Genomic DNA, 131,901 nt, shown 5'->3' with positions numbered 1-131,901 from the left:
AGTGGTGGATTCTGTATAACCTTGCACCCAAAGGTGCTTGCAGTAGAGGGTACAAGCTGGTTGCGAGAGAGGGCTAAGTCCCAGGTCTCGGCTTGGTGTGGACAGAGTGCGGGCTGCTGCTCTGTGATAGAGTGTTGTGTGCGTGTTCTGGTCCTGTGTCCCTTTCAGTTGTGAACCCTGGCTCCCCTTTTATAGTCCCAAGGGAAGGCCAGGTATTTACATGAGTAGATTTCTTTTATTGAGGGGTGAAAACACAGCCCCGACCCTGTTGAGGCTGGTCCATCTCGTCCTTGTGGGATGGTTGACGGCACGGCTGTTCCTGTAGAGGGTTACCGAACCCTGTAGGGGTCGCGGGGGTAGGATCACCAGTACTGCTGCACATCCTGTCAACAGTGGAAAATGACCACAAACAGTGGTGCTGATTTACCTCACCCATTCCCTTTCTACTGTGCGGTAGTGTGCTACAGTGAACAGGGGTAGGGGTGTATAGTGACAGAGGTAAGGCTGCAGTGACTGGGGTGGTTGAAACAGTTGTCGCCTTGCCCTGCCGCGTTATGGGGGCCGTCGCATCCGTCATGTCGGGGGAAGTCTTGTTGCCCAGGCGGAGTGGGGTCCGGCGCCCGAGCCTGGACGGGGTCGGGCGAGTCGGAACTTGCGTCCGAGGCCCTGAGGGGTCGGGCGAGTCGGAACTTGAGTCCGAGGCCCTGAGGGGTCGGGCGAGTCGGAACTTGCGTCCGAGGCCCTGATGATTGTGATTAGTATGTTTCTTTGCGTTTTTTGTTGCTCTCATTTGGGTATCCCTTATTATGGTACCCAACAGTAGCCCCCGAGCCTCTGAAGAGGTGAGGTCACCTCTTTAGGGGTTCTTTCTCCGTGGACTGTAGCTGACTTGGAGCCTTTTACTGTTGCCGGGGGGTGCGCGCGAGCGCACCCGCCGGGTGTAGCCCTCGAGCTTTTTGGAGGAATGGTGTTATTCCTTCAAAGGCTTTCACCTCTTGACATCTTTAGTCTGGAGTGTTTTATGGGATAGGTTGCGTGTTCTTTACACGTAGTGCCTGTTCCCATGGTGCGAGGAAGCCCCCGAGCCCTTTCCCCGCGAGGGTCGATCAGGTTCTTTCTCGTCTTGTAATTCCGTCCCTCATTCTTCCTTTTGCTCGGAGGAGGGGTGGGTCGTGCCGTACTACCCTCGGTGGGCGAGTGACGACACTTCCCGGGAGCTGCAGGCGGGTAGATCCGAGTGGATGTCCGAGTCCCGTTCGATAGGGGTCGGCTAGTGGCCTTATGGGCACATCTCGAAAAGTACCCGAGGGCAGTCACGGTGGATGTCGGAACCGTTCGTTAGGTCCCGAGGGCTCGATGCCTCCCTCGATGGGATCCCACTCTCGTGACACCCGCATGGGTCTCGGATATGACTTGCAAAGATGCGCCGACTCCCGATAGGGTTCGGACCTTGGCCTCTATCGTGCTCATCTCCAGTCATCCCTCACTCAGTTATCCTGAGGCGACTGTTCGAACCTATGTCGCAGGTCAGTCTCGCAACCTCTGGAACGTAGGTGGCCATGGCCTGGGGATTTTGGGCCTTAAAAGGCTTTCTTTAGGCCCGTTCTTTCGCGTCGGGGTCGGGCGAGACGGAATCTGATGCCCGAGCGAGACCTCCATGCGACGCTTGGTCAGCGGGGGGTCGGGCGCCGCGTCCCTTGGAAGGAACCGCCCTGACATAACTTTTCAGGGCGTTCCTTTTGAGGCGCGGCGCGTGGGGACTCGAGACGGCTGTGCCGTCTCGCCCTGGTTTGGACGGGACGTTTCGTCTGTGAATTTAATGCGCGCGTGCGGTGGGAGCGGGAATCGGAGGGAGTTGGCGCTTCGAGTTTTTCACCTGAGTGGGCGACGGTTGCTCTCTTTCTCCGCTTGGCCTTCTTCGCAGGGGCGTGGTCGTGGCTCTCCCCTCCTATAAAAGCGGCTGTTGGGGGGCTCGATTTCTCTCCTCTCGCTCCTGCGCCATCAAGCCTTTGTCTTCTGCCCCTTCTCCTGCTGCCGTCTCTTCCACTTTCATCGCGCAAACTCTCCTCTTCCTCGCGGAGCCATGGCTGGTGTCGAGGCGTGGCCACCCAGCAATGTGACCAAGTCCGCGCTGGAAGCACGCGTGAAGGCGGGGATTCTCCGTCCCCTTAAGGATGTCGGGTTCCCGGAGTGGATTGTTCCCTCGGCGAACGACAGGGAGCCAAACCCGCCACCGGGCTACGTGGTTTGCTTCCTGTCGTTCTTAGACCGGGGGTTCGGGGTTCCGGCGGGCCGCCTGATCAGGGCCATCCTCCACTACTACGAGGTGGAGCTGCACAACCTGAATCCCAACTCGGTGATGCAGGCTGCCGTCTTCACCACAGTTTGCGAGGGTTTCCTGGGGGTTCCGGTCAACTGGAATCTCTGGCTTCACCTCTTCAAGGCGGAGATGTCGGCCCGCTATGTGGGGAAGGAGAAATTCCCCCTGCGGGCCGGTGGCTGCACCCTGCAGCTTCGTCAGCAGCGGGCCGGGCTGTACATATGGAGCTCGATGCCATCGTCGAACCGGGGGTGGCAGAGCGGGTGGTTCTACCTCCGGAACGACGGCGGCCTGCTCCCGAAGTTCACTGGGAAGATGGTGACGGAGGTTCCCATGAAGTGGGCGTGGGGTGCTCCGTCCGAGGAGCAGAAGAGGCTCGCCCCGCTTCTCGCGGGGCTTCAGAAGTTGCGAGATGCCGAAGTCACCGCGGCGACGGTGGCGATCGCCTTCCACAAGAGGAGTTTACTTCCGCTGGCGCAGCGGCGAGTGCCCATGTTTGAGATGACCCGGGGGGTCCCTTGGGCCGGGACTAGGATGTTGGCCGAGCCGATTTCGGCCTCGGACATCACCGCCCGGGTCGAGAAGACGACGCACCCGGAGATGAAGAATTCCCGGGTGTTGCCGATGCGCCCTGAAAAGGGCTATATTTCCCTGGTAAGTATGGATTTTTTACGCCTTCTTTTCGTTTCCTTCTTGCCTTTTTCTTGACTCCTGATCGTCCGCAGAGGATGGGGGTCGTCAAAGACTCCCTGCCCCCTGTCCCAGAGGACAAAGAGATCCAGGCCAAGAATCGGGCCCGGAACGAGGAGCAGAAGAAGGCCAAGGATGACAAAAAGGCCAAGGCAGCGCGGAAAGCGCAGCGGCGGGAGATCTCCGCCAAGAATCATCGCGAAGCCGAGAAGGCAGGGGTCGCCCCGCCTCCGTCTCCCGAGACTTCGGTCTCGGAAATAGAGGGCGGAGGAGGCAGCACTGACTGGCTCGACGAGCTTGCGGAGGAGGATGATGTTATCCCTCGAGCCGGCGGGGGAATCGAGGCCCCGGAGGATTCGCGGGCCCGAGGGGGGTCGGAGGCCCGAGGTGGGTCGGAGGCCCCTGTAACAGAACCGCCCAATTTACAAGAGATCAACTATGAAAAACTCCCGCCAAAGCAGTTGCTTTAACATAATCGAACTCTCATAAACCCGGTAGTCCGTGAAATCACGAGGGATTTCAAACCAACCATCTTACAAGCCAAGATCGTAGTGATTCAACATAACAAGTCACATGTTACATCCATTTCACAAGTAGTTTGATATACATCAGAGTTCAAGATAGTTATTACCACTTAAGTTGAAAAGTAGCGGAAGCAAAGTAATTTGAAACTAACATTGCCCTCATTTCAAATACGTGCCAGTATCCAGGTCAACTCCAGCAAAAGCAACATAGATGAGGTAACTAAGAAGGATCATGCCCAAGATCTTACTCCTCAAATACGGTAGGAGTCATCCAACTCTTGCAGTAGCCATGATACATCACAACCTGCAACAAGTGGGAATAAAACCCTGAGTACGAGAAGGTACTCAGCTAGACTTACCCGTCATAAACCAGAAATAATATGACACCAAGGAGTATGCAAGGCTTTATTGGTGGGGCTAGCTTGACAACACTTTTTGCATAAAAAGCTTAGGTTACAGGTAAGTAACTTTTCAGGTATTTAGCTCAAGTTAATAATCATTACCTGTCATCTATATTAGCACCTGTACTAGAGCAATCACTTGATTAAGATACAACAGTAGTACCCATATTTGATGTGGCATTTCCAACATCATCATCATACCATAACCATCCAAGTGTTCCATAAACATTACTACGATGACGAAGCTCAAGTCAAGTGCTCACTATCCAGGAGCGATGGCGATTCGAATCGATTTCTAACCAGCTGGCGAGTTATTCCCCACACAAACCACACTCACTGATCAAGTGAGCTACAGGTCACCGTATTGCACTATCCAGGACCAATTCGCGGGTTCGACAGGCACCGCCCGTACCCGAGGACCGTTCCGGCGACCGAGGTATCCAAGGTATACCAAGGTTGCGCGCCGCGCCCTCGTCGTTCTCCTCAACCATCACCAATACAGCGCGTACATCGGGCCGATTCCCGGCCCGGATAGTGCTCAGGCTTCGCGGTCGGAACGACTTATCCTTCCAGCTAAGTATGGGGCATGCGTTCAACATGACAAGAGGGCCGTCAACGATCGGTCCTTAATCGACACAGGCGGGGATAGATAGGCACCCAAGACCTCCATGTCTTGTTACTTCTCTATCATCGTCCCGCCCGGTCTCCAATTATTCATCCTCATCACTTGGTTATTTCCATGATAGCATATATAGCCAACCTTTTCAGGTGTCCACCTATCTGGCTCAGGTGACAGGAGATCACCTGGCTTCTACCGATCTAAGCATAGCTAAGCATTTAGATTCGATCCTGAATCTACATAAGGTTATAGGTATATTTGCTGGACAAGGAGTGATATATGCAGCAAGGGTTTCACCCAAATCCTATACTTAATGCAACAATACATATATAACATACATTCTCAATTGCATTCAAAAGTAGTGGGAGACTTATAATGCTCCGGGGCTTGCCTGGGATCAACACTGAGTCAGTTCAGTTAGTTGCTCCGTCTGGGTGACATCTAAGGTCACAACGCTTGCTTAGTCCTTCCACCTTCGGGGTGGGTCCATCCAACACCGTCTTCGGGTTTGTTCCCACACCAAGACCTTCACGTGATTCATCTAGCGCACCTAGATGAGATGCAAGATGCAAGTGCATGAATATAAAGAATAATAACACAACATGCATGACATAAAAGTATGCAAGACACAGGCATCTAAAGTTATTTAGCTAACATCACACAACCAATTATATAGAGCAAATATATCAATCATGACACAAGTTTAACAAGTTTACAAGTGTATTACTTAGATCACCATTAAAGACATGAATCATAGTTAGATCACACAAAGTAAAGCAATCAAGCATTCATGTATTTCAGCAATTCTGGACATACATGCAACAACTCAGTAATTAAATCACAACTGGAGTTACACAACTCCAAAAACTATGCAATAGGACATTCTGGAAAGAATATAAAATTATCTACAATTCATATTTAATCATCTCAGTATGATTAACAAGTTAACCAAGTCAAACATGCATAACCATAGAATCTGGTCCCGGAATTTCCAGAGAACAAGCATTTCAAAGGATGAACTTCATACTACTGTAAATCATAAACCACTTAGCCAAATGATATGAAACTTTACCACAATATATACTAGTAAATTATCTACATCTTTTCTATATACAAGTTTCACAGCAAACATCATTTATATCATGGAATTAATTGCACAATCAAAACTGCTCATGCTGCCCAAACAGTAGGGGTACAATTACAAACAGAAAACTGGTAGGCAATTCAAAGAAGCATAACTGGAGTTGTAGACCTCCAGCCAACATGATTCTTATATTTTTGGAAAGATTATAAAGTTGCCTACAACTTTCTTATTATCATCTAAATATGATTCCACAGTTATCAAGGTCAATTAATCCCATGAAGGCATCTCTGTCCAAAACATAGACAGAATCTGCCATGCTACATTAAACAGCTATAACTTGAAGTTCATATGTCCATAATTTATGATTGTGTACTTTCTAGAAAGCTTACGAAATTGTGAACAACTTTGTTATAAACATCTAGAGCTAAATATACCACTAACAAGGTCTTACATTACAAACAATGCAATTCTGTCTGGGTTTAGACAGAAACTGGAACAGTAATTTAAACCACTATAACTCAACATGTGCTCAACCAAAAATTGTGCTATTTATCTTTTTGGAAAGCTCATGAAAAGTACTAAAACTTATATATTTTCATTAAGGCATGATTCACAACTGAACTGAGCCAAACAATACAAACATGCAGATCCACTCAGAATAGGAGCAAAGCAACACAGGGCATTTGTTATTTTCATAACTCTTAATCTATCAATCCTAAATTCATGAAACAAATGCCAGACATCAAATATTATATTAAAAGCATGTCACAATATTTTCACATTTATTGGAGCAACAACACAGCAGTTATAAAAAAGACAAATATAACAAGAAATCAAAACCTAACTGTATAAAACTATTTTTACGACTAAAATATCAAACTAAACCATGCCATATTATAGATCTACTGCATAGAGAATTTCACAAGGATTCCAAAAAGTCCACATTTGCTATTTTACGACTTTTCTATGAATTACTATGAATTTCTAAAGTTCATCCAGAAATCTGCACAAAGAAAAGATAAAGGAAAACACTTTTGCTTCGGGAACCCTGGAGTTTCTCGAAATCAACTGCAGTCCAGATGCACTATTCATATGAGTCTTAGCTTCGCATCTGGAACCCTGGGTTGTTTCTTATTCGAACACGAGGTCCTTTCTTCTCCCTGTTACGAACAGAGAACGGAGGAGGATCGCCGGCCTTGCGCTTTCTGGCCAATGATGGCCACGCCGGCGGTGAGGGAGGGGTGGGGGAGCACCAGGAGACTTCCCCGCATCCATAAGACCACTCAGCTCGGCGCGAGGAGGCTCGTGGTGGCTTGGCCACGCTCACCCCTGAGGCATGGCGGCCGGCCATGGTGGCCCTGCTCTGGAGTGGCCATAGGGCGAGGGAGAGAGCGAGCCGGGGGTGGAGATGGATGAGGAAGGCGCTGGGGTGCTTCTCCACTTCGACAACCGGGCGTGGGGGCGCCAGGGCGAGTAGCAGAGGAGGAGGGGCGCGCTCGGGCATGGATGCCACGTCCGGGACGCGTGTTGTCCGTTGAGGCATTTTATCGAGCACGTGTCGGGCAATGAAGTGGCTCAGGTGGGACGCGTTTTTGGACTCCTTACGGGCCGATTTGGACATTGGGCCAAAAAGGAAGTTTGCCAAACTCGTGCTGCTCTACATTTTTCGTTTAAGTGTCATGGTCATTAGGCTTACAGATTAGGAGATAATTAGATGCCAAATCATGAGTGTCAACGTATTGACGGTGATTAGCAAAACAAAGAATTGATGATCCAAACCATGTCAAACTTGATGTAACTTTTTACATGACCTTCTCCAAGTAATTGTCCACCACTTTTATTCTTGGACCAACTTTAGTTGCTTAACAAAAACACGAGAACACGGCATGCCAACGGGTCGATGTCCGTTTAGCGATAAAATAACTTTTTGCTGTTTTGGGAGCTACTTTTAGATATCCAAATGAGCTCCAAATTTGATAACACTTGATCCATTGGTTTTATCAAGAAGAGTACTCCAACTCATATTAAGGAATATAATTGAGTTACCATATGAATTTGCATAATAAAACGTCACGAAGGAGTTAACTCACTGCTGTCCTTCTAGGGACTTAGAACTATTTCTCAGGGCTGAAAAACAGCAGCTGATTCGAACTTCGAGCCTCTGTTTGAACTGTTTGCAGGCTGATTTGGTTCTTGACCTTTGAATAAAGTTTCTTCTACAGAAGCAAAACCACAACTTTCATTTAGGGTCAAACCTCATAACTGCAACCGAAGTCAATCTTTCACCTTGGTCAAAGTAGTAACCCGATAAAGCTCCAAATAGGATTTTAGGCCAATTGAAGCATTTTCTTGACATAAGCTCAACATGAACCCTTCACGACTTTTGTTGTATAATTCATCTAGTGTCATATGAGCAAGTTTGCAAGGTTTGGTTGGTGACCCATGATTCTATTTCCTTAATAGAGTCATTCCGGCAAGGATATAACTTATCATTTCATGTGACTTCTTGATTCCAAACTTCACCAAACATTTCCAGAGACCAACATAGATTGGGATAGATATGAGACACATGAAAAATGTTCCACTAGTATCATCCAAGCATACCTTTTAAAAAAGGGCCTATATGTAAGTAAAGGTGCATCATCCAAGTCCAAGTTAGGGCTTACTTTCATAGATTGACTTTGACCTCTATATTACCATTGAACTTGTCATGTTTGAGCTCAAACCTAGTACTTAGCAAGTGACAAACACCTGGGGTGTTACAGCCCCCCTAGGGGCCCAAGCGCCGGGGGGGGGGGGGGGGACGGGCCGCCCCCCACATCATTGTGGATGATGAGGATAGCGCCCCTCATGAGGGTTCTGCCCCGGTGGGACCTCAGGAAGGGGAGAGGGCGTCGGAGGTCGGGTCCGAGGCGCTTCCACAACCGGTAGTCCCAGAGGCTCCGGCCGAGCCCGCCCCAGCGACCAGGGCGGGAACTGATGCCTCGGCGGAGGCGTCGCAGGCTGAGACCGCCGCGGTATCTCCTGCGCCGTCGGCAGGCGAGGCCGGGATCGGACCAGCGGCCCCTGGTGCCGCGGGAGGCCCCTTGGGAGCTCCGAGCTCCCAGAAGAAGTCTGCTCCCCGAGCAAGGTACGCATGAGATTTCTGATTCCTCAGCTGATTTTTTGTTTTTCTCTTTCTTCTAACTTGAAGTTGTTCCCCCAGCCGCAAGCAGAAGGCGCCCTCAGTGGCGCTGGCCCCCCTGAAGGCCGTAAAGAGGGGGGCTCAGTCGACTCCCGGGTCGGCTAGGCCCGTGTCTCCACCGCCTCCAGGCTACGAGGAGGCAGGGCGCCACCCGGGGCAAGATACGGGGGCGCCACAACCCCAAGGACCGGAGGACGCTGACCTCGGAGGCGCGGCCCGTCCTGCGTGCGCTGAGGAGGGGCGAGCCATCGTGGTGTCCAGCGTGGCGCCCGAGGCCCCCGCGGCGGGAAGGGAGGTGGAAGCCGGATGGGGCAAGAGCCCCGTAATCTGGCCCAACCTCGGCGATGCCGAGGGGGGAGCCAGATTTGTCCTGGATGACCCATCAGAGAATTACCTCTAGCAGGGTCTGGACGCGTGTGGGCGTGCCGGTGTCGAGGCCCTTAACCGAGCTACCCAGCTTGTGGGTCGTGACAAGTTTAATTTGGCTCAGGTGAGATTTTTATCCGTGTTATAAAGTAGTTTTGTGCTTACCTTTGCGTTACTAACCCTCCGTGGGACTTCTGATCTTGCAGGCGCTCAAGGCCACCTCCCAGGAGAAATCGGTGTTTCTCCGTCGGGAGAAGGATGCTTGGGTGTCCTTTGAGAAGGAGAGGGCTGCCAGGGAGGCGGCCGAGGGGGAGCTCGCGAAGGAGTGTGAGATTTCTGCCGATCTTTGGCAGAAGTGCTCAGCACTGGCCACTGAGGCTCGGGAGACCCGAGACAAGGTCGCCCCCCTGGAGGAGAGGGTCGGGGCCCTCACGCAAGAGTCCGAGGCGCAGAAGGCGGCGGCTGAGGGGTACAAGGGTGAGGTCGCTCGGCTTGAAGCTTTGCTCGCCGAAAAAGACCTCGCCTTGAGCCAAGCTCAGACCGACCTGGCCGGGGCTCTGAGCCAGGTGTCCCGCTGGCATCAGAGCTCGGCCGAGTACGAGAAGCGCGCCAAGGGTAGGACTTGCGCCCTTTTCCTTAGACGCCCTTGTACTTTTGAGTTAGCTTTTCCTGACTTCTCGTTTCTTGCTCTGTTTTTTGATCAGAATTGGAGGTGAAGGTGGTCGAGGCGATCTCTACTGCCGAGGCCCTGAAAAAGTCCCTCGACGCTGAGGCTTCGGACCGCTCGGCTCTTGAAGCCGTGGTCACCTCGGCGTGTGAGGGGCTCGGGGTATCGGTGTCGGGGTCGTCGCTGCGCAGTCGGGTCGAGGCCCTTTACTCCCGGGCTGGGGAGAGGATGAGGGAGGCGCTCCACACCGAGGTGAAGAAGGCCCTGGCGGTGGTGAGCTCTCACTACGCCGGCATTGATTTGCCGGCGGTTTGTGAGGGCTACGTCCTTCCTGACGACGAAACGGAAGCCCAAGAGGAGGTGCAGAGGCTTGATGATGCCGCGGCTGTCCCGGGAGACGCCTTGGCCGCCTTTTTTGACGATGAGGCGGAGCTTCCCCCCTCGGGGCTCAAGGACCTGAGTAGATAGGTCAATAGGATTCTTAGTTTTTCTTTTCTTTTTGTGGGTGTTGAGGCCAGTGGGCCTTGTAACATATATATATGACGTTAATGTCGAATGTAAATATAACTGCTCTTTTTAAGCATTTTCCTTAAGTATCTTATTTCCTTTCTCTTTATACCGATCCGTCCTCGCCAGCGCGGGGTCTGGTGAGCTACTTGGAGTTATCGCGCAAGTCGGAGTCCCCAATCCTAAGTGCATTTCCTCTTTCCTTAGTAACTCCTGGAAGCCCGAATTCGTTTCCGAATCTAAGGTGAGTTGAGGTGGTCTTTGCTCGTGAGCGCAGATCCTTCCTCGAGCTCATGCCTTAAGATTTAGGGGACGAATTCTTGGTTTCTTGAATCTTTTTAGGAAGGAGGGGGAAGACCTTGGGTCGGGGTTCTTTTAACTTGTGCGAAAAAAGAAAAGGATTCAGAGTCGACATAGGGGGTTCCCCCCATGTAGCCCCCGAGGGAGGTTCGGACTCTGCTTGGCAGGTCCGAGGCTCTCTGATAACTTAAACTTTGATTTATTCCTTGAAGGCAATGGATGAACAAAGAAATTTTTACAAAGTTCTAAGGGAAAAAGCGACGTAGCTGTTCTATGTTCCATGCGTTTTTGAAGACCTCCCCTGCTTCATTGGCGAGCTTGTAGGTGCCTGGTCGGAGAACCTCGGCGATGACGAAAGGTCCTTCCCAGGGGGGCATGAGCTTGTGATGACCCTTGTTGCTCTGTCTGAGCCTCAGCACCAAGTCGCCGACTTGAAAGGCTCGGCCTCGGATTCGTCGTGCGTGGTATCGGCGGAGGGCCTGCTGGTATTTGGCAGAGTGTAAGAGGGCTACGTCCCTAGCTTCATCCAGCTGGTCCAGCGCGTCTTCTTGGAACGTCTTGCCGCTATTTTCGTCGTAGGCTTGTATCCTTGGGGACCCGTACTCCAGGTCAGTGGGAAGGACAGCTTCCGACCCGTAGATCATGAAGAACGGGGTGAAGCCTGTGGCTCGGCTTCGGGAGGTTCTCAGGCTCCAGAGCACGGCTGGTAGCTCCTTGAGCCACCTTTTTCCAAACTTGTTCAGTCGGTTGAAAATCCTGGGCTTCAAACCCTGGAGGATCATGCCGTTGGCACGCTCCACTTGACCGTTGGTCTTGGGGTGAGCCACTGCCGCCCAGTCCACACGTATGTGGTGCCTGTCGCAGAACTGCAAGAACTTTCGTCCGGTGAACTGTGTGCCGTTGTCGGTGATTATGGAGTTCGGTACTCCAAATCGATGGATGATGTCTGTGAAGAACAACACGGCTTGCTCGGCCTTGATCCTTGTAATGGTTCGGACTTCGATCCACTTAGAGAACTTGTCGATCGCGACAAGCAAGTGGGTGAAGCCCCCAGGCGCTTTCTGCAGAGGCCCGACCAGGTCAAGGCCCCAAACAGCGAAAGGCCAGGTTATGGGGATCGTTTGTAGGGCCTGAGCGGGGAGATGTGTCTGCCGAGCGTAGAACTGGCATCAATTGCAGGACCTGACGATCTCTGTGGCGTCGGCTACAGCGGTGGGCCAGTAGAAACCCTGTCGGAAGGCATTTCCTACCAGCGTCCGAGGTGCGGCGTGATGGCCACAAGCCCCCGAGTGTATGTCCTGTAGGAGCTTGACTCCTTCCTGACGTGGGATGCAACGCATAAGGATGCCCGAGGGGCTGCGTTTGTACATTTCCCCGTCGAGGAGGACGAAGGTCTTGGCACGACGAGCCACGCGTCTCGCTTCAGCCTGGTCCAGGGGCAGAGTGCCATCGACCAGGCGTTGAAGCAAAGGGTAGCGCCAATCAGGCGAGTCGTCAGTCGCAGGTGGCTCTGGCTCGATGTCCATGGCCTCCTGTTCTTGGGCGACAGTGTCTTTGGGGTCGGCACTCTGTTTGTTTTGGGGCTCATCCGACCCCCCGTCGTCCTTGTAGTCGACGGAAGGTTTGTAGATGTCGCTGACGAAAACATCCTGGGGGACGGTGGCCCGCTCGGATGCCATCTTGGCGAGCGCGTCGGCGGCTTCATTATACTTTCTTAACACGTGGTTAAGTTCGAGGCCGTCGAATTTCTCTTCCAGGCGTCGAACCGCCTTGCAGTATGCGTCCATCTTGGGGTCATGGCAGCTAGATTCTTTCATGACTTGATCGATGACGAGTCTGGAATCGCCTTGGATGTCGAGCCGCTTGATCCCAAGTTCGATCGCAATGTGAAAACCGTTCACAAGGGCCTCATACTCTGCTGTATTGTTTGAAGCGGGGAAGTGGATCCGGATTGCGTATCGCATCCTTACCCCGAGGGGTGAGATGAAGACAAGGCCTGCGCCGGCCCCAGTTTTCATCAAAGACCCGTCGAAGTACATGGTCCAGCATCCGTGCTGGATTTGTGGGGGTGCGAACTGAGTCCCGGTCCATTCTGCCACAAAGTCTGCCAGGACCTGAGACTTTATGGCCTTGCGAGGCTCATAAGCGATCCCATCGCCCATGAGCTCTATGGCCCATTTGGCAATCCTCCCGTTGGCCTCTCGGTTCTGAATTACTTCTCCCAGAGGGAAAGATGAGACCACTGAGACCGGGTGAGATTCAAAGTAATGTCGGAGCTTGCACCGAGCCAATACTACAGCGTAAAGTAATTTTTGAATCTGGGGGTATCGGGTCTTTGTGTCGGAGAGTACTTCACTGATGAAGTATACCGGCCTTTGGACCGGCAGGGCATGCCCTTCTTCCTTCCTTTCGACCACGATAGCTGCGCTGGCCACCTGATCAGTGGCTGCGACGTAAAGAAGAAGTGGTTCCCCCTCGGCGGGGGGCACCAGGATGGGAGGTTTGGTGAGCAGAGGCTTGAGCTTGTCAAGGGCTCCCTGGGCCTCGGGGGTCCAGGAAAAGTGCTCAGATTTCCTAAGTAACCTATACAGAGGCAGCCCTTTTTCTCCGAGGCGAGAAATGAAACGGCTTAGGGAGGCAAGACATCCTATTACCCTCTGTACTCCCTTTAGGTTACGGACGGGGCCCATATTCGTGATGGCCGAGACCTTTTCTGGGTTGGCCTCGATCCCTCGCTCAGACACGATAAACCCGAGGAGCATGCCTCGGGGGACCCCGAATACACACTTTTCGGGGTTGAGTCTAATCCCTTTTGCCCTGAGGCATCGGAAGGTTTCTTCCAGGTCGGCAACCAGGCCGCTCGCTTTCCTGGACTTGACGACGATGTCGTCTACGTATGCCTCTACCGTTTTGCCTATAAGGTTCCCAAAAACCTGGAGAATACATCGTTGATATGTAGCCCCCGCGTTCTTGAGGCCAAAAGGCATGGTTACGTAACAATACATCCCGAAAGGGGTGATGAACGAAGTCGCGAGCTGGTCGGACTCTTTCATCTTGATTTGGTGGTAGCCGGAGTAAGCATCAAGAAAAGATAAAATTTCTCATCCCACGGTGGAGTCGACTATCTGATCGATACGAGGCAATGGAAAGGGATTCTTTGGACATGCTTTATTTAAACTAGTGTAGTCTACACACATCCTCCACTTCCCATTTTTCTTTTTAACTAGCACGGGGTTGGCTAACCACTCGGGATGGAATACCTCCTTGATGAATCCGGCCGCCAGCAGCTTGTGGATTTCCTCTCCGATGGCCCGGCGCTTTTCCTCGTCGAATCGGCGCAGGCGTTGCTTCACGGGTTTGGAGCCGGCTCGGATGTCCAAGGAGTGCTCGGCGACCTCCCTCGGTATGCCAGGCATGTCCGAGGGACCCCACGCAAATATGTCGGCGTTCGCGCGGAGAAAGTCGACGAGCACCACTTCCTATTTGGGGTCGAGGCTGGAGCTGATCCTCAGTGCCTTGCCTTCAGAGGTCCCGGGGTCGAGGAAAACTAGCTTGGTCTCCTCCGCCGGCTCGAAGCTCCCGGCGTGACGTTTGGGGTCGGGGACGTCCTGGTCGTAGTCACTAAGGCCGGTAAGGATGGCCAGAGATTCTGCCAGAGCCTCGGCCTGCTCGACGCACTCGACGTCGCACTGGTAGGCGTGCTGGCTGGTCGTGCTGATGGTGATGATGCCCTTTGGTCCTGGCATCTTGAGCTTGAGGTAAGTGTAGTTGGGGACGACCATGAACTTGGCGTAGCATGGTCGTCCCAGGATGGCGTGGTAGGTCCCTGGGAACCCAACTACGTCAAAAGTGAGGACCTCCTGTCTGAAGTTGTTGGGGGTCCCGAAGCAGACGGGTAGATCGATTTGTCCGAGGGGGTGGGCACGATGTCCCGGCACCACTCCATGGAATGGTGCAGTGTCGTTCCTCAACCGGGACTTACTGATCCCCATGAGGGCCAGAGTCTCGGCATAGAGTATGTTGAGGCCACTGCCCCCATCCATCAGTACCTTAGTGAGACGGGTCTCGGCGATGATGGGGTCGACGATCAACGGATAGCTCCCGGGATTGGGAATCCGATCCGGGTGATCCTGTCGGTCGAACGTGATCGCGCTCTCGAACCATTTAAGGTACGAGGGCGCAGCCGCGCTGACTGCGCAAACCTCTCGTAGTTCGCGCTTCCTTTGACTCGCTGTGAGGCGAGCCGCGCGTCCCCCAAAGATCAGAAGGCAGTTCTTGATCTTGGGGAAAACCTCCCCCTCGGGGTCGTCGTCCTTGGGAGGCTCTTCGGTGCTCTCCTTGGTGATGATGTCGGTATAGTACCGACGGAGGACGGTGCACTCCTCGAGGGTGTGCTTGGTTGGTCCCCTGTGATTGGGGCATGGCTTCTTCAACATTTCGTCGAAAAGGCCAGGGCCAGCAGGAGCCCGCTTGGGGTTCTTGCGATCTACCGCAGCGACCAGGTTGTCGTCCGGCTGTCCCTGCTTCCCCTTGCGACCCTTCTTCTTCTTCTTTGGGTCGCGCGAGCCCGAGGCCTCGGTGGCCTCAGCCTTCTGTTTCCCCTTGGCCGCGCCGTCGGAGAAAATAGCGCCAACCGCTTCTTCGCCTGAGGCGAAGTTGGTAGCGATGTCGAGCAGCTGGCTCGTGCTCGTGGGGGTCTTGCGTCCGAGCTCGTGTACCAACTCCTTGCAGGTGGTACTGGAAATGAAGGCTCCGATCACGTCGGAGTCCGTGATATTGGGAAGCTCGGTGCATTGTTTGGAGAATCGCCTGATGAAGTCTCGGAGGGACTCGTCAGGCTTCTGCCGGCAGCTCCTGAGGTCCCAGGAGTTCCCAGGGCGCACGTATGTGCCCTGGAAGTTCCCGACAAAGATCCTGACCAGGTCGGCCCAGTCATGGATCATGCGCTCGGGGAGGTGCTCGAGCCACGCCCTGGCCGTATCGGCCAGGTGGAGTGGGAGGTTGCGGATGATAAGCAGGTCGTCATCCGCTCCACCTAGCTGGCATGCCAGGCGGTAATCCGCCAGCCAGAGCTCAGGGTTAGTTTCTCCTGAGTATTTGGCAAGGTTGGCGGGCTGTCGGAATCGCGCCGGGAATTTGTCTCTTCGTATGGCCTCGCTGAAGACGCGGGGGCCCGGAGGCTCTGGTGACGTGCTTCGGTCGTGATCAGGGTCGTACATCCCGCCTCGGCGCGGTCGGTAACGTCGGGACTCGGCCTCGTCCCTGTCACGTCGCCTGGCCTCGAGGGTGGCCCGTACGTCCGCGTCGGCTCCGACGCGCTCGTGGACTGACGGGGCCCTGTTGCCCCCTTGTGGGTTAGGGGGTGGCAGACCCTGTATTGTTGGTGCCTTGTTAGGAGGGGGGCGTTCCCCACGACGTCTCGTGCTGTGAGATTGTGAAGCAGAACTTTCCGCGTTCTGCACCACAGCCTGCTCCAGGAGGCCACGTAGCCCCTGGCGCACTCTCCTTCCCTCAGGAGTCGAAGGCTCGGGCATCGCCCTGAGGAGGAGCGCGGCGGCCATCACATTCTGGCTGGCCGTGCTGAAGACTGGGGCGTCTTCCCCTTGGTCCGCAACAATGCGACGATTGACGTCACGGGCGCGACGTCTGGCTTCACCCCCGTCTCCGCGGCCGGGTGGTTCTCGGACCAGGGCCTCGCGGAGTTGGCGGAGGCGTGTGCGCTCTTCTTCGAGCCTGGCCTCCAGCTCATCGAGCTGTGCGAGGTCAGGATGGTGTCCCCCAGCGGGGGCAGATGCTACCCCACGGGCTCCGGGATTGGTTCCGGGAGTTGGATTGGGGGGTGGAGTTGCGTCCTCTTGCCTAGAGGGCCCTGCGTCCCCCTGGGCGCTATGCGGCGTGCCTCCGACTTCTAAGTTGAAGCACTCTCGTGACGGGTCGTAGCTTTCGTTGTCGGAGTCGGAGTAGCCGAGACAATAGTTGCTGGCCTCCAAGAAACGCATGAAGGTCTCTGGGTCGCCACACCCGGAGAAATCAGCGCCAGCCCACTCATCGTTGCCCGAGGTGAGGTCCTCTGGGTAGGATGAGACGGGCGGTGTGGAGACGAGGTCCAGTGTAGACCTCAAGTGGTGCCCAGGAAGTTCCGCGTACGCACTTAATGAAGTGCTTACGAAAGAGGCGTAGGTAGCGGCGGCATTCCTGAGTCCAAAAGGTAACTCGGGAGGTGCCGCTGTTGCTACTTCATCCGCAGGTGGAGGAGGACGGGATGTTGAGGCCCCTTTGTCCCCCTTGCGGGGGACGGGCGCGGGCCGTGCCTTCCCCTTCGAACGGGGTGGGACGGGTGGCCGCGATGACCCTCTGTTGGTCCTGGGAGCGGGGCTTGAAGCCCCGCGAGCCCTTCCCCTAGCGCTTGTCGGGCCGGAGAAGCGGGCGACCTGATGAGGAATATGCGGGGGGAGGACCGGACGGACCCTGGCCTCAGTGGTGGGGTCGGAGATCCTAGATATCTGACGCCCCCTTCGTGAGCCCCCCGCATGGTGTCCCGAACGTCTCCCACGCACTGACTGTGGTGGGATCGGCTCGGGGCTTGGCTCGACGTCGTCTCGTGGCGGGAGGAGGATCATGTCGTAGCCGGAACCGAGGGACATGAACTCCAAACTCCCAAATATCATGATGGTGCCGCGGCGGAGCGGGCGAAAACCGTCTGCCATCCAAATCTCCCCAGCAGGGGCAGGTGGATGTCACGCAGAAGGCCCCTACCTGGCGTGCCAACTGTCGGCGTCTAGACTCGCGGTCTAGGCACTAACAAGTATAAATCTGCGTGACTGACCAAGCTTGGATGGTGATGCAAGTGAGACACAGAGGGTTTATACTAGTTCGGGCTAAGAATGCCCTACGTCCAGTGTAGTGGTGGATTCTGTATAACCTTGCACCCAAAGGTGCTTGCAGTAGGGGGTACAAGCTGGTTGCGAGAGAGGGCTAAGTCTCAGGTCTCGGCTTGGTGTGGACAGAGTGCGGGCTGCTGCTCTGTGATAGAGTGTTGTGTGCGTGTTCTGGTCCTGTGTCCCTTTCAGTTGTGAACCCTGGCTCCCCTTTTATAGTCCCAAGGGAAGGCCAGGTATTTACATGAGTAGATTTCTTTTATTGAGGGGTGAAAACACAGCCCCGACCCTGTTGAGGCTGGTCCATCTCGTCCTTGTGGGATGGTTGACGGCATGGTTGTTCCTGTAGAGGGTTACCGAACCCTGTAGGGGTCGCGGGGGTAGGATCACCAGTACTGCTGCACATCCTGTCAACAGTGGAAAATGACCACAAACAGTGGTGCTGATTTACCTCACCCATTCCCTTTCTACTGTACGGTAGTGTGCTACAGTGAACAGGGGTAGGGGTGTATAGTGACAGAGGTAAGGCTGTAGTGACTGGGTGGTTGAAACAGTTGTCGCCTTACCCTGCCGCGTTATGGGGGCCGTCGCATCCGTCATGTCGGGGGAAGTCTTGTTGCCCAGGCAGAGTGGGGTCCGGCGCCCGAGCCTGGACGGGGTCGGGCGAGTCGGAACTTGCATCCGAGGTCCTGAGGGGTCGGGCGAGTCGGAACTTGCGTCCGAGGCCCTGAGGGGTCGGGCGAGTCGGAACTTGCGTCCGAGGCCCTGAGGGGTCGGGCGAGTCGGAACTTGAGTCCGAGGCCCTGAGGGGTCGGGCGAGTCGGAACTTGCGTCCGAGGCCCTGATGATTGTGATTAGTATGTTTCTTTGCGTTTTTTGTTGCTCTGATTTGGTTATCCCTTATTATGGTACCCAACAAACACGATATGTGATATGTACATGAAAACAGATGAAGTAGTTCAAATGATTTTGAGAGTTTAGTAGAGTAAGTGCGAGGACTACTGACTAGGGCAATAGCTGAGTGATGCAAGAGTGCGCAAATGGCCCACTTCCCTGGTGACAGCCCATAACCGTTTCGACGACTCTCCAGGCCCATTCTACCTTTGCGAGCCTGCCAAAGGTAAGAAAATCCGAACGGACCAACACATTTCTGGTACGATCGTGTTTTTTGCAGTACAAAAATATCCGTTCTTGCAATGGTAAATATTCGAACAAGCTGTAACATTAAAATCTCCAACAAACGCCAGATTAATTAACAATAAATCACTCAATTCCCGCGTCCCGCTAGAATATTCCTCGCGCCGTCTCCTTATATAGCGCTGGCCGCCGTGGCTGTCCAGTCCACCTCCATCCTCCGAAGCCGGCGGCCGCAGCGGCGGGGTATGGCGTCCCTCCGTATGGCGTTGGTGTTAGCGCTGGTGACAATGGCGGCGAGCGCATGCGGCGTCGCGGCCCGGCCTCTGGTCGGGGATGGCGGCGCGTGGGAGGACAGGGCGCCGCTGCAGACGTCGCGCCCCTTCAACATCGCGCACCGGGGCTCCAACGGGGAGCTCCCCGAGGAGACGGCGGCGGCGTACGTGCGCGCCATCGACGAGGGCGCCGACTTCATCGAGGCGGACATCGAGGCCACCAAGGACGGGCACCTCGTCTGCTTCCACGACACCACGCTCGACGACACCACCGACGTCGCCGACCACCCGGAGTTCGCCGGCCGCCGGCGCACCCTCGAGGTGCAGTGGGCCAACGTCACCGGATACTTCATCAGTACGTGGACAGTGCGCCGCCCGTTGCAGGCTTTCAGTTGATCGGTGTACATGTCACTTCCATCTCATTGTCGATCCATCGGTTGCGCAGCTGATTTCACGTTGGCGGAGCTCAAGACGCTGAGGGCGAAGCAGCGATGGGACTTCCGTGACAACTCCCACAACGGTGAGCAAGTCGATCCGGCGTCCCAGCCGGCGAGACCCGACGGCGGCGCGCCATTAGCTATAGTTCCGGCGAACCCTTTCATTCTTTACCTGTGAACTGTACGAACAACAGCGTTCACAGACGACACCGTGGTCTCGTACGTTCTCCATCCGCAGGCGTCTCGCCGATCATCACGTTCGACGAGTTCATCGACATCGCGCTGAACGCCAAGAGGGTGGTCGGGATCTACCCGGAGATGAAGAGCCCCGTGTTCATGAACAAGCACGTGCGGTGGGCGGACGGGAAGAAGTTCGAGGACAAGTTCATCGCGACGCTCAAGAAGTACGGCTACGGCGGCAAGTACATGTCGCCGGCGTGGCGCGCCAAGCCTGTCTTCGTCCAGTCCTTCGCGCCGACGTCGCTGGTCCGCGCGGCGGACCTCATGGACTCGCCGCTCGTCTTCCTCATCGACGACGTGACCGTGCGGACCGAGGACACCAACCAGGCGTACGACGAGATCACCTCCGGCGAGTACCTGGACTACATGAAGAAGTACGTGGTGGGCATCGGGCCGTGGAAGGACACGGTGGTGCCGCCGACCAAGGGCAACCTGCTGGCCACGCCGTCGGACCTCGTCGCCATGGCGCACGCGAGGGGACTGCAGGTGCACCCCTACACGTACCGAAATGAGAACGAGTTCCTGCACTTCAACTTCCGGCAGGACCCCTACGCCGAGTACGACTACTGGATCAACGACGTCGGCGTCGATGGACTCTTCACCGACTTCCCGGCGAGCCTCCGCCGGTTCCAGGAGTGGACCGCCAAGAAAAAAGACTGATTGTGATTCACAACTCGCAAGGGGTTAATTAGGATATAATAGCAAAGTTCTGTCTTGGCAGTTGGGTTCTTTGATCCAGTCATTCAGATCGTAGTTGTGCATATGTCTTCATAGTAGAGAGTAGAGACAATTCTTTGTATTTTTGCAGTGGCCATATATTGCTTGATTGGAACAGTATCAATTAACAGTCTTATCTGTTCATCATGCTAAGAGCAACTCCAAGAGCTTGACTATTCTTGTTGTGGAAGCTATTTTAGAATTTACATAGCAAAAAATAGGCTCTAACAGATATACTATCTGATTTCGTAAAATGGAAAGTTGACTATGCCTTGATTTTCGATGACCATATATAGCCAACCACTGTCAATGACTATCTGATTTTATAAAATAACAAGACTGTTGTGGACTTCTTTTTTAAAAAGTTTTCTATTTTAAAAAATGGTTAAACAATAAAATTTAACTACTAATTTTAGCCAAGCTCTTAAAGTTGCTCTAATAGACCAGTATGTCAGTCTGTGATCCCATCTAAACACGATTGGCGTGCATACCCTCGGGGACCTATTGTTGTCCTGTGGCGTGAGTGTGACAATAAAACGTATACATTGGTCAATGCATATAGGCACGCACAACAAACCAATGAATTTGTACATGTTGCACACACACAGCAAAGCACTGAACAGTACTCTGTATGTAAGTGTTACAGATGAGCAGGCACAGAAACAGTCTACACTTTGACATTTACATAGTCAGTACAAACTGAAAGCCTGACTTAACATAAGCCTGAATGAACAGTTTTAAGTAGAGACTAAGGGATGCAATGCATATATACCAGCGTTGAAAAGAGTAGTAGTGAGAATCCTTCGGCTTCTTCAGAAATAATTCTTTTCATTTGATGGTTCAGCAGATTTAGGGTGACAACTATTACTCTTTTGTATGACCATGACCATGCAAATAAGTAGTAGCAGTAAGATTATGGCAATGCCAAAAAGAATGAGGTTTCCAGGATTCCCAATTTAGCTATATTCATGCTCTCTCCTTGCTAGAATCATTACTCATACGAGAACTTTGATCTTCACAGAAAAATTCAAAATAGAACCTAGACGAGAAGTAAATAATTCAGATTTCGGAAACATAAACCATACAACTATAGAAGACCACCTCTCAAGGGACATTGTGGCAATATGACAGCATGTGGAAGGTCGAGAGCTTTTCTTATGGCAGTGTCGAGTCCCCTAGTTCCGTGCTGGCAACACAATGCAAAGCAAGCCAACCAAACAAACAAACATGTGTTGTAGCTAGGCTAACACAATGTAGACAACCAAACAACTATGGATTGGCTTAGTTGGAACGGGCTAAGACTAGCCTGTCTTAGTTTTGCTAGCCAGGCTTGTCTAGTAAATGAATCAAACACACCCATTGTATGGGCCTACGGGGCGTGTATATATACATTAAATGCTAAAGGAATTGATAGAACAATACAGTCAAACAATCTTAACTCAAATCTTTAGCATTAAGACTGTTAATATATACAGTAAATGCTAAAGAAAATAATAGAAGAATACAGTCAGACAATCTTAACTGAAATCTTTGGCATTAAGACTGTTAATTTACACCTGCACTTCTTATCAGCAGATACATTAGTGACTAGTGAGAGATTCAGAAGAAAACTATATTACATAAAGCTGCCATCTACAGGATAAAATCTAGTCAAACAGATGATTAGAAAAAAAAAATCATCAAGGGGCGCAGGTCACAGCTATCTTTACCTTCTACATGTGGAATATGTAAAATTATTCATCTCTATCGATGTTCACGAATTGGAGGCTGTAGCTGCTTTAATCGCTGAACGACCTGCTTCATAGTTGGACGTATAGAGAGTGAATCAACAGTGCACATCACTGCTAAATGCAATGTTTCTACCAAGTCGTCATGTGGGCCAACATCCCACAGACCATCAATAAAGAATTCCCGGGCACGGCCTTGACGAAGCAGCATGCAAGCCCAAGCAACTATGTTGAACCCATTACCATAGGGAGAAAATGACGGGTCCAAGGCCTTCTTATCTGAGATTAGCTCCATCAGGACAACACCGTAGCTATACACATCAGCTTTATCTGAAACACGACAAGTCATAGCATATTCTGGAGCAACATATCCAAATGTTCCAGCTACACCAGTGGTTGCATGTGTTTCTGAATTTCCCAAGAGTCTTGCCAGTCCAAAGTCTGAGAGATAAGCAGTATAGTTAGTGTCCAACAAAATATTGCTCGGCTTCACGTCCCGGTGAAGGATACGAGGAACACATGTATCATGCAGATAAGCCAGTGCTTTAGCAACGTCCAATGCAATCTTGTGCAGCATTTTCCAGTCTACTGGTCTCTTCGATCTCTCCTGTATAAACCTCTCAAGGTTTCCTCCAGACAAGTAGTTATATATGAGAAACATTTCAGACTCGCCAAGATGGTAACCTACCAAGGTAACAAGATTTGGATGTCTTAATCTCCCTAGGGTTTTTATCTCAGCATCAAACTGTTGGGCTCCCTGAAACCTCCCGACAGAGAGCCTCTTAATAGCTACCAACACTCCTGGTGCAATTTCAGCCTTGTAAGTGGCTCCAAAGCCTCCACTTCCAATGCAATTGCTTGCATTGAAACTTCCAGTGGCTCGAACAACAGTCTCATAAGTGATTGGGACACCAATATCTTGGAAGAGTGTAACTTCTCTCCTTCCAGAAGACCGAGCTGACATCCGGGGAGCGCACTTCCTTGTGTATATGAAGAGCACGATCAGTGCAAGGAGGACAGAAACAATGGCTGTTGCAGAAGTTATTGAAGCAATCTCAATTGCATTAAATGAACTGTTGGCTCCTTCATTTTGTGAGTCAGAAGGTGTTGTATCATTGTTGTCGTTTGAATTCAAGCCTCGACCCTGCTGAGCAGCTGATGGCACAGCCAAAGTGTACACATGACAAGATTGCAGTAAAGGATTCCCAATAACGCTGTCACATCTAACTGTATTACCATTTGTTGGCACTGGACCAGACAAATTGTTGAATGACACATTAAACGTGGTAAGGGATGCTGAGTTAGCAAATCCTGAAGGAATCTTCCCAGTAAGTTTATTGTTATCAAGGAGTAGAGCAGTGAGATTTTTCAAGTCAGCAAGGCCACCAGGGATCACCCCTGTGAGGAGGTTGGATGACAGGTCCAAAACCTTGAGAGCGTGCAACTGATTAATATTGGCTGGAATGGTGCCATTCAGAAGGTTCTGAGCCAAAGAGAGGTGCTGTAAATGTGGCAAGTTCTTCATAGAAGTAGGAATTACACCACCGAGGCGATTCCTACTCAAATCCATGCTGATAAGGTAACTTAACTCCCCAATACTTGATGGTATCATACCTGAAAGCTGATTACCAGCAATACCAAGAACAACGATAGAACTGCACAGCGAGCCAATGTCTGTGGGAATAGCTCCGCTTATCAAGTTGTTACTGACTTCCACGACGAAGCCCCTTGAGCTGTTGCACTTGTTAAATAGACTAGGCTGAAGCTGACCATCAAGATGATTCCCATCAGCCAAGAATGCATAGGACCCCTGCATCCCCAACTTTTCAGTAGCAAGAGGCAAGGATGTAACTGCACCAGTAAAATTGTTCCGGGAAAAACTATGGTAGCTTGTCAAATGCACACCAAATGGGGATGAGGATGACATAAAGCCAGCAAGGGCTTGATATTTGAAGGAGGAAGAATACTCTGACACCAAGTAATCCAATGGGGGATGGGATGAAAGACAACTCTTTTTTGAGATAAACACTGGAATAGAGCCAGACAGCTGGTTTCCACTGACATCAAACACGTCCATGCAAGGCACCGGCAGCGAAGGATCAACTGAACCTGTAAACTTGTTCGTGCTCAAATTCAGGAACTTCATGTTCTCACATTCCACCAACCCCTTAGGAATCCCACCAGAGAACAGATTCTCCCCCAAATTCATCATCTCCAAGCTCTGGCAAGAACTCCAATTACCCGGCAACTCTCCTTCCAATGTAGCCCTTGGCGCCCACAACATCCTTAGCTTCGGCAGCGTAGCGACAGCATCCGGAATCCCTCCTTGGAAGTAGTTGAAGTCATCAGGCTCACCATAATCAGATGAATCAGAACCACCAGGCGGTGCATATGGATTGGACAACACAAGCACTGACAGCTGAATGCAACCGCCAAGCTCCGCTGGCACAGGTCCACTCAAACTGTTCCTGGACACATCCAAGGCACGCAGGTTCTTGAGCCGACCAATCTCCGGCGGGATGATGTCATCCAGATTGTTGGAGGACAGTAACAGTGCTTGCAGCTCGGTACAGTTCCCCAGGCTCCGGGGGATGCCACCGACGAGCATGTTCCCAGAGACGTCGAGGAACTGCAGGTTGCGGCAACCGGCGCCACCGAGCTCGTCAGGGATGGCGCCACCGAAGCGGTTGGAGGCAAGTGACAGGCGGCGCAGCACAGGGAGCGCGCCGAGGGCCGCGGGCACGGAGCCGTTGAGCTGGTTGTAGGCAAGGTCTAGCGTCTGGAGGGCGACGCAGGCGAGCACTGCGGGGATCCCGCCCTGGAGGCGGTTGCCGGAGAGGTCGAGCACGCGGAGCCGGCGCAGCGTCCAGATCGCGGGCGGGAGCGGGCCCGAGAGCGCGTGGGACGGGAGTGCGAGCACGCGGAGCTCCCGCAGCGCCGCGACGGCCGGGGACAGCGCGCCCGCGAGCGCGCGCCCGGGCGAGGAGGTGACGTTGAGCGCGACCACCTCCCCGGCCGCGCCGCACGACACGCCCGGCCAGCGGCAGTGGTCCGCGGACGCCGGGGACCAGTCGCGCAGCAGCCCGCCCGGGTCGGCCGTCACAGCCGCCTTGAACTTCAACAACGCCTCGCGCTCGCCGCTGACGGAGGCCGAGGTGGCGTCACCGAGCAGCAGCAAGAGCGGCACGAGCAGCAGCATGGTTCGAGCGGCCATGGGCGGAGTCGGTGCTGGTGGCGGCGGCGGCGGCGGCGGCCGCCGTCGCATTGAGGCGGGACAGTGGGGGAGTGGCGGAGTGCTTGGCCCGCGGTGGAGTGCAGTAAGAGTGTGGCGGCGGCGGCGCCCGGCGGCGAGAGGGACGGGGCACGCGTGGATCTTTTGCGGAGGGGACCTCGTGGTGGGTGGGGTTTTGCGCTTTGCGCCCTCGGATGGAGGTGGTGGCCTGGTGGGATGGGGGTTGCTTGGTTTGGAAGCTTGGAGGCTGGAGCATGTGACCCAGCGGCTGGGTTGCACTTGCACCCCGCACAGTATGGTTTGCGGTGAAGACCTCCGTTTACCCTCAAATTGCACGCACTGTAATAGCATTGGGGTGTGTTTTGGGCTGATTGTCAATAACATATTTCAACTCTAATAATACAAAGTGGGCTTACTGGTTAGATTAGATATGGAAAATTCTTCCTAGAATTTCTACATGAGGCAATGTAGGTGAAAAAGTGAGTATCATGTCAATTGTAGGCACTATAAGATTTTGAAATAAAGGCTTATAACTAAAATTAGGTTTTCTTAAAGTTAGAATATAAAGTGTTTGAGGTTGATAGTTGCTCTAGTGTTTACCCAGTTTGTTGGTGTCTGTCATACCTCACGTATTGCCCAGGAAAAAAATATGTGCATAGATATAAACTCTAAAGTGAGAAAATTAGCACCACTTCAGATAGCTGTCAAGTATATCACGTCTGTGTTATTTAATAGGTGGCTTGATAAATTTGGCAAGGATCGAATAGTAAAGAAGAACATATTGTACTTAAATAAATGGCAAAGAAAAGGAGCGTTCAGTTTTGAGCCTATTCGCTGGTCTGAAAAGTCATGGCTAAAAATATTGTTCGCTGTTTTATTGTGAGAGAAAAAACATTGTTGGCTGGCAGAAAAAAAAAAGTATGGCTTATAAGACAAACGAACAAAGCCATATACCAAAAGAAGTGCATATAAATAAGGGATGTGGTCATAAAAAATGAAAAATGTCAGTTGAAACTTGGAAGACAAGGAAGAGATGGTATATGACTATTCAACCATAAAATCAAAGAGAAATAACCAATGTGATGGAAAATTTGGGCACTGGAAGAGGTTATTCGTTGATGTACATTTTATATTTGGCGCAGTGGTATTAGTTTCGTTGTAAAGAAAAGTTGCATGTATTTTAGAATGTATTTTGCAAGCTTTTCCTCCAAATACTCTTTTGGACCGACTACAGGTCTAAAATACAACTCATCCTAAAGTATTTGATAGGATTTCTCAGTCTTCTCCGCATATGCTGCTCACGAAGTATGAGTCGTGCCAAACAGGCCCTTAGTTTTGTTACGCAATCACTAGAGATGTGGGTAAGATTGAGGCCATGTTTGCTTCAACTTATCTGCTGAAGCTGTCAGTCATTCAATAATATTTTTCTCTCATAAAAAATCAGCAAACAATACTTTCAGCCATGTCTTTCCAGAGAAGCGAATAGGCTCTGAACATACTCTACTCAACTACCAAGCATATCAAGGAACTAATATAGCCTCTAAACTCTCCTAATTCCATTGTGAAATTGACCTCAACGACATATGCAACTATTGTTATGTTTTTTTATTTGCTAGAAAAAGATAGTAGAGATGCTTAAGCTTATCAGTCGAATCTGCCAGTCATTCAACAATTTTTTTCTCTCATAAGAAATCAGCGAGTAGTACTTTTACTATGAGCAAGGCTGACAAGGCAGCAACACATAATTCGATTGGGAAAATGCGAGCAAGCACCAGAGCAGCTACCAAGGTACTAGCACATTATACATGTGATGATAGGTTATCACAGCACTCACACACCTGCATTTCTTACCTGAATGAACATAGCTGTAGGGAACCATCAACCATGACCATGGGTGAGGGTCGTTTGTGAGAATACGAGCAAGCCAACGTGGGCGGCCGCAAATCCCCACAGAGGAAAACACTCGGGAGCTGAGCAGAGCACCCAGCGCGGCGCGCCCGCGTGCAATTTCGCGAAAAGACGGTGTGGAAGGCGAAAAGGCCCCCCACGCTTTGCTTGCTTTTTCCCCGCCCAGCCCACAGCCCCGCTCCATCCATCCACCCCCTCGGCGGGCGGCCTCTGCTTTTCCAGTGCCGCCTTTCACACCGCGCCCCCAAATCCCACCGGGCTCCTCCCCCACCCACAGCATCCCCGCCGTCCGCGCCCGATCCATCGGCCTCCCCGCGCTCGGCGGGGCGCGGGTACGCCCCGCGCCCGGTGCCTGTCGCTGCGACAGCGAGCGCTGGTGCGGCCCCCTCCCCACCCGTTGCTTTCCGCGGCGGGGGTTCGGAATTCCGAAAGCGACCCCGTGTCCGCGCCGAGGTGTCGGGACCACGGGGGACCGCGCTGTCAGCGTCGCGCGAGGGCGCCCGCCCGCGACGGTGAGAAAAGGATCCCCGTCCCCGTTCGGTTGGCGCGGCGCTCGCCTCGTCGGCCGCCCGGGGACCCCGCAGCCGTCAACGTGCCGCCGGGCCGCGGTCAAAGCGACTGGACTCTGGAGGCGGCTGCAATTGCATGCGCATGCGCGATGCCACCACCATCCGCGCTAGTGGGTTGGGCCGGCGTGTCACTAGTGGGTGGTGGTCGTGGTGTACGCGTGCGCGCGCGAGGCGCCGTCGTGTCAATTTTTCTGTTTTTTGGTTTCGGTCGCGTGTTAGGCTGTCGTCGTGTGTTATGTTTTACTGTTGTCGACGAAAAAAAAAAATAGTGGGCGTTGCGTTCGCGCGGATCACGGTCAGGACCGCAGGCGCGCGGAGACAGTCGCTGATCCTTCCTGCGGCAACAAAGAGGACACGAGTCAAAAGTGTCAAAAGATTTCGCGCATCCTTGCACGCTATAAACGCGTACTACTAGTGTGTTTTCTTCGACCGTGGCATGGCACTACGAGCTTCAGTCCTACTATTTGCTTTGTTCCGTGACGCTTCATGATTCGTTGCTCTGGGAATTCGTAACGAGACGGATCGTGATTCGTGGGCCGGTTTGGAGTTAGGTCGCTTGTTTTTGTCGCTGGTGACGGCCGGGTACGATAAGGCCGCCGCCAAGCCAAAGGAAGCGATCATCGCTGCTGCTCGTGACGCACTGCGGACTGCGGTTGGGAGGAAAATCTCGGCCGAATCGAGCTGTGGCTGTCCTTTTTTTTTTTATGAAATACGTAAACAAGACGAGAGAAACGCCAAAGTGGTGGCGAGCAGAGGCAGAGCAGGCGCCAACGGAGGGAGGTGCAAAAGCCTCGCCTTTCCGGTTCCGGAGGCATATTTATCCGCTCCAGCAGTGCAGTGCAGTGGAGTTCATCTCATCTTTCCCTTCTCCTGGTCACTGATACTGCTACTTCTTTTGGCTCACGTAACCAGACCTGCCTAATCGCGATTAGCTTTTGAGAGATTGATTGAAGAACCGGCTTCTCCTTTTCTTTTCTTTTTTTTTTCTTCTTCCGATGAAGAAAAAAGTAAAAAAAAAAAGGAGACGCGTGTGTAACTGGGCCACATGTCAATATGATTGATTAATGGCCCGATCCAGCTGGTTCCTTCGTGTTCATGGGCCTGATCACGCATCGACGTGTCAGTCCCGGTCTCCCGGACCGCCCGGCTTAAACCCGGCCGAGAGGCCACTCGGTTAGCGGTAGGGTTTAGGGAGGGACTGGGTCACAAGGAATCCGCCGCTCTTGCTCTGCGAAGCCTGAGGCGGCGACGGCGATTGGTCACAGCCCTACTCCACAGGTAACGAATTCCTTGCCCCGATCTTAGCCGCGGGCGGGAGCTATCACCCTAGTACCTGCCCCGAAGTTGCGTTGATTCGAGACGTGCGCTAGGACTGATTCCTTCAATTTTCCGTGCATGGTTGAGTGCTCTTGGAGTATAGATTGTTTTGATTGCTGTCTGACTCCCATAGCGTGTTAGATGTACGAGTTAGAACATCGGTTTGAGTTCAGCTTTCACAATTCTCTACGGTTTTTTTTTTTAAAAAAGTTGTGTTTACTGTAGGTCCTGGGATCAGAGGAATGGGACCTTATTACAAAATTGTCCCTCATACAGATGCATAGAGTGGGCACAATAATATGTTTTCCTCTTTCTTGGGTTGATAATTTTGCATAAGCACCTGCAATTTTGTGTCAGACCACTGAACAGTTTGTTTTTCTTTCAGTGCCCGTGGTTGGCTTATAGTGGGGAATTTGAGGGATGGCTTTCGTCAGTAGAATTGGAAATGCGCTGAGGAGAACTTCAGTGTCCAATAGCGCTCCACTGCTTCAGCCAGTAAGATGCATGTCTTCTTCGAAGCTTTTTGTTGGAGGTATGTTGAGATCGATTTTATTCTCCTCTGTGGTTATAAGATATTCTTTCTTTTCTTTTATGCCGTCTCAGTATCTAATTTCGCTTCGAATGAACCTGCTTTTAGGACTTTCATATGCCACAGATGAAACAACTCTGAAGAATGTCTTTTCTGCGTATGGGAATGTACTTGAAGGTTGTGTGTCTAATTTATTTTGACTTGTATTTTTCTTGGGCATTTTTTATCGGTGTATAACACTTCTCTATTCTCGGTTTGCATTCAGCTCGGATCATCACTGATCGGGAATCAGGGAGGTCAAAGGGTTTTGGATTTATAACTTATACATCCACTGAAGAAGCCTCAGCTGCAGTGACTTCCATGGATGGCAAGGTACGACATTCATGTCTATTGTTTTATTCTATATCATCTTTGAATTGTCTCACTTCCAACGGTAACTGACCGTCTCAATACCAGTTTTCACACCCCTTGTTACATAGGGACAATTCCCAAGTCCAAACTCTCTGTTCAATTCATCTCCACTTCATGCAAATTAGAACTCTGAGAAATATTGTAGGCTAACACTCAAAATAAGCAAGCATTAACCATTATTTTTCGGCCAGGAAAAATGTTGGTCTAATTATTTTTCCTTGGTTGAAAGCACTGGTTGATATGGACATATGGTGGCATATATACAAATAATGGTCTCGACCAAAATATTCTTAGGAAAGTCACAGACCCTTTTTTCTGGCATTTGAGTATGGATTGAAATATATTATTGCAATGAATGTTAGTTTTTTTGTCCTTAGTGTCTGATGCAACAATCCAGTTGGTTGACTGAAGCACTACAAGAGTTGCAGACTAGGGCAGCGAATTAGATAAATCATTTTTTTTCAAATACTTGAATTTCTTCTACAGAGTTAATTCATGCCTATGATTTTTAGTTTGGCTTAAAATGATTGGTCCTGTTTGGGAGAGCAGCTGCTTTCCAAGAATTCTTGGAGCTGGAGTTGGAGGTAGATTAGGGGTTTCTCGGTGAGCTGTGTTGTTTCCAATTTAGACTAAAAAAAAGGCTTATACCAATTTGTTTTAGCTTACAAGTTCAAGATCCTGCAAGAATACATGAGTTTGAACTCTCCCGAATCAGACCCTCTCCCTGGAATTTGCAAAAGAAAATGCTATTTCTCATTTTCATACCACGAGTGATTTGGAAAGTTATTTTTACTTCGAAGTTGTAGGTACTTTGTCTCTAATAATCCTGAAACATAAACAATCTGCCTGTTTGCAAAGCATTGAAACTATTTCATCTGATACAGGAGCTTCAAGGACGAAGTATAAGGGTGGACCATGCCAATGACCGTGCTGGTGGAATACGCGGAGGTGGTGGATTCGGCTCTGGTGGTGGTTATGGTGGTGGAGGTGGATATCCTAGTGGTGGGTATGGCGGTGGCGGTGGTAGTGGATATAGTTCTGGGGGTGGTGGTGGATATAGTTCTGGGGGCTATGCTGGCAATGGTGGTTATAGTGTTGGATCTGGCAGTGGCAATGGTGGCAACTACAACAATGCTTCAGGTGGTGGGTATGCCGGCAATGATGGTTACAACGATGCGGCTGCCAGTGGTGGTTATGCTAACAACATGAGCAGTGGAAGGTATAATACCACTGGCAGTTCTGATGGAAACACTGCTGGGTACAATTCTTCTCCCAACACATATGGTGCAAGCAACTATGGTGCAGCCAACTACAATACAGGAAGTTCCAGTGGTGGAACCTCAGGAGAATTTGGTGGCGGCTTTAGTGGTGGACATTTTGGTGGCAACAACTTTGGAAATGTGACCGGTGGTGGCTACAGTGGCAGCAGCAACACGGGAGGGTTTTATGGTGGCGGGGCAAGCTATGGAGCTAACAAGCCGCAGTACAATGACCATGACGACCTGATGGGCGATTTCTTCGACAAGGAAGTGGCAGAGAGTAAATAAGGGAGCTGTGTACTTGCATCTCTCGCACGATGCTGCAGATCTCTTTTTCCAAGCTGCATCTGATCGGCCGTGCTAAATGGAGCAAATAAAAACTTTGCTTGAGCTTATTAGGGTATAGAACATATTCTTTTGTTCTTTTTATTCTGTTTTCAGACAAGGCACGTATATGTTCTTTTTTCACTCAGCTGGTGTTACATCTTTTTTTTTTGACAAGTAGCTGGTGTTACATCTTATCTTGTGAGAAGAAAGGGTGGTTGTATCCTCTTGACAAGAAATGATGTTAGTCCAGGTGCTAATTTTCTTAGCCTATATGTTCTGGCATGCCAAGCCAAGCTGGAGAAGTCCAAGTCTGAATGGCGCCGCCGGAGTTGACGTCGGTAATGTCGCATTCCGGTGTGGGCCGTTTGGTTGCACAGCTCCACGGCCAGACATGGGCTCCAGACGCTCAAAATCCTATGCACCTGCTGCTGCGAGTGCTCAGCGCGCTTATCAGAGGTGCAATTTTATTTTAACCAAAAAGGCCCTCCACACACGGAAGCCCGAACAAAGCCGCATAAGCACACGACAATGGGTAGGGTGGTTTGTTTGCTTCTTTTGCCAGGGGAGTTAAGTTTAGCAAGGCAAGAGATTTTTTTTTTCAAATTACACGAGTGCAGACGCAACGCTTACACTATTGCATGCGTACTCATTCCTATGAATATACACACAAACTGTATCCCTTTAAGCACCTCCGAAAAACTATGCCGGCATATTTCGAGATTTAATGAAGTCACTACTGCTACCTTGTTGTCGATAGAAACGACACATATGGACAGGTTCCATAGAAAACCTACCAAACTGAGCTATGTTTGGTTGCTAAGAGCATCTCTAACAGTTTTACATTTTTTCTTTGTCATTTGTTGGAGTTTGCCAACTCTAGAAAGCAAATGAGAAGGAGAAAAATAAGACATCTCCAAGAGTTTTGCAAATCTGACTTGCCATTTACCAAAATGTGAACCCAACTGCTGAAAGTTTTCACGCGTAGTCTTAGTCCGTTCGTGGGCTTTCTTCGCGCGTTCAGAAAGTCGGCCGCCACTCGGGTTGAGGCGCTCGAAGAGGATGAGAAAAAAAGGAGACGAGCTAGCGGAGGAGGCGCGGGAACGCCGACGAGTCCGGGAGCGGGCGACACAGGAGTGCGGCGCGTGCCAGCGAGCGTGGCGGTCGAGGACCGAAGCACGGCAAGCGGCAGCGCCCAGCCTGGGCAAAAATAACCGAGAACCGAAACCGAAACCGAAATAACCGAAATCGAAAATTTCGGTTAGCTATTCGGTTCTAAGTTCTTAGGAACTGAACTAACCGATCAAATTTCGGTTCCCAGGCTCGGTTAACCGAAAGAACCGAAATAACCGAAATTCATAAAACAAGCCCAATAAACCTTACAACATAGGCCTAATACCACCTTAACCCTAAATATAAAAGGTGAATGACACCCTCTCATAGCCTCACATCCTCACATTTTTTAAAATAACGACATCTTGCTTTTTAAAAAATATTTGTTTTCCTATTTTTCTATTCTTTTTTAATGCTTATGTAAATTTTCGGTTAGTTCGGTCGGAACCGGAACCGAACCGAACTAACCGAAACCGATTTTGCTCGGTTCCAAGGTTTGTGAAGAACCGATCGGTTCCTATTTGTAGAGAACCGAATTTGTGTCAAAAACCGAAGAACCGAACCGAGGAACCGAACGCCCAGGCTGAGGCAGCGCGAGCAGTGCGGCGCTGAGGCCGCCGCGGAGGGGGGGGGCTCCCAGAAGGCGACGATGGCTTGCACTTCATCTCCTTGGCCCTCGCCTTCTTCAGCGCTGGCTTCTTGGGCGGCACGTCGTCTGACTCCTGCTTGGGCCAGCGGAGCGAGGCGGAGCGGAGTATCTCGGACCACGGCAGCCCGAGGGAGTCGCGGTAGATCGGTGTTTGCCAAGTCGCGGACGGACTTGCATAAATGCCAAGTCTTCCCTAAAATTTATCAAGTTTTTAAAAATACAAAACCAATATATAAAACTGTTAGAGAGTTGTTTTTTTGAATTTTAGCAAAAATCAAGAATACAAAAGAAATATGCAAATGTGTTGGAGATGCTTAGTCCTGTCAAGCGAGGCCAGACGATACGACGGAGTGAGGCATCCAAGCGTGCCACCACAAGCCTCCTCGCGTGAGTCATCCTGTTCAGTTACTGCATTCCAATTCTAATAGCACGGAATAATCTCGGGTGAATCCTCGTGAGAAGCTCACCTCTTAACACGGAATAATCTCGAGTGAATCCTCGTGAGAACCTCACCTCTTTTATATCTGTATCTGCCACTTTAGGCTAGCTCTCTGAAAACAGTAACATCTCCACCATCTGCCATCCGCTGCAGACTAGCTCTCTGACGTCTCCGTTTACGATAATTAAGGAAACATTTTAACCTATAAACATAAGCTGGAATAGCTCAGTTGGTTAGAGCGTGTGGCTGTTAACCACAAGGTCGGAGGTTCAAGCCCTCCTTCTAGCGAATTAAATTTTTTTATTTGTCTTTTTTTTTGTCTTTGGGCTTTGGCCCTCAGTTCATGTAGCTGCTTTCTTATATTTTTGCATATTTTTTTTTGCCTTTTCCTACCATTTTTATTTTTTTCCTTTTTTTTGCACTTCGTTTTTGCCATTGCTTCTTTGCCTTTTTTTGCACCTCATTTCATGTAGCTGTTTTCCTAGGCCTTGTTTAGATGCGTTTTTTTTTGGATTTCACTACTGTAGCACTTTCGTTTGTTTGTGATAAATATTATTCAATTATGGATTAACTAGAATCAAAAGATTCCTTTCGCGATTTACAGCTAAACTGTGTAATTAGTTTTTTTTCGTCTATATTTAATACTTCATGCAAGTGTCACAAGATTCGATGTGACGGAGAATCTTAAAAACTTTTTGGTTTTTGGGGTGAACTAAACAAAGCCTTATTTTGCCCTTTTTTTTGGTGGCTCAATTAATTGTGACTTCTTGAGCTTTTGTCTTTTTACCATCATTTTACCGCTCAATCCATCATGACTTCGTGAGCTTTTGTGTTTCTGCCAAAAAATTTTTACCGCTCAGTTCATCGTCAGCATATTCTAGGGTTGTGGCAACCCTTTTCTTTATCTTCATTTTTTAGGGTGCTGTTTAGTTCAATACAAGGCAAGTCTTTATCATTGCAGGGAGCCATATATTCATCGAGCTTCATTACCCTGTCTGGTGTGAGCGTGAGGTATTGCTCCAATCAATTTTCTAGAATCCTAATCTATCGACCGTCAATTTTTTTTTCACTAAATTAGATCTAGAATAAATAGGTATTCCTAGAAAGAGATAACAGTACAATTTAGAGAATTATATAAAAATATGCTTGCAAAGATTAAAAAAAAGGTCAAAATCTAACCTCCATTTAGGCCTTGTTCAGTTGACAATTTTTTTAGTTTCGAATACTGTAGCACTTTCGTTTGTATTTGATAAATATTGTTCAATTATAAATTAAATAGGCTTAAAAAATTCGTATCACAAATTACAGGATTCGATGTGACAGAAAATCTTAAAAAAATTTACATACTTTTTGGGAACTAAACAAGGCCTTAGACCAGTACAGTAGATGCAAACTAGGCACTCTTGTCTCGACTGACTAAAGTTGAGCCTACCCAATTACCCATTGTCGAGACTCGAGAGTACTTGTGGTGCTTTAGATTTGTCCTCCACGACTTGGAATGCAACCACGCAAATCCAGATCTCATCACCGGTTAACATATCCATTTTCACAGCCAATTTAGTACTGATTAAATTAAAATAGTGGTGCACAAAGCATGTACAGAAGCAAAGGGGTTTGACTGACCACACGATCAGAGCAACAACTTGAAACGAGATGCAAAAGTGACCACACACGATCCAGTGGAGGTATATATATTATACACAAAGCGGGACATTAGCACGAACTATGCTATTGTCCACGATCCATTCTTTTTTGACAACATGCAAAATATATTTATTAACCGCAACAAGAAGCTGTTATAATAGAAACAGAGTTGAGGTCTACATTAAGTAGAGCCTGAAACAAAGAACAAATAGGTCCACAATGGGACCCAGTACAATTACAATCTTTGGTTGTGAGCGGGAAGTTTTGGGCCTGTTTAGCCAAGTGTCTGCTGTTGTGTTTTGTCTTTTACTGATCTTGAAGAGTAGGGCTTGAAGGATGACCTGCGTAATACTCCAACATCGCAGCCATCCTTTAGGCCCAACTCTTCAAGATCAGCAGAAGACAAAACACAACAGCAGACACTTTGGCTAAACAGGCCCAAAACTTCCCGCTCACAACCCAAGATTGTAATTGTACTGGGTCCCATTGTGGACCTATTTGTTCTTTGTTTCAGGCTCTACTTAATGTAGACCTCAACTCTGTCTCTATTATAGCAGCTTCTTGCTGCAGTTAATAAATATATCTTGCATGTTGTCAAAAAAAAAAAGAATGGATCGTGGAGTTCGTGCTAATGTCCCGCTTTGTGTATAATATATATATCATTGCCCGATGGTCACTCCACACATCAAGCATTCAAAAGCCAATCTGGCCTATAGTGTTCAAAATCACTGCAGCTTCATCAGTCTCTTTGAAGGAATGATCGATGCCATCCATGTACATGTTAGCCTGGAGAAAGATTGTTCATCAGCAAACAACCTGAAGGAATGATCGATGCCATCCATGTACATGTTAGCCTGGAGAAAGATTGTTCATCAGCAAACAACCTGAAGGAATGATCGATTATCTGATTGAACTCATAATTCTGATCCAAGCAATTTGACGATGTACGCACATAAAAAATACACTCATAGCACATAAAGAAGCGACTAATGATTATGGGGAAAATGAACACTTTTTAAAAGGAACGCAATCTTAGATAGCACACCCTGTGACAATTGCAATGATATGTTAGAATGAATAATTCAGTCATAGTTATGGTGAACCGTGAAGAGATAAAGTCATTCTGACAGTTGAAAGGATGGCTGCATACTTGCTAGTCCTAGTTGCATTGAGTAAGACAGGAAAACTATGGCTTGCTGTTCTACAATGGATAGTAATTCTAGAACCTACAGCGTTGCTTGTATGAATGGCTTTCAGTTTTTTTAGCTTAGGCATTCCAACACATCCAATTCCTGATAAACTTTATGCCTGTAGCAGTTTAAAACAAACATACAGCCTACCTGGAGCTTTTCAGGGGAATGAACAATTTTGGCTGATAGCTTTCTATTTCTTCATAACTTTCACCAAGTCGAAATCAGTTTGGTTGATCTGCCAGGAAAAAAATACAAGCAGTGAATGTAATATTATAAAGTATTGCTTTGAATAGAGTACAAAAAAAAATCCAGTTTAACTTAACAAGATCAGTTCTGCTGGTAAATGTCCCCATATGCAAAGCAAAGCCAATGCTAATAAATACCAATTATTAGATTGGAAGAAAAAAATGTCATCATTCAGTGGCTGATTAAATAACTAAATGTCTTCAAATTGTGCTGACAGATTTCGTTCTTAAACAAGTAAGCATACTTCCAGTGCTTGAAGACAGGTTTGGCCTGGAACACCTATAACATACAGAAGGTGGTGGTCTATGGAGCTTTGGCTCCTCAGAGTTAAAATGCCAGAGTAAGAGGGCTGTCTGACCTAACAACTCTAGCTTCTCCATTTGAAATCTAATGAGATTTTCAACATATGTATAACCAAAACCAGTGGCAAGTTATATGACTTGTTGCTGTGACCCGTGAATCTGGTGAAATATTTCCAACTGACCAAACAAATGAACCTACTAAAAGGCAGCTCACTATCACCTGTGCCTTCATCCAGACTCCATGTAATCCAAAACTACTGGTGCTAGCTTCAACCAAGAAGCCTGGAACTGAATATAGGCCAAACAAAACCTACTGACTTCAACACAATTTGTTATCTTGTTGGCATTGAACAGAATTCTTGAGCATATGACTTACCAACGAATTTCAATGCTAGCTCATACTACTTCCAAATCCCAGATGCATAGGAAACTTGCTCTTTTCGTATGCTGGTAGCATAAACGGTGGACAGTTGAGCAACAACCAGATTATTTTCATGGACAGCAGCTACTCGGTGTTATAGCTTAAGGCAGCAAGGTAGCACCGTAGTAGTGCCAAGATTATTGACAGCAGCCAAAATACGCAGGAGGTTCTTTGTAAACACAAGCCCACATTGTAAACCTCTGTTTCCGGCTGCTGCTCTATAAACAGAAATCTTTCGAACAACTCGAGAACATAGACGAAAAGAGAGAGGAGACACTTGGGAAGCAGAACTTCACGAGTACAAGCGAGGCTTCATGAATACAGCAGAGATCAACTGTCTAAGGTACCACAACTCGCTCGCTCGTCATGGCGTATCGCCGTTCTCTGCGGCGGTGGCTGCTGTGCCTCGCGAGAAAAGCGGGGGAGAGACGGATATAAGAAATGGCCTAGGGTTTAGGGTGCCGGCTGCAGCTGCTCGGTTTTGTTCCTCCGAGCATGAAGCGCAGCCGTCTATTGCAATCGGACGGAGCAAAGAGCTCGTGGCCTTGAGTGGGCCTGCGGGACAAGTCAGCCCGAGCTGAAATCTTGGGCTGGGCCCAGGTCTGCATGCTGCCGGCGGCCTGCCACAACAAGTCTGGTGATTGGGCCCACCTCTCAACCCAAAGGAACCCTCTCTCTCTCCCGTTGGCGGTGCGACGAGGTGACCACGGCGCCGGAAGAATGGCGAAGGGCGGCGGCGGCAGCGGTCTGATCTGGGCGACGGCGGAGGATCTGGCGCGGAACAGGCCGGTGGTGCTGTCGCTGTACCGGCAGATCCTGCGGGCGCTCAACTCGCCGGAGCTGCCGCTGGGGCACGCGGCGCGGCTGGCCAAGAAGGCGGAGTGCCGGGCCATCTTCATCTTCGGCGCCGAGGAGAAGTCGGTCCACAATATCCGTGACCTCGTCGAGGCTGCGCGACACACGCTTGGACTGCTCAACCGTGGCCGCGTCCCGTAGAGAGGAACGAGGAATCTATCTCTGTAAGATTTGGTTCTGGTGCCTGCTGATGAATGGCTAAATTGGTATCGTATGTTCTTGTAAGCTACTATCCATATACTGTATACTTACTAATTAAAAGAAGGAAGTTTTCAGTATGAATGGATTGCAACTTGAGCCATTGAAAATTCTTAAGTTTGAGCCATTGAAGTTTTCAGTATGAATGATGTAATGCGTCATGCGTGGCTTTGAAGGTGTTCTGTTGGATTGAGCAAATTGTGACATTCAGGAATTACCATTAACAACATGCTTTTTATTGCTTTTCGGTTACCCGAATGACTGATGCATTACATCATTGATGTTTGCCATTTCTGCCATCAACTGTACTTCAAATGTGCTGCGCCAACATTACTGGTTTGGATCATAGTTTAATAAGTAATCTTTTTCTCAAAAAGGTCATAACTGGCTCGGAATCCACTCAAATCCTTTCTTTATTTTATAATTTAGTTGCAATTATGGTTTGCCGGACTGTTTGGTACACTGGGCTGCAGTGCCTGCATGTTTGAGCGCTTGCCAATTTACCGGGTTCCTGCCTGTGCCTGATTCCATGTGTTCTGTAGCAGCTTAGCTCGTAGTTTCACATGGTGTCGCACAATTCTCTTACTATTCGTGCCCCTGTCCATTTCTAGGCGACGAATTTGCTTCAGATGGCAAATCGTCTCTTTATGTATTGTATATGCAGAGCTGAGCCTCACATGGTAAACATTTTAATTTCATGGTTAGTTTTGAGATGTTTCTAAATTTGAACTGTTCTACAGATTCGGCCGATTTCTTGAAAGGATTTTACCACTTCAGTTGCGCCCCCTTCACTTTACGTTGGCATCTTCCACTCAAATATGCCATTTCTAAATTCCATTTCTGGATATAATTTAGTAATGACTTGTGTACAGAGATGCTCTGAAATCTGTGTCATGTGGGGCAAGGTTGCACTGCATTTGTGATGCATCACTGAAAGAGGTGTCAATGAGCGACCAAGCCTAATTGGATTTATTAGATTCTGGATTGGCACATATTTTCTCAGCAAATTGCTCTCTGTGGCTGCAAAATATGCTAATAGTTGCTTCTCTGTATCCTCTGTTGATTATATTCTTCTAGGTAACAAGGTGAAGGGATGATAATGATAGTTGACATATGTAATTAAACAGAGTGAAGAAATTAGTAATAAAAGTTGATATACTTCCTGACTTGCACAATGGTGCTACTTTCATCCTTAAACTACTAATAAATTGTATCAAGTGGCATATTGTTCAAGTCTAGGGACCTGTCAAAATAGTTTTGAACTTTAGATACCTAAGTGATGTGACCTCACAAGTTATGGCATCTTGGAATCAATTTCCGCTAGCGGCCTTTCTGAGTTGTGCCCCATAATTTTGCTCATGAAACAAATTACTCAGAGCTGAATCATAAGCTCCTTTGGTTGCTGTACTAACCGATGTGCTGTAATGATATTGAGTTTTATGTGCCACACCCCACATGTCAAATTGTTCACAACTCTGGTTATGGATCTTTAAGTAGGTGGCCATGTGCAAGTGCAATATCCCAGGTATAGGCAAGATCATATTTCACCTGTTTCTGCTTGGGTACCCTGCTGGCACTGTATTGATGAAGGAACTAGGTGGGTTTAAGTTTACAATCAGAGTTGAGCCTCTCTGTCTTGCTGAATGGTCCAAGGATGACAGGTTTGCCTTCTTCATGAGTGGAAGGGCATGGTATGCATAACATGTCAGTATAGATTATTAGAAGGTACTCATTTCGGAAGTTTGTGAAGATGTCAAAATTACACATTTCATGACATGCAATTTTTATTGCTTATCTTCCATCAAGGTATATGGAAGATGAGTTTTGGCATGAAATAGCTTTAGGCAATATGGATTCTGTTGAGCATGAATGTGATATCTATTGTAGTGTGTTTTCTTGTTTTTCTAATGACCAAATTGGGAGAAGCAAACGGAACCTGAGGTACTTATTTTGTGTCCCAGTTTTCACAGGTATTTATGTACTGCTTAATTTTACACAATGCTTAAAACTTACGCTGATGCTGTTTTCCCAATTGTTCTGCATTGGATGGATACAGTCTGCCGTATTCTTTTATGACTCTGCTCAAAACATGTCATCTTTAATAATTTCATAGTACGGACTAGTCTAGAAATTGTAGGGGTAGTCTGTCTTATCTGCTTGAGTATTTGGTAAAAAATGGGCACATCATGCTTCTACTCAAGAAATCCACATTCCTCCAGTTATTTCTTCGTAAAAGTTTCTAACCCTGGTATTTTTTTTCCAAATGATCTTATTGATCATTTCTTGCAGTGATTGATGGTATCAATATCATAAAATATCTATTCATGCTTTGATCTGTTTTTTTTTTCCAAATGATCTTATTGATCATTCCTTTCAGTGATTGATGGTATCAATATCATAAAATATATATTCATGCTTTGATCAAGACAGTTGTGAACTCTGCTCTGTCTCAGAGCTGAGATTGCAGTGAGTTGACTGTACTAATGCTGCAACTCGAGTTGCCTTATGCAGTTCATTTTCCTTGTGACGATTTGTTTCAGACTTTCAGTATCTGAGCGTTATAATAACTATGCTCATAGCTGTTTATTTCAACTTCTGCTGCGAGCCGCATCCTTACGCCATCTCCGGCTACGAGGCTATCCTTATTTTGGAACACGGAATGTGCTGTCCCTTATTTTGGCCTTACTACAAAGGCATTTTTGTCAAAATAGGAAAAAAAAATTCCTCAGCTAGCACGTTTTGTTTTGAATTTGGGAATATCATTGCCATGCACTGCTGGACGTGTGGAGTGTGGATAAGGCCAGGTTTGTTGAGCCATCACAGTCCAAGCAGGACCATTAGAGCAACTTGCAAGAGTCTTACATTTCCGTACAGGTAGGAATAGAGATTTTTTTTTTGAAGGAAAAAAAACTATAGTATTTTCTTCAACTAGATTTCTAAATATTTCCATCTTCTATTCATGGTTTCTCGCTCGACAAAGATAAATTGTAGAGCTAGTTCTCCAAAGTGCTGATCAAGACGTAGAAAAGTTTTTGAGGACAGTGGAGAAATATCAAGAGCGGATTTTATTATAATGGATCTCTAAACGAGGATTTAGAGAGTGGGTTTAAGAAAGACTAAACGCAAGCGTCATCACGTGGTTAAGCATATTTATCCTCAGGGACCCCCCTTTGCCACCTCTCCATGTCGTGTTCGGTGAAGTGTTTTATCCATTCCTCCGTGGGAGTACTTTGTTCAAGAAACCAACTCAAAATGATCAGGAAAACAAATGCTGGTGTAGTATTACCAAAGCAACGACATTTTGTAGGGATCCTCATTTTATATGGTCCCGTACTTGGTTACTGCTGGAGTGCTGGACAGGTACTAAAGTACAACATGCTCATCGGATAATACTCCAATGGCTAGCTAAGTAGACAAGCAGCAGCAGCAGTCTAAAGCATCATTAACCTCCGGTTCCCAGATCTCACGCCGCCGCCGCCGCCGCCAGCGAAGCTCGACATATCTTGAAGAGAAGAGGAAGCAAAATGACAGACAGTCCCAACACATTCATTCGTTCATTCCAGTTGAGATGAAGAGGGAGGGAGGGAGAGGAAGGATCGACGACGACGATACGTACCGGCAGCGGACGGGTCGTGGGAGCAGAGGAAGAGCAGGAGGAAGCAGAGGAAGGTGAGCAGCGGGATGAGGTGGATGGCCCTCTCGTCCCTCGCCGTCGCCGACCACCCCCTGCTGGCCTTGGAGCTGGAGTGCGAGTGCGACGCCGACGACTCGTCCAGCTCCACCATCGCCTGCGCCGCGTCGCCGCTGCCGTCAGGAGGTTGCTGCTGCTGCTGCTGCTTGGGGCTGCTTGCGGAGAGGCTGAGCTGCCTGTGCATCTTTGAGGCGCGCGCGAGTGCGAGGTGGCCCGAAGCTTGCTTTCCGCAGTGCGGTTGGCGCAGGCGCGCTTGGAATTGGAATAAATAAATGCGGCGAAAAAAAGAGGATTGGGTATGGGTTGGAGCGGGCGTTTGGTCTGGTTTGAATTGCAAGCAAAGGAGCAGGGCAGGAGTACTCGTGTTCCTACGCTACGCGGCGCAAATATCTTGCAGGTGGGGTGGGGGAGAGCCGGATAGGATAGACAAACGTTGCTAGCTGCCTTGTTCAGTTAGTAAAAATTTTTAGTTTCGGATACTTTAGCATTTTTATTTATTATAAATTAACTAAATTTAAAAGATTTATCTAGTAAATTATAGGCAAACTATGTAATTAATTTTTATTTTTGTTTATATTATATTTAATACCGAAGAATCTTAAAAAATTGCTAATGAATCACGCCTAATAAAGCTGCCCTGCTGGTGGTCTGGTGGAGACGTGGGGTGGGGGCAGCCTTGGACGGTTGGACCTCAACCAACCATGTCACTCCACTCCACTTGCGAGCGTCGGTGCGACAAGCGGAGCCGAGGGCCGAGGCAGAGCACACCACTCGACTCGAGCCACCCAAGGCCGCACAACGTGCATCCAACGGTTGAGAGCCGGGCAACAAACCAGACTTTTCTTCCTTTTATAGTATTAATTACTTAAATAGTTTTTTTTACAAAAAAAAATAATTTCCCATTAGTGGATGAATTTCAAACTCAGTACGTCACATAATAATAGAACAGAAAATAAATATCGTGTCATAATTAATACCGATAAGGATGGGACGATTGAAATTCATACACTGGTGACATGAAAATGTTATTTTTTTTTCTTTTTTTTAAGCTTACTATAAAATCATACTTCATTGCAATGTTGATTACAACGTCAACAGGGATTCGAATAAAAATTGATACCAAATCTGTCTCAACAAGATTTTGGCTCCCTGGCGACCTGGTCATACAAGCATTTCTAAGGCTAGGGCCTCGTTTAGTTCCGAAAAGTGAAAAGTTTTCGGTACTGTAGCACTTTCGTTTGTTTGTGACAAATATTATCTAATCATGGACTAACTACGATCAAAAAATTCGTCTCGTGATTTACAGCTAAACTGTGTAATTAGTTTTTGTTTTCGTCTATATTTAATGTTTCATGCATGTGCCACAAGATTCGATGTGACGGGAAATCTTGGGTTTTCAGGGTGAACTAAACAAGGCCTAGATGAACTTGAATAGTGAAAGAGGCTGGTTCTGGCTCCTTGCTAAACAGATCAATATTAACAGTTCCTACAGGGATCAAACTAAAATTTTAAAAGAAACACTCAAGGTAAAAAGTGATCTATATTGCAATGGGGAGAAAAAAAAGGACTTGTCATCTATCAATAAGCTCTTGGAATGGCAGTCACCCTTTTTTGGTGCTGGTAGGTGGTAGCATAGACAACCCTGCCAAATATGCTAAAGTATATACGATAGGTTCAACATGCAGCAACACGCGGGGTATCAATAGTATAAGCAGTGACGTGAACCATGAAAGTAATGGAACCAAAGCCGCTTAGGGCGAAAGACTAACTGACATAGGTGTAGAGTTTAGATGGCAAGATTTGATATGGCACGGTTGGGATTGGGAAGGGCGTGGGTCTGGTTATGCAATAGATTTGTCACGGCAAGAGTTACTTTGTCACGACAAGAGTTAGCTGCTGCTACTCATGCCTGGGCAAATTACCCGATACCCATTACCCGTATCCGAACCCGAATTACCCAACCCGAGGTACCCGATCCTAAATTTAGATAGCGATTTTGATTACCCGAAATTAGTTTGGGTAATTCGGGTAATATCCCTCGGTACCCGAATTACCCAAATATTTGTCTATATCTTTGTATTTATCATGTGTTGTTAGTTAAATATTAGAACTTATCAATTTATTAGAACATAATTCTCTTTGTTTGAACAAGTGATAGTAATATATTATTCTCTACAAAATGCTATTGAAATTCTATACAAATTGCTGCTGAAATTATATATAAATTGCTATTGAAATTTTGTATAGTGTGTTGTTTTTTGAAAATTCGGGTAAGTCGGAAATACCCGAACCCGAATTAGCGGGTACCCGAAATTGCGGGTAGTATTTTTTCGGAACTAATATCGGGTAACAATTCTCATTACCCGAATTACCCGACCCAAAAAAATCGGGTAACTCGGATGCCCAAGCTTACTGCTACTGAAACAAGTAGGGACCATAGAACAGCTACAGCTTCTTGAAGAAAACAAGATATGTGTCAGATCTTAACAAACACAAGATTTATGCTTACAATGATCTACTCATGTTTTACATGTCTTTAACTTTTGCCTATTTCCGTTCCAAGCCACTTGATCATCGCTATCTAAGTCCTATTTGGTTGAGCTATGAGCTGTTTGTGAGCTGTGGACTGCGGAAAAAATATAAGGTTGTTTGGTTAGAGCAACTGAGCCTGTGATTGTGGAAATATAGGCTGTAAAAGAAATACCTGATATACCTGTAATAACCCCTGAAACTCTGGGAAATGTTTATATGCAAATCGCTCATTTTTTTAGATAATAGATAAAATATCCGGCTTCATCTACCAAAAGTAGATTTAGACCAATTATTACAAAGTCCAAATTTGAGCACACAACCGCTCACACGACTATGGAAACAAAAGAAACTTCTTGACTAAGCAAAACTGACAAATCTATGTGACAGCCAACTATTGGAGCCAAAAAAATCTAAAACCGACGTCTCTAGGTGTTGCGCTGCATAGATCATTCTATTCGCTAATTCGCATGTAAATGGCTATTTTGGAGAGATCTCCGGCAAGCCATCAACTCGTGGATGAGCTTGCCGACATCGTCATACGAAGTGCCGCCCTTGTCAGTTGCGCTCCTAGCCTTCCGACGGAGCTCCATAGCGTTTTTCCTTATCGCCTCGGCCTCTTGGTTCCCACCCATCACTCTGTCAATCCCTTCCGCGATCTTCTCACCGCTGATCACCTCGCGGCGGACCTCAAACGGGGAGACATAGTCGCCGGCATCGACATCGACCCCCATCTTGAGCAACTCGACGACGAGCTTCTCGTTATAGAACTGGTCGGCGTACCGTGGCAACGTCACCAGCGGCACCCCAGCGCTGACGGCCTCCAGCACCGAGTTCCATCCACAGTGCGTCACGAACCCACCGACGGCGGAGTGCTCGAGGATAAGCCTCTGCGGAGCCCAACCCTGGAAGATGAGGCCGCGTGCTCCGACGTCAATCAGCAGCTCGGCGAAGCCTTCGGGCATCCATTCCGATGCGTCCTCCGCCGTGTCCGCTCCTCCACCCTTCATGACCCACAGGAAATTCTTGCCGGACAGCTGCAGGCCGCGCGCCACCTCCCGCAGCTCCGCCGCCGAGAAATGGGCTAGTGTGCCGAATGCGAGGTACACAACTGAGCCGCGTGGCTTCTCGTCGAGCCACCGCAGGCACCTGTCCGCGCCGGGCGCCATGTCCTCGTCCTCGTCCTCGCCGGCGAAGGCGAAGGCGTTGGCGTGGGCGACCGGGCCAACCAGCCACACACGGCGGCCGAGCGTCGTGCGGTAGTGCTCGACGTAGTCCGGCTCCAGCTCGGCGAAGCTGTTGAACACCTCGCCGTAGCTCCTCCGGTCCGCGGCGTGCACGAGCTGGTTGTATTCCCACTCCAGCTGGTCCTTTCTTGGGTCCATCACCTGTCTGCGCCTCATCGCGACGCGGTGCGGCAGCTCCGGCAGGGACACGACGGCGTCGGGGTCATCCGGAGCGAGCGCGAACGGGTTGTGGCGCAGCAAGGACTCGTTACAGGCCCGGGCGAACAGGCTGCTCCCGAGGAAAGACAGCCGTGGGATGCCGTGCTCGGCGGCGACGTCGGCGGCCCACAGGTAGAAGCTGTCGACCACGACGGCGTCGGGGCGGGGGTGGCGGTGATCGGCCAGGAACCGATCCAAGGGCTCGCGGAGGCGCTGGACCCCTTCCAGCAACTTGTGGAGGTCGGACTCTGAGGAGATGCCGACAACGCTCTCGACGCCCGGCGGGAGTCCGACATCAGGGAAGGGGATGGTGGAGATGTGGATCGCCAGGGCGGAGGTCCCGCGGAAGGAGTTGTTGGCCTTGTCGACGGCCGAGCGGATGACGGTGGCGTTTACGGGAGTGGTGAGTATGGTGCACTTGACGCCACCACGTGAAGCAAAGAGGGCGGCCATGGCCGCCACCGGTATGAGGTGGCCAGGCGCAATATACGGGAAGAAGAGAATATGTATTGGCGGCTGCTGCTCATCATTGGAAGCCATTGCTGCTTGGCATGGCAGCGCCCTTCTTCCTTTGCAACACAGTTAAATACGGAGTAGATCAGAGATCAGCTGCTCAAGTATCTTTCGCGACAAAAAAGGTGGTTGGACCTCAACCATCCACGTCACTACAGGAGTCCAGTCCAGGAGAGAGCTCCACGAGGAGTCCAGGAGACCAGGACAGCCGGACAGGGGAGGAAGCCGTGAAGGCGACCCAGCAACAGCAAGGACTTCTCGAGCCAGCCGGGCAACAAGGCCATAGCCCCATAGGCCCATAGTCAAGCACCGGGCAAATTTTTTACTTCCATATTAGACCTTGTTTACCGTTTTTTTTTGTTTTCTGGTTTTTTTTAAAGATTCTCACAACTACGCTTTTTTTTAGTTTAATTTTAGAATCTAGACTCAGGGCTTGACGCCATTGTCAATGGCACCAAGCTAACACATCTTGACGCCAGTGCCATTAACGGCAGGCTTGGCGTCATAAATCTTGACGCCGGTTTTGACGGCGCCAAGGTGCCTGACACGTCACTGCCAGCTCTGTATTGACCCCCACGTGGTTTAGGAGCTTGCCGCCAATGGTACTGCCGCCAAGATGTGTTAACTTGGCGCTATTGACATCAAGCCCTGGGTCTAGATTCTCAAATCAAACTAAAATAGACATACTTGTGAGAATCTTTCAAAAAAGACCATAAAACAAAAAAGACGGCCTTGTTTACTTCTAAAAAATTTTGCATATTTTTTAATATTTCCGTCATATCGAATCTTATGGCACATATATAGAACATTAAATATAGATAAAAATAATTAATTACACAGTTTGTCTGTAATTTGCGAAACGAATCTTTTGAGCCTAGTTAGTCCATGATTAGACAATATTTATCAATACAAACGAAAATACTATAGTGACCATTCTACAATTTTTTTTGCAACTAAACAAGGCCTTACTTGCGAATTATAGATCAATTGGTTGGTTTTCTTTCGGAGGCACCTGTGATGACTTTATGAATCGGCTTTACGTACATGTGTTCATAAGAATGAGTGTGCGTGCGTGTGTGGATGGCTATGTTGTACTGTGTAATTAAAAAAAACTTCCACATCACTTATATACATTTGTATTTTTTGCCAAAAAAAAGTTTTCCTACGCAGAAAATGTACTGCCTTGCTACGTCTTTCCAGGATTCAGGGGGAGCCAAAGCCGAAGCCGCTTAATACCCTGTTAACCACGGCGAAGGATTAACCGACATGGCTAAAATCTAGACGTTGAGATTTGGCGTGGCACGGTTGGGGAGGGCGTGGTTGCAATGAACATTGGCAACTGAAGTGGCAAGAACAAATATAACTGTACTAGGGAAAGAAAAGGAAAACTGCTTTCTGATATGATTGAAATATGTAGGTATGTATGGTGTAAAAAAAAGGAAAATATCTGTATCACATAGTAATTGATAACATTTCCTTATATATGTTGAAGTGCATGGAAATGAAATAACGAAGCTACGTCGCTCGGCAAGTGGGTATTACGCTGCCCACCACCACCACCACCAGTAAAGCAAGACCCCATTTGGTAGAGCTCCTCTGCCAAACAATTTGCTAGGAGCCATTTGGCACTATTTTACAGTGAAAAAAAAAGAGAAACCAAAGCCATTTTCGAGAAGCCATGTGGCTCTAAAAATAACTCTAGCTCCTCTGGAGGAGCCCTCCCAAATACACCCTAAATCCAGGCAACAGATTAACATGAGGCAGTAACAATACAAAATAACACCACCGGCATGCCATCCAAATACTACGGTATGTCAGACAAGAACGATGCTAGTGCAGTGAGAGCACCTGCTGCAATCTGCAACTAGTGTTGCTCCACCCCGACATAGCTAGTGTTTCTCCCAGAATCAACCTAACAGGGGAGACCCACCATTCACCAATGACCAAGCGGGCAAGATCGAATCATCCTGCCCAATTCAAATTGGATCCAAGTTCTCCACTCGCAAAGAACGAAGCTTGTCCAACACTCCCGGTCCTCACGCTAGCGAATAGTGTATCCTTACTACTACCTACTGGCTGTACAAAGCACACGCTGAAGCAGGCTTCACAGGCCTTTTGCAGCACAAGCATTGATGTAGTTGGCAGCTCCGTCCGCATCCAGTTGCTTTCCTTCAACTAGTCCCCTTATCAGAGTGGCCGCATATGTCTCTGATGGAGGTGCTAAAGGCAGCTCACCAGATTTGAACCTCTCAATATCTGATGCGGGGCACCTGCACAGACCAGAGGAAAATTAGTTAAGAATCACATTGCAGGGAAAACACATTTTAACTGCCCTTCAAAAAGTTGCATTCAACTGCCATTTAGAAATGAGAACTTTTGGGGGGAAAGACTTGATGAATACAATGAAACTCACGTCATAGTTAGAATTGGAAGTTCACCCTCATTCCCAAGATAAAGTACATTGGAGTACCAGCTATCCTGCAAGAAATTCATCCAACAGACATTAGATATATACCATAACTTTTGAAACTAGGTATGCCACATAGATACAACAAAAATTAAACATGGTGTCACAATTACGCTGATAAGGCTGGGTTTGAAATTAGTCCACTGATGACATGAAACTGGTTTTTTTTGTTGTGTTTTTAGCTTACTAAAATCAAGCTTCATTTCAACGTTGCTTACGATGTCAATTGTCAACAGAGATTTTGGCACCCTGGCAACCTGGTCATACAATCATTTCTAAGACCAGATGAACTTGAATACTCAAAGAGGCCGGTTCTGCTCCTTGCTAAACAGATCAAACTAAAACTTTAAAGGAAACACTAAAGGTAAAAGTGATCTATATCGCTATGGGAAAAGGACTTGCCATCTATCAATAAGCTCTTAGAACGGCAGTCATCAGCCTGTCATGCATTTAGCAGTGATGTTTTCAACAGCACACTAGTACAGTGTCATTTAATCTCATTAAAAAGCATAAAGAAATTCTGTACAAAGGGAAGGGTACAATTGTAGAAGTGGGACAAGCAAATCAAACCTTAATAGGTTCAAGATGAATAGCTTTGTTTGTAGATATAAACTTGATTTCAGATGAACCAATCAAAGGAGAGTCAGGATACACAACGTTCCCGTCTTTGCCATCCTTCAGCACTAAACGATTCTCCTGAAACAAGATGTCATTGAACTGCTCCAACCTGTTGAAGACAGGCAAATCAGATGAGATGCCAGGTACTAACAGAATGACAAAATGCCACCTTGCCTAAAATGGAAGATCAATAATGTGTCAATGCAACAAACATACGTTATTTTGTACATGCAGACATACGACTTCTCATTGTAGTTTATCTCAGGGTTGAGAAAAGCAACACCACCAGTTCCCCAACAAGGGGTAGACGATCTACCAAAAAGCAACCTGTGAGGTACAGTCTTCCACATGGTTCCTTTTGGTGAGCTTGTATCACGTGATCCGTAGCACGCTATACTCATACCCTCAGCCTGCCCCAGATCAAAAGGAATATCAAATTTATCTCATAAAGCATATTGCTTATATATAAGATAAAAACATCAAGGACTATATTGACAGGAACACTGGAAACCAATTTATTCCTCGAGTATTGGCATATATCCCAAAAGAATCACAAAGGTCTCCAATGCTGTGACATCAAACAAGCAGACCAGAATGATAAAGTAACCAATGCTCCATGAAAAAAAAACACCGAGTCTTGAACTTTACCTTCCCTCCTTGAACATAGCATAGAAATCTTGGTCTCCACATGTTTGAACCAAAACTGGCATACCAGACATCAGTTCTTGATAAATCTGATCGCCAAGCGAGAGATAAATCAGATATTTTTTTGGTCAGCACCACAGATGCATTGTTTTGTACTTTTACTGAATCAACTAGATGCTGTTCTGCTGCTGAGCAACTTGAGGTAGTCTTCACTGAAAGGTTGTCATCATCAAGTTTCATCTTTGAGAGGTGTTCACTTATAGCATCACCAGCAACTTCAATAACATTGACAGATGCAACAGTGGGAAGGAGCTCAGCAACATCTTCACTATCAGATTCGGAATCAGAGGAAGCGTTGACCTGTTCATTAACATAAGGAAATACAAAAGGAAATTATCCAATTATTCAAGCCTGACTATTGGATTAATGTGTCTATATGAATTTTGTCTTAGCTGTCAGTGAGTCTCAGTGCAGCGCGCCACATAATAATAAAAAAATGTAACATCATTAATACAAAGATAATTTTAGATAAAATCATCAACAGATTTGAGCTATATAACTCACATATGATTTCTACCATGTGGCATCTCAGGAGTTAGGATCTAGCAATAGACATGAAGCATTTATCCAAAGGAGGAAAAAAAAGACGTCTTGATGACATGGCATGTGGATTTCGACCCATATTGTCAGCATTACACAGGGAATTCATGATCATTTTGTGGCTGATACGGAAGTATCTTTTTTCAATAGTTCATCAGGTGCTGTGAAAAAAGATAGTATGCAGTAGCCTATACACTGAGCTTAACATGGTTCATGTTCATGCAATCACATTTTGAATAAATTGAACTACAATACACTGTATTAAACCCTGCACTGGAAAGTTCAATTTCATAATTGAGTAAAAGCTGGAACTATTTTGACAACGTATCACCAGAATTTCTTTTTTTTTTTTGGAGAAGATAAGTTACCAGAAACCATGGCTAAGAGATAAACATTTCTTACACCAAAGCATAATTCATTAATCCAAGCATAGGCCAAATGAGAGGAAATATACCTCGCTTGGTGAAGGCCTAATCCTCAATGATACATTTTCTGGCAGCTTGCTACTCAGAACAGGCCAGCATGTCTTCAATTCATTACGTACCTAGCCAATGTGGAATTCAAAAGACAAAGTGGCTATAGACATCAGCAGAAAGTAAAGAACTAGACAGCAATAGTGCATGCAGACCGTTACCGCTTGTATAACACTCCATGTAGATTCAAATGGCTGCATCTCTGGAGCGTTGAATGTGAATTTGTCTCCCAAGAGAACTTTTGCACAAGCACAAACTGAATTTGCTATGGACCTAAGGTTATAACCTCCTTCAAGGGCCATCACTATCCTTCCTTGAGCAAATCCTAACAACTGCAGAAAGGCATACAGATGAGAAGGGCAGTCAATGGGATTTAAAGGGTCTTCTGTTTAGGCTTTGCATGATATGCCTAAGGGCCAAGATTCATAGAGGAAATGCTAGATAGATGAATGAAATCAAATGAAAATTCTAACAGGCATAAAAGATGCAATGTTAGAGGTTTTAGACCACTTTGATCCATTTAACCTATTCCAGTTCATCTGAACTGTTTTGAAAGTTCAAGCAACATTAATGTCTGCTTTAGGGACAGGCAAGTGCATGATGTGGTGAAAATTGAAATATGATTAAAGCTGTTTTTCTACAACTCCATACCTTTGTTAGTAGCAGTGCATATCCATTTGGTGTAATGCAGCACCCACCGAGAGGATCACCCAATGCTAACGACGGAATGGAACACAGATATCAGAATAGAATTTCAAAACCAATGAACGATAAGAACAGACATGATTGTTCACCAGCTTCGTCACTCAGGTGTGCACCACACCCCTCACTCACACACACACACACACACACACACTCGAGGTTGAAGAAGAGATCAGACCACACACACACACATGAACACATGAATTGGAGCTGCTGAACTGTCTAGCCAATGCCTTCATATAGAAGCAAAGAATTACAGAAGTCAAACTAAGGGCCATGCTGCCCGCTACCTGTTACTATGATTGCTATAGCCATACTCCCAACTACTGCTGTCCTATTGACAGGAAGGAGGGAGCAGGCACAGGTTCCTATGCTCCTATGACAAAAGAGAGATGTGAGTAGCAGATTATCTATCAACGGCCTACCACAAAGATGCACCAGAACTCCAGAAGTATAGATTCTACAGTTCAATGCTGAAACAAAGCTTCACAAGATTTTATAAACATCAGCAGAAACCTCACTTATTATGCAACAATATAATCAGGTAGATAAGTTGTACTAGTCCAAATAGTGCTCAGTTAGCCCATTGAATATTTAAAAACGCTTGCCAGCACAATGTTGCCCTGATTTGCATAAATGTTTAAAGTAACAAGTTGCTAAGTTAGTGGAATAGAAGAGTTTCAAAGAACTTTACAACTACATACCTGCATCAAACCCAGCCGATACCAGTATTATATCAGGATCAAAAACTTTAGTGACAGGAAGCAGTACATGGTCCCATGCAGCAATATAATCAGCATCCCCACACTTCCCATGCTCCCAGGGAACATTGATGTTATACCCTTTACCACCTTCTTCCCCGATGAAACAATGAGAAGCATCCCCTTCAGCAGGATAGAAGCTTCCATAATCAAATCTACAAAACAAACATTAGAACAATAAACATTTGTTTATATCATTAAAACTATAAGTATTTTTATTATGGCTTCATTAAGGTGGCTACAAGCACACACTAAACTGAACAGTTTATCATGCAAGATTCAAGTGATTGTGTTGATTGCAACGATGTTCGTGTTCCATATTTTCCAAAGGACCAAAAGAAAGAAAAGAGTCGTAAATTTATGAAAATTACAATTATGCAAATCAACCACAATAACACTACTGTGAACTAAAAAGAAGTCTATCTTCTATAAGCATGCAAATAGCATTAAGCATACTAAATTTATAAGTTTGATATGCCATATCAGTGGAACTGGTTAGATGGTTCAAGGAGACATCTTAGACACATATCACAGGCTACAGCATGTGAATCCATCATAAAGCTGATTCATACAACAATAGGTCACCTTGAGTATCAAAGGCCAATGTAAGAATTGGTTAGTGTGGACTGAACTGGATAGTATCAAATAGCCATGAATAAGAATCTAAGGTTGTGTGTGTGTGTGTAGCAAGTGTAAGGTGACTTTTATTAAGAAGAAAATAGGCACCGAATTTGAGAGGAAAGGGACGTAAACCTTGGTAAGGAGAATGTACGCCGCACCCTCCAACTAAGTGATAGGCTCGGTTCCTATCACTACAGTTGAAGCATTCAAGAGTACCATATTCTACAAGCTTCAATGGCCACAGTAGGTGTTTGGTTAATAGGTTCCACAACACAATACGTTAGGTGAAGAAATTAGATTTGTAAAACTGACCCGAGGTGACTGCGCAAGAACCATGCTGTTCAGCCAATCTTGGAGTGATACGAGAATATGATTTGATTATTTTCATGTTGTAACTTGTAAAGGGTGAGTAATGAGCAAGTTGAATTTGTGGAATGTGAGCACAAATCACACTGGATTGCATCGTATAATCCAAAGGCATCAAAATACAGCCTGGTTGCTCTACCCTGAATGATTCTGTTGATACCATACAGATAATCATTGGAGGTCTTAAATTATTCAATTAACTGCAACTTTCCAGTGTTTCCTAGGAAACTAAACCATGATATTGATATTTATGGGCGTTCCAAGAACAGTAGTTCTCTAAAGAAAAGAGAAAAAAACTGCCATAACTTTGCTAACATTATATTGTAATGGTACTGAAGCTACTCTGAAATCTAAAGAAAACCAGCAAAGAAATATCAGTGTGTCTTGTCAAACCTGTGAACTGAGAAGAACAATACACGAGGATCATTGTAGAACATTTTCTGCGTGCCATTTCCATGGTGAACATCCCAATCGACAATCAATATCTTCTTGATACCTAAATCAGGCTGCAATAGAAAGAACAAGGTTCAAAAGTGAACAAAACACATTATTTTATTGCATTAGAACAAAGTATAACACTTGATTCTTTGTAGGAAGTGATGAACATAGGTACCACCTTTAAAATGACCTCCCCCCCCCACACAATACACAAAACAGAGAGAGAGAGAGAGAGAGAGAGAGAGAGGTTTCAGTACATACCCTCTCGTTTAAGAGATAATTAGCTGCAACTGCCACATTGTTGAAGAGGCAAAATCCCATTGCCTCATCATGTTCTGCATGGTGGCCTGGAGGTCTGACTAGAGCAATAGCAGAACTTAACTCACCTGCAGCAACTTTCTCAGCTACCTAATTGCCAAATAATCCACTTTTCAGTTGTTTCCTACCAATACGGCGGGGGGTATAATAGCTACAGAGAAGGAGGAAATAGGCTTATGTTAGAAGATGTAAAATGACCTCTATGACAGAACCAGCTGCAAGAACAGCAGATTCCGAGGAACCCTTGTTGAAGTAAATGGAATTGAATTTCCTAGCAATCTTGTTCCTGGTGGCATCATACTTCTTTGAGCTAATCTCCTTCATCAGCTTTATATGGCTCTTGCTGTGAACAGAAGCTATATATTTGTCCTCGGCTTCCTTCGCCTTAAGGGCCACACACCTGGAAGAGAATTATGTTATAGTAGCATTGCAGAACCCCACCGGCGTCCTCAATATATAAGGGGAAAAACACTACCCTAACTGGCTAAGCAAAATAGTGAACCAGATCAACATAACAAAAGTTGTAAAGCTGATGTTTAAGGTTTAGTTTACTAGCATCGAAGTTAAAGCAAGCCCTGCATCTAGAATGCCATAAACAACTTAATGGTTTACATCTGTAAGTGTACAATCGAAGAGATTTTTGAAGGAATCAATGCATTGTTTGAACCAAACGTTTCACAAAGTCATTTTGCTTTGCACTACTCTAGACATTTTTCACATGTTAGACATTTCGCATTTGATACCTAAACCTAGGGGAAAAAATCATGAACTCCAACACTCTCATGCTAATTTACGCAATCATTAGGTCAATCATCATAAGATGGAAATGGGCATGGCCACAGCAACAACAGAGGGAGAGCGGAGTAAGTAGAAGTCAAGTGCCCAAAGGCGGCGGAGGCTTTCGGTTCGTTCCAGGCAATTCGAACGGGAAAAATGAACACCAAGGGCACCGGTGCGCCGTGCAAGCCTCATCCATCCCTACCAAAACGACGACGCTCTGAACTCGACACAAGGGAGAGGGAGAGCGGCCTCTAGCGCCATACCTGGGCGCGACGCCCTCGGCGTTGAGCTTGCGCCAGATGGCGCGCAGCCGCTCGGGGTTCTCCGGGTGTTCCTCCCCGTCAGGCGTCGCGTGCGCGCGCATCCGATCGTCGTACAGCAACCCCACCCGCGGCGCGGCCATTGGGGGAGCCGGAGCCGGCGCCGGCGCCGACATCGCGCGGCGTGGAGACGCAGCACCGGAGCGGAGGACGCGAGGGGCGAGCAGGCGACTAGGCGAGTGGGGAGTTCGGGGGGGTTCAGGCGTCCTCTGTCCTCTCCGACGACTCGAAGTCGGAGGTCTAGATGTTGGAGGTGGGTCCGACCTGGAAGTCTTTCATTTGAGTTGTGTTGGCTCGATCGGCGTCCGCGTCGAGTAGAGGCCATCCAAAAAGAATGTTAGCCTCCGTAAAAAAAAAGAATGTTTGCCTAATTTTGAAATAAACTAAACTCACGAAAATTTCGTACTTACACACTCCCTCCTCTTAGGCATAGAGCATACTCTTTCGTACACTACATATATTTAAGGCATGTTTGGTTTCTTTGCTAAATTTTAATCAATTAAAACTATTTTAGTTATTCGTGGAACTAAACTACTTTAGTTTCTTTTTACTTAATATGGCCTTGTTTAGTTCACTCAAAAATCAAAAAAAAATTCAAGATTTCTCGTCACATTAAATTTTGCGGCGTATGCATGGAGTATTAAATATAGATAAAGAACTAATTATACGATTTGGCTGTAAATAACGAGATAAATCTTTTAAGACTAGTTACTCTATAATTAGATAATATTTGTTAAATAAAAATAAAAATATTATCATATCAAAATCTAAAAGCTTTAAATCTAAACGTCTGACCGTCCACTTACTCTGTCCTGCTCCTCCCGAGCTTCGTGTGACGCCGCCAAACTGGATATCGGATGTGGGTGGGTAGAAACATACAAAGAGTGTTTTTTATTAAATTATTCTTTAAATAATGATTTAAAACTAAATTTAAGAAAGACTATTGGATATGCTCTCAACAAGGTCTCAGTGCCATCCACGTTATGTCAGATTTTGCGACTGGCGAGCATGGGTGACATTTCTAACTTTGAGCAAACTCAGAATCCAAGTGAGGACTTGTTTAATTCTCAAATTTTCAGATTTTTCATCACATCAAATCTTAAAACACATGCATAAAACATTATATATAGATACAAATAATAACTAATTATACAGTTTATTTGTAATTTACGAGACGAATCTTTTGAGCATAGTTATTCTATGATTGAACAAAATTTGTTAAATACAAACAAAAATGCTACGATATCCATTTTGTAAAAAAATTTTAGAACTAAACAAGGCCTGAGATGTTTCTCTTTACCAAAAAAAAAGTGAGGCGTTTCTCACTTTTTTTTTTTTGCAATTTTCCATTCCCACGTGTTGAAAAATCACATGTGCCTAGCCCGTGGCACTGTGGCACCACACGATGCCACGCGGCCTCCACCGTCCTCGCCCCCTATAACACCCGTGCAGCAGAGAGCACACATGGCACGCAGCTCCAAGCCTCGAGACCGTCCAGCGCGCGGCGCTAAACTGAACCCGACCAAATGCCGCCGCTCCTCACCTCCTCCTCCCTACCGGCGCTGCCGCTACCGCCGCTGGCCGCGTCGCCCAGGTCCCGCCTCAGGGTCGCGGCCTCCACGCCGGACGGGGCCGGCGCCACTGCCAGAGGCACCAGCGCGGCCGGGTTCCCGTCCTTCCTTCCCCAGGCGGTGGAGCGCATCCGCGACGGCGCCGCCATCCGCCTCGCCAAGCGAATCGAGCGCGTCCCCGTCCAGGCGAGCCAATTTCTCCCGATTTTGCTGTGCTGTCGTACGCTCAATGCGCAATGTCTGTGAACCCTGAACTTATCCTATCTTCATCTTCAGACCGGTTTCTCGGAGAGCGCGATACCGAGCAGCTGCGTGAGGCCGCTCAAGCTGCAACAAGACGGTGATCCGGTCGTGCTGCTGCATGGCTTCGACAGGTGAGTTCCATTCCACAGCAAAATTTCATGGTTCAACTAGAAAGGTCTGGTTTCAATGCTGCTCATCATCGTTGTCTTGGAGCATGTCCCAAAATAGAAAGGCTGTACCAGTTCTGCTATGTGACTATTTAGTGTGGACCATTTTAAAGTATTGGTTACAGTTCTGTTCTAGAGTGGAGATACACCTACCCGTTGCTCGAGGAGGCCGGATTGGAGGCTTGGGCTGTGGACATCCTTGGTTGGGGCTTCTCTGATTTAGGTACGCCCCATCCTGTACACCATGTGATCTGGTTTGGTTACTGTACCTGGTAAGGTTGTAATTTCATACTTTGTAGGCCCCTTGTAATATCTTTGATTCTCTCATTCGTAGAAGCACGGCCTCCATGTGATGTTGCATCCAAACGCGAGCATCTTTACCAGGTACTGTATAAGTATATAGTATCATATCACCGATGCTGTACCTTTTGCTGATTGTCACGTGACGTGTCAGTTTCCTTTATTTCTGATTCCAACATGGCAAACGCTAGAATGCTACTGATAGTAGCTGATTTGAACTACTTAACATTATAGTGACTGATTTCAACAACTTTAGCATGAGAGTAGGTTGCTGCACTGTTGTTAGTTCGGCTGTATACCATTTGTCATATCGAAATTTGAAACAGTCTACTAGGAAGGTCCAGTCATAGGGCGCTCATCAGAAGCGCGTCGTTTGTACGGTTAAACTCTTCTTCTTAATTACAATGATACGCAAATATTTTGCGTATTCGAGAAAAAAAGAACAACTTACTTAGCATGAGAGTAACTGAGCAACCGTCCTTACAAGGCATGTTATAAAATACAGAACTTTCTCCTGAATTGCTGCAATAGTTTTCTGTTTATTTTCCACTTTTGTTTTTTTCTCAAACATGTCATTTCATTAGGAGACAATGTACAATAGAGTATGACACTGCACCCACCGCTTCTCCCTGTACCCAACAGTTCAACCAATTAAGAAAAGTCAGTTCTTGTCGTGAATTGACGCCACTATCTAATGGTTACATTGATCTGTTCTGTTTTCTTAGTTACAGTGATGTGACGCTTACAACTTAACTTTTGTGTGTAGTTCTGGAAATCCTACATCAAAAGGCCTATGGTGTTAGTTGGGCCAAGCCTTGGTGCTGCTGTTGCCATTGATTTTTCAGTCAACTACCCGGATGCGGTACATGCTCAAAATAGTTTTGCTGTCTATATTTCTTTATTTACTGCAGACTACATAGTAACACAACAGATTAAACTGAGGTATCTGTAGTGCTTCCTTTTATGTGAATTTTGACTACTATGCCACAAGCCTTCATACAAGACAGATCTTACAAGTTTGAGAGTTTTATATTCCAATTAGCTAATTTAAGCTTGGTTTCACAGGTCTCAAAATTGATCTTCATTGGTGCAAGTGTATACTCTGAGGGCCCAAAAGATATGACTAGGATGCCTAAATTTGTTTCATATGCTGGGGTGCGTCGTTCTGAGTTCCATGCTAAGCTTATTCAGTTTTCCATTTCATTTTAAATGTTTTATTTTTTATGTCGTTATGTCTGTATTTTCCATTCGGTGCTTAGTAATACTATTATCTCTTGTTGGTTACGGCTGTGCTATTTTTTTATAATGATAGTTGTGCTACTTAAGAAGTTAAGAGGACTGTCTCTACTTGGATCAAAGAAATCTTGTGGTGTGTGTCTACATTGGCTGGGCGACCGGACTACTGGAGTAAACTCATTGTTTTCTTTGCTTCCCCAGGTGTTCATATTGAAGAGTCTTCCACTGCGATTTTTAGCAACAAATTTGGCATTTAAAAAAGCTCCAAATGAATTCTTTGATTGGGTGCAAGTAAGCCTCTATCGATCACTTTGAACTTTAAAAGGAACATGAAAAGAAGAGAAAATCATTTTCTAGTTGTTGCTTTCTCCAATGCTGCAAGAAACTGGCGGTAACAGGGTCTCTGTTCTAACTACTTATATAATAATCATGTTTCTGTTGATGGGAGAAGACATGATTAATCCAAACTTTTCTGATTCATGCTAAAATTATACTAAAAAATATTATTTGGCTGTCTAATTTTCCTTTTTTCTGTCCAACATCCTAATTTCAACAGTGCAATAGTATTGCCATAACTAATCTAATAGATTTTGCAAACAGGCTATTCAAGCTATTTTAGTTCCATGTTCCTCTGTACCTTGAGCATATGAAGTCATGCATTTTTACATGTTTCCCCTAAAATTTCAGATTGGCCGTCTGCATTGCCTACTCCCCTGGTGGGAGGATGCTACAGTAGATTTTATGATAAGAGGGGGTTATAATGTCATAAACCAAATAAAACAGGTTCTTTTCTTTAAACACCCTGCTTATGATTTTTCGCTGTTCAAGGATGTTAAAGTTTCTATTTTATTTCTAGTTCATCCGTCCCCTTCTGTGCACTGATGATATTGTAAAATCTATCAGTCACTAGTCTTGACAATGACAGTTGCCTTTGACAATGCTGCAACACAACAAAATGGTCTTGGGATGATAACTACTGTTGTTATATATGATAACATCCTAATGCTAAATGAAATTTTCTCTGCACGATGATAACTAGGTACTAAGATATACGTAAAGCCAAGAACAACACCATAGCATGAGGAAGGATGGATTCCATAGTTACTTTGATGCTAGTTATAATAATTTAGCTTTTCCTTTAATTCTCAGGGTTGCTTCCTATTATCCCAGATATATTTTTGTTCTTTTTTAGAAAGGAGTTTCTTTTGCTTTTAAGAAAGCTATAAGAGTAACAAAGTATGGCTGGGAACACCAGCTTACAAGAAAGCATCCAAAAGGCAAAGCAATCTTCTAGCCTATTACAATTAGTGCATTAGAGTTCACTAATATAATAAACGGCTAAATTTGGGCTTTAAAGTTGTTCATCCAGCTGTAGATGATCTTCATGATCTTGCCATTTCCTTCCTTGTCCTTTGGTTTGATCAGGATAAACCTTTTCTATCACCATCTTGTTGTGTCTGGTCCATATGGCGCAGGCGAGACCTGCAAACAGGAAGATATATGTTTGAGGATGTGTAGTCTGACGTTTATCCAACTTCCCATGAAGTCCAATCTAGAGATCAGGTGGGAGGTTCTTTTAAATACCTCCCTTAGGATGCACCATTCAAGACTTGTTATAGAGCAGCTGATGAAAATGTGGTCAATGTTCTCTGGTTTGCAGTACAAATAACACTTTTCACTTCCTTTCCAGCCTCTCTTCTTCAAAACTGTTGCTGCATGTAGCTTGCTACTGATAAATCTGTCACAGGAATACTTTAATCTTCAGGTAGCTTGTTCTTCCAGACGATGTCGATGCTTTTATTTGTGCAATTCCCCTCTGATGTGACCTTGTACAAGGATCTTGTCAAGAAGCATTTCGATTTTTCGAGTCCCCAGAAAACATCATCCTTACTGTCATCTTCCATTATGACTTCAGATGGGTCATTCCAGACGCCACACTACCCCCCCCCCCCCCCCACACACACACACACACACAACCCTGGGGTTAAGAAAGGTCAATGAAGGTCTACAATAAAGATCTAGATATTCTAAGGTTGCTTCCCCACAAACTGCGCATGTAATGGGCTCATGGCAGATTTATCTCAAGCAAGTAATACTAACTGACCAAAACTGTGATTAATCTAGTAGTAAAGCTAGTTTTATCATATTGTTTATGGACCAAAACTGCTGCATCATAGCTTTATAGGACACTATATATTACTGCTGTTGGAGGCATGCTGCAAGTTGGAGAATGCAGCTATGTGTTTCTTCACATCCTTCAGATAGCCCTTTATTTCAAGAGTTGAGTTTTGAGTCGGTTTTGTTTTTGTTTAAAAAAAAAAGAGTCGGTTTTGTTTTGTAACCTCACTCCGGTCACTGCGGTGGTTATTCTGTAATAAGTTGGTCTGTTCCTCTCTTTAGGGGATGAAGTTGAATTTTTCCATTATCTAAAAAATATTACTGTCACTGGAATAAGAGTCAGGTGGATGCTCCAACCTTTCTGGATCAAAGTCAGGCATTAAAATAAATGGAATGGGTTCAGTAGAACAGATACATTACTAACGATGTTCCTATTTTTGTTTACAGGTGAAGCATAAATGCCTGATCATGTGGGGAGAGGATGATGGAATAATAAGCAGCAAACTAGCATATGTAAGTTGAGATAGATGTTATGATTTGTGGGGTACTAAAAACACTCGCACCACCAGTTTCAAGTGCTATTGCTATTTAAACAGTGAGGAAAGCTACTGCGATTTCAACATAATGACAGCATTAAGTAGCATCAATGTATCAGTATTTGCCCTACCAGATATTATGCTCATGCTATTTGTATCTCTCTGCAGAGGTTGCATCAGGAACTCCCAGATGCAATTCTGAGGCAGGTCCAGCAGTGTGGTCATATTCCTCACGTCGAAAAGCCAAGGGAGGCAGTAAAACATGTGATTGAATTCCTTGCAAGAAACACGTCAAACAAGTCGGATCAGTCTTCTTCCGAACCATCAGTACTTGTGTAAGCTACCATGACTATCCAGCTGGACGCTTCGCTCTTTTCTGCATTCATTCATGAATACCGTTGTACTGATTTATCGCTTAATGTCCATTCCCGAAAATGGTACAGGAACCGCTGAACAGATTACAGATCCTTGAGGGTAGGCTGTACAAAGTGAAATGTGCCCATGGATGATGGATACTGATAGTCTGATACGCTCGCTATGCTCAGCCAAGCTGCTGCTGAAGGCTGAAGCTGAACTCAGCGATGTTTCGCCGCAAGGTTACCGTCTGCCTGCCGAGCTGGCGCTAAGGCCTTCCTGTGGAGTTGGAACGAAGTGACACTAGAAGATGGAGCGCGTGTCCCTGTCCCGTGTGGTATATCAGCTGCTGTTTTTTCTAAATTAAGGTTGTTGGTCAGTTAGGAGCTAGGACTAACTGTACTCTACGGAAGCACTGCAATGCAAAGACGCAGTGGATTGGAGCAAGACGATTTCGGCCGTTGCCAGTACCCTATACAACAGTACCATGTAAAAGTATGCTTCTCTGTGATTGAGAAACACCTGCAGTTGGTATCCGCAACGGCGTGCCCGTGCCGTGAGCCCGTTATCGGCCGAGATGAGAAATTCGCCGCGATTTCCAGCTAGCGATTAGGCCAATCCACTACTCGATTGGTCCGAGACGATCCCGTTTTGTAGTGTTGACTTCGACCCATATGCATGTAAGAGCCAGTCCAGCCTATGGATGTATCGTACGTGCATAGAACGTGACAACAGACAAAGGGATCCATGATAATCTGAAAACCTACTACAGCAGCTTAGGGTTTCGTAATTAATAATCAAGTAATGTCGTTGACCACTACCTGCTGTTAGTACTTATTGCACTATAAGTTTGCCACTTGTATCTCAGTGTTCATGTGCTGCCGAACTTTGTTATTTCTCGATTTCGTCGTGATCTTGTGACAAGTTCATGTGCACTGTCCTGGTTTTCTTTTTCTCGAAACTGCAGGAGCCAGAAGCTTGTCGTTTGCTAGAATTAATCAGAAATACGCGCGAGAGACACTAGAACGAAACTAAATGGCCAGGCTGCTGCTACACACTGCCATGAAAAAAAAAAGATACACTGAGCTAGCTCGATCAACGATCAGCAGCTGCCGTCCGAGCTCATACTACGAAGTAGTTGAACGCGTTTTGCCGTCCGAAGAAGATCACCTAAAACTTCTTTCTTTCCTTTAGTCTAAGGGAACTAATGCAAGCCGGCCGGCGCCGTTAGACGCGTGGAGCTGAGAGTTGAATCCACTCTTCGCAAACCGGCCACTAGTAATGATTAAGAAGCGTTTTGGGTTACCTTGTTTTTAGATTTGGAACCGTCAATGACTTTCTGAATATCTTGATTTGCTCAAACTTTTCAAAGGGGATAACTAGAGTTGTTTTTTTTTTCTCGCAAAAATTATCGTATCATGGTACTAAGAACGAAAATTGTTTAGTACAAACGACGCGCATCCGATAAGTGCGCTAGGTGACCATATATTGGACCAACCTAGCCTACTGCTCTATAACTAGAGTTGTTTTTGAAAAGCAGTTCTATAAGGCCCTGTTTAGATCGCTGATAAAAATTTTCTGGGTGTCACATCGAATGTGTCGGAAGGATGTCGGGAGGGGTTTTTAGAAACTAATAAAAAAACAAATTACATAGCTCGTCAGGAAACTGCAAGACAAATCTATTAAGCATAATTAATCTATCATTAGCACATGTGGGTTACTGTAGCACTTAAGGCTAATCATGGAGTAACTAGGCTTAAAAGACTCGTCTCGCGATTTTCAACCAAACTGTGTAATTAGTTTTTTTTATATATATTTAATGTTTCATGCATGTGTCTAAAGATTCGATGGGATGGATGAAAAAAATTTGGGTGAGAAACTAAACAGGGCCTAAGACAAGACTTTTAAGAACGCACGGTGCACCCATGACTTCTATAATACCAGGTCGTCGTCTAGATTGCCTTGTCGTTGCGTGGTACAAAATCCCTTCTTGTTTATTGAGCAGGTATGCAAAGTCAGATAATTCGATGATAGCGGCAAATGACTACTGAGGCCTCGTTCAGTTGCAAAAAGTACCAAATTTTTTTTATTATATCGAATCTTACGACACATGTATAAAACATTAAATATAGATGAAAACAAAAACTAATTACATAGTTTTTCTATAATTTACGATAACTTTTTTAGACTTAGTTAATCTGTGATTAGACAATATTTATCAAATATAAACAAAAGTACTATAGTATCCGAAACCAAAAAAATTACCAACCGAACAAGGCCTGAATTCTAGTGGAACCCGCTCATTCTAAATGAAATATAGTGGATCATAAGTTCATCGGTGCAGACAAATTCGATGATACGGCTTGTGTCATCTTTTTCTTCACGTGAGGTGTTCTGCGTTGACCTACAAACAAATTGACAGGCACACTTGCTAATTTGCTATTGACAGGCACCATACACTACGGCAGCCAACATTAATTCTGTACGTAACCACGCAAGGTCGAGATAATACATATTTTTTTATTTCCTGTTTCGTCCGCTATGTCTTTATATAGATATAGTCTAATTCATTTGCAGAGCCGGAACTAGGAAATTGTTTTCTTTATGTTAATAGGACCAGCAGTGTTAATTTTCAAAATTTATTTGAATTTCATTTCATATCTGCGGGAGTTTATATCGACACTAGCTTATCAGCCGAATCTACCAGCCATTTATCAGTGTTTTTCTCTTACAATAAATCAGTTAACGGTACTTTCTGTCATGGCTTATCAGCCAATCCTCAGACAGAGAAGATGGCGCACTGGCGCTGCAGAGTGTGCGTCACCGGCGGCTAATAACATGCATATTGGGTCCTGCAGGCGGCCCGCTTGTCAACAAGATGACCACGTCTCGCCTAGCTGGTTGGTGTAGTTTGGCCAGCCAGTGCTGCGATCTACGTATTTACTGACAAAAATATGCATGACACGCCCAAAGTAAGACCCCGTCACTGCCAACTGACTCTGCAGATCAATCGATCGATGGCCCGAATCTCGTTGGAAATGCAAAACGTCTCGCTCACTCACTGACTTTCAGGTATCAACGACCATCATCATGCCATTCTCCACTGTGCGCAGCATACCACGCACACGCCAGGATACGGCCGGCATTATGCATGCGCGGATTGGACACAGGTGAGCACTTTCTAGCTGAGCATTTGACGCTTATCCTGACGATATGGTCTTACTATTAAGCTAGACTAGCTAGAGTAATCATCCTAGCTCCTTTTGGAGGCTCACCGTCTGTCTCGTTATTAGAATTGCATCGGAACAAGTCGTCATCACCTTGTGCCATGCACTAGCTCGCCACGATGTCTCGATGACATCTATGCATGCATATCGTCGTACGTGCCGACGAGCGCTAGCTAGCTCCCTGACCTTATTTGCATCGGCTCCATCGCGTGGTACGTTTGACCGTACCTTAATTAGCACGTAGTACGTACACGCGTACTCCAGCTTCGCCGGCGTTGGCGCGCGCGCGCGGCCGGCCGGCGGCCGTCGCGTCGCGCTTTCTAGTTTCTCCAAATTCCCCATATATTTCTGGATATCCATTTACACGACTGTTTGCATATTGTTGGATTGTGGGTTTCCGCCTCCATTTTCTCGTTCGTGCATTTCTATTTATATTTATATATAGACAGAAAACGACGACCGGCCGGGCCGGGACGTACAAACTTGTTCTCGTCTCGATTCCGCACGGCTTGGCTGTTTTCTATAAATGCGGCAGCTTGGGGCCGCTACTACTACTACTATACACACACGGTACGGTGCGAGGTCGATCGAGTCGTGGTTTCAGGAGGAGAAGGACGAAGGGAAGAGCTAGGAGCTAGGACGATGGGGGCGGAGGACACGGTGGTGTGCGTCACCGGCGGCAGCGGCTACCTCGGGAGCTGGCTCGTCCGGAAGCTCCTCGGCAGAGGCTGCGTCGTCCACGCCACCCTGCGGAGCCTCGGTACGCACACGACCGAACAGAACCCTCGCCGCCCCATAGCTGACCTCTTCTCGAGAGAGAGCTAACGCATGGCTGGACGCGGCGTTGATGACGTGTGTGCAGCGGACGAGAAGAAGACGGGGCTGCTCCGGGCGCTCCCCGGCGCGGCGGAGCGGCTGCGGCTGTTCGAGGCGGACATGTACGACGCCGACACCTTCGAGCCAGCCATCGCCGGCTGCCACTTCGTCTTCCTCGTCGCCACGCCCATGGCGCACGACCCCACCAGCACCAAGGTATGTACGCTAGCTCTCCCCTCCAGCCGCCGCCGCCGCCGGGCCAGGCAGCTAGCTAGCTAGCGTCAACGATCACTCTGCATGCGCACGCCTTGCCGTCATTGGCTTATTATTCTGATCTCGCTGCCGCCGTGCGGTCTCGCTCTCTCATCCGGCTGCGGCTCTGGAGACGAAATCACGAAACGACGATAGATGCTTGCATGGACGGTGGTTATAATTAAATCCATTATTATGATCACTACTTTCCTAATTTTTCCCTCGAGGCCGAGACCGAGAGTCCAAGACCGACGCGACGCGGATGACGACGGATCTCGGTTCGCGTGGCCCGGCTGGCCGGTTCCATTTCGGAATAGACTATGTTGAGTTGGCGGCATCGTCCACGGTCCCTAAATAATTTACGCCGGCCGCCTCCTGCCTCCACCTAGTTTTTGTTCGTTGGATTGGATTCCATGCATGCACCTTGAGTCTACACACTAGCTTGTTCGTTGGATTCTTGCGTGCCTAACAGAAATCAAGAACGATGTAGAGGCCCCCCTTTGGTATAGTATATAGCTGCCATGCATATTAGTGTTCCAGCTTTTTCTGATGCACGCACTATTTGCAGAAGATAATGTTTGCAAAAGCTTTTGTTTCTATATCATTCCTTGTCTCGCAGAGCGGGTTGGAGCCATTTCTTTTTGGTCCAATTCTCTTGCTCCGACTACAGCTATGTGAAAAAAGCTTTAATTCGCATGTCATGTATAAGAACTGTTAAACATGCGTCTGTAATAAGAATTAACACAGACGTCTGTTGAATCACAAGCGTCTGTAATAAGAGTCTCAATAAACACCCGTCTCTGATTATCATGAACACAGACGCGCATTGCACAGGCGTAAATTACAGACGTTTGTTTGGTGTACACGTCTGCAATATTCTTTCCTCAGACGTGCGTTTAAAGAGGTGTCTGTACTATTGTTTTGGAGCTGTGGGCCTCTAGCCGAATTGGGCCTGTTTGAGTTGGGCCTAGTGTCCTGTTGATATTCTTTTATACTAGACATTTTGTATCATAATAGGAACAGTCCCAAAACCTTCTTTTAGTCTCTTATATAAAGAAAAAGGTCTACATAATCCCCCAAACTATCTAAGGTGGAATACTTCATCCCCCAAAGTATAAATCCTTATTACAGACGTAGTATTGCAGACGTTCCTTGGAGCGTCTGTGAAATACCTGAACACACGTCTGTAATAAGCTTTTTTCACATAGACGTTGTAGGAGCCGCAACAAAAACAGAAACTCGATCTACCAAAGGGGCTGTAGTACAATTTTTTTTCGTACGAGTTAGTGGCTGCTGCTGGAAGCACCTATAAAAGGCTAAAACGTGTGGCAAGTTGCTATAGTAGAGACAGGCACTAAATAAAAAACAATTAATTAAAATGTGATTATCCAAAGTCAGTAGGTAAGAGAAGATTATTTTAAATGACCAAATTGCGCTCCGATACCTTCCCAGCTTCCTACCAAATATAGAAACTTATGACCTTATCTGAAACTAAACTATTCTAAATTTGAGTAAAATAAAGAAGAAATGATAATATTTATTATAACTCAAACGAGCGTCATTATGTCCATTCACTACATAAAAGTAATTTCTAGAGGTCCTTTCATTTAAAAAATGGTTTCATTCCAGAGTCCAGCCCCAAAGATAGCCCATCTGAACATCTATATTTTCTAATAATAGATGTCCACCATTCCCCCTCAAAAAAAGAAAAAAAGAAAAGATGTCGACCGTGTTGCTCCGGCCTCCAGCTCTAGGGACGTACGACAACATAATAATTTGCGACATGTTTTTTTGCAGTACAAGAACACGACGGAGGCGGCAGTGGACGCGGGGCGCATCATCCTCCGGCAGTGCGAGCGGTCTGGCACGGTGAAGCGCGTCATCTACACGGCCTCGGTCACGGCCGCGTCGCCGCTCAAGGAGGACGGCAGCGGGTACAAGGACTTCACCAACGAGTCCGACTGGACGCCACTCAATCTCTCCTACGAATTCAGCAACGCTCACCTGGATGTACGTGTAGAATTAACATTGCTAGCTGACGATGGCATGTATGCATATCGATCGATTAACTGAACTGATGAAAAACGCACGCATGCACAGGACTACGTGTGGTCTAAGTCTCTGTCGGAGAAGGAGCTGCTAAGGTACAACGACGAGTGCTCCAGGGAGATCCGGGCGCTGGAGGTGGTGACCCTGGCGTGCGCGCTCGTCGGCGGCGACACCATCCAGACGTACCTGTGGAGCAGCATCCCCGTGATCGTGGCGCCGCTGACGGGGCAGGCGATCTACCACAACTCCCTCCTGTTCCTGCAGGCACTGCTGGGCTCCGTGCCGCTGGCGCATATAGAGGACGTCTGCGACGCGCACGTCTTCTGCATGGAGCAGGCGTCCATGGCCGGCCGCTTCCTCTGCGCCGCCGGGTACCCCAGCATGAGGAACATCGTCGACCACTTCGCTGCTAAGCACCCAGACCTCAAGATACAACTGACGGAGTACGTTCTGACAATGGCATTAGCTAGCTCGATCTGGTGAATTTTTTTTTATGACGATTGCAGCTTGACTGACCTTGTGTGGTGGTGACTGGTGATCTTGTGATGATATAAATTAAATTAAGGGTGACCGGGGAAGGAGTCAGGATTGTGCCCAACACCAGCAAGCTGCAGGACTTGGGTTTCAAGTTCAAGTACGGAGTGGAGGAGACGCTGGACTGCAGCGTCGAGTGCGCCAAGAGGCTGGGAGAACTCTAGATGCTTTGCTACACTACACATGCACTGGAATTGAGCTACAGAGCTGCTATATACCTCCATCTAAAAAAAAATGCAACCGTAGATTGCGTGCCACGTAAATTGGTTTATGTTTGACCAAGTTTTTAGTTAATGGTATTCACATTTATGGCTTCGAAATAATGTATTATAAAAATATATTTTTATAATTAATTTAATGGTATTCAGTGGCAGAGTCGAAACAAATTCGAGAGGGTGTATATCTGTCGTTGTAGGTGCAAGGATTTATGATATTAGAGCATCTCCAACAATTGGCAAAATTTGGCTTGCCAAATCTTGAGTTTTGGCAAGTTGCTAAAATAGATGGCAAATGAAATTTTATGTCATCTCCAATAGTTTGCTATTTTGAGTTGCCAAATTACAAAATCTAGGGCCCACTTGTACCTAAACCCAACTACCGACGATCCCCCGCACCCCCTTCCGCGCGACGACGCATCACGGCCTGGGCGCCGCCGCAGTCTTCCTCTCGCCGTGAATACTTCGTACGTGATCGTCGCCGGCCACAGTACGTATACGCCAAAGCTGTTCATCTCGTCGGCTTTCGTAGACTAGAAGATTGCTCTGATCAGGTTCGTTGCCCGGCCATCTTCATGTATTCCCGTCGATAGGTTGCTGATTGTGTATGTTCCTTGATCGTATATGACAGTCAATATTCAGGTAGGGTTCACGTATGTTGCTGATCGTGTATGTTTGTTATACTGACCTGATCGAACATTCATATTTAAGTAGGTTCACCAATTGAATATTTATTTTAATTAAATCATCTCTCACCTAAACACTGCTCAATCAGGAATCATGCCTCGGAAGAGATCCCTTGCGCAAAGAAAATTGGATGATTCATCATCCGATGACGATTGTTGTATGATATTATCGGCTAGTCAAATTCTACTAACTGCTAGCAAGAAAAAAGGACCATATGGTGGCTCCGTCAAAGGTCATAGAGTTGTTTACCGTGATAGAGAAGGCGGCCATGAAACGATGTATCAAGATTATTTGGCTGACAATCCAACGTACGGTCCCGAATTATTCCGTAGAAGGTTCGTGCACTTTAATTTCAGATTAAATTGTTTTATGTGATCAATAATTGTTTACGTTGCCAAACTTTAATTTTTTTGTTCAGGTACAGGATGTCTAGGGATCTTTTCTTACGCATAATGAACGCTGTTGAAGCGCATGATGAGTACTTTGTCCAGAAAAGAAATGCAGCCAATGTACTTGGCTTGAGTTGCTTCCAAAAAGTCACTGCCGCAATGCGTATGTTGAGTTATGGAATGGCTGCTGATACGACAGATGAGTACGTTCGCATTGGTGAAAGTACAGCCCTCGATAGCCTGCGTCACTTTGTTCGTGCAGTTGTTGAGGTGTTTGGACATGAATACCTCAGACATCCCAATGAGGCGGACACATCACGCTTGCTTGCAATGGGTGAGAAAAAAGGATTTCCAGGAATGCTAGGGTCCATTGATTGTATGCATTGGGCGTGGAAGAATTGTCCATATGACAAACAGGGTCAGAATTGTCCTTAAGTATGTTCCAACAAGGCACAACATTGCACTTCTTTCCCTCTTTGTTGTCTACTCCCGAGAACACCTTGAGGGCTGCGACAATCTGCACAAAATATGTAAATATAAATAGCAGTGACAAACAAACCAACCATGAAGTTAAAAATTCAACACACAGTACCTTGTCTTGTATAGTTGTACCACTTTGATTTCTACGTTCAATCCCTTCATAACACGAACAAAACTTGTTCACTACTGTTTGAATTGTGAGCCATCTATGCAGGATTGAACTCTCTGTCCTTGGAGTTGTACCCTTATTGTGCTTCTCAAAGTGAGCATGCACCTTACCCCAGAACCCGGTACGGTTTTGGTTGGCCCCGTGGATGGGATCTTTACTAGCAATCAACCATCCTTCGCAAATTAGCTCGTCTTCCTCAACATTAAAATTTTTAGACCTCTTCGTCCCCTTGTTACCACGACTAGCAACAACTTCCACCTCTGGACTAGACTGAGTTTGTTGCTGAGTAATTGGAATGTCATCCGAACCAGAAACATGGTCATGTTGTCCGTCGAAAAGAATCCCAGACAAAAAATCTTCTCCTTGATTCTCCATGACTGTAACAAAAACGAAAAATTACGTCAACATACATACAATATTTTAGCAATATCCGGAATCAAAATCATCTCAGCACTCTTGGTACACAGATCAAAACCATCTCGGCAGCAGGTCATCACAAGCTGATCGCAATGGGACTGTTCTGCTCAGGAACTGATCTGCTCTCGAACAGTAGCGGATCTCGAAATTGTTCAAAATACTATACTAGTGTCATACTAAAACAATACAAAAGTGCAAAATACTATACTAGTATTCGGTGCATCGGTCATCCGCCTTCATCGATTGGATGAGCTCGCCCCGGGTGTGCAGATCCGCCCCTACTCACGACTGATCTCTCCATGGCAATAGCGATCAAGGAAGAAGCCCACCTACAATCTCTACGACCTAGGCTTCCAGCAGAGAACTTGGAGTCGCGGCCAAGGATACCCTAGACTTCTACCAGAGATCGAAATTACCTCCGAGTCGTGGCTTCTGCTCCGAGTTGGCCCGCGCCGGGATCGTGGGGATGGGCGGGATCGAGGCCACGGGGAGGTTGGGCGAGGTGCTTGATCTGGCCGGCGAGGAGGTCGGCCTGCTTCGTGGCCTCGGCGGCGAGGTTGATCTGGTCTCGAGTTCGAACGCCAGGAAGGTTCACGGAACTCGCGGCAACGAACGAGACGACGCGGGGGAGGAGATGCGCGACGAGTACGCGCGTGTAGAAGTCCGCGTGCGGATCAGTAGGATGGCAACTCCAGATTTTTGGCAAACATGTTTAGCAAACTGTTGGAGAGAGTTTTTATCATTGATTTGCCAAAATTTGTGAGGTAGCAAGTGTTTTAGTAAACTGTTGGAGATGCTCTTATATCATGAAAATTTGGTTTGGATTTTTTTTCGTGGGTGCGGCCTCACCCACCGCAGTGAATATAGATCCACCCTGAGTATATTATTGCGCCATCGTCCCATCAAAGTTTGAAGAGTTTCAGACTCTCATCAGTCATCAGTTCCCCGTGAACATCAGAAAAGGAAAAGGAAAAAACTAAAAAAGTATACTTGTTGGGCTGGCCTTCGGAAAAGGAAATCTGAACTAGGCCCGCCTTGGCTCCTCATGGGCGCACACCACGAGCCCAATAAGCCCATGACCCAGATTACGTCAAGACGACCATGTCTCGCCTAGCCACTAGCCGGTTGCTAGCTTGACCTGTCCAGGGCACTGATCTTAGCGACAAAAAAATATGCCACGTACGCGCCCACCCATGACCCAAAGTAAAAACGTTAAACCCCGGCCGTCACGGCCAACACTGAGGCCTTGTTTGGTTTCAAAATATTTTGAAAAATAGACACTGCAACACTTTTGTTTGTTTATAGAAAATATTGTACAATTATAAACTAAATAGGCTTAAAAGATTCATCTCACGATTTACAGACAAACTGTATGATTAGTTTTTATTTTTGACTATATTTAATGATCCATGCATGTGGAGCAAGATTCGATATGACGGGGAATCTTAAAAAGTTTTTTATTTTTAAGGTAAACTAAACAAGGCCTCCGTAGACTGCACTGCTGATCGACCGATCGATCGCCCAAGAATAAGAGCGGTCACGGGCTATAAGTTTATCATCCGTCACATCAAATGTTTGAACACATGCACAAAGTACTAAATATAGACTATTTACAAAACTAAAAGCATACTTAAAGAGTAATTTGCAAGACGAATTCTTTAAACCTAATTAATTTACGATTAGATACTAATTATTAAATAAAACAAAAATACTTCCGTATCTGTTAAACTTTAACAACGCTGCTCCAACACGCCGTAATAAAATCTCGTTAGAATGAAATGCAAAACGTCTCGCTCACTGACTGACTCGCCACATGTCCTTCTCCATCGTGCCCAGGATAGTACGGCATGCGTTGCGTGCACAGACATCAAGCTTGGCTTATCTCTTCGCTCTGACCATGGACCTTGGGCATCCACATACCTATCTGTGCGTCCCTGGACTGCAACGGTGGGGTGGAGTTCACGGCTCTGCGGGCGTTATTCTTGGACTCGATCGGGCGGCAGCGCACACCGCAATGTAAGGCCGGGACCTACGTACACGCTGCTTCCTCGTCCCGGCCTCCCGGGTATTTATGGCGCACTGAAAGTAGCTCGTGCCTGGATATTTTTGGCGGTCGTCGTCAAATGGACACCACATCCACATCACGGTGTGGCGCCTTCGCCGAATCAACGAAAAATATTGTATGCATGCGACGAAAAATATAGTATGCATGCGACGAAAAATATTGTATGCATGCGACAGTGCCGTCTCAGAGCACAGTGCGATCGAGAGACGCAGCCGTGGTTTATTAATTTCAGAACAAGCAAGCAGGCAAGGATGGAAGGGAAGAAGAGCTAGGATGAGCGCCGGCACGGCGGACACGGTGGTGTGCGTCACCGGCGGCAGCGGCTACATCGGGAGCTGGCTCGTCAGGAAGCTCCTCGGCAGAGGCTGCGTCGTCCACGCCACCCTGCGGAGCCTCGGTATCCTAGCTATATCCCACGCACCTCTCAACTTTTTCGTACCATATATATGAGAGATCGATCATCGAGCGAGCTAATAACGCATGGCTGGACGGGCGTTGATGACGTGTGTGCAGCGGACGAGAAGAAGACGGAGCTGCTCCGGGCGCTCCCCGGCGCGGCGGAGCGGCTGCGGCTGTTCGAGGCGGACATGTACGACGCCGACACCTTCGAGCCCGCCATCGCCGGCTGCCACTTCGTCTTCCTCGTCGCCACTCCCATGGCGCACGACCCCACCAGCACCAAGGTACGCACGGCGTGCGCGCGCGCCCCAACGATCACTCTGCGCACACCTCGTCGACACGCCCATGGGCTTCTGATCTCGATTACATATTGCCGTGCGCTCTCTCTGACCATCCGCCGTGTCCGAGGGTGGTAGACTGGTAGCGGACGCGGGGTCAGCGTGGTGAGATGCATGGCGTCGGACCGCCGATTGAGGCAAGCGAGAAGAGGAGCCGTGAGTACTGCCACAAATCGTTGTGGACACGATCGCATCGCAACGTGATGTTCAGCCTAGATTGAGCGTGACCTTTTTTTCCGGTGCATTAATAAGCTTCTCATGCTTTTTGTGGCTGGAAATTTCCGTTTATGGTCTTTAGAATTAAATTGGGTTCAATATTAGCCTTGGTATTGAAATTGGGCACAATACAATTTTGTTGTTTGGCTTTGTATTGAATTGGATGTTGGAATTTGGGAGAGGCGTCGGACGTGAGGAAGAAGGGGCATGTCGGCGGCGGATGCGTTGGTGGGAGAGGAATGTCGTGGGTGGTGGAGCAGCGTCGACGGCAGAGGAGTTTCGAGGTGGCGGCGCGATTGTGGTAGAGGAGCATCGCTCAGGAACGTAAGGGCAGAGGAGGATCGGCGGAACGTGGTGGAGAAAGATCAACATCAGGGGCGGAGACATATCAAGGCCGCCATAGATTGCCAAGCAGTGTAGAGGAAAATGTCTTGATATTGAAGATAAGTCGGTGCAAGTATAGTGAATACCGCTTAGTATTAGGGTCCAATTCCAATTACAAATTCTTTACCATCTAAATAGTTGCATTTAGAGATATCCTAGAGCGAATCTAAGGGGATGTGTGTTTACCTTTGTGGGTGCAATAATTTGTAATGTGTAGGTGCATATATGGTTGAAATTTAGGTCTTATATATCACTATTTTTCAAAAAAAAAAAAAGGTGCAAACGGCATCCACTAACTTCATTGTAGTTCCGTCCATGGCATATCCACTACTCGGCCAAACTTGCTGTAACAGAAATTTCTACCTTTCCAACATACAATTAAACTCAGTGATTGCCCGTTAATAGTCTGCGTTGGCAACAATGCATTGCCCACCCTGCTGCTCGCGGGCCGGCCTCTCCGTCTCCGGGGACGAGAATATAACTAATAATCAGCTGCATGATTTTCTGCAGTACAAGAACATGACGGAGGCGACAGTGGACGCGGTGCGCATCATCCTCCGGCAGTGCGAGCGGTCCGGCACGGTGAAGCGCGTCATCTACACGGCCTCGGTCACGGCCGCGTCGCCGCTCAAGGAGGACGGCAGCGGGTACAAGGACTTCACCAACGAGTCCAACTGGACACCGCTCAACCTCTCCTACGAATTCAGCAACACTCACCTGGACGTACGTATATGCAGCAAAATGCTACTGCTCGATGCTAGCTGATCTTGCATATCGACGATGAACTGAGCTGAAACACGCGTGCAAACGCACGCAGGATTACGTGCGGTCCAAATTGCTATCGGAGAAGGAGCTACTGAGCTACAATGAGTCCTCTAAGGATCAGCCCCGGACGCTAGTAGAGGTGGTCGCCCTGGCGTGCGCGGTCGTCGGCGGCGACACGATCCAGACGTACCTGTGGAGCAGCCTCGCCGTGGTCGTGGCGCCATTGACGGGGCAGGCGATCCTCCACAACTCCCTCATGTTCATTCAGGCGTTAATGGGCTCCGTGCCGCTGGCGCACGTGGAGGACGTCTGTGAGGCACACGTCTTCTGCATGGAGCAGGCGTCCATGTCCGGCCGCTTCCTCTGCGCCGCCGGGTACCCCAACATGCGGGACATCGTCGACCACTTCGCCGCCAAGCACCCCGACCTCGAGATAAAGCTGACGGAGTACGTTGTGGCATGCTCTCGGCCTTGCTTGTTATTAATTAGCTACCTCTGGTTATTGCTAATTAACCTTGTGTGGTGGTGACCGGTGATCTGTTATAAATTATAATATAGGGTGACTGGGGAAGGCATTAGGATTGTGCCCAACACCAGCAAGCTTGAGGACTTGGGATTCAGGTTCAAGTACGGAGTGGAGGAGACGCTGGACTGCAGCGTCGAGTGCGCCAAGAGGCTGGGAGAACTCTAGATGCTGCTACACATGCATGCGCAGCACTGGAAAAATTGTGGTATCGTGTTCGTACGTGTGTATGTTGCGCCATTGCGGTCTCTTACTCCCACCAGAGTCCAGAGTTTGAACTGTTCGGTGTTTCCAGACTATATGGTTTCGTTACTGATTTGCATTTACAATCCGCTCCTTCCAACCCAAATTACAAGACATTTTAAAAATCTTGAAAGATCAAAACATCTAAAGTTCAATTAAAGTTATAAAAAAAATATAAAAATTTATAATATTAAATAGATATACTATAAAAATATAATTAATAAAAAATCTAATACTACTTAGTTAATATCATAAATATTATTATTTTATTATATAAATTAATCAAATTTAAAATATTTTTATAATTTTTAGGATTTTTGAAATGTTTTATAATTTGGGTCGGAGAGAGCAGTATACTTGGGCCGGCCTTCCGGCAGCGAAATCTCGGGTTGCCCGGTGGAAATCCAGACTGGGCCCGCCTGGACCTATGGTGCCATGAGCCAGCCCCCGCGGCCGGATGTCTCGTCCCCCACTCTCATTGCGCCCTGATGCCCCCTGCCGTTTTCACCACGCTTCTTGCAGACTTGCCGCTGCCGGCTCCCGCGCAGCCAATGGCCACGCCATGGTCTGCACCGTGGCAGGGCAGGGCAGCACAGCAGCGCCCCTGCCGCACGGGCACGGCACGCCTGCTCTGCTCCTGACCACCCCCCGTGCCCCGCCGTAACTCGCCCGGCCCCTTCGGGTACACGCCAATCATGCTGCTCGCTGCGCGACACCATGTGCGGACGCACGGATCCAGCGGCGAGCGCCGGCCCGCCTCGCGCTCGTTCCATGATCGCGTGCCCCGCTTTGTACAGCCGGGCAGCCTGCCCGCATCATCATTCATCGCTCGTCACGCAGCTCTCGGCTGGATCCAGGACGCCGTCGTACGACGACCACTGCCCGCCCCCCCGGCCCGGCCGTGGGGCCTGCGGGTTTGCAACTTTGCAAGTGTTCGTGTGCGCTGCGGCCGCATCTACCCCCTTTCAGCAAGGCAACAAGCAGTGACAGAGAGCGAGGTAGCCCCACTCCGCTAGGACGGGAACGGGACGCGCCAAACAACCTAACGGTAACGTCGGTTTGCAATGCCGCCATGCTCAGCTCATGACGATAAACAACGAGGCCCGACGGCGTCAGCAATGGAAGTACCATTGCTTCTTTCCCTTTTCCAAGAGAGCTGAGAATCTCTGTATGTATCAAGAATAGTTAGACAGATAGTGGATGGAGGTTACAGAGCTCTAACTTGGTCTCAATTCATGCAGGTTCATCAAAGTGTGCCGAGAATATGAGCCACCGACAGGGCGACAGAGATGACATGCAAGTTGATGAAAAAAAGCACGGCATTGTTTGTCCAAATAGCAGCATTCTCATTCCAGCCAGCCAGCCTTGAAGAACTAATTAACCTACCAGTACCTTCCCTACATTTACATGATTAACAACAGAGAATAAAAAAGACAGACAATTGTCCTTGCATGACAGAGACAGACATCCTACCAGATTACAGAGTAATACACAGAACTTGAGGCGGTCACAGAGGAGCCCAAACGAAAGGGCACCCCACCCATGAGCTCCCCCAGGCTGCACCGAACAAGAAGCAGGCGCTAGTGGGTTTTCAGATAGGATGCATTAGGTTTCGGTTCTCCCTTTCTCCATAGATCATTAGAGTACTCCTGAAATGCCCCTTACCAAAAGGGTTGTTGTGCTTTCTACTAGCAGGTAGGGTCTTGTTTCTGAGGTCATATCAAAGCGATCATGCGAGCACGATGGCTGAGAAGAGGAGCGCAGCGAGGGCAGTGGCCAGCCCAGCCGTTGGGAGGAGCAAGCCCGCTGCTGCCGCTGTGTCCATGCCAGCGTTTGTGCCTGGTCCTAGGCCGCCGAACCCGGTGGTTCCGGTGGCAGTGCCTGTCCCCATGCCAGTGCCAGTTGTGCCTGTGCCTGTCCCGGGCGTGAAGGTCCCTGGGGTTCCTCCCATTGTGCCTCCAGTGGTCGGGGTCATCGTTCCAGCGGCGCTGCATAAACAAGGCAATGCTGTTAGTATTGTGGTAATGTTGAGTCAAGCCACATGCTGAATGTTATGCAATTCTTAATACAATCATCTGAGCTATGGATTATATGCAGTTGTTTGCTACTTGAACCCCCTGCATTAGTCAATGCAAGATGTTCATGGTGTGGAATTACAAAAAGGATCTCTAACCACTAGCCTGGAGCTATGGAAACATCATCAATGACCACGGAGTACTGTGCATACATCAAAGCATGCGTAGGATTGCAATTCTGGAAGTTCATAGCCTCTTAGGCATGCATTTTGAATGTTCCTGTAGATCAACTGATCTGATGTCTAAATTCCAGTTTCCTATTCCAGAAGTTATGAGTAGTTTGGAAGAGCATCAATTTAAATTCAGCGAGCTGACTGCATTACAAAAGATCTGGCTGAACATGATGCTTAAATTTCTTTGAGGGTACCAGTTCCCAAAGTGCACAAGTTTGAAATATGAAGTACTCAGCCAGACCTAGTACTACATGGATCATCGTGGTGCACAATTAATTTAAGTTCATGATGTACCTTGCACTGGTAGGGTAAGAGCAGCCAGAAGAACCTGAAAGTTTAGAACACAAAGATCATATAAGATACAAGTAGGACTCTGATTCAGTGATGAAATGGATAGTCTCACCAGCCAGAAGAACATGGAAGCATAGAACAGAAACATCATATAAAACACTGGAATCTGTCTTTTGAATGATAAAACAAAATCGCAAGAACAAAATCTGCCTTTGCCACTTTCCTTTTGGAAAGTAGGGAAAAAATGGATGCTCTTTCATGCCCATGCCTGCCCCAGTACAGACCAGAGAATATTGGGTCAAGAATAAAGCATACCGCAACAGCTTTGAACTTTGCAAATCTTGCTATTCATTCAGAAAGTTTGTAATTTTTTTTACTACTTTATTAGTTGTTAGGCTAGTCCACACCAATAACCTAATTCAGTACCTGTACAGAACCGGATTCCCTAAAGCTTGACCAGTACACCTAGATAGCTTTAACTTATGCTAACTGATAACAAAATGAAATGTGCCAAAAATGATTAGATCCACAATGCTCCATGTCAAAAGCTGAGTTGAGGTGGCCCAAGCACACAAGTCTGAAAAAACTTTAGGGACGCTAGTAGACGGCACGAATATTGGTTCCACTAACTTGGCCAACTTTTATTCTTGTTCGCAATTCTAACCCAGCAAACAAGGAACTAAGCACTATTACTGCAGGTTAATCGCAAACGGTTAATCCTTGAACCTGAATGCAAGGGTACAATAATACTCTAGGGCCTTGTTTAGTTCCAAAATTTTTTGCAAAATCGACACTGTAGTACTTTCGTTTGTATTTGACAAAAATTATCCAATCATGGACTAACTAGGCTCAAAAGATTCGTCTCGTCAATTTCGACCAAACTGTACAATTAATTTTTATTTTCATCTATATTTAATACTCCATGCATGCGTCTAAAGATTCGATGTGACGGAGAATCTGAAAAATTTTGCAAAATTTTTTAGGAACTAAACAAGGCCTAGGGGGGCATGAGAGGGGGGCCGGGGCATTTACTTGGGTCGCTGGTGGTGAGGGTGGCGGTGCCGGTGAAGTCGCAGGTGGCGCCCTTGGCCTTGTTGTTCTGGTAGTAGCTGTTGGCCGCCCAGGAGCAGTGCGCCGGGACGGTGTTGGGGTTGTAGCACGCCCCGTTCTCATGGATGGAGTTGCAGTCCGCCCCGGAGCCGCAGGCGTAGTCTATGGTCTTCTGCAGCGCCGCCTGCGTCGCGTCCTGCCTGCACACGCACCACTCTGCACCAAAGATTTTTGGTTAGCGAACTGCTAGAGAGACTGAAGGGAACGCCTGGCCTGGGCGTTCCAGGGGACGCGCCGGTTCTCCCGCATCAGTTTCTTGTTGGATGTGGTATGTGGATGTCACCAAATGCGATGGTCAGGGGACAGCGTGAGCACAGCAAGCAGACGTTGCACACGCAAAGGAAGAGAGAACAGCACTTTTCACTAGGCATGTGCTCCAACGGAAATCTGAGCCTTTTGTGTAAGCTGTGTGCTGCATTTCAGTTAAGCAAAAGCACAGAAAGGGATTTTGAAAAAGGAAAGTTGTTTTTGGGGAGAACTTCAGTGTCCATCAGCAAACAAGAGGAAATTTCCCTCTCCTCTCCCCCTGCTCTGTTCCTGAACGAATCTCTTCGAAACAGAAGCGGATGAGTACCGTCGGCTCGAACAATGTCAGTTAAAGGAATCTTGAAAAAAAAACTCAAATGGCAAAAACAGTGGGCCTCAGATGCAAAGTCTGCTTGGTTCCTCCAAAAAAAAAGGAGAAAAAAATGGAAACCTTTTTATGTTCCAGAAGAAACGAGCATTGAAGCACAGCTGAAAAACAAGCACAGAAACACAGAGCCGGGAATGTCAGAGCACAGAAATCAGTAGTAGAATAGAAGAGGTTGCGTGGCGACTCGGCAGAACGACGAACAAGAAACCCCGAGGTTTGCACGGACGCACGCACACACCAAGAAGCCCAAACTCCGGAAACAAAAGAAAAGACGCGGCCGCAGTCATTATGGCAGTCGACGACGCTGACGCTATTACAAAATCCACCGAGAGCAGAGGAGAGGAAGGAAAGAAAGGTTAGAAAAAGAAGAAGAGTGAGTGCTCACGTGACACGGCGAGGGTGGAGGAGAGCAGGAGAAGCACTGTCACCACCAGCGCCTTCATGGTCTACTACCCTCTGCCACGGACGAAGCGAAGGTCTCCTCCCAGGACGCGCCTGCGACTGCGAGCACGCGAGAGAGCTCCGGACGGAGACAGCGGGCCTTGCCGGTAGAGAGAGAAGAAGATAGAGAGATTCGGAGACGATGGTCGATGGGGAGGGAGAGAGTGATGAGGAATGCGAGTGCGAGGGCGTGTGTGCAGTGCAGCGGCTGGCGGCCACTCCTGGACTGGGACAACAAGAGCGGCTGGCACTGGCGGAAGTGGGAAGTGCGTGCACTGTGCACCGCGCGTGGCGTGGTTCTGCTTGGGTGCGCGACGCGACGCGACGCGCGAGAAGCGAGACGTGCGTGTAGTAGCCTGGAGGAGGAGTATTTGGTCCGGCACGGGCGCCTACTGGTTCCAAATTTATGTGCGCCGTCGACCGTCGCCCTGCTATACTGCTACTGCTGCTCGCATCGGCGACGGTTACGACCCTCTCGGAGACTGAGCGCCTCGCAGTCACCACCCACCTCTGCTTTGAGGGTTCCCGTTCGCCGTCATCGCGTCGCACCCGCCACGCCACCGCAGCAAAAATGCAAAATGCCATCGGCAGACGGCAGCGTATTCCGTGCGGAATTCGCCCTCCGCTTTGTGCGTCCAACTTTTGCAAAAGCGTTTGGTTCTTGCTGCCGCTTTTCTCTCTATCCGGGAATTTTGTTTTCGAAACAGTATATCCGTGGCCCTCTCTAGAGATGGCGTTTCGAGGTCAGCATACAATTAGGGCCTTGTTTAGTTCCCAAAAGTAAAAAGTTTTTGGTACTGTAGCACTTTCGTTTGTTTGTGACAAATGTTATCTAATCATGGACTAACTAGGATCAAAAGATTCATCTCGTGATTTACAGCTAAACTGTGTAATTAGTTTTTGTTTTCGTCTATATTTAATGTTTTATGTATGTGCCGTTTTCAGGATGAACTAAACAAGGCCTAGGCATGCCGTTTTCTCTCTCTTTTTTTCCTTCTTCTTCTTCTTCTTCTGTTTTCCTGTGGAATTAAAGCACAGTAACGGAAGCGAAATATTTGCTGCTAAACAAATGAGGAGCAGTAAGCTTAACAAAAATAAATGAGGTAGTGATGGAGATTGAAATCTTGTGGGTGAAACAACAAACGCTACTTTTAGTGCTTGGCAGATCTTGATGGCGTTTGTAAGTTTGTGGTCCGCATTACATTCATTCTCTTGGCGTTGTTGGCGAGAGAAAACCTGCCCTGCGCTGTCGTTGACTACTCGTACGTACGTACCTACACTACACGCATGCTCAGCTGGGGCCTGGGGACGGTCTCACCAAACGCAGTGGAGGCATATGGCTGGCTGGCACGAGATCGATTTGAGATTTCCAATCTATGGTTCCGAAAACTTTTCAGTTTTCGAAACTGTAGCACTTTCGTTTGTTTATGGTAAATATTATCTAATTATAGACTAACTAAGGTCAAAAAATTCCTCTCGCGATTTACAGTCAACTGTATGATTAGTTTTTATTTTCGTCTATATTTAATGCTTTATGTATGTGCCGCAAGATTCGATGTGACAGAAAATCTGAAAATTTTTTGGATTTTAGTATGAACTAAACGAGGCCATGTAGTAGTATATCCGACCAATAACCCTCCCTTGAATTTGAACGCGGATTGTCCGCTGCAGGAGGCAGTTTTGAATTGCAGAGAGCAGGAAATAACCCCATGCATGGCTCCCAGGTGAAAAGTCGGCACTCAGCAGTGAACTTTTTTCAGTACTGTATGTACTACCGTGGTGACAAAAGCAAACGGTCGCATTCAGAGAAGTGTGGCCGTGTGGGGAGGGGGCTTCAGCTTAAGCTTCAGCAGTACTACTCCGAGGATTTAGGGCATGTTTATTTGTTGGATGAAAAGTTCTTTTAGTATTGTAGTATTTTTATTTATATTTGATAATTATTGTCTAACTATGTACTAACTAGGTTTAAAAAATTTATCTCATAAATTACAGATAAATTGTACAATTAACTATTTTTTATTTATATTTAATACTCCATATACCGCAAAATTTATTATGATGAAAAATCTTAAAAATGTTTTGAATTTTATGTGTAACTAAACAAGGCCTTACAGGACCGGATGGGGCTCATTATTTTGAGCCCTCCATTATTTTCGGTAGGTGTGTTCGTCAGGGCTCAAACTGCGAGAGCCAAAGAGAAGGTCCGGACGGACACAGGTACACAGCTACGGAGTACACAGGAACGTTTCCACAGTACAGTCCATATGGCTCCTCTTTGTGCAGCTGTGCTTGGCCTCGCCTTCGCCCGCCTGCCTTGGTCCTTCACCTTTGTTTGCACTTTGCAATCGGCTGATACGTATGCATCCAACCAAGTTAAACACAAGCACTACTGAAACCGAACGGTCTTTTTTCTTTATATACTACTCCCTATCTTAAAAAGAGTGACGTTTTTTACTTTTAGAAAACGTGTTTGACCGTTCGTTTTATTAAAAAAAATTATGTAAATTATAAAGTAAATAAATTATTAGTAAAGTATCTCTAATAATAAAATATGTCTTAATAAAATATATAATATTTATATAAAATTTTTAAATAAGATGAATAATCAAACAAAATGTCTGAAAATTCTAAAACGACACTTTTTTTTTTTAAGACGGACGGAGTACTCGTTATTACCGACACGAAGAAACGAAGTGGCCATTGCCCGTCTGTCAAGCTTACCTCGCTGACCGGTTCGGCTTCAGAAATGGCCCCAGCGAAACGCGAGAGACTCACCCCAGGCCCAGGGCGCGCGCCACTCGTTGGACCCTGCCGCCCGGCTACCCCAGCTGTTGCTTTGGCGTGGCGGGGACATGCTGTCGCGCTCGCAGTCGACGCCCGGCACTTCGGCAGTCATATCCTCCGATCGGATCGCTGAACCGTTCCCTGCGTGATCCGGTGATGATCTACTAGCCTTTGCCCCCTTTTGTCTCTCCGCCTACGAAGTCCGGCCGCGAGACGATGAAAAAGCAAGCGTGGCCAGGTGCTCAGTTCAACCCGCACCATCTGCCTGCAGCAGGGCAGCAGCTCGTCGTGGTCGACCCCTTTGTTGACCCCCCGCACCCGGAGTGCAGAGGCAGACCAGCAGATTCATTCTCCAACTCCAATCACGCATCACGGCACCAGGCAGGGCCGGTCCGGTTGATTGAATGGTGTCAGTGCCGCTGTGAGATGGGCCACCGGTGACCCCGCCGGCCGCCGGCCTACGCGAACGGACGCGAATATATGCCGCCTGCCGCCGATCAGTGGGCTGCGAATCATTGCGTCATGTCCACGGTCCGGACACACGTACGGCACCAGAGACCAGACCTGGGGCATTTTTCCTAGTGCGATGGATGGATGCCCCGCCCGTGCAGCTCCTTCGTTTGTAGCCGGATCAGTTGGACGGACCGTGCTGGGTGTGGACAAGGACAAGGGAGTGCCGAGCGCACGTGCAGCAGCGAGTGTGTCCTCAAGGCGTTTGCTCAACGCCTCAACGGTGACTGACTACTCTGCCTAATGCCTATCCTGTCCTGCAGAGCTCGAATCAATCCACTCGACAGGTAACCATCGCCGCCGCCAAGTCCTGGTTCTGGATGCGTGTCCGGACAAGACAAGAATCAAGCGCCACGCTGGCTGCCGGCGTGGAGCTGATCGTGGATTACTGTCGCTCTGTACATGCTGCATTGTATTTCTGCTGTACGTCCCTGCGCTCGCGAGCTTTCCGAATCCGAGCTGCAACCCTAGGCATTCCGCTGCAGTGATGAAAATGAGAGCCGTCTCCTAGATTGGTACTCCCTCCCGCTATCTTGCTACTGTTTTTTTAAATTTATTTTTTTTATACGCCAGAACGGTCTCCATATGGGAACTGGGTACCATTAAGAGTGGGCGTGGGCCATAGCGGGCCGGACGCAATCAGTTACTTTTTTCTACGTACGTGACAAAAGTTGACACAAATTCACCAAGTGGGCTGTTGGGTAGGTTGGACTCAGCCGAAATAATCAGAATGGGCTCGGAGTTTCATTTCCTCAAGCCTGTCTAGAAATACGGGATACCTTCGCGGATTTGCTAGCGTTGTTCCGTTGGAGCCAAAAAGGCTTGTTAGGCCTTGTTTGTTCACTCTGAAAATAAACAATTTTTCAAGATTTCTCGTCACATCGAATCTTGCGACATATGCATAGAGTATTAAATATAAATAAAAAAAACTAGTTGCACAATTTATTTGTAAATCACGAGATAAATCTTTTGAGTTTGGTTCAGACAGAATTTGCCAAATAAAAACGAAAGTGCTATAATATCCCAAAATAAAAAAATTTAGGGAACTGAACAAGGCCTAGTTTGGATGAAAACAAACAGTATTTTAGAAAAAAAATAAACATCTTTAGTACCTACACCATCAAGACATGTTTCATGGCAGTTTTAATGAAGCTAATTTAATATTATAGACATTGGTGTATCTTTTAGGAACTTATTCAAAGTCAGATAATTAATTATGGTTTTGCTTTTGTTTAGAAAACTTAAGATGCATATAACTTGTCGTCACTGTAATAAATAGCATATAAAGGGTTGGTAGCAAATCTACGTCAAATAATGATAAGTTCCAATAGCGGTACCTGATAATCTCATATAATTTTAAGTACACAGATCATGAATAATAATGAGTATAAATAGAAATTTAATTGCACTTAAAAAACTTATATCTCACATACTTAAATTAAGGAAACAAACATTGTGTTCCACGCGTTAAATCATCACATTGTGACTTGTGAGCAATAAAATAGTTCACGAGACTATCACTCATTGTCATTGGCAAAAGCAACAACATCATCGCCCTCATGGTCACTTGAACCATCTCCATCTGCATAAGGATTATTTGCCTTCACGTCATTTGTGGCATGCTACGTGCAATTACGACCCGCAATATCGTCCTGCTATCCAGAATCACGTCCGCAAAGTTTTAGGCTTCTAAGTTCATAGCGCTACCTTGTAGCCCTACCGCTATTGCGGCCGCTACCACCGCTATTTTATTACCTTACTTGCCATAATTTTTTTGTCTACAAAATAGAGCGGCAACCAAACTTTGGTGTGTCATAGCATCTCATATAATTTTTTTTGGGGTGAGTTAAAGCTTCAACTCATCATTCTACCTTTTCCATCTAAATTCACAAAAATAAGTTCATCTAGATTTTACTAAGTAAAAAAATTAACTTTGACATTGATAGTTATTCTTAAAATTTTATATGATTGACAACACATGATTGTTATATGTTTTTACTAGATTCATCACATAAAGGGACTTCCACAATACGTAATCCGGTAATGTACTTTTACAAATATTACAAGTCTGAATTAAGATAAGACTTACTATAAAAATAACTAAAATGGTCTAAAGTTTTAGTTCTAAACTAAACTTTAGATCAGAGAATCTAAACATACCCAGCTGGTGGCTAAATGATAGGGTACTTCTGTTAATTAACACGCCATAGAGAACTCAGCTCATCAGGTGTACTCCCTCCGTCTAGATTTTTTTTTTGCAATTTTAGCATAATGTCATGATTTAATATCTTATTCAATTAGTTATAGATTTAAAATATCAATATTTATGATATTAAAAAAATTATTTTAAAGCCATAAATATGTATAATATTTAATAGAAAATTGGTTAAACATGAACTACTTTTGTGGGCACAGGGCATGCAACCTGCATTACATTCTTTCCTCTGGATACAGGTAGTAGCAAAATATGTGTCTTAAATCGAAAGTACTCAGAGGGGCTTACTGCAAAATGGCATTCCCAATTGTCATTTCCCCACCCCCCTGTCGCTGAACACTGGGACCAACGACCTCTGGAACCCTAGCCAAATGGGAAACCCAGCGTTCAGAACTTCCAAAAGGCCAAAACCCTCCTCCGGCCCTTCCCGCCGCCGCCACCCCGCCGGGCACCACCACCTCCTCGTTCTCCTTCCGTCCGCCGTCGCCGTCGCCGTCGCCGCGATGGACGGCGACCCCTCGCGCCAGGTGCGCGTGCGCTTCGTCACGAAGCTGCCGCCTCCGCTGCGGGCGCCGCCCGCTGCCATCGCCGTCCCTGCGGACCTCACCCGCATGGGCCTCTCCGAGATCGTCAACAGCCTCCTCGCCGCCGGTGAACGCCTACGAACCACCTGCGGCCTCCCTCGAGAGTAACGACCCACGGATTTCTAAGCCTTTCTTCGTTCTCGTTTTGCAGCCGAGCCGGACCACCAGACACAGCCCTTCGACTTCATTGTGGACGGCGAGCTCGTGCGGCTGCCACTCCAGGAGTTCCTCCTCGCCAAGGGCATCTCGGCGGTACAGTTTTTTCGGAGGCCTTTTTTTCCCGGAGGTGTTGCTGTGTAGGATGTGGTTGTGATTTTTCTCGAGGATCGGTGTGAATGTGTTGCAGGAGAGGGTGCTTGAGCTCGAGTATGTGAAAGCAGTGGCGCCAAGGAAGCAGGAGGAACCTTGCCCCCATGATGACTGGGTTAGTGCTGTGGATGGATCGAACTCAGGGTATGGTTCAACTCTTGTTTGTTATGTGCCAACCTGTTAGCTGTGGAAGTAACTAATCTGGTTTGGAACTTTTATCTTCTGTTATGTTATTTGTAGCATGTGCATTGGACCTGGGCTTGAATTTTGCATTTGATTGATTTGCTTTATTTTGGTTGGATATTAGTTGATGCGCAAATTTGATTTTTGACTAAGGTATAGGCTTCCAATTTATTGTTGGTTCGAGTATCGAATCACAGACATGGCTGTCTGCTCCCATGCATACCCTGTTGGATACTTTAGTTGACAGTCGTTACGAAATATACCTATGTTGATAATGTTGGCATTGGTGTGCTTCAACTAAGTTTTGCACACTGCATGCTGTCCCTTGTTACAACCTGTGGCCATCGGTGAGATCAAACCGACGATGGAGTAGCAACAACTAGACATCAGGTAGATGATCTCAATAACGAGGGGAAGCTCAGCTTCCAGATCTCGGTTCTTGTTCTGGAATATTTTCTGTCCCCTCTCTATTCTTAGGATGGGTAGTATATAGACTTGGTCCTATCTTCCACCTGGGTCTCATGATTGGTGGACCCACTTGCCAGTCAAAGCATTGGACTTCTTGCTCTCCATCATGGGTGTGACATCCCTGTTGTGCGCTGATCTGCTTTGTTGGATTGGGTAGTGTTGACATCAATACTCCACAGAGCACTAGTTATGAATAAAAATCACAGGATGACCACATACCCTATTAAATCTGTCTCCTTGCTACATTGAACCAATTTGTCTCCTAAACTGGCAAACTGCCCATCTTTAATCATAGTGACCAATCACTGGTCAACATATACATTAGTTTGTTGAATGTAGAATACACCAGATAAGCTAGGGTCACTTTAGAAAGATGTACTCATGTGTCCTTTGGAATAATGCAACTAATAAAATGGAACAAGTCATCTCTGTATATCACATAACACACAATGACGAGTTATCAGTTCTGTTGTTGGATATGCATAAGTCGCGCATTAACATAAAGATGAATATTTGATATCTTGAACCTTTATTGAAGTTTTAGCTTCATGTGGTATGTATTACTGCTAAACCAGTTGTCTTTTGGCAGTTTTATATTATCTGGATGCTATGATGGCTTTGCAAGGTATGTATATCTTTCAAAACAATAATATTTTTATTACTCTTGTACATTTGTTGCTAGTATGGACCTGTTGTATGCCTTACCCTTTCATTTTTCTCTTAGATTATGGAAAGATGCAGCAGTGTGTACACAAATTTTGGAGGGACACGCTGATGCAATTACTTCTGCCAGATTCATAAATAAAAGTAAGCACGCTTGAAATAATAACTGTTTTGTATGAAGGCATCTGTTCCAAAAATGTTTCTGCTTCGTTCTCGCATTTTCATGTAATTTTATAAGTGATTGGCATGAATGATGTTTTCACAGGATCTGAAACTGAGGGCAGTCTGCATGTAGTGACTGGCTCAAAGGATAGGTCGCTACGGCTATACAAGGTAGTGGCCCCTTTTTACCTTTCCACAAGTCTTGTTTGTTCCATGGTAATATATATTTTTTCTTATATCCTACATTATGCCTTGGACTCCTGAAGTGTGACACATCAGTCAGTATGGACTACCCAAAGCGGGTTGGGGCTTACAAAATTCTTCGTGGCCACACGGCATCTGTTAAAAGTATCTCCGTAGACCCTTCTGGCGATATGGTAATGATCACTGTCTCTCCTTCTGCATCAATGCTACTGCTATTTTTACTTATTATACATCCACATTTCCTTCTGACCTTTTCTTTTGGGTACCTAGCTATGTTCTGGATCCTGGGATAACACCATCAAGTTGTGGGCAGTTGAACGATCTGAAGATGATGATGCTGTTTCATTGAAGAAGAGAAGGATGAATTCTGACTCATCTGGACCTGAAGAGTCTCAGTTAGAGGTACTAGCCTTGTTCTAATCCTAATTCCTGAGTCTTGTATGCACAGCACCAAGCATGTTTATATCACCTTATTTGCGATTTACTGGTATGCCCTTGGTGTGCTGACCTATGGTGATAAAGTCTCTGTACTCAGCTGCCAATCAATGGTTTCTATTCATGATGTAGCCAACTGATAGACGTTTCCCTAGTGCTGTACCTGGATTAGATGAATTAGTTCCAGTTATTTGGTTTTGTTGTGAACGTGCAAGTTGATGGTTTTCAAATCCTTTGTATATGATTGATTTAGTGTGTATTGACTACCATGATTTTGTGAGAGATAGAAAGATGCCACTTTTCTGTTAGTACCTTTTTTTTCCTCCCTTTTCAGTCATGAATTCATGAACTGCCACTTATCTCACAGTTTTGATTCTTGTAATTCAGGGTTCAGCCACTTCAACACTTCTGGGACATACACAAGGTGTAACTTCTGTTGCCTGGCCTGAACAGAAAACGATATATTCAGCATCTTGGGATCATTCTGTAAGGCAGTGGGATATCCAAACAGTGAAAGAAACATGGAATATGGTATGAACTTTATCTTTATATTCCAAATTCTGTAAACACCATCTATTTGGTTTCAGTAAATGAGTCCCAACCCACTTAATAGAATATTTGTGTATTACAAAGGGGCTCTATGGACAATGATTTGTTTTTGGGTAAAGCACACTTTTCAACCTCCAGCTTGCAGGACATCTCTATTTTCAACCTTAAACTACAAAACTGGGCATCGAATGCCCTGCAACTGTCGAAACGGGGCAAAACACAACCCCAAACTGGAGCAAAGTGGTTTCCGATGTGATTTTATAAAGATAATAAAAATCTGGTTTGATCTCTCAGAAATCATATCTAATTTACTTTAAATCAGAAAATATGAAACTAGTACCCATTTTTTTCTACAAATGATATCTATCTGTTGGTGATCTATTTAGAGTTATTTGTAACTTATTTATTTATGTTCCTATTTTTCTCTCGCTCATAGTCCTGCTCACTATTTATTTAAGTTATTCTTTGCACTGTATCAGACCTTAGATCAACCAAGAGAATTTGGCAGCTATGAGTACATAGAAACACGACACAACCTCACAGATGCCATGCTCTACCACATCTATGGATCCTATTTAGGCATTGCATGGATAGCAATTTACTCTATATTGATTTCCTGATTAGGCAATAGGTTTCAAGCTATGCAGTGCATAAAAATTTATGCAATCAGCTGGCCATGCAATGAACATATAGTAGATGGCAATAAATAATAGGTGCTGCTTCAAGCCATAAAACACTAGGAACACAAACAAATAAGATCTAAGTACCTCCAAATAGAGCACTGACAGATATGTAATATTTTTAAGAAAAAAGTGGTTCTTATTCCATATTATTCTGAAGTAAAATAAATTTGCTATGAATAGAGATTAAACCAGATTTTTATTATTTTTAGGAATGAAGACCACTTTGCACTGGTTTAGGTTGCGTTTCGTTTGGTTCTGACAGTTGCAGGGTGTTCGTATCTGTTTGTAGATCATGGTTGAAAATCGGAATGTTGATAAATGGAGGTTCCTTTGTTTTTTGAACTAGCATAACAGAAAGAAGGAAACCAACTTTTTCTATGCTAATTCACCTTAACATCTCAGATCAGGAAATTAACTTTTCTATGCTAATTCACCTGGACATCTTTTAGATTAGGAAACAAACTTTTCTGTGCTAATTCACTTGTTCAGGTTTTCTCCTGAGTTTGCCTAAGGTGATGCAAAAATGGAAATGGCTACTTGTCTGTTAAATGCAGCAGATACTTTAAGCTATTATATGTATCATGTTCATGTTCTATTTCATAACTAAATCTGTCTTATTTCACTTTTTCATCCACACTTTTTCATAGTTTTGTGGGAAGGCCTTGAATTGCTTGGACTGTGGAGGTGAGGGTTCTTCATTGATTGCTGCTGGTGGCTCTGATCCTGTGTTGAGGGTATGGGACCCTCGCAAACCTGGTAAATATATTATAGATCTTTTAGTTATCTTTGTTGGACCATATTCAAATTAGCTGATATGTTTTTGTCTGCGAATAGGAACATTAGCTCCTGTTTTTCAGTTCTCCTCCCATTCTGGCTGGATCACTGCTTGTAAATGGCATCCAAGTTCATGTTTCCATTTGGTATCATCTTCATTTGATGGGAAAGTGATGTTGTGGGATCTAAGAACAGCAGTATGATTCTAACAATTCGTTATCTTCCTCGTTTGCTCCTTGTACCATTGCATTAATTTTTCACTGATGATATTGCTTCTGTTGCAGTGGCCGCTGGCGTCTGTGGATTCACACGAAGATAAGGTACTCTTTTTTGCCATGTTTCTTTTTCCTTGTTTCAGAAGGGGAAATGAATGATATGCTTAGCTAACTTTGGCTATTACAGGTTTTATGTGCCGACTGGTGGAAAGGGAACAGCGTGATAAGCGGCGGAGCTGATTCCAAGCTATGTATCTCATCTGGTATTCATATTGTGTGATGAAGTTCTTATGCTTCTTGAGTCCATGCTATCGAGGTTCGAACTTTTCTCAATGGTCATTATTTTGAATGGTTGAACTTTACTTCTTTCCTTTTGCATACTCTGCTTTGTCCATGTCGAACCATTTAGGTGCTTGTTAGCCATTGCTAAGTGTTGTTCAATTGCACAGATGATATGGCTTGACAGGCCATTCCCAGAAGCCAAACAATGTCATCTATGTTTGTGGGAAGATCTGCAACCCTTCAGTCAAGATCAAGATACGGCACAGGGCTTGCCAGATGTGTATGCAGAAGTACATTTCATGCATTAGTAAGTTCCATAGCAATTGATAACTGCATTTTGCTCATCAAGTTTTGTGTTCGTTGGTGAATTTGATACCAACATTACTACCCCAAGATCATGAATTGATAGTTGAAGTTTTGGCTGACCCGCCTGTGTTTATGCTCTGGTACTTGGCGCTTGCCCGCTTGGCAGCGTGGTATAAAGGGGACTGGCATGATTGTGAATGTGATCGACGTTATTTAGCGCAGAGCCGTACTACTTCATATTCCAGTCACAGTAGACAGGCCCGCTTCCCAGTTGGCTATATTCTGAACTCACTGTACTGGCAACGCTTCTACAACTCTCGTGCAGAGTTGGTGCCCCCGTAGAGACGCTGTCTCCTCTACCGATGGCCTAACATCAGACTGCTGCAGTGCTGCTCGTATATCTGCACTCGACATGATGCACGGATCAGTAGTTGAGCACTCGCCAAGACAGTCCCTTGCTCGTTCATCCTTTTTTTCTCAACCAGAATACCAAATCGTCTGTCGAGCATAGACTCTAGAGTCTGGAGCACACAGCCTGCAGGCTGCAGATGACCAACCAAAGTCCGGTCCGGCAGCTAGCTGCACAACCGATGGGCTATAAGTAGAGCATGGATGGTCTTCGCCTCTTCCATCCCCACAGGCCTCAGAACACCTGCTTCTGCTTACAATTACAACATGGCCCCCTCAAGAACCGCCTTGTCCTCCCTTGCGCTCCTGCTCGCGTTGCTCCTCTCGTGCGCCGCCGTGAGCAGCGCGGCGCGAAGGCTGGAGGAGGCAGCTCCCAAGGAGGGGGAGCCGCACCTGACCGTGCCGGAGCTGCCAGTGCCGGAGCACGAGCTGCCGCCGCTGCCCAAGGTCGAACTGCCGCCATTCCCGGAGGTGCACCTGCCGCCGTTCCCCAAGGTCGAGCTGCCGCCGAAGCCCGAGATCCCGGCCATTCCCGAGTTCCATTTCCCGGAGCCGGAGGAGGAGGCTAAGCCATGACCGCGCCACCGCTGCGTCCTACTTGGTCGGTCGTACACGTGTGTGATTTGTATGTTCGTGCTGGGATATGGATGTCCGCTCGTGCGTCCGTGCGGGCGTCAGTGCGTGTGTGTGCGTGCGCTGCTTGCATAGTTGCATTATTGGCTTGGTGTGTTGCTCGTGTTTAGATGCTTGTTTACTTGCGGGATCCAGAGTTCTCGGCGTGTGTCAGCGCCAAGGACGAACGTACTGTGCGTAAGTGACTGTCTTGCGACTTGTCAGGTTCATGTACATATGTGCATGTGTATACGGTCCCTCGTATGCTTAATGTTTGTCAACGGAGTATGAATATCATCATTGTCAGTGAAACAATCCGACGAGTTCAGTCCACGTTGCTTGTAATGTACTGGTACTATCTCTTGGTCAAGTTCACTTTGCTTCTTCAGTTCACAAATACTGTCTCGAACCTCTCACAACGTGTCAGTTCCCTGTGAGATTCAAACTCGTCGGGTACTTGGTTACCCCTTTTGAAAACCAAAAACAAAACAAGCGCGCAAGTGAGGGTTGGTTATGTGTTTCTTTTTGTGAAAGATGTCCACTTGATTGGAGTTTATAACTTGCAATAAACTTTGTACGTTTTCTTTTAGTGGTAGACACTTAGCACATTACTTTTTTTCTAGTAGTAGTAGCCAACATGCTTCTCGATAATAAGGTGTATGTGGTGATTTCTTATAAGTGTACGGTGGATTGCATATTGTGTTTTGCAAAATAGATTTTTTTTTACTGTTTCAGTAATCCACTTTGTTTCCTTAACCACCCAAGGACCAAAATTTTGAACTAATTCAATAAGTTCAAAATTATGTTCATTGCATGAAAGCCCATTCATGGTGGTTTGCGTTCCTACAAAACAAGCAAACAAAGTCCGCCCTACAAACCCAAGGCCCATGCATCCTACAAAACAAGCACTATTCGTTCGGGCAACAGCTAGCGTCGTGTCATGGCGTCATCCACCAAACCATTCCGCGGGAGCGGGGATATTTCCCGGCAACAACGAACAACTAACAACTCCTGATCCAGCTCTCGCCCTCTCGGCCAACAGCCGAGAGCGCCCGCTCGCGCGCGTCGGCGGCAGCGGCAGCGGCAGCGCGCGTTCCGCGCGTCAGATCAAGTCCGCCCCACGGTCGCGGCCTACCGGCTACCGCACTGTGCCGCGACTGCCGCGTGCGTTGATCCACCTGCTCTCTTGCTCTTCTCACAAACCTCGATCTCGATCGCGCACGGCGCACCTCATGCTAGCTAGCTAGTAGCTACCCGCGACTTATGCAGCCCGCCCAGCGCCGCGTACGGCGGCGTCGTTTTCCTTTCCGGCGAGGGGGCCCGATCAGGATCAGCTCGGCACCGTACCCCGGCCCCCGGGTGGGCGCCCGCCGCTGGCCTCGTCACGTCGATCGCGCAGCAGGAGGGCAGGCAGGGGCGGCAAGCAAGCAAGCAACCCCGACGTACGCCCGCTATGGCGACCTCTCGCCCGATAACAACACGTCATACGTACAGCCCAATCAGTCGCGAAGCAGGCAGTGTATAGCTTGCAGCGGTGCCGATCACAGAGGCGAAAATGGATCCGGGAAGCGAAAACTTCAAGGCTCTGGCCAGTGGCCATTGGCCAACCAGGAGTGCTCGGGTGAGCCGCGGCCGGTACTATCAACAGCTCCGGCGAGCCTATAAATACCGCAGCTCGCTTCCCGTTCTCTGCATCCCACCATCCTATCCAGCACAACAGACCTGGTCGATAAGCGATAATGGCTTCCACGTCGACCACCACCATGTCCTCTCTTGCCTTGGTCCTCGCGTTGCTGCTCTCGAGCGGTGCTATCGGCAGCGCGGCGCGGCAGCTGCAGGAGCTGCCGCCGTTGCCCAAGCCTGAGATACCACCGAGGCCGGACCTGCCGCCGCTCCCCAAACCTGAGGAGCAGCCACCGTTGCCCAAGCCGGAGCTGCCGGTGCCACCGCAGCCCCTCCCGAAGCCGGAGCTGCCGGTGCCACCGCAGCCACTCCCCGTACCGCCGCAGCCCCTGCCCAAACCCGAGCTGCCGGTGCCACCGGAGCCCCTCCCAAAGCCGGAGCTCCCCGTCCCGCCGCAGCCCCTGCCCAAGCCGGAGGTGCCGGTGACACCGGAGCCCCTGCCCAAGCCCGAGCTCCCCGTCCCGCCGCAGCCCCTGCCCAAGCCCGAGCTCCCTGTCCCACCAGAGCCCCTCCCCAAGCCTGAGCTGCCGGTGCCACCGGAGCCCCTGCCCAAGCCTGAGCTCCCCGTGCCACCGCAGCCACTTCCCAAGCCGGAGCTGCCACCCCCGGTGCTGGCTGGCGAGCTTCCACCGAAGCCATGATCGATGAGCTACGAGGACTTTACGGACGCACATATATTGATTGATCGACACTGCGGATTCAGATATATACGATATAGATATGATTTGCCTATTTTCTATTCCATTTCTTGCTCATTCGTGTGAGTGTTTGGTTTGATTTGACGAGGTGTAATAATGTATATAGGTCGCGCATCAGAATTGCAGCGTGGAGTGTATATTGCCATGCCATCTGATCCGTGACCGTGATCTATCTATGTACTCTTGCTGAGATCCATATGTACTGTATATATATCTAATAAATGGATACGTTTGTATATGTGTACTTTACTTACCAATTTATGTCACACCATTATGTATCTGTCGCGACACTTGAATGCCTGATCAAAAATGGACTCCAGAGACTTGTGTGAATGAACTCGTTTTTATGTTCAGATGTCACGTTTTCGTGAGGTTCTCCCTGGACCTCTTGCAAAAACGACATGTGGATCAAACACGAGTGAGACGTTTACTTGTGGTCGTTTCTTTATACCGTCAATTAACCAACTGCTCACTGTACTCAGATGTGACTGTTGTTATAGCCTGACCGAGGTTGGAGTATATATTTCTTTTTTTTTTAAAAAAAAATACTTCTAAAGATGTGATGGTTTGGACTTCTTATGAGTCTTCTCTATGTACTCTTTGATTACTTTATGAACTAAATTAATCTGACATTTACAAACAAATAAGTTGGAGTTGAAACTATGGTTTGAAAAGTTGGAGTTGTCTTCAAGATTGAACTTTGTTTGTTAATATATATAATCTATCTGATAGAGTTAACTTTCTTAATATACCATGACAAAAGAGCCTCTGTCACAAATAATACAAGTTGAGCATGACATCACAAAATGTCTTTTGAGTTGCAAAATACTATCCCATCGTTTTCTCCGACCCCCAAATAATCATTAGAGCCTCTTTTAAGAGATTTTTTTTGGTAGAAGTGACAGTACTAAACCATATTCTTCTATTGTATTTGCACGTGACATCTCAAGCTAGTGCCAATATGCATTCTCTAATGCATAACAACACAAATTTATAACTTTTATTGGATTAATTTACTAACAACAAATATATATAATTTTCCAAACATGTCAAAGGAGCATTTATGTCTATAAAATGCAATATCTAACTAACAAGAATGCAATGAGTTCACTATATCGGTGGTTAAGAGAAATATGACTATAAACTGTTTTTTCCTTGGCAGCTATAATAATTTACTTGAGGGTTTGCACCTAAAGAAAGTAGAACTTCCTTGGCGGTTTCTAGTTACACCCAAGGAAATGTGAATTACCTTTAGTGGTTTATAATAACACTCAAGGAAACATAGAATTACCTTGGCGGTTTCAACTAGCACTCAAGGAAATACAGATTTAACTTGACGGTTTGGTTTAACGCTCAAGAATATGCATTTTCTTGGGTGTTTTATACAACCCTCAAGGTAATTGTATATCCTTGGGGGTTTAATTTCGCCCCTCAAGAAAATTGCTGGCCCTCAAGAATATAGGAATTACCTTGGTGTGGTTTCTATAATAATACTTTTATAGAAATATGAAATTATCTTGGCAGTTCCGATTAACACTCAAGAAAATGTCACATTAGCTTGGTGGTTTGGTTAACACACAACAATATATGTTTCCTTGTAGATTATTCCCTACAACCCCAAGGGAAGGCTCCAATTTTCCAAGATTATGACATGCCTGATGCCTGATGGCATATATACCAACCACAACCCAGCATGCAAGAAACTGAAGCAAGCGTGTCCGCCTGCAGCAAATTCAGCACGGTTAGACCTGCGATCATTTTCAGCTGGATATGATCTTGCATCATCCGAACAACTACTGTGCCGAACGAGCCCACACGTCTGCACGTACTGACCCTACTGCACTCGGCGGTGACCTAAAGCTTGCTGAACGCTGCTACGCGAAAGCGCGCTCCATTACCGACCTGAACAATTGGTCATCACCTAGCTAGCTCGTCTCTGCTTATAGGAGACTAGACAATCCACCACTCTTCTTTACTCCTAAAAGGATAACGAAAACGACCAGAACCTACTACCACACGCAGCAGCTGAGCTACCACGAATCCGTTGTATGGCCAGATGATCTGCAAGGACGATTCTAGCAATCGAGGTGTGCTTGACCATCTGACTGCCGTACGTTGCAGGTACTATCTTATTTTACGGCTGTCGTCGTTTTCAACTCTATCTGGAACTACCAACACCAATCGTTTGGATTCGGCAGCTTCAGTCTTTACATGTTTTCTGTATCGATCTCATGCACGGCAGGTAGACGATGATCACTACCTTTGCGGTATATATTCGGTAGCCTAACCACAGAAGATGTGCAGCACACGTGTTACCTAGCACAGTAATCAGACATGTAAAGGTAGAGCATCCACCAACCAGATCACGCATAGTTCAGGGGTATTCCCAACTGATTTAACCAGACACATGTAGTAGATGACCTTGCTAGAGGTTTCAGGGGGGAAAAAATGCAGATGACCTACCATACTCCTACATGTCAGGCTGGCACGGTGTGGCACCAAATGTCAGGGTCAGGCTCCCTCTTCCAGACACATACGCAGCATATGCAACCAGCATGTCTTCGATCAACTATAAATAGCATGCCGCTCTTCTCCAACCATCACGACAAGAACCTGCAGCTATCAAGTGATACACAGATCGAGATCGCAGCAGCACAGAAGCATAAGCGATTCGATATGGTTTCCAAGAGAACCATGTCGTCCTCCCTCGCCTTCCTCATGGCACTGCTGCTCTCTTGCAGCACCATGAGCAGCGCGGCACGGTACCTGGAGGAGACGAAGCCTGCAGAGGAGTACCCGCCGCATCCCACCGTGCCGGAGATCCCCAAGCCAGAACTGCCACCGCATCCCACCGTTCCGGAGTTGCCCAAGCCTGAGCTGCCTCCACACCCCACTGTGCCGGAGCTGCCCAAGGCTGAACTGCCACCACACCCCGCCGTGCCAGAGCACCCAAAGCCTGAACCGCCACCGCACCCTACTGTGCCAGAGCACCACCCTACCGTGCCAGAGCTCCCAAAGCCTGAACTGCCGCACCCCACCGTGCCGGAGGTTCCTAAGCCCGAGCTACCACACCCCGCTGTGCCGGAGCTGCCGCACTCTGCTGTCCCTGAGGTGCCAAAACCCGAGCTGCCGCACCCTGCTGTACCGGAGGTTCCGAAGCCAGAGCTGCCGCCGCACCCTGCTGCACCGGAGGTTCCCAAGCCAGAGATGCCCCATCCGGCTGTACCGGAGGTTCAGAAACCTGAGCTGCCGCACCCAGAGGTGCCAAAGCCTGAACTGCCGCCACACCCCACCGTACCAGAAGTGCCTGAGGTGCCAAAGCATGAGCTGCCACCCAAGCCGGAGAGCCACTACCCGGTGCCCGAGGCCAAGCCATGATCGAACTACGTCACTGTTGTCCCAGGAATAAATATGTGTTGTACTAGTGTCTATGTGTATGGTGTAGAAGTAGTGTGACGTTCAGTGTTGTATGTTGTGCTGCTTTGAGATGTATGCACGTATCTATTGCCTTTGGTGTGCCATATATTCATGTATATTGGTATTGTTTCATGTTACTTATGCTATTTTGTCTTCTATATATAATAGGAATCTCTGAATTAATTCTGCACATATACAGCTTGCATATGTTAATATACATGTGGTTGAATATGTACGTTGAATTTACTCCATCCCAAATTATGACCACTCGTCTTATTCAAAAAATTTGTGCAAATATAGTCAAATTTAAGTCATTCTTGAAGAACTTTTATTAGTAAAACAATACACAATAAAAAAAGTGATATTTTGCACAAAATTTTGAATAAGACGAGTGATCAAACTTGATATTAAAAAAGTCAAACGACTTACAATTTGGGATGGATTGAGTACTATACTTTTGTTTATATATAACTAGGCAATTAAATACCTTACTTTTCCCTTAAGGGATCAATGATAGCTACATGCCTGTACAAATTATCATTCCCATCTTCATTTCCTAATCCCTTCCAAGATATATGTAGTTTTTGTTCTTAATTCATTACCACCAGCGCATAGTACAAAGTACAAACACAACGGTTTCAAGTCCAGAGCCATCGGTACATAGTTTGTTTCATGTCTAAAAAGCAAGTTTTCCAGAAATATGAAAGAGGATTTTGTAGGGATTAAATGCCAGTAAACTTTTTTTTACCAAAGCTAAAGAAAAGAAATATGAAGCATTTATTTAAAAGTTATATCTTGGTAAAAAATATTAACCTTGATCAAATAACATCACCACATATAGTTAGCATCGAAGCTAAATAATAAAGTAAAATGCATCTATTACTAATTACAAAAAATGTTGCCCTAATGCATGAAACAATTAATTGCAAATGAAATTATTCAGACATTACATTTTATAAGAGCCCAAAATATATCCTTTGACAATTCAAATAATCTCATCAAGCCCACATCCGCAAGCACGTGAATTTTCAAGAGGTTTAATTAAATCTAATTAGAGATGCAAGCGGGCTTGTCCACAAACCCACAAATAATATTTATAGGCTCACGGATAGACCCGCTTGCATACCTAAATCCAATACATCATGTAACACAACTACACAAGCACACACTATCACACTAACTATGAACACGTGAATTTAAACAAAATCAGTTGGAGTCACTTAATATGAGATTCACGACGCTATATAATTGGAACGGAGGGACACTTTGCTCTCTATATTCTGCTAAGTAATTTTCCAACCAAGCATGTCATCAGCGTGGACTTCTCATCTGCTAAACTGTACGTTTCAGTCTTGTCCTTGCAAACACAGATGTACAGTCGATGAGAGCACGATCGAGACACACATCGAACACGTGTCGCCAAATTAAAGAAACAAGCATGTGTTTCCATTCAAAAGAAAAAAAAGGTACAGCTGCTCCAACCATTCAGATCGATCAGTGCTCAGTAAGTCAGTATCTATTCCCAACCGATCAACCACACAGAAGCAGGAAATCAGGATGGAGATCAGAGGGACGAATTAAGGACCAAAATCTTAACAACCACGGGGATGCAGATGACCTACCAGCTGCTACCAACGGCAACATACAAGATATGGCTCCAGTAAAAGCTCACACACGGCTCACCTATAGATCCCGGCCTGCTGGTCACATGCGTACATAGCTTAGCATCGCGCTATAAATAGCATGCTTCTCTCCCTTCCAGCCATCACACAACGATCTAGTTCGCTCTACTGATCGAGAGTCGTCGAGACTCGACTCGACACGGGGCAGTAGTACACTACACGTACAAAGCTCACAACCAAGAGGTGTCATGGCTGCCAAGAGCACCATGATTCCTTCCCTTGTCCTCCTCATCGCGCTGCTGCTCTCGTGCAGCGGCATTAGCGGCGCAGCGCGGCTGCTGGAGGAGGCGGAGTACCCGCACCCTGCCACGCCGGCGGAGCTGCCAAAGCCCGAGCTGCCGCCGCACCCCACGGTGCCGGAGCTGCCGAAACCCGAGGTGCCAGCACACCCCGCCACGCCAGAGCTGCCCAAGCCTGAGATACCTGAGCACTTGCCGGAGTTGCCCAAGCCCGAGCTGCCTCCTCCTCACCCAGCTGCGGTGCCTGAACTGCCCAAGCCTGAGGTAGTACCCGAACACCCCGCCGTTCCAGAGCTGCCGAAGCCCGAGCTGCCTCCTCACCCCGCCGTCCCGGAGCTGCCAAAGCCCGAGGTGCCGGCGGCGCACCCCACCGTGCCGGAGCTTCCGAAGCCCGAGCTGCCTCCTCACCCCACGGTGCCAGAGCTGCCAAAGCCGGAGGTGCCAAAGCATGAGCTGCCACCAAAGCCCGAGAGCCACTATCCGGTGCCAGAGACCAAGCCGTGATCGGACTAGTACTGCATGCACATATGCGTCGCTGTCGCCCACGTCGTGTACTTGTCTGTGTATGATGGTGTAATATTTGTATGTTTGATTGTTTGTGATTTTGTGCTAGCTAGGAGTGTGACATTTCAGTGTTTTACTTGTACGTTGTGCCCCTTTAGTTTTTCCTTTGATTTTGTACTTGGCCTTTATGTACTATATATATTTATGAATAATGTTACGTTCATGTTGTAGTTACATTGCTTTCATGATCATTGAAGTCGCAAAAAAAAAGTAAGGGGCTGGTTTGCCAAAGCTTTTAGAGCAGCTTCTGGACTGAATCTAAGGAGGAACTCTGCCAAACAAGTATTTTACAGAGAAATTATTATGTTGCTAAGTGGTTCTTTGAACTTGAAGCATGGGAGGTGAAAAAGTAACGTATACTAACTCACTTTTTTTTGCATAGAATCACTTTCAACATAGAGTTTATCCTATTGAATCTAAAAAATTATCTTTCCACCAAAGAATCACTTGTCACAAAGAAAAACAAGTAGGGGGCTGGGAGCTCTGTCAAATAGACCCAAAAATATGAAGCTAAATCCAAATTCTAGACAATGTGCGTATATATGCAAATTATGCATGACTGGTTAAAGGATTATATTAGTTGATCGTACTATTTGTATTTGAAGGGAAAGGGCATATATGATATATATATTTAATTGTGTTGGAGTTGGAGTATAGTCTATGGGTATATCTAATTCTATGGACTAGTACTCAGTGTAAAAAAATGTTCGACACTTCGTAGTTTCTCTAATTACAAAAGTTCACGACACCACCATTTTGTTCTTATATATATCATCACCAGAACAAACAAAGACCGATCAGTAGACCAATCATTTGGCATTGAACCATCTAAAAACATGGCTAGTTTGGACAATAGAACAAAATTAAGATAGCAAATTTCAGTATACCTAATTTTATTATTAATAAGTTTTTTTGTGTACATATAGAGCCCAAATTTAAGATTCAATTTCCAAAAAAAATTGAAAAGTTAGTTTTCATCCAGAAATATATATTGTGTTGTTGTGTTGTGTATGGACGAAGAAATGCAAATAAATTCTTAAATGGTTGCATTTTCCAACAGGGAGCAATATATATGCTTCCTTAGTTGGGCGAATTGTCACCATATACATACCCTCGAGCACAGGTACCTATTGAGATACATGATACATTTGACAATACAAGACTCTATTTTTTAATTACACAATTTGAAATTTATATTGTATATTTGACACTCAAACGATTTCAAATGAAAAGGTTGTTAACTATAAAGTTGTACATCTCGTCAAGTACTATCACTTTGATGTTGGCCCAAACTGCTGCACAGGGGGTGTCTCTGGCTTATTAGGGGAAATTTGATCCGAGAACTTACACTGAATATTTGGAAATGTAAACCATATTAAATTTAAAAGTTGTCAACTACAAAATTTTATCTCTTTAAACTATATAATTTTTACATAAAGTTTAACTTGATCCGATTGAGTATGAATTATGTAAAACACTATGGCAGGCTGTTCAAGCCACAAACCGGCAGTGATATCTATTAAGGCCGGTTTGTGGCTTCAATCATAGTGATAGTACCATGTCTATCACTACCGGTTGAAGCCATAAACCGATATATCACTGATTCACTGCTAGTTTTAATAACCAGCAGTGATGGTCCAACAGTGATTGTCTATTTTGGCATATATACTCATATGCATATAACCGCTACATTTGCTAGCGTTTGAATATTGAATATATGCAACACCTCATGTACCAAATTAAGGGGCATATTTTCATCACTTGTATGATGAGATCGGCCGGGAAGCTAATAATAAGCTTGCAGGCAGGGGTGTCTATATGCTTAATCTGATGAACTTGCACAACAAAAATTCAACAGAACCATTAATGAGGATAATGATCTCAAAACGTGTAATTGATTTTTGTAAGGAATCTTCTTAACATATTTAGATAAGAAACTAGAGGACTACTTAATTAGCTGATGAAAACAAGTTGTCTGAAAAATGGCCATGCCACATTTCTCTGGTCATTTTCAACTTGCTTTACAAAAAGCTCCTGCTATCTTCTCAGTCTGACCTTGACATGCACATCGTGTCATTATTTGCGTTATCCGGTGGCCAAACACAAACACATCGACGAGACAGTGAGATACGTCGCACACGTGTAGCCACACAACGCAAAGGTGATTCACTAACCAGATCTGGGTCTCTGTATTCCCAACAAACTATACCATACATGAGATGGATCAGGAGAGAGCAAGCACACAGAGAGATCCAAAGTTGACAACCATGGGATGCAGATAGCCAACCAATCACCAAACGATCACTACGTGGATCAGACAGAAAAAAGAGTCACATCTGCGCTCGATCAGCCAGGGTTCCATTCCAATTGGCACTACAAATACCATGATTAATTTCCCTCTCCCGGCCCAGTCACCACTCAAGTACTGAAGTACACAACGATCTTCTTCTCACTCGCCATGGCTTCCAAGAGCACAATGCATTCCCTTGTCCTCCTCATGGGATTGCTGCTGCTCTCATGCAGCGGCACGAGCAGCGCGGCGCGGCTGCTGGAGGAGGTGGCGGCGCCCAAGGAGGAGTACCCGCACCCTGAAGTGCCAGAGCTGCCCAAGCCTGAGCTCCCGCCGCACCCTACGGTGCCGGAGTTTCCTAAGCCTGAGCTGCCGCCGCATCCGGTCTTGCCGGAGCTGCCAAAGCCCGAGGTGCCCGTGCACCCCGCCGTGCCGGAGAAGTTGCCGAAGCCTGAGCTGCCGAAGCCCGAGGTGCCGGAGCACCCTGCTGCTGTGCCGGAGTTGCCAAAGCCTGAGCTGCCACCACATCCCACTCCCACCGTGCCTGAGCTGCCCAAGCCCGAGGTGCCGGAGCACCCTGCTGCCGTGCCGGAGTTGCCAAAGCCCGAGCTTCCTCCTCACCCCACCGTCCCTGAGCTGCCGAAGCCTGAGGTGCCGGAGCACCCTGCTGCCGTGCCGGAGCTGCCGAAGCCTGAGATGCCTGAGCACCCCACCGTGCCGGAGCTGCCACCTCTGGCTGAACCTGAGTTGCCAGTGCCACCAAAGGCCGAGAGCCACTACCCGGAGCCAGAGACCAAGCCGTGATCGGCCGGCCTATATATGCATTAATGAACATTTGATGTATAATGTGTGTACGTACGTATGGTCTACACTTTGATGTCTACCTGGGATGTTGTTGGCCGCGCCGCCGGTGCCCCATGAACACTACTCGCTAGGAGCGTCATGTTTCCAGTAGAGTGTGTGTGTGTGTGTATGTGTATTTGCTTTGTATGTATGTGTATTTGCTTTGTATGTATATGTATGTACTTTTGGTTATAATGCCTATATATGCAGAGAGTATATCCATGTATCCACAAGTTTCATTTAGATTTATTTATCTTGGTGTTATCATGTCACATGCCTAGCTTAAAACTTCTTAAAATTTTAGAAATTTTCCTTTTGAGAGTATGTTGCAATCAAACTAGTAAAAGTCCTTACTCCTTACAACTATCAATAGCACTAGCTAACACATGAATAAAGAAGGTTTATTTGAGAGCGACAAGAAGAACCCCAATATATACTATAAACCCCAACAAACTATTACTTCAGTTAACAAGTGATCGGTAACTAGACAAAAAAAAAATCAAGGCATCACTATTGTGTTAGAATATGGACAAATGGGAGAGATCCATACATGGCCATGCAGCTGCAGTCCGGTGGCCCGGTCCAGCACAGTGGCCACCGGGCCCGGCCCAGCCCGAGGGGCTGTGCCTGGCCCGTCACCTAGGCACGTGGCACGGTCCGTTCCAACAGTCGGCTCGGGTAGCGGTCCGGTACAAGTTAAATAAACGGTTGATGTAGTTATGACTTATATATATTGTGCTGTTAATTGTTATATTGGTAAAAATGATAAATAATTAGTGAAAATAATAAAATATTTCAGCATTTGGTGAAACGAGCTGTTGTCGGTTTGATGGGCCGTGGACTGGCTCGGCATGAAAACCGGCCCGCGGGCCATGCCTTGGGCCAAAGGCCAGGCATGAAGCCTGTAGAGGCACGATCCGCTAGACACAACGGTCCGTAGCGGCCCGACGATCTGCAGCCCAACACGGCACGACACGACATTGAATCGGACCGACACGGACTGTTGGACATATATAGAGAGATCATGCAAAGATAAGAACTTTTGAATATTAGGTGTCAGCCTCGATTCATCCACAAACTTAAACATATTTTTTCTTAATAAAGTTAATAGCCGCCTGCCTGTGGAGCACAGATTGATGGATATTATTAGTTTGCCAAATTCAAAGGATGGAGTGGAAAAGGACATGACTTACAAACATAAAAAGAAAAAGATGGCGCTTTGAATAAATTTACGGCATGTTAAGGTCGTCATTTTCAACTGGCCGCTTAAAGTGGAGCTAGTATATAGATCCACCTATTCATGTTGGTCTCTTCTTAGTCGATTCTTGGCATGCAAGTCCACACCTTTGCGCAATCCGGTAGCCAAACAAATGTAGACTGATGAGATACATCGCACACGTGTAGCTATATAGCCTACAATATATTGCCGCTGCAGCATCGACCAACCAGATCACACTCAGGTCGTCTCAGAATTCCCAACTAATCAAACCATACACAAGTGTAGATCAGGAAAGTATCATTGCCAAGGACAAAATTAAACAACCACATCGATGCAGATGACCTAACCAGCTATCAGCTATGAAACAACGAGATCTCAAGCCTTCACTGAACGCTATAAATACTAGGCTTCTCTACGTTCCTAGCCACCACACACAACCAATCTCTAAGACGAAGACAAGAAGGCAAGAAGCACAAATAGAGCACGATTGAGTGCAAACCATCGTCCAATCATGGCTTCGAGTTCTAGGAGCACGGTGTCTTCGTTTCTCTTGGTGGCACTGCTGCTCTGCTGCAGCCGCATGAGCAGCGCGGCGCGGTTGCTGGAGGAGGCGCCGCCCAAGGAGGAATACCCCCACCCTGCCGTGCCGGAGCTGCCAAAACCAGAGCTGCCGCCGCACCCTACCGACGTCGTGCCGCCTGAGGTGCCTCACCCAGTGCCGGAGCAGCCGAAGCCCGAGCTTCCACCGCACCCGGCCGTCCCCGAGCTGCCGAAGCCTGAGGTGCCTCACACAGTGCCGGAGCAGCCGAAGGCCGAGCTGCCACCGCACCCGGCCGTCCCCGAGCTGCCGAAGCCTGAGGTGCCGCACCCAGTGCCGGAGCTGCCCACGCCCGAACTGCTGCCTCCTCACCCGGCCGTCCCAGAGCTTCCAAAGCCTGAGGTGCCGCCGCACCCAGTGGCGCCAGAGCTGCCAAAGCCTGAACTCCCTCCTCACCCGACCGTGCCAGAGCTGCCGCACCCAGACGTTCCGGAGGTGCCAAACCACGAGTTGCCGCCTCTGCCGAAAGCTGAGCTGCCACCGAAGCCGGAGGGCCACTACCCGGAGCCGGAGGCAAAACCATGAGCGGACGTACAGTCCCACCCCAGTTATCCACACATTTTACCACATCTGCATATTGTTTAGCTTATGCACAGTTACAGTACCTATATATGAGTTGTGATATTGTGTTCTCGCGTACAGCTTGCTTGTGATGAGCTAGCTATCAGTTTGGATCCACAAATATGTGTAAATGAAGAATAAAGATTTCTAGTTACTATATATTTACACTGTTGAGAGCTATTCATGTGTACACAATGTATGTGTTTTCATCTTGCTTATTATTGCTTTTTTTTAGTAAATGCTCATTTTGCAGAAAGTTAGTAATAAGAACAGATCATATCAAGAGCAATAACATACATATTGTATATGCTGAAATGTGAAGTTTTCCAGCAAATGCCCAAGTTGTTATGTAATATACATCCGCATGCCATTTTCAGAGAGAACTCAAGGCCATGCATATTTGGAATGAAACATGTTATTCACGTCCCATTTGGATTAGCTAAACTTTCTAAAAGCTGCTAATAGCTTTTTATAAGCTGGTTGAATAGTTTAAAATAGGCTATAAGCTAGCGTTGTTTGGATCAACTAAAATTTTTTAGCACCTACTAGCAACTTATTTTAGCTAATCTTACTAAGATTATATTGTTTGCTGGTAAAATAAAATGAAGACTTAAGTCCATGAGTGTGAGTCCCTGTGTATATCATTTCATTGCCGAATCATCATCAAGGGAAGTCGGATTTTGGCCTTGTTTAGTTTGCAAAAATTTCTGTTTTTTGGCTACTGTAGCATTTCGTTTTTATTTGACAAACATATTGTCCAATCACGGAGTAACTAGACTCAAAAGATTCATCTCATAAATTACAGGTAAACTGTGCAGTTAGTTTTTATTTTCATCTATATTTAATGCTCCATGCATGCTACCAAAGATTTGATGTGACAGAGAATCTTGAAAATTTTTGCGAACTAAACAAGGCCTTTATTCTTTTGTGAATTTGTCATGTACGGAGTACTATTTAATTTGTGTGTTCCATTGTCGCTCTAGAAAATGTTTAAAGTCGACCATGAGTGATGACTGATAATCCATCAGTATAGGGCTATATAGAAAAGAAAACAAATCAAAACTTTAAATCTGTTTTTGGCATAGAAAGATGATGCCTCTATTTGAGGCTTCAACCTCTAGCTCAGAGAGCATCTAGGATATGATGTTAACTGGAGTAAAACACTAAGAAACAGGTTAAAGATATGTCGATTCTATTTGAAAGTGTAATTATTTGCATGCAGATAAAAGAATTTTTAATGAGTTTTTGAAAAGTTACTAGGGTGAGGTGACCGAAATGAACGCGTATAAATTTGTCCCTACTCTAGCTCTCGCCGTGGAGCCGAAGCGGACAGAGGAGGAGCTACAACAAACACGCGCTGACGCACATATAGTTTTTTTTCTAGCAGGGATGAAAACGGATCGGATACGGACGGATATTATCGATATCATATTTGTTTTCATATTTCTGGTTGGATTCGGATTCGAATATAGATAATGTCAATCATATCGGATAAGATACAATTGGATGTCGACATCATAAATATACAATTTAAGTATTTGAATACGAATACGGTATCGGATGTTGAATATTACGGACATATGTGAACCCCTTTAAACGAATTCGGTCTTGAATACGGTCAGAAAATATTTGTACCGGTTTCATCTCTACTTTTTAAATCAACATTATCTGACGTGCTTAGAGCATCTACAAGAGTTTGGCAAAAGCACTTGCCATCCTTGGTTTTTTGGTAAAACTTGAAAAATGAAGCTCCAAGAGTTTGGCATATGGGTTGGCATATTTTTCCAACTTAGCATCCTAGGGTCGAACACGCGCATATTTGCCCGTCTTGGCGGTGTTGCCATCCCTTTGCCATCGCCCGAAAAGCTGACCGCGCCTCCTCTCCCGCGCGAAGAAGGAAGTTTCACCGTGCCTTTCTCGCGCCCACCCAGCCTCGTGCTGTTCTGCTCTGCTGCTACTGCGATAGGACAGTCCAGGCGCTGGAGGTGCACAGGAACAACAAGTGGCCGGCAAATCTTGATCGCTGTCAAGCTGCTGCAGCTGAATTTTTTTAATCGCCATGCAGTACAGTACCTTGCCGGCCACTTGATTTTTTAATCATAAAACAGTACGATGACAAATGCATGCAAGTGAAATTGATCTGGGCCTTGTTTAGTTCCGAAAAGTGAAAAGTTTTCGGTACTGTAGCAATTTCGTTTGTTTGTGACAAATATTATCCAATCATGGAGTAACTAGGATCAAAAGATTCGTCTCGTGATTTACAGCTAAACTGTGTAATTAGTTTTTGTTTTCGTCTATATTTAATATTTTATGCATGTGCCACAAGATTCGATGTGACGGAGAATCTTGAAAACTTTTTGGTTTTCAGGGTGAACTAAACAAGACCCTAATATAAAAGCAGTGCCACAATCAAATAAAATGAGTGAAGGTTCTCTGACACAATACAGCAACAGTATGATGACAAACAAAGGCCTTGTTTAGTTCGCAAAAAATATGGTTTTTGGCTACTGTAGCACTTTCGTTTTTATTTGACAAACATTGTCCAATCACGGAGTAACTAGGCTCAAAAAATTTATCTCACAAATTTCAGATAAACTGTACAATTAGTTTTTATTTTCGTCTATATTTAATGTTCTATGCATACGACCAAAAATTCGATGTGACGGGGAATCTTGAAAAATTTTGCAAACTAAACAAGGCCAAAAACAAAGTTTCAGAGAACAAATGACGACATGAAAATTACATCTCAGGACGCGCGGGTCTGTCTTCGTGGGCGGTCAGGTGAAGAGTTGAGCAGAAATTAGTTGATGGTGGTTTGGAAGTGGGTCTACTTTTTAAGTTTTGCCAAGCCCATATGCCAAATTATTGGAGAGACGACAAAATTTGAGTTGCCATATGTTTTAGCCACTTGCCAAAACACAAGATTTAGCAAGTGAGTTTTGCCAAAATCTTGGAGATGCTCACACCTGGTCACCATCCCGATGTTGGTTGTTACGTGTACATCAGTATGTACCGTGCATTACCAATGCAAGTCCCTTTTTTGGAAACCAAGCATCATCTACAGCGAGAATGACCCAATATCTATCCTTCTATATATATCTATCAGTCATATATGCACCTGCACGCGATTTTTTTTTATCTCCAACAGAGAATGGCCGCATGGGTGCAATGCAGTGCGGTGCACGGCCACGCGATCACCAACTAGTAATAGCTGATCCGATCACCCTTTCTCAACTAAAAATCCAAGACTAATTGAAACAAGCTGCGTGCGTCATCGGATCAGGAAACAGTAAGCTGACAGCCCCAGTAAACCTGCAGCTGGACCAATGCAAATCCGTCGGTGGCCTCGGCATTGTTTAGTTCTAATTATTTTTTTTGCAAAATCGACACGGTAGCATTTTCGTTTGTATTTGACAAATATTGTCCAATCATAAACTACTAGGCTCAAAAGATTCGTCTCGTCAATTCCGACCAAACTGTGCAATTAGTTTTATTTTTGTCTATATTTAATACTTAATGCATGTGTTTAAAGATTTGATGTGACGGATAATCTGTTTTGAGAACTAAACAAGGCCCTACCTAACAAACAACAAATATGGTTCTGGAAGACAACATGTGCTGGCGCAACGATGAGCCGCAGCGAGAGGCCGCCGTTGCCCGGAGGAGCAAGAGTTGCGTTCCTTTGCGACTTTGGGGATATTTAGTTTCTCTTTCATTTTAAAAATTACGAGTTTTGATTCTTTATTTTATATAACAGAACTAAACATTATGTAAATTTTTTAATAAAAGATAGTTATTCTCTATTTTGTATTTTAGTCTTAAGATGCTAAAAAAAACTCAAAAAAGCTTTAAGAAGTCATAACAGGGATGATAAATTTTACATTTTGTTTAGAACTAAACATAATCCTAAAAATTTTAGCATTTTGTATTTTATCATTTTAAAATAGTTATCATTTTATATTTTGTATTCTATAGAGAACTAAATAGGCCTTTGGACGAAATCTTTAAAGATATCGGTGTTTTGCATGTTGGAAATTAAGGGGCTGTTTAGCTAGGCAACGTGCCCCGATGTTACGATCAAGCTGCCTCGGTATCGTCTGAATACGGCGTTTGATGGAACTTCCAGTATACCGTCCCCGTTGGAGAAATAGTAAAGTTGTATTTGACTTATGGTATGTAGACATGTATCTTATTGACGTATATATGGTAGATTTTTAGTTAAATTACTGTTTTTTATATTTTTAAAAGGGTTTATTTAGGACGTATTTGGTTCCATGTTAAGTAAAATCTGGCCCGTATAAGAGATCCAAGCTCCGGACGACCGGGCTTAGCACAAACCTGTCTTGTCGTGATGTGGTAGGGTTTCATAAAAGCTCTAAGCTCTGATCAGACCCTACCACACATCCACGACAACTCGTCCCTCCCCCTACCAGGTATAGACCATATTTAACGTCATTGCCTACTTTAGATATCCTCCAATAGTGGTGTATCACATTGTTCGTTTAGCTAATAAGTCATGACAAAAAGTACTATTGGCTGATTTATTGTGAGAGAAAAAATACTGTTAAATAACTGGCATATATATATTCGGCTGATAAGCTCAAACGATCAGACTAAGGTATCATCTAAATGCTAAATGTGTTGTTTGTATCAATACGAGATGTTCATGTACATAGACATCAGCAGTGTGATTTGGCACCTGCACGGTGGCACCTAATATGCATCCATCTCCTATCCTAACCTATTGAGATATTAGGTCCTTTTTTTTAAAGGAGATAGTCCTGTTGCTACAGTGTAGCTTAGCTGCTTAGGCAAAGTGGTGCGCCTTTTCTCCTCCCCGTGGGCTAAATCATATACGCGAGTCATGGACCTATACCCACAATGCACAAATGAGGCCCATACGCGCGCACGGGCCACACGGCCCAACTCCCAGATTCCGCTCGCTCGATCGCACTCCCATCCCACGGCACTGTGCCCAGCCGGCAGCCGCGCCGTTTTCTCGCGCTCTGAGGCTGAAGCCGCTGAACCGCCTGACCGCCTCGCCCTTCGTCGAAGCCACACGATGCCTCCCCGTCCCCGCCACCGCCTCCTCTTTTTCCGCCGCCACCTCTCCACCTCCACGCCGTCTCCCGCGCCGGCCCCCGTCCCCGTGCCTAAGCCCACCGACCCGGCGCTTCTGCTCCGCCTCTGCACGATCCTCTACCAGCAGCAGCACGACCCCGACGACTCGCTGCGCCGACGCCTCTCCGCGCTACCGCTGCCCACCGCGCCCGCCGACATTCGCGAGCTCTTCCTCCAGGCCTCCGCGCGGTTCCCGCTCTCCTGGCGCCCCGTGCACCGCCTCCTCGCGCACCTCTCCACCCTCCACCACGGCGACGGCGACGGCGACGGCGGAGGCGGTGGGTTCCCACACTCCCCCGCCACCGCCGCTCGCCTCCTCGACGTCCTCGCCAAGTCCGGGAACATCGACCTCCTCCACTCCACGCTCTTCTCGCTGCCCCGAAGCCTCCTCTCCGCCGCGGCACTCCGCGCCGCCGTGCGGGGGCTCGCCCCCGCCCGCGAGGTCGGGAAGGTCGCCAAGCTCGTGACGCTCTTCCCCGAGTGCCACCGCGCTCGGGTCCTCACGTTCGTCACCGACGTCGCGTGCTCGGAGCCGTGCAGGCTCCCTGACGTCGCGGAGAAGGCGATCAAGCGCGCCGAGCACCGGCACGGCGTCGAGCGCACGGGCAGGTGCTGCGACCTGCTGGTCGTCGCGTACTGCCGCGCGGGGTCTCTCGCGGACGCGTGCAGGGTGTGGAATGGCATGGAGAGGCGCGGCCTCGAGCCGGGTGCCGCGGCGTACCAGGAGATCGTGGTGACCATGTTCAAGAACAACCGCGTGGCCGACGCCATGAAGATGTTCGACGGAATGCGGAGGAACGGAGTGCCTGACAACGAAGGCGGGTGCTGCTGCGCGGTTGTCTCGTGGCTGTGCAAGGATGGGAGGGTGTGGGGCGCGTACATGGTGTTGGCAGAAATGGTGAAACGAGGTCTGGAGGTGGATGGTGAGCTACTGGGAGATTTGGTGTATGGGCTTATGGTGAGGAGAAGGGCGAGGGAAGCATACAGGGTGTTCCATGGCGTTAAGGAGAAGGACATTGCTCTCTATCATGGGTTGATGAAGGGGTTGCTGAGGATCAAACGAGCAGGGGAGGCCACTGAGGTGTTCAGGGAGATGATCACCAGGGGATGTGAACCGAACATGCACACTTACATCATGTTGCTTCAGGGGCACCTTGGGAAGAGGGGTCGGAAGGGCAGGGATCCATTGGTGAATTTTGAGAGCATATTTGTTGGTGGCTTGGTGAAAGCCGGGAGGACATTGGAGGTGACCAAGTTTGTAGAGAGGACAATGTGGGGTGGGGTAGATGTGCCGAGGTTTGACTATAACAAGTTTCTGTACTATTTCTCGAATGAGGAGGGGGCAGTAATGTTCGAAGAGGTTGGCAAGAGATTGAGGGAGGTTGGAGTAATTGATCTTGCAGACATTTTGTCAGCCTATGGTGAGCGCATGACCACCAGGGATAGGAGAAGAACAGCAATGAATGGACTTCTCAAATCGGTTTAGGATGTTGGTTCCTAATCATCATCTCAGGAGCTAGGCACTTGTGATGTTGAATTGTACATCAAAGTAACTATATTAGATAACCTACTCATGTAGTATTATTGTGGAGGAAAATGCAAATAGTTCTTGCTTGCCTTCGTCTTTGTGGTTCTAAGGGTCAAATGGATTAGCATGATGATCTGAGTATTTCCTTTTAGATGATCCATTCATGCTACGTTTGCAGCTTTGCAAGTTTGAATGAAGTCATTTGCACCGCAGGAGGTTTGTTTTATCAATATGATTGTGGTACGGTAGCATTAGCCAATAGTAGTTCCTTTTACTTCCGTTTTCTCATTTATCATTTCTTTTCCAGTGACTTTCTTTGCCAATAGCAATGTCTAACCTTCATATTCTAAAGTTTAATGGATGAAAGATGATGGAAGAAAGACGCAAAGATCAGCTATGTGGCAGCCTAATTCTTCATTCTTGGAGTCCTCGCCAAAAAAGGTACTATTATATTGGTCCTAATTTTGGACCTAAACTTTATTATTATTTTTTTGTGGGTATTTGATAGGAGCAAAGGAATCCCTGTGTTGCAAGGTACACTTCTAGAAATAAGATTTGTTTATGAAACATAACTTAGATCCCTAAGGTTCTAGTCAGTGTGGTTTTCATTGAGGTTTGCTTCATTTGGGTTTTGTTGAGAAAAATCGATAGAGGCCGTGATGAGTCAAGTAGATTTGTATTCTTTCGTAACCACTCTGTGTCTTCTTAGCAAACGCCGGCTTGTAGCACGGCGACTCTGATGTTGCTTATCTAGAAGCTTAATCAGCTCCACCTTTGTGCCCATGCTGGCAGTGGCTTGTCTGTCTACTGACAGCAGCCTGCTAAAGAATGTTGTAGTGGCTAGAAGTGGTAGAAGTATGGCAAGTATGGCCTTGTAGCTGGTAGTGGTAGGTAGTGACCTCATTTACCTCAATTTGATTTTGTTATAAGGATGTAAGGAATATAAGAGGCTAGCTGCACCTGAATTTAGATTTTTTTTGAGCAAAAAACGTGGGGAAGAATCCCCCCGGCACCAAAGAGCTGCATAAAAGGAACTTAAAACAGTTACAGAAAAGGAGCCACCCAGAGGGTGACCGCACCACCGACACAAACAAAGAAAGAAGAAGAAAATAAGAAAGAGAAAAAAGACAAGCTAACCTACCAGCTAAACTAAAAAACAGGACTAAACTAAGAGTTACAATCTGTTAAGCCAAGAACGGGCAGAGGAATGAAGAGAAGGCTTCATCCTGTACAGATGGACAGTAACTTCATGTTTGAAAGCTGCTTTCCAGGAGCCCAAGCTTGGAGCTTTTCCTTCAAAAATAAAAGCATTTCGTACAGTTAAAAGGATATTTGGCAGTACAGTTAATTGCCCGGATAACTTAAAGGAAATTTCAGAAAAGATCTTGGGAAAATGCGGGGGTGCACCCTTAGCTATAGTGAGCATAGCAGGTCTCTTGGTCAGTAAGCCAGTGCTAAGTAAAGATCAGTGGCAAAAAATTTATTGCTCTCTTGGATCGGAGCTTGAAACTAGTCCATCACTTGAGAGATTGAAGAAAATACTTGAGCTAAGCTATAATGATCTTCCTTACCACTTGAAAACTTGTTTCTTATATTTAAGTGTTTACCCTGAGGACCATATTATCAGAAGGAAAAGTGTACTGAGACGATGGGTAGCCGAACGCTTTGTGACCGAAAAGCGTGGACTTAGTGTCTTTGAAGTGGCAGAAAGCTACTTCGACGAATTTATCAATCGAAGTATTATTCATCCAGTGGACATGAGCTTTACTGGGAAGGTCAAAACATTTCGAGTTCATGACGTGATGTTAGAGATTATTGTGTCGAGGTCAATTGAAGAGAATTTTATCACTCTGGTAGGTGAACAACACACTTCAGTGCCACGAGAGAAAATTCGGCGACTATCTGTTCACAGTGGAGACATGAAAGATATTGCAACAAGCAAGATGTTATCCCATGTCCGGTCCTTGAGCATATTCTCTGGTGGAGAAATACTGCAGTTTGGTTGGATGAAACTATTGAGAATATTAGATTTAGAAGGTTATGGAATTCTGAGGAATAGAGATCTCAAAAATGTATGCAGCCTCTTTCAGTTGGAGTATCTTAGTCTCAGAAAAACGCACATCATGGAACTCCCTGCACAAATAGGAAACCTGCTGAAGTTGGAGACTCTGGATATAAGGGAAACGGGTGTCAAACATTTGCCTCCAGGCATTACCTATCTTCCTCACTTAAGAAACTTACTTGGAGGGAGAAGATTTTACAATCACAATGGATTGTGGCGTGTTTCTGAGTATTGGGGATTGCATGTCCCTAACAAAATTGGCAAGTTGGATGCACTTGAAACACTTGAGCAGGTAGAAATCACAGAGTATGCTTCCCATTCCATTAGTGAGCTGGGCAAATTATCTCGTTTGAGGAAGCTTGGGGTAATGATGTTTGTTGATGATGACAACAGCTGGGCATCCTTGGTGTCTGCACTTGAGAATATAAGCAGCAGCTTATGCTCGTTATTACTTTGGCGTCCTTATGGGACAATGAACTTCAATTCTCTTGATTCATTATCAAGACCACCATTGTTTATGAGAAGTATCAACTTTCGTGGTCAGTTAAGAAAACTACCGAAGTGGTTCCCATTTCTTTCTAACCTCACTGAGTTAAACCCTTCGTGCAACCGAACTAAGTGCTAAGGAAGACCTGAAGGTGCTTGCACGGTTGCCTAGCCTAATCTACCTTCGGTTGCATCACAGTGCATATGTTGAAACCGAATTTGCTGTTGCTGCATCAGAATTCCCAGTTCTTAAGCTGCTTGTCATTCATCTTGCCATGTTTGAAGCTTGGAGGGCAAGATTTCATGAAGGTGCCTTGCCTAGGCTTGAAAAGCTAGAGCTGTCATTGTTTGAACAAGCTTCCATTCAAGAGGTTTCTGGTATAGAGTTCCTTCCTAATCTTAAGGAGGTTTCGGTTTCTGCTTGTCCAGGCAACACTATGGAGGATGTCATTCAATCTCTGAAGGATGATGCCGAAAAGAACCCTAGTAAGCCCACTGTCACTTTCAAATCAAAAAAGTGGGTACCGATGAAGGCAAGGACAGATCCACCCTTACATCATAGGGGGAACCTACGGTCTTCATATTTGGACCACTTTTGATGGTTCTAAATCTCTAATCGCTCCCTTCCAAAACTGAACTATTTTGTCTCTGCAATGCTGTCGGTTGCACTCACCATTGGTCTGGTAGTTTCGCCTCAACGTTGTTGGAGTATCATCATTCATTCTGTCATTAACTCATTAAGATGCAGTGTTGTCATGAAACAATAAGAGCACAGTTGCAATTTTTCTTTTGAAAAGAGGGAGGCTAAATTGCCAATACGAATCAAATTAATCTGTGAATTAGAAGTGTCTTTCTAGCCTGCCCCAACTTGCCTAGTGCAGGAAGGCTTTGGTTTTTTTAAGTATGTTTGATTTTGCTGTTATGCAATTGAGAAATTGGCTATTATAGGACTCTAATCGTGTGGCTTCTCTAAAATAGGATTTTTAACGTTGGTTTCTCCGAAATAGGACTCCAAACGTACGTTGGTAATAAGTTGTAATGACATTTTGTGTCTTTTTAATCTCTTTTTTTATCTAAATACATGTATTTGTTCCTAAAGTGACCTTTTTACCTTCAGTCATTAGACTATGATGATCGGCTCCGTTATTAGGGGAAAAAAACATTGTAGCTTCCTGGCCTATGGCTTCCGTGTTGCCTTGTCCAATTTTTTTTTTCATAAACCGATGCCTTGCTGCCTGGCCATGCCGCCATGGTCATGGCTGCCGCGCTGGCTGGCCGTGATCATGGCTGGTTGGCCACAATGTACTTTTTTTTAATACGAAAGCATGAATTACCAAATTTGATTAAAAAGGCTCAAAATATTATTAGAGCTTATAAACAGCGTTTAGAGTCTTATTTGAATGAAACCAACGTTAGGAGTCCTATTGTAGAGAAACTAATTGTTTGTAGTCCTATAATTTGATGTTCAAATGCGACAATAATTTCTCTAGCTCTAAAGAGAAGTCCACACATGGTCCCTAAATGCGCTTCACCAATAATCTTGCTATGGAATGTATATTAAAAAAAGTCTTAATGTGATTCTGATTCAGATGCTATAAAAGAGCGATTTGCCAACAATTTTATTGCCAAGGGCGAACGGGGAGGGGATGCTGTTGATGCGATGGAAATGAAATAGAGCGAAACACTTGGGCAACGTTTGGTTAGGATAGGAGGTAGATACAAGGTGAGAGATCTTCCTTCGTCTACTGTTTGATTTGGAGACATGGGGACGAAATGAGAAAACCTTCTCTCCCGATTTGAGTCCAGACATCCCAAAGTTTGAGCGGGGTAGAGCGGGCCACCTCGTCCTCATTCAATTGTTCATCGCATCGTGATAGGCCATGACGCCACAAGAGGGCGGTCATGGCAATCGGAGCCTAGAAGAACAAAGAAGACAGTGGTAAAGGATGACATGCGGGATATAGAACAGATTGTCTATAACAGATTGGCAACCCTTAGCTGTCTATAACAGATTGAAAATGATCATGTATCCTCTCCCTCTACGTCCCTTCAACCAAACACAAAACAGGGATATAGAATAGGGACATGTTCATTCTCAACCAAACACAAACATGAAATGATCTCATTCCATAAAAAGATATCCCTCCACGTCCCATATACCAAACGTACAAAATTAATCAAACACAAAGATGTGATAGTGATGTTTCCGTTCCGGCGTTCCCTCAACTAAACACAAGTATGAGATGGTTTTGTTCCAAAAAGCTGAAATGGATCTCACAACTTTTTTATGAAAATGCTAATGAAAGAACACGCACACTCACGCGATTTGAGCCCACACACCCGCCCGCTGCCCCTCTCTCTCTCTCTCTCTCTCTCTGGCAACCATGGTGGCAGCACGAAGGTTCCACGCCCATGTCTCATCGCCTCCTCGCGTCAGCACCCGCGCCCTACCGCTCCCCCGCACGCGGCCATGGCGGATCTAGTGTCGTCGTCCTCCTCATTCTCCTAGATCTTCTATCTAGGGTTTCGACAAGCTCTCCCCTTCTCTTCCCCAATTCCGACGGGCTTAGAAAGGGAAAGGAGTTTGGGGAGGAAGGCAAGCTAGGCGGTGGAGATGGTTGATGGACGACTTAGAGGAGCTAGTGGTGGTAGGGGTAGGGGAGACTCGCTGGAACTGATGGCGACAGGCAAGCTTGCCAAGGTTGGAGAAGATGGTGATGGTGGAAGGTGGGGAAGAGAGTGGCCAACGCGTGCACTAGGGTTGAGCGCCCGCAGAGGGGCAACGGCCAGCAGCAAGGGCAAGGGCAGCAGAGTCAAGGCCGGGCGCAGATCTTTGGTCTGTTTTTTCCCTTTTTTGACCACCAAAATAATTTCTTTCCCAAATTGAAGTGTGCAGCCGGAGATTGGATTTCCTACACTCGCACGATCTAGTAAAGTTCCTTTTCTTTAACCAAGCGCAACCTTATTGTCCCCAAACTATATTGGTAGAACCCAACTAACACAAACATCAAGACTTACATTTTTGATTAGTCGATGTAATCCTGCATTCGATCGATATTATGTTCTCTTGGGCCTTGGATGTCCTTGGAGTAAGTCGTCCAAGTCTTGATTCCAGTGAAAAGAGACAGATAGTCCAACACGTCATGTTATTACTTGTTGAAACCCAAATTGAAATTCCCATTTGGTTCTTGTTCAGCTCCCAACCAAGGAAGCCATCTAATAATGCCAACTTGCCAAGGCCTCGTTAGTCAGTAGCCATGACACAACTCCAACATCTCAAATGAGCACCATGTGAAGGTACTAGGGGGAACAGTAAAACGGAGCACAAGTTGCCTCGGGTGGCACTTAACGCTATGTTCACAAGCCCACAACCCCATCGACCAAAAGGCAGCTGCAGCTCGTTGCCAATTTCCATGAAACAACAGCCCTTGTGTGATTCCACCCCGAGTAGTGCAGAGAGTGAAGAGATTCCAGATTCCAGAAGTAGCATCTTTCGAAGGCAGCACCACAGCAGCACTGCATCACACACAACATATAAGATGGACAGGTCAATCCATGGTCATTTAAGCCATCCATCAGACCTCGGCAAATTGTATAATAACTACGTAGACAAAGGATCATCAGGTCAATCCATGGTCATTTAGATGGACAGGTTGTGTCTACGACCTAATTGCTCGTGTGGGAAGGACAACACATTTTTTCCTTTGATGCAACTTAGAGAGAAAGTGCAGTTCAAACCATAAAAAAACTTTGGGAGGCCAAGAAAAGTATAACTTTGACAGTAGCAATTAGTATGGCATGGGTGCAAGAAATTGGTGGTTAGCTGGCATAGTATATGGGCAGCATTACAGCATAGATGACAAGGATCATTTGATCAGTTAGAAACACCTGTTCTGAGGGCCTGATTTACATGGTAGATGAAAAAAAAACAGAGGGGAAAAAACAAAACATGACAAGGTGATCCAAAAAAAAGGCACAACTGGGGTGCCATAAGCATCACTTTCTTAATTTTATAGAGTCTACACAAAATCACTAGCTTAGCATATTCTTTGTATATATAGTAGGACTAACAATGGCAAACATGCTATATCATTATTGTGCATACCCATTATTTGCTATATGAAAAAGTTGCAAATGGCAAACCACAAGGTACATGCTGAGCCTATTGTTCAGCCCAAGAAAGCAAAGGTACAATTGCAGCATGTGCAAATGATACAACAATATATGGAGTTTGGAGGGGGGGACCACTACAAACCAATCATATTAAGCCACAGCATTTGTTTACAGCTAATCCAGCATGTAAACTGAGAAGGAACTTACCATGACCATGAGCTGGCCTTCACCCTCTATATCTCTACTTGTGAAGAATACTCTTCTTCAGAATTTTAGGCTTCCTATGGACATGATTCTGAAGGATGGAAAAGCATGGACAAAATTAGAGGACACACGAAGAGGAAAACACATAAAGAAGGAAATAGACAAGTACCTTTTGTCTTTCTAGAGCCTCAACATCTGTCCTCTCCTTCCAGTTACTCTTACGCAATTTAATAGGGCGGTTCCCAACATACTTTCCTGAAAGAAGTTTGTTCAAAAGTTACAAGGGGAACAGTCAACCAAAACATGCACATAAGTGGTAGCAACTGAATCTGCAGAACATATTAGAGATACAAACCATTCATCTCTTTTATTGCTGCAGCCAGGTCAGTAGGGTTTGAAAAGCTCACAAATCCATAACCTTTAGTTTTGCCAGTCCTCTTATCTCTAACAACCTGAAATAAAGAGTACAAAGGCAAATTAAGAATGTATAAAATCAAGAAATGCATGCCAAATGCTGCACATAATGACTGACATAAGCCTCGCTACTTATAACTCAGCATATGGATTTCTTTGTTTGTTAATCTCTTAGCTTCTCTCTGGTTTAGCACAACCAATTAGACAGAACTGACGAAAATTTTTCATTTTGTAACCAGAGGAAGTAGTGCAAGGCATGGTTTCAGCAACAAGCAACTTCCTATTTAAATGCTATGATGTGCATATCATAGTTCATACCTAAAGATTAGATAGTTGGACCTGATGTGTGCTACTGAAATAACCTAACCAGATTAATCATTTTGGGGTTTAGATTCAATAGCATCTCATGCAGGATGTAAACGTTCTCTTCCTCATGCACGCAGTAAAAGTTATCTACGTACAACCCTACATTAGTCATTTCAGGCAAGACTGCACATATACATTCCCATAGAATCTATCCTAAGCCATGAATTTGCCAATAAATGTTATCTACCTATGATAGCCATCACGGTTATCAAGGCAGTAAGGCGATGCGTGGCAACTGACTACTGCCTTACGCTTAAGCAAGTAAGGCGCAAGGCGAGGCAACACCTTAACAACTTAAGGAAAATTTGAAACAACAGCTCAGAGCAGTAAATGGTGAAGAAGAAAAGAAAAGGAAAAAAGAAAGGAGTAAGAAGTGGTCTGGCCCACCCAGCCCACCAGGCAGCCCATGTGCCCCTAACGACTTCATCTCTCTCTAATCCCTCTCTCTTGTAGGCTGCCGTAACTCTCTCCCAAATCCCTCTCTCCGTCTCTTGCTTCCCTCTCAACTGTTGGCCAGCGCTGATTGGGAGGCGGCCACGGCTTGCAGGCAGCTGCTCCTCGCGAAACTTGCTGTTCTTGAGGGGGAAGAAGACACAGGCGCATGGCTCGGCTGCGGGCAGGTAGGGGGCAACTTCCCACAGCAGCAGGGGGAATGCAGCGGCGCAGGCGAGCGAGCTGCGGCTTCCTATTCCTCTCCCGCTCTCCGCTCACTGGTTGGTCTCCCGCGCACCTGCTGGGTTTCTCCCGTGCGCTCACTCCCGCTGCAGGTGCCTTTTTCTCCCTCGCGCTTGCCCTCTTTCGTTTTTTTTCCTGCCGATTCTCTTTCCCGCCACCCAGAACAGAGGCTCCTCATATGGCTCCCACCACGCATGATTTGGCGCAAATCAGAGGCCAAAGCGACGATTTCTGGACACCACGATCGTAAGGCGGACGCCATATGAATCTAAGGTGAATTGTATGCTGTGTCGTCCCGCATGGAGCGCCTTGGCGCTTAAGCAACGACAAAGTGATGCCTTAATTACACTGATAGTCATTTCAGGTGAGACTATCTGGCTATCTGCATAACTTTTGACTTGTGAGGCAGAATTACATTGAATGATATTTCTACTACATATTAGACACGTCCAGCCATGCATACTATCAGCTAATGCCAGAATTAAAAGCCTGAGCATTTTAGTTAGCTTTATTCCATAAACTCTAAAAGAATTTGTGAGTTAACAAATTTAGAGAACCCGAGATACAATAATTTGGATCGTTGAACAAGTTTTGCTACAAACAAAGCTTTTTTGGATAAAAGGGGGTGTTTACCCTTGCCATGTTGAAGGATGGAAACCGTGAGAATGCTTTGGAGAGAACATCATCATTAACTTCGTTGCCTAGATCTCCACAGAAGAGCCGGTAGTCGTCTGCAAATTGTTAAGAGTTGAGACAACAAGGAAACGAAATAAGGGTGAACATAAAACAAAGGAAACTGGATTAATAAGTTATACTTTCGGGCCAGTCAGTGAGGGTAGGATCCTCCCAGGATTGTCCGGCAGCGCGGCGTGGAATGGGCTTCTTGCTGGTAGAGGGATCGGAGGGCCTGGCGTTAGCGGCGGCGGCGGGGTCGAGGACGTCGCTGGTGGCGATGGCAGCCTTGACACTCTGCAGCGCCTCGGGGGTGATGGTCTGCGCGTCCCGCTGGAAGAGCTGATGCGCCTGATGCAGCTGTTGCTGGTACTGCTGGTAGCTGTTCGCCGCCATAGGCGGCGGCATCTGCGGCGGCGGCTGGTGCTGCTGCAGATGGAAAGGGAGAGGGAAGTAGCTGGGCCCCGCCGGAGCCGAAGACGACGACCCAGGAGGCGGCGGGGGAGGAGGATTGACAGGCATGGCGGCGGATCGACTCGGGGACTGGCTCAGACGCTTCCGCCCGCGATCGAAACGTTAGGGTTTACTCGTCGCCCGTCAAGCGCTGCCGCCCGTGCCCTCACCCCTGCATCTATGCGCCTACCGCCGGCCTGCCCGCCTTCCGCTCGATCTTTCTGGCAAGCACGCGGCTAGGCTACGGATCTGTGTTTTTGGGGAGCAGAAGAAATTGAGATTGAGGGTGATGGTGATGGGATTGGGGATGTATTTGGAAACGCTCTTTTCGCATGTACTCCCGTCCCACGAGAAAATGTAAATCTGAAGTCAAAAGATCTTTTAAATTTGATCAAGTTTATATAAAATATTATATACAGTTACATCTCCAATCAAGTTTATTATAAAAATATATTTTATAATGAATCTAATGATACTTATTGTACATTATAAATAATAATACTTTTTCAATTATATTTAGTTAAAACTAAAAAATTTTGACTCCTGGAAATGCGAGGATCATATTCTTGTTAGGACATCGGGAGATGAAAGCTTGCTTCCGGGTTTACGCCTCTTTTCTTTATTAAGGCCTTGTTTAGTTGGGTGGTTGAATTTTTTTTAAGATACTGTATCAATTTCGTTTATATTTGATAATTAGTTGTTCAACCATAGATTAACTAGGCTTAAAAGATTTATCTTACGATTTATAGGCAAATTGTATAATTAGTTTATGTTTTCGTCTTTATTTAATGTTCAAGATTTGATGTAATGAGTAATCTCGAAAAAATTTTAAGTTTTGGAGGAAACTTCACAAAGATGAACTAGGACATAGAGCATACCTAACATTTAAAAAATCCCCTTTTTTAGATGGGTTTCAAGAAAAATGGTCCTTGTGTTTGTTTGTCATTTGCTACTTGTTATTGGTACCTAAAGTTGAAAACGGATGGAAACGAACGAAAAATTGTTCTATCGTTTTCATTTTCATATTTTTAGACGGAAACGGGATCGGAAGCCGGACAGCCGGGAGCGAAAACGGTAGCGGGATAAACGGTAATACGAAAACGGGTAAATACGATCAGAAAATAGACGGAAACGAGCGGTAAACGAAAACTTAAGCCGGAACATGTAAGCCGCATATGATGGCATGCTCACAAGTCACAAGTTTATAACAGCAATACAACAAGTGTTCACAAATAAAAATTGCAGTAGTCCACCAGCGCTCATACAAGTTGTGCTTATATTTTGGATTAAGGAAGCATGCTACAGCAACAGCAGTATTAGAAGAAGTCCAATACTTCTCAAAATTTTCACACCATTTATCTAGCAGCTCTTTTATCTCACAAAAACCTCTATAGAACATATTTGCAGTTGGATATGAAGAACCAGATGTAGACAGGGAGGGCCTGACACGGTGCTCGACGCAAATCGCGAATCTCGGCGTCGTGGTGCTTTGCGCCTGTGCCTAACTGCAGCTGCGGTAGTGCGACCTGCAGGCGCAGGGGATGGGGGAGTGCGGCGGCCACCGGACTACGGTGTTGTGCCGTGCGGCGGCCAGGGCCGAGCCGGAGCCGTCCAGGAGAAGGGGAGTGCGGAACGGAGGTCGTGGCTCAGCGTCGGGGCTCAGCTCGGCACAAGTCGGCAGGCAAGTTGTGGTCCGCGGTCGTGCTGGTGCTGGCGGCCTGGCGCTGCTGTGCGGTGCGGCGGCCAGGGAGGGGAGCGAGCGTGTGGTAGCCAGGGGAGGGGAGGCGAGCGTGCGGTAGCCAGGGGAGAGGAGCGAGCGTGCGGCGGCCAGGGGAGGGGAGGGGAGAGTGGCTGGCTGAGTGGGGTGCGGTGGCTAGGAAGATAAGGTTTTGCATTTTGGGCCTATTGGGCTTAGGAGTTGTGATGGCCTGCTGGGCTACCTTTCCCGGATATATGGAAAACGGGATGCAAAACGGGATATCCCGGTTAAAAACGGGATTCCGCAAATATGGACGGACAAAAGCTTCACCGTTTTCGATCCCGCTCCCGTTTCAATCCATCCCGTTTTCGGTCCCGTTTCCGTTTATCCCGTAAAAAACGAAAACGAACGGAAAAATACGGTATACGGTTGCGGACGAAACGTGATTTCTGCCGTCCATTTTCAACTTTATTAGTACCAGCTAAAGGGACGTCTATATCACTCTATCTGTCTGGTGTCTGGTAGTCTAGTCTAGATTTCCTCGATTCGGGAAGAGATCCACGTAAATCAGGCCCAGAACTTTAGCCCAAGGAAGAAATCTTCCTATGAAGCAATATTGGGCTCTAATGCAGCCCACTTCAAATATATGTCAAGTTACAACATGGACTGAAATTTTCTTAACTGGCGTGCTGGCCACTGTACCACAACCCTTAATCAATAACTTACTGTAGTTGCTAAAAGTTGAAAAATCAGCAATGAACGGTGAAAGCATCTCCAACAGTGCTACCTAAATGAGACTACCTAAATGTCCATTTGGGTAGCCACCCATTTTAATACTACCTAGATTTTGCTCTCCACTCTAGCAGTACTACCTAAAACTAGCTACCCATTTTTGTCTTAGCAGAGGATGACTTCTAGGTCCCACAATCAGAGCATGAATGGGAGAGAGAGAGGCGTGTGGGTGGAAGAGAAGATTTAGGTAGTGTCCTTGACCCAACAGGAATGGGTAGTGGAGAAGGAGATTTGGGTAGCCAACAAATCTGTTGGGTGGAATAGGTAGTCTGCTGGAGTGGATTTTTAGCCCTCCACTACTCAGATTGGAGATAGGTAGTCTATTTAGATAGTCTGCTGGAGATGCTCTGAGTTGCTAAAAGTTTGGGATGGACAGTCAGTTGTTAAAATTATATGCGGTGATGGATGGTCTGTTGCTATAACAATCAGTAGTGATTCTGTGTGTGAAATATATTCCATGTAGTTCCTTCTATAAGAAAAGTTTTGTGCATATATTAGTTTTAGTTAATGTTCTTAGGAGAGATGCTCTCGTACACTATATGAATGTGCAAACTTGCGATTTCAAGTTCACGTTTTTAGTTATTCGCAAAAAAAAAAGTTCACGTTTTTAGTTTTTCTTAAATACGACCCAACTGTATAGCAAAACTAATGTATCTAAAAGAAACAAAACGTCTTATAGTTTAAAACACAGAGAGTAACACAGTAGACTTTTGACGCCGTCCTAATTGAGAAAAAACCGTGTAGGCCATTTCTTTGATGGAAACCTAGAACCCTAAATCATATGTACTTAGCAGTTTTTTTTAATAAAAAAACGAAACAATGCACATCCGTAGTAGATTTGTAGATGGACTTTGACACAAAAGTTAAGATGCAAACACAACCTAAAAATCATACAAAAATATGTTAAATTCCATCTGAACCTAAGAATTTGTTATTTTAGTATAATTTTTAAAAATACAAACTTTTGATTTCAACTTTTGTGTGGAAGCACATTTATAGGTTAACTATGAATACTTTCAAGGCGAACGGAAGGGCAGCAACTGCAACTAGGCCTCAGCATAAACCTGCACGCCGAAAACAAGAACGGCTACCATTATTATCACAACTGAAACGGTCTGAAATTACTAATTTTGTGTCCTAAAATAAGTGTATTATGGCATGAAACAGAAGTAGAAAAAAAGTATCTTAGAGCATCTCCAACCGTTTGTCAAAATCCGTTTCTCAAATTTTATTGTTTGCCAACTCTCAAAATAATATGGAGAGAAAAAAATCTCATCTCCAACAGTTTGATAAATTTCGTTTCCAAAAACCCAAAACCCCGCTAACGAGCTAACGAAACGAAGAGAGCAACTCCAATAGTTTGGCAAAAATAACTTGGCAAATCTGGATATTTGGCAAGTGACTAAAACATATGGCAAGTCAAAAAATTAGTATCTCCAACAGTTTGTTATTTGAGCTTGGCAAAATTAGGCACAAGCACAAGCACACGCACATTTACGTGTTGCAGAGAACATTTTCATTGGTGAATTGTGATTGAAACAATTTTTGGTTCAAATATATTCGACCATGAGCTCTTGCATGAAATATGCACTTGCACCAGCTCCGAATGTGTGAATTTGAGTGTACTTGTGCTGATAGTCGTTTCATTATTGTTAATCATATGCTCGAATACATGGCCGATCACCTGGCAAAAAATGTCAGGTGTTGTTCCATCATGGCAAATCAATCATGAAGCTGCAACTTCTTGGCCTGACGTAGGCAGGGCAGAATCACCGATGCCAAGTGAACCGGAGCGCGCAAATATGCGTGTTCACTCGATGGATGTTAAGTGCGCAAATTTTGCCAAGTAAATTGCCAAACTATTAGACCATAGTTTTTTAAGTTTTGTTAAAAATCTAAGGATAGCAAGTGCTTTTGCCAAATTATTGGAGTTGCTCAACGAACGAAGAACCCCACTAAACGAACAAAAAACCCCATTAAGCATGAAGAAGGAAGACTGATGCCAAGAACAGACCATTAAGCATGAAGAAGGAAGACTGATGCCAAGAACAGAGCCCGACATATATTTACGCGTTAGACAGAGAGATATGTCAAGTTAGAAAAGATGAGAAATTAGGATGCCAAACTATTGAAGAGGATTTTTTCCCCATTTTGTTAAAAAAATTTATGGATGAGAAGTCATTTGCAAAACAGTTAGAGATGCTCTTAGGTGACGGTAAATTGCCAGTTTCCAATAAATTAGTGGACACCGTAGTCATTCACATAATTAAATTTTCATAAAGAATAAGCTGCGACCCAATCATCCCAGGACTTCTTCGTTAGTTACAAGTGTAAACAAAGCCAAAAACAGCTAGAAGTCACGTAAGAAGTGGGGGCATGCAGATGCTACAATTTTTATAAAAAAAAAAACAACTGACATTTTCAGATTTTCAAACAAACAAATAGTATGCCAGCCTTATTAGCAAGTCCTAGCATCAACCCTGCGAGCAAAAATGATGATTGAGAAACTGAAAATTGCTTAAGAATCCTGGTACATCCAAGTAATTTACACGCTACGATGTCCGTGCTCTCCAAACGGCCAGCAAACTCAGCACGAACTGCCTATCAAAATGAAAAGAACACCAGCGTCATATAAAGTCAGGAGAAACAGCCAGTAAAGCATAACTAGTAAGATGCCACACTATATGTCAGGGTGAAAACAGAACCACTACAAGGGGCGAAATCCAGTAGATGGACCAGTACTTACTGCTTCAGTACACAGGATTATATTCTATGCTATAAAGCATCTCTCTTCGATTCTCACCACCCAGTCGGTAGTTGAACTGCTTAGCCAGGGATTGGACTTTCTCGTCACTGTCAAAGTCTGATTCACGAGAGCACCGTCTTCGAACCTTCCTTAGGGTATCCTTGGAAGGAGTGAAGCCAGCATCAACCTGAACCAAACATAATTAGAGAAAAAGTTTCCATGTGAAAATGCATTTAAATTGTAGTTTGGACTAACCATCTCATCAATTATGGCAAGAGCAGCTTTTGGATCTTTGTTGGCAAGATGGGCATCGACAAGCAGGGAGTATGTTGTTGAATTTGGTTTAACACCAAGAGTTAATACATGCTGGAACACATTACATGCTTCTCCTGTCTGCAATACAAAAGGGCAAATGGATTTGAAGGAATTGTTGCATAACAAGTTAAAAAGAGGCCATAAATTTTATCATACAAATGGCGATACCTGTTTCAACTTTCCAAATGCACACAGAAGGGCATTGTATGAATGGATGTCAGGCGTGAGTTCAAATTTTTCCTTAATAGCCACAAAAGTTTCATAAGCTCGATTGATGTCCCAAATGTTTGCACACCCTAATATAACACAGTTGAGAGCAGAAACAGATTTGTATGGTGGATCTGCACGACTCAGATTCTCCAACTGAACATAAACCTGCAGAGAGGAATTTATGCGATTAGGTATTCCATCCTACTCCCTCCATTCCAATCGTAAGCCATTCTGGTTTTTCTATATACATAGCTTTTATTACATGTCTAGACATAATGTATATCTAGGTGTGTAGCAAAAGCTATGTATATAGAAAAACCAGAATGGCTTACATTTAGAACAGAGGGAGTACTTTGCAAAATAAAAGTACAAATGGCCATCTTGATGAATCATGTATAACAAGTGGCGTGAATATACCGAATCCAGTGTGGTAAAGCCATCTTTGCAGCAAGCAACAACAAGAGGATGCAAGGAAGTAAATGGTGAGAAGAGCTCTAAATCAATGTCCTCAGAGTTCCCATAGGCATTTTCAAATTCACGCAATGTACCAAAAGCCCTTTGAAGCTGGCCAATTGATGAATGGGCATATATCTTGGCAAGATATGTCTCTGGGGTGGGTGCCCTTTTCTGGCGCAGGGACTTCCGTAATAGCGACCAAGCAGCATTCAAGAGGTCAGTACTAAAAGTTCTGCCAGCAGCACTCAGAGCTGATATTACAAGACCTTCATTAACTGACAGCTGAACAGGAGGTTTAACATTCTCACCGCGAGCAATCCATTTTGCGAGAAATTCCAAAGCAAAAAGAGCTAATTTGCTATTGTTAGCTTCAAATGCAGCTTCTGCTATGTCAATGCACAAGGCCCATTGTGGACACAAAACTTTGTTCTTATCAGTTGTCTGGAACCAAAAAAAAAAGACAGAATCATAAACAAGGCAGACAGATATTTTTCAAGTTGACATAAACATGCAAAAGTTTATATTCCAAAAATGAGAATGCCAAAGGTTCAAAGGTGCATAACCAAAAAAAAAATAACACTGAGAACTGAGACCAGCTGCAATTAACAATCCCAAATAACTCAGGTCCACTAGATTAAGCATTCCAATAATATGTACCTTGCATTTCTCTATAATTGATGTCAACGTGTCCAACCTCCCGGATCTCATACATGCTCGGATATAATCAGTGTAAACAGTTAGTGATAGCGTGTAGCCTGATTTAAGAATCAGATCCAAATACTTCAGAGATGAGTCAACAAGGTTCTGTCTAATAAGCAGGCCTACAACCAAATTGTAGGATTCATCATCTGGAAATGTTCCTGTTTGCAGCATCCTGATTTCAACAAATAGAGAATCATTTCATAGTAAAATGTAATGTTGACCTTGAAACAACAAGTTTTGGTACGAATTAGACTTAGGAATACAAGAAATTTAATGTGTATAAAAAACCTTTCCAATACTACCTTTGTTATATCAATGCTGCACATATTTCTTTAAGAAGTAAACTACAGAAGTGTAGATAAGACCAGTTTCTGTAATTAAAAACCAAACTAAAAGGCACTTTAATAAGTAAGGATACACTATGCAATGTAAAGGATACAGAGTTCCTATTGACCACACATCAAAAATCCACAATATAGAGGAAGCCAATTTTCATAGAACCTCATGATCAACAACCTCCACACATCCATAAAAACAAAATGCAAAACCAAACGACATCAAGCATGAGAGATCACAATATCTCCATTTCCCATCATTATGTGTGTCAATCCAAATTATATGCAGACCATTTCATGTAACTTAGGTCAAGCTATCAATCTATATTAGCCTAACATACCAATATCCAAAGTAAAACAGGTTAACTATGCAAGTAATCACATCAGACTAGGCAACAGTCATCGGAATCAACCACATCCCAGTATCACAAAAGATAACTCAACACTGTAATCCATAGGTTCCTAGCAGATACTTGTATGGTCATACCATTATAGGTCCACACCTAAACTAGGTGCCGGAACAGAAGTCAGAATGCCTTATCCAGTGCACTTGGCAACGACAATTCCGCCCATACAAGAATAGCGCACTCACCGTTCAATGAGCTTCTCGGCGCCCTCGGACTCCTGCCCGGCGACCATGCTCTTGAGCACGAGGTTGTACGATGCAGTGTTGGGCTCGAGCTCGAACTCGCGCATGTGGTCGGCGAGATCGAGCATCTCGTGCGGCAGGGCCCCCGACATGAGGTTAGCGCGGAGGTAGTGATTGAAGAGGTCGACGTCGGGGTGGTTGGGCTTCCCCGTGGTGGCGTCGAGGGAGCGCACCCAGTGGTCGAACAGATGCTTGATGTCCTCCCACCGCTGCTCCGCCATATACTTGGCGAACGTCTCCTTGAGCCCCGCGGCGTTGGGCGTATCGTAGAAGGCGGCCATGCGGTGCTCCGCCCCGAAGGCGCCGCCGGCGAGGACGGTGGGCAGAAGCGAGGAGGGCGGGTTGGCGGCGGCGGGGTTGCGCCAGTTCTGGCTGTAGAA

At 46.2% G+C, this 131,901-nt stretch overlaps 20 protein-coding genes, 1 long non-coding RNA gene and 1 other non-coding gene across 25 annotated transcripts in view; 14 read left to right on the top strand and 8 right to left on the bottom strand.

Moving 5' to 3' along the window:
- On the top strand, window positions 18,906-20,920 carry LOC8079008 (glycerophosphodiester phosphodiesterase GDPD6). Its single transcript, XM_002463109.2, has 3 exons — window positions 18,906-19,304; window positions 19,395-19,469; window positions 19,625-20,920. The coding sequence occupies exons 1-3, from the start codon at window positions 18,923-18,925 to the stop codon at window positions 20,284-20,286; spliced, it is 1,119 nt and encodes a 372-aa protein (XP_002463154.1). The 5' UTR covers window positions 18,906-18,922; the 3' UTR covers window positions 20,287-20,920.
- Window positions 21,853-25,545, bottom strand: LOC8060655 (LRR receptor-like serine/threonine-protein kinase RPK2). The gene has a single exon (XM_002460929.2). It carries the CDS (start codon window positions 25,333-25,335, stop codon window positions 22,087-22,089), a length of 3,249 nt encoding a protein of 1,082 aa, XP_002460974.1. The 5' UTR covers window positions 25,336-25,545; the 3' UTR covers window positions 21,853-22,086.
- Window positions 28,644-31,879, top strand: LOC8060654 (glycine-rich RNA-binding protein 8). Of its 3 annotated transcripts, XM_021452438.1 has the most exons (6): window positions 28,644-29,057; window positions 29,322-29,381; window positions 29,482-29,628; window positions 29,734-29,802; window positions 29,891-29,997; window positions 30,921-31,879. In XM_021452438.1, the coding sequence occupies exons 3-6, from the start codon at window positions 29,517-29,519 to the stop codon at window positions 31,581-31,583; spliced, it is 951 nt and encodes a 316-aa protein (XP_021308113.1). In that variant the 5' UTR covers window positions 28,644-29,057; window positions 29,322-29,381; window positions 29,482-29,516; the 3' UTR covers window positions 31,584-31,879. The 3 variants fall into 3 exon arrangements, with proteins under 3 accessions (XP_021308113.1, XP_021308114.1, XP_021308112.1); XM_021452439.1 differs by lacking the exon at window positions 29,322-29,381 and having other exon boundaries at window positions 29,502-29,628; XM_021452437.1 differs by lacking the exon at window positions 29,322-29,381 and having other exon boundaries at window positions 28,646-29,057.
- TRNAN-GUU lies at window positions 34,035-34,108 on the top strand. The gene has a single exon. It is a non-coding gene; the product is annotated as a tRNA-Asn (tRNA).
- On the bottom strand, window positions 35,131-38,102 carry LOC110432888. The gene is made up of 3 exons (XR_002450174.1): window positions 37,582-38,102; window positions 36,805-36,892; window positions 35,131-36,318 (listed from the first exon to the last, which is right to left on the bottom strand). It is a non-coding gene; the product is annotated as an uncharacterized LOC110432888 (long non-coding RNA).
- On the top strand, window positions 38,272-38,825 carry LOC8079007. The gene has a single exon (XM_002463107.2). The coding sequence runs from the start codon at window positions 38,347-38,349 to the stop codon at window positions 38,620-38,622; it is 276 nt and encodes a 91-aa protein (XP_002463152.1). The 5' UTR covers window positions 38,272-38,346; the 3' UTR covers window positions 38,623-38,825.
- Window positions 41,933-42,764, bottom strand: LOC8079006. Its single transcript, XM_002460928.2, has 2 exons — window positions 42,296-42,764; window positions 41,933-42,181 (listed from the first exon to the last, which is right to left on the bottom strand). Exons 1-2 carry the CDS (start codon window positions 42,552-42,554, stop codon window positions 42,111-42,113), a joined length of 330 nt encoding a protein of 109 aa, XP_002460973.1. The 5' UTR covers window positions 42,555-42,764; the 3' UTR covers window positions 41,933-42,110.
- LOC110432300 (scopoletin glucosyltransferase-like) lies at window positions 45,105-46,944 on the bottom strand. The gene has a single exon (XM_021452411.1). The coding sequence runs from the start codon at window positions 46,882-46,884 to the stop codon at window positions 45,361-45,363; it is 1,524 nt and encodes a 507-aa protein (XP_021308086.1). The 5' UTR covers window positions 46,885-46,944; the 3' UTR covers window positions 45,105-45,360.
- Window positions 48,259-56,244, bottom strand: LOC8060653 (histone deacetylase 5). The gene is made up of 13 exons (XM_002460927.2): window positions 55,910-56,244; window positions 55,065-55,266; window positions 54,810-54,956; window positions 54,504-54,616; window positions 53,067-53,278; window positions 52,312-52,376; window positions 51,822-51,992; window positions 51,642-51,731; window positions 50,591-50,947; window positions 50,159-50,352; window positions 49,895-50,051; window positions 49,271-49,335; window positions 48,259-49,127 (listed from the first exon to the last, which is right to left on the bottom strand). Exons 1-13 carry the CDS (start codon window positions 56,080-56,082, stop codon window positions 48,962-48,964), a joined length of 2,112 nt encoding a protein of 703 aa, XP_002460972.1. The 5' UTR covers window positions 56,083-56,244; the 3' UTR covers window positions 48,259-48,961.
- LOC8060652 (uncharacterized hydrolase YugF) lies at window positions 57,445-63,067 on the top strand. The gene is made up of 11 exons (XM_002463106.2): window positions 57,445-57,723; window positions 57,814-57,911; window positions 58,073-58,170; window positions 58,282-58,331; window positions 59,014-59,109; window positions 59,313-59,402; window positions 59,685-59,774; window positions 60,171-60,266; window positions 62,049-62,114; window positions 62,306-62,472; window positions 62,581-63,067. The coding sequence occupies exons 1-11, from the start codon at window positions 57,493-57,495 to the stop codon at window positions 62,588-62,590; spliced, it is 1,092 nt and encodes a 363-aa protein (XP_002463151.2). The 5' UTR covers window positions 57,445-57,492; the 3' UTR covers window positions 62,591-63,067.
- On the top strand, window positions 66,302-76,636 carry LOC8060651 (putative anthocyanidin reductase). 2 transcript variants are annotated; one of them, XM_021454858.1, is made up of 6 exons: window positions 66,302-66,478; window positions 66,581-66,750; window positions 68,584-68,796; window positions 68,887-69,278; window positions 69,401-69,527; window positions 76,579-76,636. In XM_021454858.1, the coding sequence occupies exons 1-6, from the start codon at window positions 66,361-66,363 to the stop codon at window positions 76,582-76,584; spliced, it is 1,026 nt and encodes a 341-aa protein (XP_021310533.1). In that variant the 5' UTR covers window positions 66,302-66,360; the 3' UTR covers window positions 76,585-76,636. The 2 variants fall into 2 exon arrangements, with proteins under 2 accessions (XP_021310533.1, XP_002463150.1); XM_002463105.2 differs by having other exon boundaries at window positions 69,401-69,533; window positions 76,585-76,634.
- On the top strand, window positions 73,934-76,745 carry LOC8079005 (putative anthocyanidin reductase). Its single transcript, XM_002463104.2, has 5 exons — window positions 73,934-74,188; window positions 74,305-74,474; window positions 75,639-75,851; window positions 75,946-76,340; window positions 76,452-76,745. The coding sequence occupies exons 1-5, from the start codon at window positions 73,936-73,938 to the stop codon at window positions 76,582-76,584; spliced, it is 1,164 nt and encodes a 387-aa protein (XP_002463149.2). The 5' UTR covers window positions 73,934-73,935; the 3' UTR covers window positions 76,585-76,745.
- LOC8060650 (PLASMODESMATA CALLOSE-BINDING PROTEIN 3) lies at window positions 77,872-81,829 on the bottom strand. Its single transcript, XM_002460926.2, has 4 exons — window positions 81,328-81,829; window positions 80,231-80,464; window positions 79,202-79,235; window positions 77,872-78,647 (listed from the first exon to the last, which is right to left on the bottom strand). Exons 1-4 carry the CDS (start codon window positions 81,383-81,385, stop codon window positions 78,389-78,391), a joined length of 585 nt encoding a protein of 194 aa, XP_002460971.1. The 5' UTR covers window positions 81,386-81,829; the 3' UTR covers window positions 77,872-78,388.
- Window positions 87,239-92,910, top strand: LOC8060649 (ribosome biogenesis protein WDR12 homolog). The gene is made up of 14 exons (XM_002463103.2): window positions 87,239-87,543; window positions 87,628-87,728; window positions 87,823-87,929; window positions 89,026-89,061; window positions 89,161-89,243; window positions 89,365-89,432; window positions 89,528-89,638; window positions 89,736-89,867; window positions 90,288-90,431; window positions 91,780-91,888; window positions 91,967-92,103; window positions 92,191-92,226; window positions 92,309-92,437; window positions 92,571-92,910. The coding sequence occupies exons 1-13, from the start codon at window positions 87,264-87,266 to the stop codon at window positions 92,399-92,401; spliced, it is 1,437 nt and encodes a 478-aa protein (XP_002463148.2). The 5' UTR covers window positions 87,239-87,263; the 3' UTR covers window positions 92,402-92,437; window positions 92,571-92,910.
- On the top strand, window positions 93,049-94,062 carry LOC8060648 (periaxin). The gene has a single exon (XM_002463102.2). It carries the CDS (start codon window positions 93,322-93,324, stop codon window positions 93,691-93,693), a length of 372 nt encoding a protein of 123 aa, XP_002463147.2. The 5' UTR covers window positions 93,049-93,321; the 3' UTR covers window positions 93,694-94,062.
- Window positions 95,292-96,363, top strand: LOC8060647 (vegetative cell wall protein gp1). Its single transcript, XM_002463101.2, has one exon. It carries the CDS (start codon window positions 95,469-95,471, stop codon window positions 96,051-96,053), a length of 585 nt encoding a protein of 194 aa, XP_002463146.2. The 5' UTR covers window positions 95,292-95,468; the 3' UTR covers window positions 96,054-96,363.
- LOC8060646 (titin) lies at window positions 98,676-107,487 on the top strand. Its single transcript, XM_021453620.1, has 6 exons — window positions 98,676-99,484; window positions 101,070-101,187; window positions 101,290-101,948; window positions 104,536-105,102; window positions 106,581-106,645; window positions 106,814-107,487. The coding sequence occupies exons 1-6, from the start codon at window positions 98,691-98,693 to the stop codon at window positions 107,485-107,487; spliced, it is 2,877 nt and encodes a 958-aa protein (XP_021309295.1). The 5' UTR covers window positions 98,676-98,690.
- On the top strand, window positions 101,223-102,188 carry LOC8060645 (vegetative cell wall protein gp1). Its single transcript, XM_002463099.2, has one exon. The coding sequence runs from the start codon at window positions 101,398-101,400 to the stop codon at window positions 101,950-101,952; it is 555 nt and encodes a 184-aa protein (XP_002463144.1). The 5' UTR covers window positions 101,223-101,397; the 3' UTR covers window positions 101,953-102,188.
- Window positions 104,230-105,417, top strand: LOC8060644 (vegetative cell wall protein gp1). The gene has a single exon (XM_002463098.2). The coding sequence runs from the start codon at window positions 104,471-104,473 to the stop codon at window positions 105,104-105,106; it is 636 nt and encodes a 211-aa protein (XP_002463143.1). The 5' UTR covers window positions 104,230-104,470; the 3' UTR covers window positions 105,107-105,417.
- On the top strand, window positions 112,553-114,384 carry LOC8060642 (putative pentatricopeptide repeat-containing protein At1g26500). The gene has a single exon (XM_002463096.2). The coding sequence runs from the start codon at window positions 112,586-112,588 to the stop codon at window positions 114,128-114,130; it is 1,545 nt and encodes a 514-aa protein (XP_002463141.1). The 5' UTR covers window positions 112,553-112,585; the 3' UTR covers window positions 114,131-114,384.
- LOC110432877 (RNA-binding protein 42) lies at window positions 119,850-123,946 on the bottom strand. Its single transcript, XM_021453942.1, has 6 exons — window positions 123,308-123,946; window positions 123,126-123,223; window positions 121,393-121,489; window positions 121,207-121,292; window positions 121,041-121,128; window positions 119,850-120,236 (listed from the first exon to the last, which is right to left on the bottom strand). Exons 1-5 carry the CDS (start codon window positions 123,684-123,686, stop codon window positions 121,075-121,077), a joined length of 714 nt encoding a protein of 237 aa, XP_021309617.1. The 5' UTR covers window positions 123,687-123,946; the 3' UTR covers window positions 119,850-120,236; window positions 121,041-121,074.
- LOC8079003 (pentatricopeptide repeat-containing protein At1g26460, mitochondrial) overlaps window positions 128,366-131,901 on the bottom strand; it is a 3,825-nt gene continuing 289 nt past the window's right edge. Inside the window, exons 1-7 of the mRNA XM_002460925.2 lie at window positions 131,465-131,901; window positions 130,493-130,709; window positions 129,797-130,276; window positions 129,338-129,544; window positions 129,110-129,247; window positions 128,855-129,041; window positions 128,366-128,709 (exon numbers count right to left, since the gene is read on the bottom strand). The exon at window positions 131,465-131,901 is cut by the window's right edge and continues 289 nt beyond it. Of these exons, the coding sequence (XP_002460970.1) occupies window positions 128,859-129,041; window positions 129,110-129,247; window positions 129,338-129,544; window positions 129,797-130,276; window positions 130,493-130,709; window positions 131,465-131,901 (1,662 nt within the window). The 3' untranslated portion in view covers window positions 128,366-128,709; window positions 128,855-128,858. The remainder of the gene's footprint in view (window positions 128,710-128,854; window positions 129,042-129,109; window positions 129,248-129,337; window positions 129,545-129,796; window positions 130,277-130,492; window positions 130,710-131,464) is intronic.

Source organism: Sorghum bicolor, chromosome 2, assembly GCF_000003195.3.
Source record: "Sorghum bicolor cultivar BTx623 chromosome 2, Sorghum_bicolor_NCBIv3, whole genome shotgun sequence".
NCBI classification, from domain to species: Eukaryota; Viridiplantae; Streptophyta; class Magnoliopsida; order Poales; family Poaceae; genus Sorghum; species Sorghum bicolor.
This window is presented reverse-complemented; position numbering and strand designations above follow the sequence as displayed.

Excerpts from the sequence above, each read along its gene's own strand:
- LOC8079008 (XM_002463109.2), top strand. The coding sequence starts at position 18,923 with ATGGCGTCCCTCCGTATGGCGTTGGTGTTAGCGCTGGTGACAATGGCG. Across the intron at positions 19,305-19,394 it reads CGTCACCGGATACTTCATCA|CTGATTTCACGTTGGCGGAG; the intron begins GTACGTGGACAG and ends TCGGTTGCGCAG. Across the intron at positions 19,470-19,624 it reads CCGTGACAACTCCCACAACG|GCGTCTCGCCGATCATCACG; the intron begins GTGAGCAAGTCG and ends CTCCATCCGCAG.
- LOC8060655 (XM_002460929.2), bottom strand. The coding sequence starts at position 25,335 with ATGCGACGGCGGCCGCCGCCGCCGCCGCCGCCACCAGCACCGACTCCG.
- LOC8060654 (XM_021452439.1), top strand. The coding sequence starts at position 29,517 with ATGGCTTTCGTCAGTAGAATTGGAAATGCGCTGAGGAGAACTTCAGTG. Across the intron at positions 29,803-29,890 it reads GTATGGGAATGTACTTGAAG|CTCGGATCATCACTGATCGG; the intron begins GTTGTGTGTCTA and ends GTTTGCATTCAG. Across the intron at positions 29,998-30,920 it reads TGACTTCCATGGATGGCAAG|GAGCTTCAAGGACGAAGTAT; the intron begins GTACGACATTCA and ends CATCTGATACAG.
- LOC8079007 (XM_002463107.2), top strand. The coding sequence starts at position 38,347 with ATGGCGAAGGGCGGCGGCGGCAGCGGTCTGATCTGGGCGACGGCGGAG.
- LOC8079006 (XM_002460928.2), bottom strand. The coding sequence starts at position 42,554 with ATGCACAGGCAGCTCAGCCTCTCCGCAAGCAGCCCCAAGCAGCAGCAG. Across the intron at positions 42,182-42,295 it reads CCACGACCCGTCCGCTGCCG|ATATGTCGAGCTTCGCTGGC; the intron begins GTACGTATCGTC and ends CTTCTCTTCAAG.
- LOC110432300 (XM_021452411.1), bottom strand. The coding sequence starts at position 46,884 with ATGGCTTCCAATGATGAGCAGCAGCCGCCAATACATATTCTCTTCTTC.
- LOC8060653 (XM_002460927.2), bottom strand. The coding sequence starts at position 56,082 with ATGTCGGCGCCGGCGCCGGCTCCGGCTCCCCCAATGGCCGCGCCGCGG. Across the intron at positions 53,279-54,503 it reads TTGTTCTTCTCAGTTCACAG|ATTTGATTATGGAAGCTTCT; the intron begins GTTTGACAAGAC and ends TTTGTTTTGTAG. Across the intron at positions 50,052-50,158 it reads GTCTGCATGTACAAAATAAC|GTTGGAGCAGTTCAATGACA; the intron begins GTATGTTTGTTG and ends TGTCTTCAACAG.
- LOC8060652 (XM_002463106.2), top strand. The coding sequence starts at position 57,493 with ATGCCGCCGCTCCTCACCTCCTCCTCCCTACCGGCGCTGCCGCTACCG. Across the intron at positions 57,724-57,813 it reads TCGAGCGCGTCCCCGTCCAG|ACCGGTTTCTCGGAGAGCGC; the intron begins GCGAGCCAATTT and ends CTTCATCTTCAG. Across the intron at positions 59,775-60,170 it reads AATTCTTTGATTGGGTGCAA|ATTGGCCGTCTGCATTGCCT; the intron begins GTAAGCCTCTAT and ends CTAAAATTTCAG.
- LOC8060651 (XM_021454858.1), top strand. The coding sequence starts at position 66,361 with ATGGGGGCGGAGGACACGGTGGTGTGCGTCACCGGCGGCAGCGGCTAC. Across the intron at positions 68,797-68,886 it reads TCAGCAACGCTCACCTGGAT|GACTACGTGTGGTCTAAGTC; the intron begins GTACGTGTAGAA and ends ACGCATGCACAG. Across the intron at positions 69,279-69,400 it reads CTCAAGATACAACTGACGGA|GGTGACCGGGGAAGGAGTCA; the intron begins GTACGTTCTGAC and ends AATTAAATTAAG.
- LOC8079005 (XM_002463104.2), top strand. The coding sequence starts at position 73,936 with ATGCGACGAAAAATATTGTATGCATGCGACAGTGCCGTCTCAGAGCAC. Across the intron at positions 74,189-74,304 it reads CGCCACCCTGCGGAGCCTCG|CGGACGAGAAGAAGACGGAG; the intron begins GTATCCTAGCTA and ends ACGTGTGTGCAG. Across the intron at positions 75,852-75,945 it reads TCAGCAACACTCACCTGGAC|GATTACGTGCGGTCCAAATT; the intron begins GTACGTATATGC and ends AAACGCACGCAG.
- LOC8060650 (XM_002460926.2), bottom strand. The coding sequence starts at position 81,385 with ATGAAGGCGCTGGTGGTGACAGTGCTTCTCCTGCTCTCCTCCACCCTC. Across the intron at positions 80,465-81,327 it reads CTCCACCCTCGCCGTGTCAC|AGTGGTGCGTGTGCAGGCAG; the intron begins GTGAGCACTCAC and ends TCTTTGGTGCAG. Across the intron at positions 78,648-79,201 it reads TCTTACCCTACCAGTGCAAG|CGCCGCTGGAACGATGACCC; the intron begins GTACATCATGAA and ends TTGTTTATGCAG.
- LOC8060649 (XM_002463103.2), top strand. The coding sequence starts at position 87,264 with ATGGGAAACCCAGCGTTCAGAACTTCCAAAAGGCCAAAACCCTCCTCC. Across the intron at positions 89,639-89,735 it reads TAGACCCTTCTGGCGATATG|CTATGTTCTGGATCCTGGGA; the intron begins GTAATGATCACT and ends TTGGGTACCTAG. Across the intron at positions 92,104-92,190 it reads TGTGGGATCTAAGAACAGCA|TGGCCGCTGGCGTCTGTGGA; the intron begins GTATGATTCTAA and ends CTTCTGTTGCAG.
- LOC8060648 (XM_002463102.2), top strand. The coding sequence starts at position 93,322 with ATGGTCTTCGCCTCTTCCATCCCCACAGGCCTCAGAACACCTGCTTCT.
- LOC8060647 (XM_002463101.2), top strand. The coding sequence starts at position 95,469 with ATGGCTTCCACGTCGACCACCACCATGTCCTCTCTTGCCTTGGTCCTC.
- LOC8060646 (XM_021453620.1), top strand. The coding sequence starts at position 98,691 with ATGCCGCTCTTCTCCAACCATCACGACAAGAACCTGCAGCTATCAAGT. Across the intron at positions 99,485-101,069 it reads CCGGTGCCCGAGGCCAAGCC|AAGCAGGAAATCAGGATGGA; the intron begins ATGATCGAACTA and ends TCAACCACACAG. Across the intron at positions 101,949-104,535 it reads CCGGTGCCAGAGACCAAGCC|CGGCACGAGCAGCGCGGCGC; the intron begins GTGATCGGACTA and ends GCTCTCATGCAG.
- LOC8060645 (XM_002463099.2), top strand. The coding sequence starts at position 101,398 with ATGGCTGCCAAGAGCACCATGATTCCTTCCCTTGTCCTCCTCATCGCG.
- LOC8060644 (XM_002463098.2), top strand. The coding sequence starts at position 104,471 with ATGGCTTCCAAGAGCACAATGCATTCCCTTGTCCTCCTCATGGGATTG.
- LOC8060642 (XM_002463096.2), top strand. The coding sequence starts at position 112,586 with ATGCCTCCCCGTCCCCGCCACCGCCTCCTCTTTTTCCGCCGCCACCTC.
- LOC110432877 (XM_021453942.1), bottom strand. The coding sequence starts at position 123,686 with ATGCCTGTCAATCCTCCTCCCCCGCCGCCTCCTGGGTCGTCGTCTTCG. Across the intron at positions 123,224-123,307 it reads CCTCACTGACTGGCCCGAAA|ACGACTACCGGCTCTTCTGT; the intron begins GTATAACTTATT and ends AACAATTTGCAG. Across the intron at positions 121,293-121,392 it reads AGCAATAAAAGAGATGAATG|GAAAGTATGTTGGGAACCGC; the intron begins GTTTGTATCTCT and ends AACTTCTTTCAG.